Source organism: Oncorhynchus masou, chromosome 14 (assembly GCF_036934945.1).
Source record: "Oncorhynchus masou masou isolate Uvic2021 chromosome 14, UVic_Omas_1.1, whole genome shotgun sequence".
In the NCBI taxonomy this organism is placed as follows: Eukaryota; Metazoa; Chordata; class Actinopteri; order Salmoniformes; family Salmonidae; genus Oncorhynchus; species Oncorhynchus masou.
Genome location: NC_088225.1, coordinates 11818356 through 11961025, shown reverse-complemented (window position 1 = coordinate 11961025; position 142670 = coordinate 11818356). Strand labels below are relative to the sequence as shown.

The window sequence follows — 142670 nt, the reverse complement described above, 5'->3', positions numbered from 1 at the left end:
TCCATTTCCTAATAATTGCTCCCACAGTTGATTTCTTCAAACCAAGCTGCTTACCTATTGCAGATTCAGTCTTCCCAGCCTGGTGCAGGTCTACAATTTTGTTTCTGGTGTCCTTTGACAGCTCTTTGGTCTTGGCCATAGTGGAGTTTGGAGTGTGACTGTTTGAGGTTGTGGACAGGTGTCTTTTATACTGATAACAAGTTCAAACAGGAGCCATTAATACAGGTAACGAGTGGAGGACAGAGGAGCCTCTTAAAGAAGAAGTTAAAGGTCTGTGAGAGCCAGAAATCTTGCTTGTTTGTAGGTGACCACATACTTATTTTCCACCATAATTTGCAAAAAATTCTTTCAAAATCTAACAGTGATTTTCTGGATTTTTTTTTCTCATTTTGTCTGTCATAGTTGAAAAGTACCTATGATGAAAATTACAGGCCTCTCATCTTTTTAAGTAGGAGAACTTGCACAATTGGTGGCTCACTAAATACTTTTGCCCCACTAATATATATGTATATATATATATATACACAGTGCCTTGCGAAAGTATTCGGCCCCCTTGAACTTTGCGTCCTTTTGCCACATTTCAGGCTTCAAACAAAGATATAAAACTGTATTTTTTTGTGAAGAATCAACAACAAGTGGGACACAATCATGAAGTGGAACGACATTTATTGGACATTTCAAACTTTTTTAACAAATCAAAAACTGAAAAATTGGGCGTGCAAAATTATTCAGCCCCCTTAAGTTAATACTTTGTAGCGCCACCTTTTGCTGCAATTACAGCTGTAAGTCGCTTGGGGTATGTCTCTATCAGTTTTGCACATCGAGAGACTGAAATTTTTTCCCATTCCTCCTTGCAAAACAGCTCGAGCTCAGTGAGGTTGGATGGAGAGCATGTGTGAACAGCAGTTTTCAGTTCTTTCCACAGATTCTCGATTGGATTCAGGTCTGGACTTTGACTTGGCCATTCTAACACCTGGATATGTTTATTTTTGAACCATTCCATTGTAGATTTTGCTTTATGTTTTGGATCATTGTCTTGTTGGAAGACAAATGTCTGTCCCAGTCTCAGGTCTTTTGCAGACTCCATCAGGTTTTCTCCCAGAATGGTCCTGTATTTGGCTCCATCCATCTTCCCATCAATTTTAACCATCTTCCCTGTCCCTGCTGAAGAAAAGCAGGCCCAAACCATGATGCTGCCACCAACATATTTGACAGTGAGGATGGTGTGTTCAGGGTGATGAGCTATGTTGCTTTTACGCCAAACATAATGTTTTGCATTGTTGCCAAAAAGTTCAATTTTGGTTTCATCTGACCAGAGCACCTTCTTCCACATGTTTGGTGTGTCTCCCAGGTGGCTTGTGGCAAACTTTAAACGACACTTTTTATGGATATCTTTAAGAAATGGCTTTCTTCTTGACACTCTTCCATAAAGGCCAGATTTGTGCAATATACGACAGATTGTTGTCCTATGGACAGAGTCTCCCACCTCAGCTGTAGATCTCTGCAGGAGACTTGATTACACACAGGTGGATTGTATTTATCATCATTAGTCATTTAGGTCAACATTGGATCATTCAGAGATCCTCACTGAACTTCTGGAGAGAGTTTGCTGCACTGAAAGTAAAAGGGGCTGAATAATTTTGCACGCCCAATTTTTCAGTTTTTGATTTGTTAAAAAAGTTTGAAATATCCAATAAATGTTGTTCCACTTCATGATTGTGTCCCACTTGTTGTTGATTCTTCACAAAAAAATACAGTTTTATATCTTTATGTTTGAAGCCTGAAATGTGGCAAAAGGTCGCAAAGTTCAAGGGGGCCGAATACTTTCGCAAGGCACTGTATATATATATATATATATATATATATATATATAATAATGACAATTACAACAATACTGAATGAACACTTATTTTAACTTAATACATCAATAAAATCAATTTAGTCTCAAATAAATAATGAAACATATTCAATTTGGTTTAAATAATGCAAAAACAAAGTGTTAGAGAAGAAAGTAAAAGTGCAATATGTGCCATGTAAAAAAGCTAACATTTAAGTTCCTTGCTCAGAACATATGAAAGCTGGTGGTTCCCTTTAACATGAGTCTTCAATATTCCTGGGTAAGAAGTTTTAGGCTGTAGTTATTATTGGACCATTTCTCTCTATATCGTTTGTTTTTCATATACCTTTGACGATTGGATGTTCTAATAGGTACTTTAGTATTGCCAGCCTAATTTCGGGAGTTGATAGGCTTGAAGTCATACACAGCGTAATGCTTAAAGCACAGCGAAGAGCTGCTGGCAAATGCAGGAAAGTGCCGTTTGAATGAATGCTTACGAGCCTGCTGCTGCCTACCACCACTCAGAGCAGTCTGACTATCAAATCATAGACTTAATTATAATACACAGAAATACGGAAATTATCATTTCGAAAACAAAACATTTATTATTTTAGATAAAATATGTAACGGTTCCGTGTTTATCTAACAGGTGGCATCCCTAAGTCCAAATATTTCTGTTACATTGCACAACCTTCAATGTTATGTCATAATTATGTACAATTCTGGCAAATTAATGACGGTCTTTGTTAGGAAGAAATGGTCTTCACACAGTTCGCAATGAGCCAGGCGGCCCAAACTGCTGCATATACCCGGACTCTGTTGTACAGAACGCAAGAGAAGTTACACAATTTCTCCTAGATAAAATAAATTAATGTTAGCTGGCAATATTAACTAAATATGCATGTTTAAAAATATATTGTGTATTGATTTTAAGAAAGGCATGGATGTTTATGGTTAGCTACACATTGGTACAATGACAGTGCTTTTTTCGCGAATACGCTTGTTAAATCACCCGTTTGGCGAAGTAGACTATGATTCAATGATAAATTAACAGGCACCGCATCGATTATATGCAACGCAGGACAAGCTAGATAAACTAGTAATATCGCCAACCGTGTGTAGTTAACTAGTGATCATGTTAAGATTGTTTTTTTATAAGAGAAGTTTAATGCTAGCTAGCACATTACCTTGGTCCTTGCTGCACTCGCATAACAGGTAGTCAGCCTGCCACGCAGTCTCCTCGTGGAGTGCAATGTTATCGGCCATAATCGGTCTAAAAATGCTGATTATCGATTGTTACAGAAACTTGAAATTGTCCCTAATTAAAAATCGGCCATTCCGATTAAATCGGTCGACCTCTTAAATTGTACACTTGCAAACGCGATCAAAAACGAGGGCTGAGGAGCTTCTGTTGCCAACTTCTCTTACTTGGCTAATCATTTGGACCGACAACAAAGATGGCCGCGGGGATTCCCCCAATTGCATAAGGCAAGGGTAAGTGGAGGAGGGTGTGTCTTTTCTAAGTTTAAAAACGCAGCCCATGTATTGAAAGACGGTTGCTCGGCTTTCAAATATTTGGTAGTCTCACCTGCAGGGGGCGATGATAAACAGCATGCGGAGATCCAACAGCTGAAGTCTGACCAAGAGATGACCTCACTGAAACAATAAATAAAGAGAAAACAATCTGGGTATTCTGTCAACATAACCACAGAGAGTGTTGGCACAAGACACCACCTACCGGCCTGTGTGCCGACTGAAGTGGAGGTGGCTGTTTGCTGTGTGGCCGTTGTTCGCTGACCCGCTGTTGAAGGCGAGGATGAGGCCTTCAAAGCCACCGGAGCCTTCAGCACTCCAGTAACTGCACACAACACATGGGGACAACTTCAGGAGATGTACAACTCACTGCACTTCTGGCCTCTATAATATTATAAAATACTGCTCACCAAAAGGAAGAGGGAGGGAAAGGAATATCAATCTTACCTAGAACATCATCCTCCTCCTCCTCCTCTGTCAGGTCTATGAATGCTTCTGATTTGGCAGGGTGAAATGCCTGCGTGGAGTCTGAAGGGGTATTTGTAGATTCACTACCTACATAGGAGAGTGTAAGGGAAAACAGCTTCTCAGAATGACACTGAGAATCTGGGCAAAACAAACTACTTACATTTACTCTTCCAAGATAACAAGCCTAACTTCTGAGGTGTAAGCTAACCTGTTTTTGCAGGCACCTGTGGTACAGGGGCAGCTAGTTGTGCTGGGGCAGCTGGATGCACAGAGGCAGCTGGTCGCACAGAGGTTTGAGTGCCTGTGGTGGCTGGCATTGAGAATCTTGGTAAGGATGAAGTGGAGTTCGCCACAGACACAAGCCGAATGGACTCACAGACGGAGACAGACACACTGGAGCTGGGCCTGCCGACTGTCCCAGTGTCTTCAGGGTGGGAGATATTGGGTGTGGCCCTGGGTGTGGTTATGGTTGTGGCCCTGGGTGTGGTTATGGTTGTGGCCCTGGGTGTGGTTATGGTTGTGGCCCTGGGTGTGGTTATGGTTGTGGCCCTGGGTGTGGTTATGGTTGTGGCCCTGGGTGTGGTTATGGTTGTGGCCCTGGGTGTGGCCCAGGGTGTTGTTGTGGTTATGGTTGTGGCCCTGGGCATGGGTATGGGTGTGGTTATGTGGGACGTTGTGGCAGCTGGTGAGTCAGTGGGTGTAGTCATGGTTGTGGGTGTGGCAGCGAAATGAGATAAGAGGGCAGAAGCAGAGGGGGGCTTGTGAGCAGCAGGGGTGTAGGGAGTAGTCCTCTGCAGGAGGAAGGCAGTGGTGGGTGTCACGGTGGAACTCGTCATGGCGGGAAGTGCGCACACTGGGATTAGCTGGGAGTTGGTTGGGTTGGTAAGGATGGCTGTCCCACCACCAGGCAGCTGTATGAGGAATGACTGGAGAGGGAAGGCGGACGGGCCTGGTGTTGGGGTAACACAGGTGCTCAGCATCAAGGTTTGGGATGTGGGTTGAGATCCGGCTGAGGCTGTGGAAGAGGGGGAAGGTAGCAAGGGGGCTTGTGGAGGAGAAAGAAATTGAGACAAAAAATGTTAAAGGATGAGACTGTATACAATGATATTATTAGTTGGTTAAAGAAAACACAGATTAAGATGAAGAGAAAACTCCCTCCTGCTCACCTGTGGGTACAGGACTAGGGGTTTGACAGCCCTGATCAGTACGTACAGGACTAGGGGTTTGACTGCTCTGATCATTACGTTTTGGATCCGGTATGTTGTTCCCCATTGTTCTGTTTACAAGGAGGAGGGGAAATGATTACGGGCAAAGGATTCAGGAAGCTGATCAAAAGGCTGCTCAGTGGAGAATGATGGTGAACACAAACATAAGTGGATGCTGAGAGATACAGTATGACGTCACTGTGCATCCAATCAATTGCTTTTATCCCAAATAACTCAATGAAAAATTGAATCTTCGTTGTCAATGCACCCATTTCTTTGGGTTACCCTCTGGTGAAATGTTTTTTTCCCTCTGATTAATTGGGACACGCTGCTACACTTCAAATCATTGACTTACCTCAGGCCGAGAATTCCTGATCCTGCTTGGGTGGTTGCTGTGGCAGAAGTAGAGGTAGGTGGCAACAGTACCTGATGAATATAGGGAAGAGCACTTTGTATAGAGTTCCAATGGTACCATCAATCTTTCAAAAAAGATCGCTCTGAAATCACAGTCATCATTGAAAGATCAATTGCCTCCATTTTCACTCACCTCTGGAGGTTTCTTGGCATTCTCCCTGGCCTGGATGGCAGTTCCAACTTTCTTAGAAAGTCGGCCAATCTTTGCCTGAAAGAGCACACGTGGAGCATGGATTTGCTTGTCTAATGGGATATACATTCCAATGTCTTTATCCTAGATTACCCTGTTTGTGTTTTATTTCTCATCTTCTGACAACAGACCTGCAGGCTCTTGAGTGCACTCGGGTGTTTTTCTATTTTGTCCAGTCTGTCTCTGAGCCCCTGAAGACTCTTGTCAAATAGTGTGAGCTGCAGAACACCCAGCTGCTCCTCAACAAGCTGCTGCACCACCTACAGAGGACAGGGATTTTAATGGGCAAGTGAGGAAAAAAGATGGAAGGTTATTTTATTTGTTTAACCTTAAAACCAGTCCAATGGAGATTTTTAAAATAAATAACACGAGAAGGTAGCACCAATAAAATAAAATAGTCAAAAATATGCCATGCAACTCGGGATACATGACTACAACTTGGGAACTGAGACATGGTTTCTTTAAATAAAAAAATGAATAAAACATCTCAATTGAGGACAAACCTTCTTTAGCTTGTGTTGCTTTTCTGCGCTCCCACTGATCTTCAACTCCACATGAGCCTCCACCTCCTCACAGTCTACTCTGGGCCTCTTATGATGCCTCTCCACCACTTCCAAGTCTCTTTCTCCCTGCTTTTGACCACCATCCTCCGAGTCTCCAGACAAGGATCGTTTCTTCTGTAGAGCAGCACCCTCCTCTTCTTGTTTAGAGAGAACACAAAACATTATAATATCAAAACACCGCTATTATCGAAGCAAACATCTTGAAATAAATAATCTCCGCTAGCCAACAGGCCAGTTGAAGTCAGAAATATGACCAATTCCTGCAACCTAGCTAACATACGAACTAAACTTGACATAATCACTTTGGTGCTTCAGTTGGGATTGGAAAAGACTATAGAATTACCTTCATCAATCTGAAGGGGCGTCGGTGATGAAGGGGAAGGACAGTCAACTGGAGCACCATTTTCAAACTGTTCTGGCTTCTCCATGTTAACCTCAACTTTTTCTACCTTTCCTTCACTTTCCCTCTGTTCCTCCTCTTCATCACTCTCATCCTGGACATCATCATCTTCACTAAGCACCAGGAATCCTGGCCTGACCTCCTGGTCTGACTCTGCCGTGTATGACGGGGAGAGCGAAGGGGAAGAGACAGACTCTATAGCCGTGTTGGAGGACAGGAGGAGGGAGGCAGCAGGGTTCAATATGGGCACTGTGTCCGGAGTGGTACCTGGTACCAGGTCTACTTCCATACCATCAACCTCACGCTCTCTTACTGCTACTGCTTTCTCTGAACTCACAGGAGAGGAAACAATAACATCCTCCTTGGAATTTCTATCCACCTTTCCCAGTCCATTCATTTTGTCTTCTACCTCAAGGCTGGGTAATGTAGACTCCTTGTCCCCCTCTCCTTCTTCCTGAACATCTTTTACATCAGAGTGTATGTTCTGTGATGAAGAAACCAGTAATTCAGAGGCTGTTGGTTCCTCAGAGGTCTCAGTGGTTAGGGATGTGGCCATCAGGGAGGAAGGGGCATGAGTGGTGGTATGTGTAGTTCCATGTATTTCTTTATCTACTTCCATAGACACATCTTCACAGTGCTTCCCATTTACCATTACTGGCTGAGGTGGGGATGGCAAAGAACATGGAGAGGAGAGAGTGGTGTGAAGGGATTCCAGTTGCTGTCGATCGCTGACTTTCATAGTCTTTTTTGCTCTGAAAATTTTCCTCAGGGGTTCCTCTGCGACAACAACATCCATGCTTGACCTGAATGGTGGTGGAGAAGAACGAGCAAAAGAATGTCAATCATGTACGATTCTGTTTTACTCTACTTATTTGCATTTGCCTTTGATTCATGCAAATTAAAAAACATTTTCATTAATCTCTTCATTAATGAAGTGTATTAAATTCAAATAGAAGCGGGAGCACTGACTGTCCCGTACACACTATTGTTGAAGTCCAAGATAGGACACACCCACAATCATGCAGTTGCTCCTCCTCTTCTTTACACCCTGTCAACTCTGATTGGTAGAGTGCAAAGCCTGCCAGGCTCAAGCAGGTGATTGATTCAGTGACGGGTTTCAGGGCCTGGTGGGAGGTGTTTGCACCGGGTGAAAAGCGATTGCATTTGTTTTGGAACGGGGCTGCCTCCTGGGCGTGAGCCAAGGGCCCTGCTCTGCCCAACGGTGGCTCAAACAAAATAATAATAATTGGGTTAAGCAAGTGAAGTAATGAGTAGGATTCTGTTTTCACATGCAAATAAATAAATAAATATATATATATATAAATACATATACACACTATCTGCCTTCCCAATGAAAGCTAGTTTGAAAATGATGACGTTTCATGCAAAAGATGTTTCTGAACGATGCACCATGCTGCTATGTTGACAGCATGAGCATGCAGCCCAGACTACTGTTCCATTTGAGAAGTGTGCTCCTCCCACACCGCTTTTGACCTTTCATGTCACCTTGCAGCATTCACAGAGGCTGCTAGTTTCTCCAAGCCTGCAGGCGAGAGAAGGAAGGATACAAGAACCCTACCCTTCACTTGCAATAGCCTGGAAACCTGACGTTGAATTTCATTGAAGCACGCACACAAGATGAAAATACATGTATGCATGCATACTTGCCAGGCTCATGTATACATGGTTCTGTGCATGCGTCAGGTGACAAATCTGAACATTCTGCCAGCACTTTGAAAAGTAGATTAAACTATACTTTCCTGTAGATATTGTCTCTCATTCCTACCTTCAAACAGACCAACCACATGGACAACCAGTGAAGTTAAACTACAATTTTATTCAACATTCTGGCTTGTAGAGGTCGTGAGAGGAAACTTTCCTGATCCAAACACTAATTTATGCCCAACGTAGATTTCTATTAAATAAAACATCAGGTTTCCAGGCTATAGCCAACTAAGTGGTAAGTTCTGCACATACTTATCACTGCCTCATCAAAATAGGAATGAAAATAGGAATGAAAACAAAATCAATCAAATAACCTTGCATAGTGCCATGCCATCTTAGCCATGTCATCTTGACAAATTTAGGACAGCTGTTAGAGCCAGTAAGATTGTTTTTTAAAGCAATAAAATAAACCCCATTGAGTTGGAAGAATCTGTAATGACATTAGTACACTTTTTCAAAGAACTTGAAAATGTAATATTACCCTCACGGAATGTCATTCCTTAAACTGCCCCATCAGAAATCCAGTACTACCTGCAGCTGAAAATGTAATGCGATGCATTTGCTCCATGTAAAGTTTCCGTTTAGGACGGTGGAGACTTTACGGTCTAATGTTTTTTTCAGAAAATTCCCCCCCCAGAACCTAACTGAACATTTGACACAATTATTATTATGATTAGTTCTGGGATTCAGAGATTCACTCCATGTGCCCCCCTCTGACAGTATGGGCCTGAATTGACTTGTCAAACCCAAGGGTATGGGGTAATCCCCCTATGATCACATTCATGGAGGATTCCCTTTGCAGTTGGATGAAATTATATTTAGCCCAGTTAACTTACCTTGTGAAAGGAGGCAATTCAATGCACCCGTGAAAGGAAGCAATTCAATGCACCTGTGGACACTCAGACTAAGTATCAATGGCTAGACGAAGTATGAGATTGAGACTATCAAACTGCACACCTGAATTTAATTTCATACTAATTGATTACTGTTGATTCGTCGCACCAGGTGTTGGCTAAGTGAAGGAAGGCGTGGCCAAACTAGTCTTACAGTGTTTGTCACAAAGCAGAATCAATATTAGCCAGGTAACTAACAAACTTTCAGATATAGTGGTTTGTTTTCTGGTTTATTAAAAAAGCTAAAGTAAATGATGGATTATTGAGAATATTGAGTCGGTACCATTTACATTTCAAGTCAATCTTTCTCAGTTAGCTGGCTAAGTCATCCATCCTGACATTACTTAAGAGGGCCATGGAGTACACAGGCTTTTGTTCCAGCCCAGAAATCATGACACACTCCTGTGCCTCAAACAATTAAGTTGAATATTGTGATATATCAATTATGAAGTGGTATATTACACACAATGATTTGTTTTGCATTGACAAAATAAGATCTCTAATAGCACATGTATAAGAAGACTGGCCGTAGGAACATTGCCCCTGAAGTCAAGATGTGCAGGATCTGATGGCTTGGACACATGACGGACAGTGGTAGCTGTGCTGGAGTAGATTGGTCTCATGGGACAGGGCACGGACTGTGGCAAGGCACTCAAGCAGTAGAAGGACTAAGTCAATTATGTAAATGTAATTCTGTCAAAATGCTGCGTTAACGGACCTACACTTGCTACATCAGTAAGTTATGTAGATGCCTTTAATGGCCTCCCTATTTACATAAAATTATCCATTCAGTGAAGTTTAGACTAAGATTTAAAGTATATCTTAATGCAGTAACTCAATGTTAAACACGTGAGGTCACTCACCCTTTACATCCAGTTTCAAAACAGGATCCTGTAGTGACCAGAACTTGCTAAATTGAATCAGCAAATGCTAACTTGCACAGTCATTTAAACAACCTAACTTGACCTGTCTCCTTATCCTGACGGTTGTCACTGATTGGGAGTGAATCACAACCACTCAAAACCAGCACATTCCTAGTATGTGCTAAACTTCCCTCCCCACATTCGTATGTTCTAAACTCCACAGCGAGCCTATTCAGTCCGTCAATTCGCTCCCTCTCAAACAAAGCAGGATGTGTGATGGGGGAGGGAAATCCAGACAGATGAAGGCGGGGCTACCATTTTTGGGGAAACTGCAGAAATGGAAACAAAGGTGTTTCAAGGCACTTTCAATTGCACCATTCTTCATGAAAAGGAGTCGTCTACATTTTTTAGCAACTCTCATACTCTGTGTAACGGATGTGAAACGCTAGCTTAGTTAGCGGTGGTGCGCGCTAAATAGTGTTTCAATCGGTGACGTCACTTGCTCTGAGACCTTGAAGTAGTGGTTCCCCTTGCACTGCAAGGCCCGCGGCTTTTGGGTAACGATGCTTCGTGGGTGACTGTTGTTGATGTATGCAGAGGGTCCCTGGTTCGTGCCCGGGTATGGGTGAGGGACGGTCTAAAGTAATACTGTTACATTGATGCTGTTGACATTCGGAAAAGGAGGAGGTCAAAAGGGGGGTGAGTGTAACGGATGTGAAACGGCTAGCTTAGTTAGCTGTGGTGCGCGCTAAATAGCATTTCAATCAATGACGTCACCATGGTTAACGATGCTTCGTGGGTGACTGTTGTTGATGTGTGCAGAGGGTCCCTGGTTCGCGCCCGGGTATGGGCGATGGGACGGTCTAAAGTTATACTGTTACATTGGTGCCGTGACCCGGATCACTGGTTGCTGCGGAAAAGGAGGAGGTCAAAGGGGGGTGAATGTAATGGATGTGAAACGGCTAGCTAGTTAGCGGTGGTGCGCGCTAAATAGTGTTTCAATTGGTGATGTCACTTGCTCTGAGACCTTGAAGTAGTGGTTCCCCTTGCTCTGCAAGGGCCGCGGCTATTGTGGAGCGATGGGTAACGATGCTTCGTTGGCGACTGTTGTTGATGTGTGCAGAGGGTCCCTGATTCGCGCCCGGGTATGGGCGAGGGGACGGTCTAAAATTATACTGTTACATATGCTCATGATACCAAACAGTCCCATCTCAATCCATCCCGCATTATGCTTCAGGCAATATTATTATATTTTATTATTATCCTGAATGTTGTCCCCACTCATTACTAACTTGTGATGAACTATACCCAGGGGGAAATGAACTATACCCAGAGGGAAATGAACTAACATGATTCAAAACCATCTCATATTGCCTCTGCATGTTTACTACTACTTTTTCTTACTGTTTGATTAGTGCTAGAATATTTGTATGCATCCTATAATGTATACTTTTCAGTCGATAGTTTAACACAAATAAGCCTACAGTACATCAACAGCCTAGGTTCTGCAACCCCATTATACATGTCAAGCTTTTCAGTCAGCCATTTTGGCAGCTGTCAGAACTTTTAATTGATTAAATTAAATGTTCTCGCTTGGTATCTTGTCATTATGAATGAACGACTATAGGCTAAAACAAATATCTTACACAGCAACAATCTCCACAACATTTAGCTCAATTGGAATTACTTATCTTGGACATCAAGTGAGAATCATTTGTTTTTATTTGTCATACATTTTCTGCTCGCTGCCCATTCAAACATGGGCAGCACAAGTAATCAAGCTATGAATGAGGGACAGATCAATTGAGATCCCAATAAAGTAGGCTATTGGCCAGACAGCTGGGTAGGGCCGGACAGACAGGTTTTTAGAAATGTTTGCTCATTTTTTAATAATAAAAAAGAAATGCCTTATGTAAATATGTTTTCAGACCTTTTGCTATGAGACTCAAAATTGTGCTCAGGTGCTTCCTGTTACAATTGATCATCCTTGAGATGTTTCTACAACTTGATTGGAGTCCACCTGTGGTAAATTCAATTGATTGGACATGATTTGAAAAGGCCCACACCAGTCTATATAAGGTCCCACAGTTGACAGTGCGTGTCAGAGCAAAAATCAAGACATGAGGTCGAAGGAATTGTCCGTAGAGCTCTAAGACAGGATTGTGTCGAGGCACAGATCTGGGGAAGGGTCAGCATTGAAGGTCCCAAAGAACACAGTGGCCTCCATCATTCTTAAATGGAAGAAATTTGGAACCACCAAGACTCTTCCTAGAGCTGGCTGCCTGGCCAAACTGAGCAATCGGGGGAGAAGGGCCTTGGTCAGGGAGGTGATCAAGAACCTGATAGTCACTCTGACAGAGCTCCAGAGTTCCTCTGTGGAGATGGTTGTCCTTCTGGAAGGTTCTCCCATCTCTGCAGCATTCCACCAATCAGGCCTTCATGGTGGAGTAGCCAGATGGAAGCCACTCCTTAGCAAAAGGCCCATGACAGCCCGTGCCTAAAGGACTTTTAGACCATGAGAAAAGAGTCTCTGGTCTGATTGAACTCTTTGGCCTGAATGCCAAGTGTAAGGTCTGGAGGAAACCTGGCACCATCCCTACAGTGAAGCATTGTTGCGCGCGTCATGCTGTGGGTAGGTTTTTCAGCAGCAGGGACAAGAAAACTAGTCAGGATTGAGTTGAAAGATTAACGGAGCAAAGTACAGAAAGAGCCTTGATGAAAACCTGCTCCAGAGCACTCAGGACCTCCGACTGGGGTGACGGTTCGCCTTCCAACAGGACAACGACCCTAAGCACACAGCCAAGATGACGCAGGAGTGGCTTCGGGACAAGTCTCTGAACATCTCTGGAGAGACCTGAAAATAGCTGTGCAGCGACGCTCCCCATCCAATCTGACAGACCTGGAGAGGATCTGCAGAAAAGAATGGGAGAAATTCCCCAAATACAGGTGTGCCAAGCTTGTAGCGTCATACCTAAGACTCGAGGCTGTAATCGCTGCCAAGTGCTTCAGCAAAGTACTAAGTAAAGGGTCTGAATACTTCTGTAAATGTGATATTTCAGTTTTTATTTGCCATTATGGGGTAATGTGTGTAGATTGGGGGGTGTAAGCGATTTAATCAATTTTGGAGTAAGGAGAGAGAATACAGTAGACGGCACACGTCAACGTGTGATTTATGACCCTACATTATGGGTCAGGTGTGTATGCCCATATATGGGCATCCTGCAGGACATCCTGACAGGAAAGTTCTCACGGTAGGGGGAGGGTGTTAATTGAACCAGATAGTGCATCTGTTCCTATGAAGCTGTCGTGATTGATGTGCAGGGACCTCGTTGAACTGGGGGGGTGTTTGACTATTTCAAAGAGTATGGGCCCCCCCTGTTGTAGAGACCTTAGGGCTGTTGTCTATGAAACAGGAATGTCCGGGGTTATTGGGGGAAGCCGCATTATAAATAAGAGCTGAACACCACAAGCGACCTCGATAAACCACTAAAGAAATTAAAATAACCCCAGAACATTAAATAACAAATAAACATGTCTCCTAGGCCAATTATAGGTGTACTTTGAACACAAGAACACAATAACGGCAACATCGAGGACATTCTGTGTGATGCACCTGAATGTTTTAATGGAGTTCTGGATATGAGTGATGGACTTATGGGTTACATTTTCCAACCAGAGGATTCAACTGTGAAGTTTTCACAGACGACGGCCACAGCCCCCTTTATCAAACAAAACCCGGGAGTTTTTCTCCTGCGCTGCGTAGAGAATGGCTTAAGATACGGCTCGGGTTATGCCAGATCGAACACTCCCTGAGTGGGACAACGCTGCCCAGATATGCGCTGGAAGAGGAAGTGTGTGTGCGAGATGATTTGAAAGCCATAAGAATCTCTTCAGTGGCGTTTGGTCCAGACTTCAAAGTGACATTTTTAGCATGTGTCCAATTCAATAGTTCAAATGCTACAAAATCGGTTAGTTCGTATGTATTTTCCAAAGACTGCATGGATGTGAACTATTTTGTGCCCGTCTTTAGCTTTAAGTGGAGCGATTATCATATTCCTGGCCATGATGAAACAGCTGGACAATCTTTTCCAACACCGTGAACAATTACGTTGCTGGGTGCTTCTATCCTTAAGACAGACCCGGGCTCTAAATGCAAGAGGTTTGACAAATCCTGGTAAAGAACTTACAGAACGTGGAGTGTGTGGGATATCTTGCGAGGAAGAGACCCTGTCTGGAAGATGGGGAATTAGAAACGGACAGGTGCCTGGGTTAACCATATAGCCGCCCCATTATCTGTAAGAAAGGAATAGTCCAATTGTTTAACTAATTATAGCATGTTCAAAAGGTCTGTACTAAATATTTACAATTTTAAAACCCTTTATTTAATTATATCTCGCCTTTAATGAACGGAATATCAGTCTCTCTGTCTCGGAGAAAATGCTTTAGGAAAGACGTGTGTGCGTTTCAAAACAATGGGCTTGAGGTGGTGTCTCTGCAGTTGTTTTAAAACAATGTTTCTTATTTTTGTATGAATACAGTCTTTCCTACAACAGACAGTTATAAATATAAGCATTTAAAGGGTATTAAAGTTTAGTACTGTGCTGTAATTATATATAATGTGTGTGTATATATGTGTGTGTGTGTATGTATATACACTGCTCAAAAAAATAAAGGGAACAATAAAATAACAGATCTGAATGAATGAAATATTCTTATTAAATACTTTTTTCTTTACATAGTTGAATGTGCTGACAACAAAATCACACAAAAATGATCAATGGAAATCAAATGTATCAACCCATGGAGGTCTGGATTTGGAGTCCCACTCAAAATTAAAGTGGAAAACCACACTACAGGCTGATCCAACTTTGATGTAATGTCCTTAAAACAAGTCAAAATGAGGCTCAGTAGTGTTTGTGGCCTCCACGTGCCTGTATGACCTCCCTACAATGCCTGGGCATGCTCCTGATGAGGTGGCGGATGGTCTCCTGAGGGATCTCCTCCCAGACCTGGACTAAAGCATCCGCCAACTCCTGGACAGTCTGTGGTGCAACGTGGCGTTGGTGGATGGAGCGAGACATGATGTCCCAGATGTGCTCAATTGGATTCAGGTCTGGGGAACGGGCGGGACAGTCCATAGCATCAATGCCTTCCTCTTGCAGGAACTGCTGACACACTCCAGCCACATGAGGTCTAGCATTGTCTTGTATCAGGAGGAACCCAGGACCAACCGCACCAGCATTTGGTCTCACAAGGTGTCTGAGGATCTCATCTCGGTACCTAATGGCAGTAGGCTACCTCTGGCGAGCACATGGAGGTCTGTGCGGCCCCCCAAAGAAATGCCACCCCACACCATGACGGACCCACCGCCAAACCGGTCATGCTGGAGGAGGTTGCAGGCAGCAGAACGTTCTCCACGGCGTCTCCAGACTGTCACGTCTGTCACATGTGCTCAGTGTGAACCTGCTTTCATCTGTGAAGAGCACAGGGCGCCAGTGGCGAATTTGCCAATCTTGGTGTTCTCTGGCAAATGCCAAACGTCCTGCACGGTGTTGGGCTGTAAGCAAAACCCCCATCTGTGGACGTCGGGACCTCATACCACCCTCATGGAGTCTGTTTCTGACCGTTTGAGCAGACACATGCACATTTGTGGCCTGCTGGAGGTAATTTTGCAGGGCTCTGGCAGTGCTCCTCCTTGCACAAAGGCGGAGGTAGCGGTCCTGCTGCTGGGTTGCTGCCCTCCTACGGCCTCCTCCACGTCTCCTGATGTACTGGCCTGTCTCCTGGTAGCGCCTCCATGCTCTGGACACTACGCTGACAGACACAGCAAACCTTCTTGCCACAGCTCGCATTGATGTGCCATCCTGGAAGAGCTGCACTACCTGAGCCACTTGTGTGGGTTGTAGACTCCGTCTCATGCTACCACTAGAGTGAAAGCACCGCCAGCATTCAAAAGTGACCAAAACATCAGGCAGGAAGCATAGGAACTGAGAAGTGGTCTGTGGTCCCCACCTGCAGAACCACTCCTTTATTGGGGGTGTCTTGCTAATTGCCTATAATTTCCACCTGTTGTCTATCCATTTGCACAACAGCATGTGAAATGTATTGTCAATCAGTGTGATTGACTTGGAGTTACATTGTGTTGTTTAAGTGTTCCCTTTATTTTTTTGAGCAGTTGTATATATTATTGTGTATAAAAACATTCTGGCATGGTTAAATATTGCGCTGTAAAATTGTTTTAACTAATTAGAACATGTTTTAAAGGTATGTACTAAATATTGAGAATTAAATCAAGGGTTTTAAAAATGTATCTCACCTTTAACGAAAGGAATCTGTCTTTTCTCCGTGTGTGTCTCTGAGAAAGGCTTTAATGAGAGACGGATGTGTGTTTCAAAACAAACGGGTTTTCGGCGGGGTGGTGTTTGTACATGTGTCTCGACAATTGTGCTTAAAACAATCAGAATTAGGGGTCATTTGCACACAGGTTGTCTCCAAAAACAGCAGGTGTTATTTCCCAGGCTGTAGCGAGCAACAGTCAATCCCATCAACCAGCATAGAATATAGCTAGACACCCTCTGAGGTTTAAAAACAATGGGGGGTTTTCTAAACAATATCAACACTATAGGGTCATTTGCACACAGGTTGTCTCCCCCCCAAAAATGTCAAACAACAAAACAATCCCCCAGGTCTGTAAATTCATTCCATAAATTGTCTCCATTAGGACACATCTGCTCATCTGAAAAGTATTTTCCTGCCTTTCTGCAAGCCTATAGACATGGAGGATTTGGAATTAATGTATTAGATTTTTTGTGTGCGTTAGGTAGCTTGTGGGAAATGTATGATATTACTGTACTGTTTGGAACTCTCTCTAATATTAAACCGGTGTTATGTGTTTTTATAGATCTTCTTAAAGGGGTGCACACAGAATTTTCAGGTATGTTTTTATGTCAATAGTATGTATTTTTTTCAAGTTAAAATGTATAAATATATGTTAATATTATTTAAAAACCGTCTATAGGATACCCTACATTTACACAGCTACTACCTGGAATAATTGATTTGGATCATCCAACATTAGATGAGAAATCCATAGGTACAAACAATGGCCGGTTCTTCTTTACGCAGACCGTCGCCGTCACACTATTTTCTACGGAGGTCCAAAAATAAAATGCGTAATAATATATAATAAGCATTTAAACAAAAAGTGTGTTTTAAATAGCTAACCTTGTGTTTACAGCGGACAGCCCCCCCCCCCCCCCCCCAACAAGGATACATGATGCATTATGGACTCTTACCTCTGAATGATTTCGGGGGAGCCGATGAATCAGACATACTCTACCGTTCTGTACGGCCGGCTTTGCCATAACTCCAAACAACACAAGAAGCGCAGCTTTAACAAACAGATACCCACCCCCGGGCACCTCCAGCCAATCGCTACATAATCTAGCATTAACATTTTTTATTAGCTATACATTTCTTGATATAATGTTAAAACAATGTCAAATAATGTTCGTTTTTTTCAGACTCCAGCGATACAAACCCTGCAGAATCTGCAAAGCCAGAGGGAAAAGGGTTAGGACCCACGGTAACCAGGATTCCTCAGAACAGCACTCGTCAACAAACCAGAGGAAATTTAACTAATATATACATTTTATTTTTATTACCCTATTTTGTATATATTCTTTGACTCCTCCCAGGCGTATACCGACACAGAAGGCCCAATATGGCGAGAGGATGTGTTCGAGGAGGAATTCGGCGCCCAAAACATACCTTGTAAATCATTGAAACCAGATCATTTCAACGCCTTATATGACAATTCTGAGGTAGACGATTTGTTGATGTATGAGGCAGCCAAACACCTTGATACAGCCAATTCTGAGGTAGAAACAACAGATCCTGAAGTAGATCAGGATAGGTTTCTCTCAGCCTCTTACAGGGCTCTAAAATCCAGAAATGTTCAGCTACACAAAAGTATGGTTGCTTTACTAAAGCGTCAATACAGTCAACATCTATCCTTCTGGCATAGAACAATGTTGTTAAACAACAATCTGATTTTTTTTAAACGCAAAAACAAGTGCTAAAACCTGTATGTAACATGGATCTGTCTAGAATACCAGAGGACCTCATATCCTTAATTAACCAAATAAATGAGACAGGGCTAACATCTCCAATAATTCAGACAGATCAAAACCTGTTATCACAGATCCCAGCAGAACTCATATCCTTAATTAACCAAATTAATGAGCGCACAACATCTTCATCACCAACCCACACACACCTCTTTTAACTCCCATGTCCGAGGAGCCTGACAACCACACAATGTTTTTGAGGAATTGGAAAATGGTGTAATAAATCAGTGGCGATGGTATTGATAAAGTGTTCGTGTTGTGTACCAAAATAAATTCAGCAATACAGAGATTTGACAATTTAAAAAAAAAATTCACATGGATGAATCAACCTTGATTATGCAGTTTTTTTTATGTGATGATCTTGGATACGCTGAGCAAACTTTTAGAAAGGGCAACAGATTTTTCCGAACCTCGTGATGTCTTACAGCTTGAAATTTGTGGAGATAGTATGCAAAACACTATCTCTTGTTTTACCCAATGGCGAAGCAAATCTTGAACAATTTATAGCCCTGCTGGAACGACTTGTTTAATCTATTTTATTTATCGTAGCTGATAGGACCCTAGAGCTCGTTGTACACATTGTACGTGAACCCCTAAGCGGAGGTGGTCAGATAAGGAAACTTGATAGTCTCATGCAATCAGAAATCATAAACAATAAAAGGGCATATCTCATAAACTTTAACAATCCTGGTAATCATTCATGCTTTGCAATGGGTCTAGCACATTTACTCAACCCTGGATGTATTGATCTAGAGGCTTTACAAAAGGCTAGGGATGCTGTGGCTTTCTCTGACATAGTCAAATTTGACATTTTTCAGAACATCAATATTGTGGTTTTGTACCATAGAAGCTCTAATTCAGCTCTCTTGAAATTCCAGAACAACCCACAACCTCATCCTCAGATTCTGTACTTTTATATGCAAAACCCGCATTATTATGCTATTACCAACATCAGTGTTTTTAGGAGCGCCATATATGTGTCCATGTCATACAGGCTACACCGGAAAATGTTAGAACTGTTCAGTATGTCTGGATGAAACTTGTCCGATGCAACCCTTAAACCTAACATCCTGTGCGGATTGTCAACGCACATGTCATTTGGCCTACTCCTACGAAAAACACAAAATTGAAATATGGCACCCCAAGGCATGTAAATCTTTAAGGAGCTGTGACATTAACAAGAAATGTCCAAAATGCCATTGCAATTACAACCTTAAAATAGACAGCCCTAAACCTCATGTGTGTGGAATCATACATTGCCCAATCTGTAAAGGGCCTTTGAAAAGCAGAGGCGCTGAAGTGGTTCAAGAAGTGGCACACGAGTGTTATATTCAGCCTTCGGCTGAAGATGAACATTCAGAGAAATATGTGTTTTATGATAGAGACTAATCAACATTCGGGTTCCTTTGCCTATTTTTGTATCTACTGTGAACATCAAGGGTGAAAAGTGGTCGGCAGAGGGGCACAATTGTGCACCACGCTAAAACACTTCAGAAAACCCTAGTAGAGAAACTTCACATTTATAGCTTTCAATTCTAAAGCCTATCTTCTTTTGAACCCCCTGATACAACAAGGCGTTGCACCCAGTGTCAGAGGGCAAGGTAGTAAAATCCTGTGTTTTGTAGACCCCGCCTTCAACCAGAGATACATTGACAGTTTAAGTTTCTTACCCATGAGATTGGCTCAAATGTCTGAGGCCTTGGGTTTTGAAAACTCTGTGGAAGGTTGGTTTCCTCATTTCTTCACATCTGAGGAGAATCTACATTATATTGGATCTTATCCCAGCACCAAAATGTACGGGTCAAATGTCTCCCAAAGAGCGACAGAGATTCATGAAAGTATGCTATGAGACAATATGTCATAACACATTTTGATTTCCATAAAGAGATTGAGTCATACTGTGACAATGTGGTTATACTTCGTGAAGGATGCCTCAGATTCAGAGAAGAGGTAATCAAAGATGCAAGCATTGACCCCTGGAGTTGTCACACTATTGCATTGGCATGCATGAAAACCAATCGTATACACTTTTTACCTCCAGCATCTATAGCTATTCCATCGCCCGACAACTACCGACGCCAATTCAAGTCATACTCTAGCTGGTCCATTCCATGGTTGGAGTACTTGGCCCAGGATTTAAAAAAAACAACATTTTTATTCAACATGCTTTGAATAGAGGGGAGAAGACTGTTGGGCTGTATCACATAGATGGATACACAGATTGACAGTGTTGAGACAGTGTTTGAGTACAACGGGTATTTCTTCCACGGTTGTAAATCTTGCTTTGAGCCCCAGGCAATGTGTGTCCTAATCCAAAATACTTTTGGGGATATGTACCAGGAGTTCCAAGACAAATTGGAATCTTTACAGGCTACTTATGGGTTGAAAGTGAATGTGATGTGGGAGCATGAGTGGACCGAACTCAAAAAGTCTAATCCTCATGTTCGAGCTTTCCTTTCCAGCTTTGACACATCAGAACACTAGGAACCCCGACAGGCCTTGTATGGAGGTCGTACCAATGCTTTGACATTACGGTACGTAGCGCAACCCGACGAGACAATAGGACATGTAGATTTTACATCCCTTTATCCTCATGTAATGAGTTCCTCTTGCTATCCTATGGGTCATCCTGAAATGATTCACCGTGACTTTGACTTACCCCAAAACTATTTTGGTCTGTTTAAAGCAACGGTTTACCCTCCCCGGGGATTGTTTCTGCCAGTGTTGCCTTAAGGGACCTCAAGGAACACTTTTTTCTTTCCCCTTTGTCGCACCTACAGTAAAAACAACAACCAGGAAAAGCCTTGTGATCAAGAAAGAGCCCTGATGGGTGTCCGTTGAATTCTCTAAGGCTCTAGAGAAGGGGTATCGTGTGGCCAAAATCTTTGAAGTGTGGAACTTTTCCAGAAAATCGGAAATGTGATGGGAAAAGTTATGTTGACTTTGTTTTTATTGTTTACAACCTATACTTGTAAGAGGTTTGGTAATTTTGGTTACTGTTTATATTTATAAGAAAATGACTAACTGCTCTTGAACATGCTGGAATGATGGTGTTGGTTGAAGCTGATACAAATTGTGCTGAAGGTGATACTGGTGCATTTCTGGTTTCTCTTAATCCATTTGTTTATTCAACTCGTGTGGTTCTTCCCAGAACTCATGAGGAATGGGAGTATAGACAGACTCTCCCACCCCCACCAGCATTCCAGGAACCTCAGGAGTTGTTTCTCCCTTTAGCAGGCCATCCCTGGGATCAAATGGATCTGGGGGATTTGCCTAATCTATTTGAATTCAGAGGAGAATATTAGGATTGAAGCTGTGAGACTAATTTGTCTCAAAGGAGCAAATGTCAGGGGTTCACCTAGGGGTCATGATAGGGGCTGTACCAAATGTTTGATGTATTATAATAATTGATTATGCTTATGTTGAATTAATAGAAGGGGAGGGGTTATAAAACCGCTCCCTCCTTACATTTATAGGTTCCTAGACTACAGATTAACAATATTTATATTCATTATTGAGGTTTAATATTGTTCCACAGTCTTTTCTAATCTCTGCATATTATAAAGAAACTGAGAAATGTGTGACTGAAGACAGAACTCTGCAGGGGAGTGTAAGAGACTAGTCAGACATTCAACTATAAGTATATTGGACATTTAGTGCTAAGCTTTTAGATAACTATTGTTTATATAGCTATGTAGGCATAGTTTTGGTCTCATGAGTAGAAGGTAATGACGTAGGCAGTTACATCACAGGGGAAGGACTACAAGCATTATAAAAGCAACTAGGCACCTTTTCCATTTTGCAGAACTTAGTCAGAACCATGCATGCTATGTTCCTGTTGTCAACTTCTGTTTGCAATTGCATTAAGTAAAGGAATGATTTTCTTAAAGATATTGTCTGAATGCTAATTTCACCAATAAGCCAATGATTAACAAGGAACGAACCCCAACACTTGCCTCTGAAGGTAAGCAGGGTTGGTCTTGGTCGGCTGAGACCAGGGCCTGTATCCACAAAGCATCTCAGAGTAGCAGTGCTGATCTAGCATAAGTCTTGAATTTTAGATCATAATATACTGAACAAAAACATAAATGTAAAGTGTTGGGTTCATGTTTCATGAACTGAAATAAAAGATCCCAGAATTTCTCCATATGCATAAAATTGTTATTTTTTTCAAATTGTGTGTACAAATTTGTTCACAGCATGTTAATGAACATTTCTCCTTTGCCAAGACAATCCATCCACCTGACAGGTGTGGTATATCTATAAGCTGATTAAACAGCATGTTCATTACACAGGTGCACCTTGTACTGAGGATAATTAAAGGCCACATTAAAATGTGCAATTTTGTCACACAATACAATGCCACAAATGTCTTAAGTTCTGAGGGAATGTGCAATTGGCATGCTGTTGCCAGAGAATTGAATGTTAATTTCTCTACCATAAGCCACCTCCAACATTGTTTTGAGAATTTGGCAGTATGTCCAACCGGCCTCAAAACCGCAGACCACGTGTAAGCACGCCAGCCCAGGACCTCCACATCCGGCTTCTTCACCTGCGGGATCATCTGAGACCAGCCACCAGAACAGCTGATGAAACTGAGGAGTATTTCTGTCTATAATAAAGCCTATAATAAAACTCATCCTGATTGACTGGGCCTGGCTCTCAATTGGATGGGCCTATGTCCTCCCAGGCCCAACCATGGCTGCACCCTTGCTCAGTCATGTGAAATCCATAGATTAGGGCCTAATGAATGTATTTCAATTGACTGATTTCCTATGACCTGTAACTCAGTAAAATTGTTGCGTGTTGCGTTTAAATTTTGTTCAGTATAAATACAATTTTGTATAGACAGATCCTAGATCAGCACTCCTACTCTGAGACACTTTGTGGTTACAGGTCCTGATCCTGCTGAAAGTGGTGGTGAAGGTGCAGTGGGGGGCACTCCCTCTAGTCTAAGGAGATCCCAATGCCCCAGGGAAGTGAAGGGGACGTCATTCAGATGGGACGTTAGATGGGAATCTATAAGACAATATGTAATTAACATACAGTGATTTGCATTATGGCCAATGGAATGGATGAAATAAGGTCCTGGGTGGCCAAGCGGTCAAAAGCACTATACTGCAGTGCTGAGGCACCACTACAACCTGGGAGTCGATCCAGCCCATCCGGGGTAGGGGAAGGTTTGACTGGTGGGGCTTTCCTTGGCCGATCATGCTCTTGTGGCAGGGCTGGGTGCCTGCAGGCTGACTCCGGTTGTCAGACAAACAGTGTTTCCTCCAACAAATTGGTGCTGCTGACATCCGGGTTAAGCAAGCAATGTGGTAAGAAGGAGGTGGCCAGGTGGGTCATGTTTCAGAGGAAGCATGACTCGACTTTCGCCTCTCCCGAGCCCATTGAGGAGTTGCCAAGGGACCTAATTTGGGGAGAAAATGGGGTAAAAAATGAACTTGTGGTCACACACATACAACACTGACACCTGATTAGGCAAACAATATTTTTTATCCTCCATATTATGTCTATCTCTGATAAGGTAGCCTGGAAAGGGCTAAGAATATCCCATATTAATATACACTATACGTACTTTTGTATGTGGACACCCCTTCAAATTGGTGGATTCGGCTATTTCAGCCACATCTGTTGCAGACAGGTGTATAAAATCGAGCACACAGCCATGCAATCTCCATAGACAAACATTAGCAGTAGAATAGCCTTACTGAAGAGCTCAGTAGCTTTCAACGTGGTACCGTCATAGGACGCCACCTTTCCAGCAAGTCAGTTCTTCAAATTTCTGCCCTGCTAGAGCTGCCCGGTCAACTGTAAGTGCTGTTATTGTGAAGTGGAAACATCTGGGAGCAACAACTGCTCAGCTGCGAACTGGTAGGCCACACAAGCTCACAGAACTGGACCGCTGAGTGCTGAAGCGTGTTAAAATATATATATATATATTTTTTTTTTTTTATCTGTCCTTGGTTGCAACACTCACTACCAAGTTCCAAACTGCCTCTGTAAGCAACATCAGCACAATAACTGTTCGTCGGGAGCTTAATGAAATGGGTTTCCACAGCCAAGAAGCAGCACATAAGCCTAAGATCACCATGCACAATGACAAGCATTGGCTGGAGCCGTGTAAAGCTCGCCGCCATTGGACTCTGGAGCATTGGAAACGTGTTATCTGGAGGGGTGAATCACCCTTCACCTTTTGGAAGTCCGACGGACGAATCTGGGTTTAGTGCCAACTGTAAAATTTGGTGGAGGAGGAATAATGGTTGGAGTTGTTTTTCATATTTCGGGCTAAAGTCCTTTAGTTCCAATGAATGGACATCTTAACACTAGAGCATACAATGGTTTCTAGACAATTCTGTACATCCAACTTTTTGGCAACAGTTTGGGGAAGACCCTTTCCTGTTTCAGCATGACAATGCCCCGTGCACAAAGCGAGGTCCATACAGAAATGGTTTGTCGAGATCGGTGTGGAAGAACTTGACTGGCCTGCACAGAGCCCTGACCTCAACCCCATCTAACACCTTTGGGATGAATTGGAATGCCGACCGTGAGCCAGGCTTAATCGCCCAACATCATTGCCCGACCTCACTGATGCTCTTGTGGCTGAATGGAAGCAAGTCCCCACAGCAATGTTCCAACATCTAATGGAAAGCCTTCCCAGAAGAGTGGAGGCTGTTATAGCAGCAAAGGGGGGGACCAACTCCATATTAATGCTCATAATTTTGGAATGAGATGTTCGATGAGCAGGTGCGCATAAACCTTTGGTAATGTAGTGTATGGAGCCTAAGAAATAATAAGGTTCATGAGATCAATAACTTGCTTACATTGGATAACACTGGCCATCTCTGAAACTCACTTAGATAATTTATTTGATGATACAGCTGTAACAACGCAAGGGTATAACATCTACAGAAAATACTGAAATGCCTATGAGGTGTTGGATAACACTGGCCATCTCTGAAACTCACTTAGATGATTCCGTGCAACCACAAACACTATGTTGTGGTTGCAAGTTCACCTACCTCATCTAAAGTCTCTTATTTTGGGCTGCTACTATTCAATAACTGAAGTAACCTATATACAATAAACTATAGTGTATGTAGTCAGTAGTGTAAGTGAGTGGTTGCATGCATTGATGTGATAATGATGGGTGTTGAAGGGTGCCAAAGCAAACAAACAAAACAGCCACAAAAAGGATGCAACCAAAATCCAACAGTGTGTCTGCAAGGAGAGTCTCCTCAATGAATGGGAAAAGGTCTATTCATCCCAAGACACACCCGGGCCCAGGTGTTTCCCATTTAGCTGACGACCCTCCCAGCTCCGCCCACCGACATCCTAATAAGGAAAACAAGAGCAAAGAGAAAGAATTTGGCAGACAGAGTGGGAGGGTCATCACAGGATCTAATAATGAAAGGATTGCTGTTTTGAATTTGGTCAAGTTAGTGTGGGAGAGATGGAAAAACTGTTGTTATCCATCAATAATGATTAGCGATCAGGTATAGACAACCTTGATGGGAAACTATTGAGAATGGTAGCAGATTGTACTGCACCCCTATTTCCTAACGCCTGAAGGAATGTGTCCACAGGCGTGGAATGAAGCTAAAGTAATTCCACTACCTGAACATAGTAAAGCACCCTTCGCTCTAACAGCCACCCAATCAGTATTCTGCCTGTTCTTAGTAACTTTTAACTACTGACTTGCAGCATGCATATATTAAGGGACACTCAACTTGTATTGCACTCACTGATGATTGGTTAAAATAAATAATAGTTGGAGCTGTGTTAGATTTCAGTGCAGCTTTTGATGTTATTGATAATTGTTATTGAAAAAATGAATTTGCTACCTGCCATCACATGGTTAAAGGGGTATTTATCCAATAGAGAGTGTTGTTCAATGGAAGCATCAGATATGTACAGTGCGGTGTCCCTCGGAGCAGTTGCCTTGGGTCGTTGCTCTTTTTTATCACCCATTCTGATCAGTATCAGAATGGATGATAAACTAGTCCTAAATACATCTAAAACTAAAAGCATTGTATTTGGTTCAAAACATTTTCTTAAACCTGAACCTCAACTAGAGTTGTGCATAAAAGGTGTGACCATTGAGGAAGTTGAGGAAGTTGAGGAAGCTAAACTCCTAGGTATACCATTGGATGGTCAATTATCATGGTCAAGTCATATTGACAAAGTTGTTGTGAAGATGGGGAGGGGTATTTATTTCTAAAAATGCACTCAACAATTTACTGGATTCATAAATGTCTGGTATAATGATATCTATCCTGTATCATGCTCAATTACATCAATATAAAATACACTTAGCGACAGAATTTGGAGAATGAACATTGCATATCTTCTAGACCCTGAAATATATTAAATACATAAACGAAAAAGGTCCATTTTACCATTAGAAATCTAGACATAGAGAATATAGAAAAGCCGATCCCGACATAATCTGGGATGCCTTTAAGGCGTACATTAGGTGAATGGTAATCTTATACTCGGCAAAAGCTAAATCTGATTTAGAAATTAAAATGAAAGAAAAAAAATCACTATTTTAGAAAAATAACTTAAGCAGGAATACAATCTTTTACTTTTGAAGTGAGCCAACAATTACAGGTTAAACTCAAATAAAGAATATTACTTCATGGCAAATAAATTACCTAATGGCAAATCAACCTGGTAAATATCTAGTAGCTTTCACAAAATGATTACACGCTAAACCAGTTATAATTTGATAAGATAAAAATGCAGTAATTACAAATAACAAGATTAATGACAATTTTAAGCTTCTATGAAAATGTATATATACTGAAAAAAAATATGCAACATGCAACAATTTCTAAGACTTGATTGAGTTACAGTTAATATAAGGAAATCAGCCAATTTAATACATTCATTAGGCTCTAATCTATGGATTTCACATGACTGGGAATACAGATATGCGTCTGTTGGTCAGATACCTTAAAAAAAAGTAGGGGCATGGATCAGAAAACCAGTCAGTATCTGGTGTGACCACCATTTGCCTCATGCAGGGCGACATCTCCTTCGCATAGAGTGGATCAAGTTGTATGGATTGTTGTCCCACTCCTCTTCAATGGCTGTGCGAAGTTGCTGGATACATGTCGATCCAGAGCATCCCAAACATGCTCAATGGGTGACATGTCTGAGTAATCAGGCCATACTCACCAGGAATTGTGTACAGATCCTTGCGACATGGGGCTGTGCATTATTATGCTGAAACATGAGGTGATGGCGACAGATGAATGGCACGACAATGGGCCTCAGGATCTCACCACAGTGTCTCTGTGCATTCAAATTGCCATCGATAAAATGCAGTTGTGTTTGTTGTCCATAGCTTATGCCTCCCCATACCATAACCACACTGTCACCATGGGGCACTCTGTTCACAATGTTGACATCTGTAAGGGATTTCCTCCTCTTCTTCCGAAGAGGAGAGGCGAAAAGGATCAGAGGACCAATATGCGGCGTGGTAAGTGTCCATGGTTCTTTTAATACGTAAATGTACACATGAACAACTGAATACAAAAGCAAGAAATGTGAAAACCCCAAACAGTCCTATCTGGTGCAAACACAGAGACAGGAACAATCACCCACAAACACACAGTGAAACCCAGGCTACCTAAGTACGATTCTCAAACAGAGACAACTAATGACACCTGCCTCTGATTGAGAACCATACTAGGCCGAAACATAGAAATACCCAAATCATAGAAAAACAAACATAGACTGCCCACCCCAACTCACTCCCTGACCATACTAAATAATGACAAAACAAAGGAAATAAAGGTCAGAACGTGACAACATCAGCAAACCTCTCACCCACACACCACCATACACGTGGTCTGCGGTTGTGAGGCCGATTGGACGTACATTACATTTTCTGGCAACAGCTCTGTTGGACATTCCCACAGTCAGCATGCCAATTGCGCGCTCCCTCAACTTGAGACATCTGTGGAATTGTGTTGTGTGACTAAACTGTTCATTTTAGAGTGGCCTTTTATTGCTCCCAGCACAAGGAGCACCTGTGTAATGATCATCCTGTTTAACCAGCTTCTTGATATACCACACCTGTCAGGTGGATGGATTATTTTGGCAAAGGACAAATGGTCAGTAATACAGATGTAAACAAATTTGTGCCCAAAATTTGAGAGAAATAAGCTTTTTGTGCGTATGGAAAATTTCTGGGAACTTTTATTTCAGTTCATACAACATGGGACCAACACTTTACATGTTGCGTTTACATTTTTGTTCAGTGTAAATCAGAATTAAACAGCACTTGGACGGATCCTATAGCCTTCTTAAACTCAACACTAAAAACAGATATCACCTAAAAATAAATATTAGATACTGTTAAATCATTAATGCGGAGAAATTCACCAGGAATGGAAGGCTTTCCCATAGAATTCTACTCAACATTTTTGGACAAAGTAGCAACCCTATTTACACAAATGGCAACACGCATGTCACTCAATTCAACACTTCCTAGTTCCATGTATCAAATTGTTATTTAAAATAATAAAATGTGACAATAAACTAATAACAAAGCTTATAAGCAATAGAATGGCTGTCACGCCCTGACCTTAGAGCTTTTTAAGTCTCTATTTTGGTTTGGTCAGGGTGTGATTTGGGTGGGCATTCTATGTTCCTATTTCTATGTTCTCAATCAGGGACAGCTGTCTATCGTTGTCTCTGATTGGGAACCATACTTAGGTGCCCTTTTTCCCACCTGTGTTTGTGGGAAGTTGACTTTGTTTAGGGCACTTAGCCGTTGAGCTTCACGGTTTGTTTTTGGCGTGTTTATTGTTTTGTTAGGCGTTATTTTGATTATTAAAAGAAAATGTACGCTCCACACGCTGCACCTTGGTCCTCTCCTTTCATCAGCCGTGACAGAACTTTCCACCACCTACGGACCAAGCAGCGTGGTAAGGAGGAGCAGCGTGAAAGGGACTCCTGGACATGGGAGCAGCGCTATCTGGAGTATGAGACCTGGGAGGAGATAGAGAGGTGGTCGGTCGACCCAGGGATAGTGCCGGAGCCCGCCTGGGACTCTTTAGAACAGTTTGAGGAGTGATACCGGAGAATGGAGTTGGCGACACAAACACGGCTGGCAAGGAAGCCCGAGAGGCCACACGGGGAGTGTGGCAGAGTCAGGTTGGAGACCTGAGCCAACTCGCGTGCTTACCGTGGCGGGCGTCGTATTGGTCAGGCACCGTGTTATGCGGTGGAGCGCACAATGTCTCCAGTACGCGTTCTCAGCCCGGTACGCTACATCCCAGCTCCCGCATCTGCCGGGCTGGGGTGGGCATCCAGACAGGACGGATGGTGCCAGCCCTACTCTCCAGCCTCCAGTGCGCCTCCTCGGGCCAGGATATCCTGCGCCGGCTCTGCACTCTGTGTCTCCAATGCGTCTGCACAGCCCAGTGCGTCCTGCCGGGTCAAAGTCACCATCCAGCCAGGACGGGTTGTGCAGACTATTAGCTCGACCTCCAGTGCGCCTCGACGGCCCAGTGCATCCGGTGCCTCGATCAATGACAAGGCCTCCTGCATGTCTAGAACTAACCCTCCTATATGTCTCCCCAGCCTGGTGAGTCCTGTGCCTGCTCCCAGAGCCAAGCCTCCAGTGATGATCCATGGCAAGAAGCCTCCAGTGATGATCCATGGCAAGAAGCCTCCAGTGATGATCCATGGCAAGAAGCCTCCAGTGATGATCCATGGCAAGAAGCCTCCAGTGATGATCCATGGCAAGAAGCCTCCAGTGATGATCCATGACACGAAGCCTCCAGTGATGATCCATGGCACGAAGCCTCCAGTGAGACATGGCGAGACATGGCACGAAGCCTCCAATGAGGGCCTCCAGTCTGGAGCCTCCAGCGACGTTCTCCAGTCCGGAGCCTCCAGCAACGACGTTCTCCAGTCCGGAGCCTCCAGCAACGACGTTCTCCAGTCCGGAGCCTCCAGCAACGAGGGTCCCCAGTCCGGAGCTCACTATGAGGGTCCCCAGTCCGGGGTCGGCGAGGGTCCCCGCTCTTGAGGCACCACCTAAGTGGGCCAAGCCAGAGGTGGAGCGGGGTCTACGTCCCGCACCAGAGCCGCCACTGCGGAGAAATGCCCACCCAGGGTTGGCGGCCGGAGTCCGCACCTTTGATTGGGGGGAGGATACTTTCACGTCCTGACCTTAGAGCTTTTAATGTCTCTATTTTGGTTTGGTCAGGGTGTGATTTGGGTGGGCATTCTATGTTCCCTTTTCTATGTTTTTGTATTTCTTTGTTTTGGCCGGGTATGGTTCTCAATCAGGGACAGCTGTCTATCGTTGTCTCTGATTGGGAACCATACTTAGGTAGCTTTTTCCCACAGAGTTTTTGTGGGAAGTTAATTTCTGTTTAGTGTTTTGCACCTTTCAGGACTGTTTCGGTTATTCCCTGTGTTATTTTGTTATAGTGTTCAGTTTTAATAAAGAAAGCATGAACACTTACCACGCTGCACTTTGGTCCGATGATTCCTCTTCAGACGACTGTTAAAGTACTTTTTATGAATAATGACTAAATTATGTATACATTTCAATCAGAACTATGACTAAACAGAATACTACTATGTTACTGTATGGATGTATGAATCTTATAATCATAATACTGAATGTAATGTGTGTAATTTTTGTCCAGAATTAGGACATTGAACATTGTTCCTTGTTAGAAACGAATGGAGCTATCGTCAGACTGGCTGGAATGCTGTGTTCCTTACAGGACATCCTGTCTCTACACAGGGAGAGGAGGGACCTTGGGCTAGTAATAGATTATGTAACTGGTGGTGGACAATGCGGGAAGGCTTGTGAACTATACTGTCATTGTATCGGAGTGGAGGAGGGACAGTTCAAAACATATTATGTCATTTTTAGTTTATAACCTGTTGTAAATTGTACCATGATCAGTACTCTCGAGAATAAACGCTATTGATTGATTTTGAGACTGGCCTCTGTCCATTTTATGAAAATAAGTATCTTACAAATTCTTAGAAATATGTTTTAATTGAATTTGTTAATAAACGTATAGGAATTTAAATTCCTTTAACAATTGGTCCTTCGAGCCGGATCTAAATACCTGTCCCTGTCATCTGAAGGTAATAAGCCGAGAACCGTGCACGGACGTCCCGTATAACAAAGTCCTGTCCCCTGACATTGGGGCTCTATAACAGGCCGATATACACCCCAGACCGACAGGGACGGTGACTAGATCCAACGAACATCACTTTTCCCAGTCGGCGACAAGGTCAGCCTATATTCTCGATTCTGGGGGGAATTATTTAAGTTATCTTTGATTTGATGTTCTAAAATGTTTAGAATTTATCGATAATAGGAGATTTGCTATTCCAAACAGATCCACTGGGTTTTGTATGACCAATATACAAATATCGATAACGGGGCAGGTCTGAAATGACCTGAGGTTAAAGTGCACTATCATAAATAAATTTAGCTTAATAGATCCGGGTGCCTTGGTGGACAGAGGGGTTATTAAGATGGAATATTAAATAGGTGCTGGGAGATAGGACGGTGATCTTGTACAAATAGGATAACTCATAGGATTAAGAGGGGATATTAACTAGGTTTGGGGAGACAGGAAGAGAATCCTATGCGTACAAGTTAACTTGAATGGTCAATTAAACTCAGGGTGAAGTAACCATCGTTCCGATTCAACAAACAGTACTGAAATGAAGTCCAAAAAATGAGGAGAGGGAAGCCTAATATAGCGGAGTGAGATACAAGATATTGGTGTACTTTAAAAGTCCTATGACGCAACATGAAATGGGAGGTTAACTAGGGATTTACGACCCCTGGGTAATAGCTTATAGTTGTACGGGTGAGACCTAGTATCCGATCGACAGTCAACACTGGAGATAAAGTTTCCAGAAAGAAGAAATCACATACATCGAACATAGAAATATATACAGTGCCTTGCGAAAGTATTCGGCCCCCTTGAACTTTGCGACCTTTTGCCACATTTCAGGCTTCAAACATAAAGATATAAAAGTGTATTTTTTTGTGAAGAATCAACAAGTGGGACACAATCATGAAGTGGAACGACATTTATTGGATATTTCAAACTTTTTTAACAAATCAAAAACTGAAAAATTGGGTGTGCAAAATTATTCAGCCCCCTTAAGTTAATACTTTGTAGCGCCACCTTTTGCTGCGATTACAGCTGTAAGTCGCTTGGGGTATGTCTCTATCAGTTTTGCACATCGAGAGACTGAATTTTTTTCCCATTCCTCCTTGCAAAACAGCTCGAGCTCAGTGAGGTTGGATGGAGAACATTTGTAAACAGCAGTTTTCAGTTCTTTCCACAGATTCTTTCCATGCTTTTGACTAAAATGTGAGTTTTTTATTGTAATTCAACTCTTTGTATGTTTTGCCTGGAAAGATATGGTCGCTAGTGTTTGCATAAGATATGAACAGAACGTTTTAATAGTTTGTTTAGGTTGTATTGAGAGACTAATTCATTCAAATAATGGCGAGGCAATTTCGATGTAATACGTTGTGTTGCCCAAATGATCTGCTGGAATAATGTATTGAGACTGGAGTCGTATTTAAATTAATGTATCATAGAAGAGAAAGTTACCTAAACCAGATGAATTCTAAAGAAAAACAGAGAGATACAATAAAGTTGTGCCCATCAGGATATTTGTATTTTTTATGAATCGACTGACATACGATCTAAATTTAAAGGAAGTACGTAGTACGTTTACATTTTGGGGTAGAGAAAGTTGGAAAGTTCGGTTGGTTTTACTTTTTCAATAGAAAGTTAAAGTATTCTAAACATTATCTGTTTTAATTACAGGGAACAATGAAAGGTCTGCAAGTTGTATTGCTGGCTGAGTTAGTTTTATTTTAAAGGGACAGTGCACGTTTATCACAGTTGTGTGAGTCTAATGGCAGGGTGTAAAGCATTTTGGGAAGACAATTTGGAGTAAGACTGAATGAGTTACACGAAACATTGAGGAAATTTAAAACGAATGATTTGAAGGTATTATCATAATTATTAGGTTTTGTTTGTAGTAAACGTCTGGGTTTAAGGGGAATTCCATTCGTTTTTTAAGCAGCGTGGTAACAGGCAGCCTCAGCAGCAGGCAGCGATACCTGGAGAACTGGACTTGGGAGGAGATTCTAGACGGTAAAGGACCCTGGGAACAGCCAGGGGAATATCGCCGCCCCAAAGCAGAGCTGGAGGCAGCGAAAGCAGAGGCGGCATTATGAGGTGCTAGCACGGCAGCGCGGCTGGAAGCCTGAGAGGTAGCCCCAAACATTTCTTGGGGGGGTCACACGGGGAGTGTGGTGAAGCCAGGTAGGAGACCTGCGCCAACTTCCCGTGCTTACCGGAGAGGGAGAGGGACCGGGCAGGCACCGTGTTATGCGGTGGAGCACACCGTTTCCCCAGTGCGTGTGCATAGCCCGGTGCGTTACATTTCAGCTCCTCGTATCGGCCGGGCTAGAGTGGGCATCGAGCCAGGTGCCATGAAGCCGGCTCTATGCATCTGGTCTCCAGTGCGTCTCCTCGGGCCGGCATACATGGCACCAGCCTTACGCATGGTGTCCCCGGTTCGCCAGCACAGCCCAGTGCGGGCTATTCCACCTCGCCGCACTGGCCTGGCTACGGGGACATTCAACCAAGTAAGGTTGGGCAGGCTCGGTGCTCAAGAGCTCCAGTGCGCCTGCACGATCGGGTCTACCCAGTGGCACCTCCACGCACCAGCCCTCTGGTGGCAGCCCCCCGCACCAGGCTGTCTCTCTGTCTTCTGCCTACAGGTGCTCCCGCCTGTCCAGTGCTGCTAGAGCCTTCCTCCTCTCCAGCGCTGTCAGTCTCCCGTCTGTCCTGAGCTGCCAGAGCCTCCCGTCTGTCCTGAGCCACCAGAGTCTCCCGTCTGTCCTGACCCGCCAGAGTCTCCCGTCTGTCCTGAGCCGCCAGAGTCTCCTGTCTGTCCTGAGCCATCAGAGCCTCCCGTCTGTCCTGAGCCGCCAGAGCCTCCCGTTTGTCCTGAGCCACCAGAGCCTCCCGTTTGTCCTGAGCCAGCCAGGAGCCGCCAGAGCCGCCAGCCAGCCAGGAGCCGCCAGAGCCGTCAGCCATCCAGGAGCTGCCAGAGCCGTCAGCCAGCCAGGAGCTGCCAGAGCCATCAGCCAGCCAGGAGCTGCCAGAGCCGCCAGTCAGCCAGGAGCCACAAGACTCCCACCTGTCTGGCACTGCCGGAGTCTCCCGCCTGCCCGGCACTGCAGGAGTCTCCCGCCTGTCCGGCGCTGCAGGAGTCTAATGCCTGTCCGGCACAGCCGGAGTCTCTCGCCTGTCCGGCGCTGCCGGAATCTCCCGTCAATTCGGGACCCATTTCTAGGGTCCCCAGTCCAAGGTCGGCGGCGAGGGTCGCTGCTCGTAAGAGGCCACGTATGCGGACAATGAGGCGGAGAAAAACTGTGGTGAAGTGGGGTCTACGTCACCCGCAAGAGCCGCCCCCGCGGACAGACGGCCACCCAGACCCTCCCCTATAGGTTCAGATTTTGCTGCCGGAGTCCGCACCTTTGGGGGGGTACTGTCACGTTCTGACCTTTATTTCCTTTGTTTTGTCTTTATTTAGTATGGTCAGGGCGTGAGTTGGGGTGGGCAGTCTATGTGTGTTTTTCTATGTTGGGGTTTTGAGTTCAGCCTAGTATGGTTCTCAATCAGAGGCAAGTGTCGTTAGTTGTCTCTGATTGAGAATCATACTTAGGTAGCCTGGGTTTCACTTTTGAGTTGTGGGTGTTTGTTTCCGTGTGAGTGTTTGTTTCCGCACGGGACTGTTTCGGTTTTCGTTCATGTTGACGTTTATTGTTTTATATTTCATAGTGTTCAGTTTATATCTTATAATAAACGTTATGGACACTTACCACGCTGCACATTGGTTCCCTGATCCTTCTCACTTCTTCTCTTCTTCTCAGAAGAGGAGGAGGAATGCTATTACAAAGATATAGATTTATCAATAATTTATCAATAATGGATGATGCCAAAAAGGCTTTCAAGCATCTTGAATGGCCTTTTCTGTTCAAAACATTGGAAGATTTCAACTTTCCAGCTGAAATAATAAATGTAATAAAACTATATAAATGTCCTAAAGCAAAAATAATACATTATCTAATGAAAATGATTTAGAAAGAGGCACAAGACTGGGATGTCCCTTCACCCCCACTCCTGTTTGCACTGGCAATTGCACCACATGCAGAAAGAATTAGATAGGACCTATTAACTTAACAGGTATTGGTAACATAAATATAAACTAAACTTATTCGCAGATCTCCTGATATACCTGACCAATATTGAAAACTCAATGCCCCCTTTGCTAAAAACATTTCCAAAATACTCTAAAATCCCAGGATATAAAATGAAGGTGGATACTTAATAAGTGATAGCAAACAACAAGTATATAAAGAGAACTTTATTCAATTACTTAACAATATGAACGCAGATCTTTAAAGGAACAATCTTCCCATAAAACTTACAGGTAGAATAACCCTTTTCAGAATGGTATGGCTCCCAAGGTTTTTGTATTGTACATATCATGTACATATCATGAAATTGATTTTGAAATATTTTGGACATCGGAGCAACTTTGAGGGAATCTTATTTCAATACCTTGCAGAGAGCATATCCATCTGACAATCTATTAGAAAAAAATCTAAACTATTGGAACCAAGACTGAAAAGTAACTGTAATCCATGACTCAGTAATCCATGTTTCTAGGAATGCTATGAAGTACAAAAGTTAAGTGCGGAGCTAGACAGTTGGCTGTAAGAAGTATTACAATGTAAACTTACTTTTAATCTGTCTGTATATTTCAAGACATGGCATATGGGGGTGTAGTGAGATACCCAATGGGCTGGAAGATTCTCTTCTCATCACTCATCTTAAAAAAACAATATTAAAAACCTGGAAATCAATCAATCCACCATCATTAACACAGTAGAAAAAACAAATGATTTATTATTTAAATATTTAAATAGCATGGGCGAAAAACAAATTGTGGCAAACAGTAATACAGGCACTAGGGATGCGGGTGTGAGCATGCGGATCTGGACAGAGATGTAGTCGTTGTTTGTGTGCGTCTGTAAATTGATGTTTGTATCTGGTGAGGGATTTTATTGTATTGTTTTTAAATTAAAATGTAAATATATGTTCAGCGTTTATTATACAAATCAACTGTACTAGTTGTTCAGGCTCTGGACTTGTCCCGTCTTGATTACTGTCCGGTAATAGGGTCAGGTGCAGCAAAGAAAGACCTAGCAAAGCTGTAGCTGGCTCAAAACAGAGCAGCACGCCTTGCCCTTAACTGCACATACAGAACTAACATCAACAACATGCCAGTCTTTCCTGGTTGAGGGTTGACGAGAGACAAACTGCTTCTCTTCAAGTTACAGTGCCTTCAGAAGGTATTAATGCCCCTTGACTTATTGTGTTACAGCCTGCATTTAAATTGGATTCAATTGAGATTTGTTGTCACTGGCCTACACACAATACCCCATAATGTAAAGTGGAATTATGTTTTTTTAAATTTTGTCAAGTTAATAAAAATGAAAAGCTGAAATGTCTTGAGTTAATAAGTATTCAACCCCTTTGTTATGGCAAGCCTAAATACGTTCAGGAGTAAACATATGCTTAACAAGTCACATAAGTTGTATGGACTCACCCTGTGTGCAATAAGTGCTCAACATGACTTTTGAATGACTACCTCATCTCTGTACCCCACACATACAATTATCTGTAAGGTCCCTCAGTCGAGCAGTGAATTTCAAACACTGATTCAACCTCAAAGATCAGGGATGTTTTCCAATGGCTCGCAAAGAAGGGCATCTATTGCATTTACATTTACATTTAAGTCATTTAGCAGAGGCTCTTATCCAGAGCGACTTACAAATTGGTGAATTCACCTTCTGACATCAGTGGAACAGCCACTTTACAATAGTGCATCTAAATCATTTAAGGGGGGGTGAGAAGGATTGCTTTATCCTATCCTAGGTATTCCTTGAAGAGGTGGGGTTTCAGGTGTCTCCGGAAGGTGGTGATTGGCTCCGCTGTCCTGGCGTCGTGAGGGAGTTTGTTCCACCATTGGGGGCCAGAGCAGCGAACAGTTTTGACTGGGCTGAGCGGGAACTGTACTTCCTCAGTGGTAGGGAGGCGAGCAGGCCAGAGGTGGATGAACGCAGTGCCCTTGTTTGGGTGTAGGGCCTGATCAGAGCCTGGAGGTACTGCGGTGCCGTTCCCCTCACAGCTCCGTAGGCAAGCACCATGGTCTTGTAGCGGATGCGAGCTTCAACTGGAAGCCAGTGGAGAGAGCGGAGGAGCGGGGTGACGTGAGAGAACTTGGGAAGGTTGAACACCAGACGGGCTGCGGCGTTCTGGATGAGTTGTAGGGGTTTAATGGTACAGGCAGGGAGCCCAGCCAACAGCGAGTTGCAGTAATCCAGACGGGAGATGACAAGTGCCTGGATTAGGACCTGCGCCGCTTCCTGTGTGAGGCAGGGGCGTACTCTGCGGATGTTGTAGAGCATGAACCTACAGGAACGGGCCACCGCCTTGATGTTAGTTGAGAACGACAGGGTGTTGTCCAGGATCAGGCCAAGGTTCTTAGCGCTCTGGGAGGAGGAAACAATGGAGTTGTCAACCGTGATGGCGAGATCATGGAACGGGCAGTCCTTCCCCGGGAGGAAGAGCAGCTCCGTCTTGCCGAGGTTCAGCTTGAGGTGGTGATCCGTCATCCACACTGATATGTCTGCCAGACATGCAGAGATGCGATTCGCCACCTGGTCATCAGAAGGGGGAAAGGAGAAGATTAATTGTGTGTCGTCTGCATAGCAATGATAGGAGAGACCATGTGAGGTTATGACAGAGCCAAGTGACTTGGTGTATAGCGAGAATAGGAGAGGGCCTAGAACAGAGCCCTGGGGGACACCAGTGGTGAGAGCGCGTGGCGAGGAGACAGATTCTCGCCACGCCACCTGGTAGGAGCGACCTGTCAGGTAGGACGCAATCCAAGCGTGGGCCGCACCGGAGATGCCCAACTCGGAGAGGGTGGAGAGGAGGATCTGATGGTTCACAGTGTCGAAGGCAGCCGATAGGTCTAGAAGGATGAGAGCAGAGGAGAGAGAGTTAGCTTTAGCAGTGCGGAGCGCCTCCGTGATACAGAGAAGAGCAGTCTCAGTTGAATGACTAGTCTTGAAACCTGACTGATTTGGATCAAGAAGGTCATTCTGAGAGAGATAGCGGGAGAGCTGGCCAAGGACGGCACGTTCAAGAGTTTTGGAGAGAAAAGAAAGAAGGGATACTGGTCTGTAGTTGTTGACATCGGAGGGATCGAGTGTAGGTTTTTTCAGAAGGGGTCCAACTCTCGCTCTCTTGAAGACGGAAGGGACGTAGCCAGCGGTCAGGGATGAGTTGATGAGCGAGGTGAGGTAAGGGAGAAGGTCTCCGGAAATGGTCTGGAGAAGAGAGGAGGGGATAGGGTCAAGCGGGCAGGTTGTTGGGCGGCCGGCCGTCACAAGAAGCGAGATTTCATCTGGAGAGAGAGGGGAGAAAGAGGTCAGAGCACAGGGTAGGGCAGTGTGAGCAGAACCAGCGGTGTCGTTTGACTTAGCAAACGAGGATCGGATGTCGTCGACCTTCTTTTCAAAATGGTTGACGAAGTCATCTGCAGAGAGGGAGGAGGGGGGGGGGAGGGGGAGGAGGATTCAGGAGGGAGGAGAAGGTGGCAAAGAGCTTCCTAGGGTTAGAGGCAGATGCTTGGAATTTAGAGTGGAAGAAAGTGGCTTTAGCAGCAGAGACAGAGGAGGAAAATGTAGAGGAGGTAGATTGGTAGATGGGTAAAAAAAGCAGACATTGAATATCCCTTTGAGCACGGTGAAGTTATTTATTTCACTTTGGATGGTGTATCAATACACCCGGTCACTACAAAATACAGGCATCCTTCCTAACTCAGTTGAAGGAGAGGCCAATAGTGACTAACATTGTACTTACTCCACAACACTAACATAATTGACAGTGTGTAAAGAAGGAAGCCTGTACAGTAAACAAATATTCCAAAGCATGTATCCTGTTAGCAACAAGGCACTAAAGTAATACTGCACAAAATTTTGAGAGGAATTACCTTTTTGTCCAGAATACAAAGAGTTATGTTTGGGGCAAATCAAACACAACACATTACTGAGTACCACTCTCCATATTTTCAAGTATAGTGGTTGCTGCATCATGTTATGGGAATGCTAGTAATCATAACGGACTGGGGATTTTTTCAGGATAAAAAAATAAACAGAATGGAGTTAAGCACAGGTAAAATCCTAGAGGAAATCCTGGTTCAGTCTGCTTTCCACCAGTTACTGGGAGATTAATTCACACCTTTCAGCAGGACAATAGACTGAAACACAAGAGCAAATGTACACTGGAGTTGCTTACCAGGAAGACAGTGAATGTTCCTGAGTGGCCAAGTTACAGTTTTTACTTAAATCTGCTTGAAAATCTATGGCCAGACTTGAAAATTGTTGTCTAGCCATAATCAACAACCAATTTGACAGAGCTTGAAGAATTTTGAAAATAATAATGGGCAAATATTGTACAATCCAGGTGTGCAAAACTCATAGAGACTTACCCAGAAAGACTCCCAGCTGTAATCACTGCCAAAGGTGGTTCTAGAATGTATTGGCAAAGGGGGTGTGAATACTCATGTAAATGATCTATTTTTGTATTTCACTTTCAATAAATTTGCAAACATTTCTAAAAACATGTTTTCACTTTGTCATTATGGGGTATTTATTGTGTTGATGGGTGAGAAGAAAAATCTATTTAATCAATTTTGAATTCAGGCTGTAAAACAACAAAATTGAATAAATCAATGGGTATCAATACTTTCTGAAGGCACTGTATTATAAGAGATATTACTGTATGGTGGGAAAACTACTCATAAGGCAGTCCAATCTCAATATACAAAAGCTTTATTTGAACATGCGTGGGGAAATCTATTCAATTTGCTATTTGTTCTCACAGACAGACATCTTATACAGAGCGTGGATGGGTGGGATGTTTCACATAGCCTTCAAATGAGTCCGGTACTTCTGCTTATCACCACAGATAGTAGAGAAAGAGAAATACAAATCATATCAAGGACATGTCCACTCTCCCACACATCATGGGATAAATGTAACCAAGAAACTCTAAAAACTTAAAGGCAACTTGAAGCCTTGCGATTTAGCAATCTTACAGAAACTAAGAGGAACAAGATGGCCTGCACCTTCTTCAAGCCATGTAATATAACAAAATACATTTTCCTCTTCCAAAACTGATGAAAATTCCAGATTGTCTTCATAATCAAATAACATGCAGCTCAGACACTCATACATACCCCTGATGGCATGTCTTGTGGGGTCTCTCCACAGTCCAAAACGAATTCACGGCAATAATGGGGATCCGAATAAACCAATAAGCACCATAAAAGGGGACATTTATTACAATGTACACCATTTATTAGGTACACCATCCAGTTCACGAAAATGGTTCGGTCCTACAGACAGGAGTCAGGTGGCCGTGGCTTGCTTTACAAAGCAGGCATAGAGGCATTCAGCTACAATTTAATTAGACATTAGAATGGGCAAAACGATTGACCTAAGCAACGTTGAGTATGGTATGATCGTAGATGTTAGGCGCACTGGTTCCAGTATCTCAGAAACTGCCAGCCTCCTGAGCTTTTCACGCACAACAGTGTCTAGGGCAGTGGTCACCCACTGGTCGACCACGATCAACTGGTCGATCTCCAAGGCATTCCTAGTTGATCACCAAACATTTCTGTGAAAAAAACTACGATAAGGCTTTGCGTTCCTATTTTTTAAATTCAGTTTGTGCTGTTGGCAGTAGGTGCAATTCAGCAGCCCTAACACCGAAGGTAAAGTATTCCCATTTTGAACCATTTCATGTGTCTGAAGAAAAAACTCTGCCCACCTGGCATGATCAGAGAGCATATCAAGTGCACCTATAGGCCTACAAATTAATATAGTAAAGTGTTCTAACAAGCTTGCGTTATTATTTGCGACTTGTGTTTTTCTAATATCAAGGAATATTTCACTTTCTCTGGTTATAGAGTAACAACATGAATTGGTGCATGAGGCAGAAATACAACCCTGTCCTCAAACATGTACATCAGAAGTTATGGGCAAAGACAGAAAACATCCACATCAAATGTAATATTTTTCTTCATAAAATAACATGGGAAAACAACCACTTTTTGTGCAGTATTAATTTAACATACTTACAAACCACTTAATGGAAATGGACATTACTGGATTGTACATTGGCTGGTCATCTAGGTTTGTACCTGTAGACTTTTCCATCACCATGAAGAAAAACAACGTACAATACAGTAATTAAGTACATTGAGACATCAAGTGGTTTGTGATGATGTGACGATGTGGCTCAGTTGGTAGAGCATGGCACTTGCAACGCTAGGGTTGTGGGTCTGATTCTCACGGGGGACCCGTATGAAAAAGTATGGATATGTATGCACTCACTACTGTAAGTTGCTCTGGATAAGAGTGTCTAGTAAAATGAATGAATAGACCATTTCTGGAGGCACATAGACATAAGTTGCATTTACAAAGTGTTTCAAGAAATTGGAAAACAAGTTTTTTTATATTCAACAAGTATTACCAGATTAACTGTTTGTACAGATAATTGTCATACTCAAGTTAAAAATGCTGGTAAACATTCAAATTCAAATACATGTAGTTTGTTTTTCAAATCACAAAAGTGGGCCTTTACTAGTCCTGAATTAGCAGACCGATATAGACTCCCTGTAACGGTCTGAGTGTAGTGGGTGAGGAGTCAGGCGCAGGAAGCAGAGAGTTCAGGGGAGTGCTATTTTAATGCACAGAGATACGGCGAACATAAGCCAACCCCCACGAAAACACAGGGCGTAATGAACAAACAAATGCCCCAAACAGGGGGACTTAAACTGTACAGAAAAACCCACAAAATGGGGAACCACAAAACCCATAGACGTGCACACAAGTGCACACAAGTGCACACAAGTGCACACAAGTGCACCAAACAGACGGTCACAATAATTAATCCCGCACAAGGAACCAGGCAGGCCGGCTGACTAATAAAGCCTTACTACTAACTACCTAACTCAAAACAGGTGCACTCAATAAACACATAAGGAGGGGGAGGAAATAATCAGTGGCAGCTAGTAGGCCAGCGAGCGCCAACCGAACGGGAAGGGGAGTGTCCTTCGAACGGGAAGGGGAGTGTCCTTCGGTCGGAGTCGTGACACTCCCAAACTACTTCCCTCAGCTATGCTAGTGGAGGTGGTGAATTGGTGCAGGAAATGTTTTCCTGGCACCCGTTAGGTACCTTGATACCAATTGAGCAACGTTTGAACCCATTCCAGGGCACCCCGGTCCTTCACAGAGAAAAGAGCGAGGGGATGACCTCAGTTTTACGGGCCCCTGACCAAATGTGCTGTTTTGTGGGGGTTTTAAACTTAAAAAAAAATAATGTTTCCGCCAACTTTCTTATGACCAAAAAGAGCTTCTGGACATCAAAACCGCAATTACTCACATTGAACTAGGTGAGGATGTTTTTATTAATGAGTCGGAGGCGAAGGATATACTGCTCCTCCCGGACCAAGCCCAAATCCCTGCCATTCGTATTAAGAGGAGACGCCGTTACAGTGATCGTAGAACCGGATGTCTGGCGAGACTGCGCTGGTAAGATCAGTGGTGGTGTGTGTGTCTGTCAACAACAGCTGGTGCACAATCTCTAATATTAAAGTATCAAGGTTATGCTTGACTGAGTTAGAGTACCTCATGATAAACTGTAGACCACAATATTTACCAACAATGTTTTCATGTACAGTTGAAGTCGGAAGTTTACATACACTTAGGTGGAAGTCATTAAAACTTGTTTTTCAACCACTCCATATATTTCTTGTTAACAAACTATAGTTTTGGCAAGTCGATTAGGACATCTACTTTGTGCATGAGACAAGTAATTTTTCCAACAATTGTTTACAGACAGATTATTTCACTTATAATTCACTGTATCACAATTCCAGTGGGTCAGAAGTTAACATACAGCAAGTTGACTGTGCTTTTAAAATGGTTTGAAAATTCCATAAAATGATGTCATGGCTTTAGAAGCTTCTGATAGGCTAATTGACATCATTTGAGTCAATTGGAGGTGTACCTGTGGATGTATTTCAAGGCCTACCTTCAAACGCAGTAACTCTTTGCTTGACATCATGGGAAAATCAAAAGAAATCAGCCAAGACCTCAGAAAAACATTGCAGACCTCCACAAGTCTGGTTCATCCTTGGGAGCAATTTCCAAATGCCTGAAAGTACCACATTCATCTGTACAAACAATAGTATGCAAGGTTAAACACCATGGGACCACGCAGCCATCATACCGCTCAGGAAGGAGACGCGTTCTGTCTCCTAGAAATGAACGTAGTGCAAATCAATCCCAGAATAACAGCAAAGGACCTTGTGAAGCTGCTGGAGGAAACAGGTACAAAAGTATCTATATCCACAGTAAAACAAGTCCTACATCGTCATAACCTGAAAGGCCGTTCAGCAAGGAAGAAGCCACTGCTCCAAAAAGGCCATAAAAAAAGCCAGACTACAGTTTGCAACTGTACATGGGGATGCATTATGTTGCTGGGGATGCTTTGCTGCCGGAGGGACTGGTGCAATTCACAAAATAGATGGCATCATGAGGAAAGGAAATGATGAGGATATATTGAAGCAACATCTCAAGACATCAGTCAGGAAGTTAAAGCTTGGTCGCAAATGGAAAATGAACCCTAGCATGCTTCCAAATTTGTGGCAAAATGACTTAAGGACAACAAAGTCAAGGTATTGGAGTGGCCATCACAAAGCCCTGACCTCAATCCAATATAAATGTGTGGGCAGAACTGAAAAAGCTTGCGCGAGCAAGGAGGCCTACAAACCTGACTCCGTTACATCAGCTCTGTCAGGAGGAATGGGCCAAAATTCACCCAGCTTACTGTGGGAAGCCCGAAACGTTTGACCCAAGTTAAACAATTTAAAGGCAATGCTACCAAATACTAATTGAGTGTATGTAAACTTCTGACCCACTGGGAATGTGATGAAAAAAATTAAAGCTGAAATAAATCATTCTCTCTACTATTATTCTGACAATTGGCATTCCTAATATAAGGTTGTGATCCTAACTGACCTAAAACAGGGAATTTTTACTTGGATTAAATGTCAGGAATTGTCAAAAACTGAGTTTATATGTATTTGGCTAAGGTGTATGTAAACTTCCGACTTCAACTGTATATACTTAGTAACTGTCTATTTACCATCACAAACCGATGCTGGCACTAAGACCGCACTCAACGAGCTGTATAAGGCCATAAGCAAACAAGAAAATGCTCATCCAGAGGGATCCTAGTGGCCGGTGATTTAATGCAGGAAAACTCAAATCCGTTTCAATCAATTTTTACCAGCATGTGAGGTGCATCTAGAGGAAAAAATAAACTCTAGATCACCTTTACTCTACAGAGTTCTCCCTCGACCTCCATTTGGCAAATCTGACCATAACTCTGCTTACAAGCAAAAACTCAAGAAAGTGATGCGCTCAAAACTGAAGTGGTCTGATGAAGCGGATGCTAAGCTACAGGACTGTTTCACTAGCACAGGCTGGAATTCATCCGATGGCACTGAGGATTTAAACCACATCAGTCACCAGCTTCATTAATAAGTGCATCGATATGGATTACAGTCAACATCTGCACAGAGCTAAAGGCTAGAGCTGCCGGTTTCAAGGAGTGGGACACTAATCCGGGCACTTATAAGAAATCCCCCTACACCCTCTGATGAACCATCAAACAGGCAAAGCTTCAGTACAGGACAAAGATCGAATCCTAGTACACCGGCTCTGACGCTCATTGGATGTGGCAGGGCTTGCAAACTATCACAGATTACAAAGGGAAACCCAGCCGAGAGCTGTCCAGTGAAGTGAGCTAAATGCTTCTATGCTCGTTTTGATGAAAGCAACACTGAATCATCCATGACAGCACCAGCTGTTCTGGATTACTGTGGGATCACGCTCTTCATAGCCAATGTGAGTAAGACCTTTAAACAGGTTAACATTCACAAGGTCACATGGCCAGATGGATTACCAGGACGTGTACTCAGAACATGCACTGACCAGCTGGCAAGTGTCTTCACTGGCATTTTCAACCTCTCCCTGACCCAGTCTGTCATACCTATATGTTTTAAGCAGACCACCCTGTGCCAAAGAAAGCCTGGGTAACCTGTCTAAGTGACTACCGCCCCGTGGCACTCACATCTGTAGCCATGAAATGCTTTGAAAATGTGGGCATGGCTCACATCAACACCATCATCCCAGAAACCCTAAACCCACTCCAATTCCTCATACAAGCCCAACAGATCCACAAATGACGCAATCTCTATTGCACTCCACACTGCCCTTTCTCACCTGGACAAAAGGAACACCTACGTGAGAATGCTGTTCAACACCATTGGCCTTAAAGCTCATCACTAAGCTAAGGACCCTGGGACTGAACACCTCCCTTTGCAACTGGATCCTGAACTTCCTGATGGGTCGACCCCAGGAGATGAGGGTAGGCAACTACACATCCGCCATGCTTACCCTCAACACGTGGGCCCCTGTTCGCCCACGACTACGTGGCCAGGCACAACTGTGGTAGGACTGATCACCAAAAATGATGAGACAGCTAATAGGAGGAGGTCAGAGACCTGGCAGTGTGGTGCCAGAACAACCACCTCTCCCTCAATGTGAGCAAGACAAATGAGCTGATCATAGACTACAGGAAAAGTTGGGCCGAGCATGCCCCCTTTCACATCGACGGGGCTGTAGTGGAGCTGGTCGAGAGTTTCAAGTTCCTTGGTGTCCATATTACTAAGGACCTATCATGGTCCAAACACACCAAAACAGTTGTGAAGAGGGCACAACAATACCTATTCCCCCTCAGATGGCTGAAAAGATTTGGCATGGGTCCTCCAATCCTCAAAACGTTCTACAGCTGCTCCATCGAGAGCATCCTGACTGGTTGCATCACCGCTTGATATGGCAACTGCTTCTATACTAGGTGGTGTCAGAGGAAGACCCTAAAAGCTGTCAAAGACTCCAGCCACCCAAGTCATAGACTTTTCTCTCTGCTAACGCACTGCAAGTGGTACCAGAGCGCCAAGTCTAGGACCAAAAGGCTTCTTAACATCTTCTACCCCCAATCCATAAGACTGCAGAACAGTTAATCAAATGGCTACCTGGACTATTTGCAATGAGCCCATTATTTTATTATTTATTCATATTTTCTGCACTGACTCTCTTGCACAGGCTCGATGTACACTCACAGGACTCTAATCACACACTCACACATACTACACTGACAATCAAACACACACACAAACACACAAAACACACACACTCATGTATATTGACGCCACATGCACACACATTCACATTCCTTCACATACTGTACGCTGCTGCTACTCTCTGTTTATTATCTATGCATAGTAACTTTAACTCTACCTACATGTACATATGATCTAAAATACCTCGACTAACCCGTACCCCTGCACATTGACTTGGTACCTCTCATATAAAGCATTGTTATTTTAATTTAATTCTGTTACTATTTTTCCTTTAGTTTATTTAACACATTTTCCTATTTACTTTTTTGAAACTCCGCATTGTTGGTAAAGGGCTTGCAAGTAAGCATTTCACGGTAAGGTCAACATCTGTTGTATTCGGCGCATTTGACAAATACATTTGATTTGACACCTTAAATCCACGCCCACAAAGAATTCCGGATGTTCTCAAGGCAAAGGAGGGTCCGACCCGGTACTTGATGGGTGTACCTAATAAACTGTCCACTGAGTGTAATATCTTTTGAATGAGTTATCGACATTGCAATGGTTTGAAACTTGGGCTTTTATTTTGAAGGTTTTCATTATTACTATGCGAAAGTGATGTCATTATTTGTGCTCCTGGTAGTAGGTGAGCACGAATGATTTATGTATAATTGGTGCGCACCCAAACAAGTCAGTCCAACATGGCGTCGTTGTCTTCACCTCTACGCCTTTGCCGGGGGATCCTGAGGGAGATACGAGCGATTAAAGGACCGGAATACAAACAATCTTTGGCATACAATTATGTTTTAGATCAATTCCGTAAAAACCAGGTAAGTCATGTTGAGAAGTAAATGAGGTTAGCTAGCTACAACTTTAATGAAACCACGACATCTATCCACCATGGTAACGTAAGCTAATGTAGCTAACTTAGCTAGATTGCCGTGGTTAAAAATGTGTTCGCGACCCCAACCACAATTTAGCCATCCTGGAACGGGTTATCTACAAGAATAAGCTGCATTGGTAACTTTGTTATGGGACTAATTTGCTGAATTACAGCGATAAACAAATGTTATCCAATGGCAGCACCAGGTTAGTATCATTGGCCCTAACGTTACTAGTAACTTGGCTGGCTAACCAAGTCAAGGTGACCGTCACGAGCCTGTCTTAACGTTAACATTAGTGCTACTTTTCCTCCTATGCACTATTATTAGGCCTAGATATTGCAGGACTACCGGCATGAAATTCATAAATAACCATTGTCAATGTTCAGTTGCTGCAGCAGTGCAGAAATGTACAGTGATTCTCAACAGCAGACGCTTCAGCGAGCTTTGGGGTACCTGAAAAAGCAGGATAACAACTAGGTAACAAATTGAAAATAACAGCAGGCCAAAATATTTCACATTTAATTTAGTGATGCACCGATATGACATTTTTGGCCGATATCCGATATTTTCCTTGCCAAAAGAAAACGATACAGAACTGATATTTAAAATGTTTGCGCCCTTTTAAGCATTCCAGTACAGTTAAATAGTTAAAACACACATGGACGCGGTGGTCTAAGGCACTGCATCTCAGTGCAAGAGGTGTCACTACAGTCCCTGGTTTGAATCCAGGCTGTATCACATCCGGACGTGATTGGGAGTCCCATAGGGCGGCACACAATTGGCCCAGCGTCGTCCAGGATAGGCCGTCATTGTAAATAAAAATTTGTTCTTAACTGACTTGCCTAGTTAAATAAAGCTTACACACACTGACCAAAAAGTTATTTTGTTGGCATTTACGTGTGTCCCCATTACCAGTATAACATAATCAAAACCTATTTCTTTCATTTACTTGCTGTGCTGTTTCGTTGTTCATTTGTTCAGTCGTTTCATTCTCAACCAGGATTTCTATGGAACGCATGTCAAAAAATTATACACGTCAAATAGCACTATTTGACCAATCAGGACCTGACTTTGTCTGCACGTCACATAATAATTGAACATATTCGTACATTTTTTTTAACGTAGTTATTACACATTGATTACACTATCACTCGTATTTCATATGTCACAACGACTCATCAATGCATATGCTGGTAAAGTTGTCTCGCACACCTACAGTGCTGGTCATTTAAAAAAAAGCTAGCTAGCTCATAGATGCAAACAATGTTCTTCCCCAAAAACATAGCAAAATGACATCTGTTTCAGTAGCTATAGTTTCATCATCTAAAATAACCAGAATTTATAAGACAGTTCTTATTTGATTAATGGTGGTTGGACCCATCTATGTGAAGCTAGCCACGATAAGGATTGAGCCACAATAGTGGACTTTGCGGTTAGCCTTCAAAATAAAAGTATGTCATTGACAATGATGTAAATTAATACAAATAGTATAATTATGCCATACTTTAATTTTGAAGGCAAACCCTTAATTCCACTATTGTGCCTAATCCTTATTGTGGCTAGCTTCACAACACATAACCCAGCGGTTGAGACTCACTAGCCAGATGAAGCTAGCTGGCTGCTTATAACGTTAGCCTTGGGCAACAGGGTTAACTTCTTTATGCTACCCATCCCTTAAGCGGGATAATTATCAGCAACCGCTGAATAGCATAACGCCACAGTCAAATAATATTACAAAAAAATATTCATATTCATGAAATCACAAGTGCAATATTGCAAAACACAGCTTAGCCTTTTGTTAAGCCACCTGTCGGCTCAGATTTTGAAATGATGCTTTACAGCGAAAGCAATCCAAGCGTTTAAGTTTATCGATCGCATGACAAAACATTAAGTACACTTAGCATGGTCACGAAAAGCAATCAAATTAATTGTTTACCTTTTGATCTTCGGATGTTTTCACTCACAAGACTCCCAGTTACACAACAAATGTTCCTTTTGTTCCATAAAGATTATTTTTATATCCAAAATATCTCTGTTTGTTTGTCGCGTTATGTTCAGAAATCCACAGGAAAGAGCGGTCACGACAACGCAGACGAAAATTCCAAATAATATCCATGTCCACAAACATGGCAATACTAAAGTGCCTATAAGAACATCCAATAGTCCAAGGTTAATGAAATACAAATGGTATAGAGGGAAATAGTCCTATAATAACTACAACCTAAAACTTCTTACCTGGGAATATTGTTAAAAGGAACCACCAGCTTTCAAATGTTCTATGCAAGGAACTGAAACGTTAGCTTTCTTACATAGCACATATTGCACTTTTACGTTCTTCTCCAACACTTTTTGTTTTTGCATTATTTAAACCAAATTGAACATGTTTCATTATCTACTTGAGGCTAAATTCATTTTATTGATGTATTATATTAAGTTAAAATAAGTGTTAATTCACTCTTGTTGTAATTGTCATTATTACAAATACATTTTCACAATTTTTCTTTTAAATCTGCCGGTATATCGGTATCGTTTTTTTTGGTCTTCTAATAATCTGTATCAGCGTTGAAAAATCCTAATCGGTCGACCTCTACTTCTTACGGCTGAAATCACGTTAAAACTTCTTGTGACTAGCAATCCCGGGTCAGGGAGCGTAATCATAGCCTCAAAAGAATTAGCATAACGCAGTGGACATAAATACCCCTAGAAAATGTTCCTATTCATGAAAATCACAAATTAAATATATTGAGACACAGCTTAGCCTTTTGTTAATCACACTGTCATCTCAGATTTTCAAAATATGCATTACAGCAAACACTAGACAAGCATTTGTGTAAGTTTATCATGGCATAATGCTATGCTAGGCTCTGCTGGCAGCAGGCAACATTTTCACGAAAATAAGAAAGCAATCAAATTAAATAATTTACCTTTGAAGAACTTCAGATGTTTTCACTCAGGAGACTCCCAGTTAGATGGCAAATGTTACTTTTTTCCAAAAATATTATTTTTGTAGGCGAAATAGCTCCCGTTTGTTCATCATGCTTGGCTGAGAAATCGACCGGAAAATGCTATCACTACAACGCCAAACTTTTTTCCAAATTAGCTCCATAATATCGACAGAAACATGGCAAACGTTGTTTAGAATCAATCCTCAAGGTGTTTTTAACGTGTGTATATATATCTCTATCCGTCGAGGCAATTGGTTTCTTATAAGAAGCGATTGGAAAATAGGGCTACCTCAGTATTTTACGCAAGATTTTCTGCGGGAGACATCAGGTGACCACTTGCTAAATGTGGTCCCTTACGGCTATTCTTCAACAGAAATGCGTAAAAAGATGTCACAATGCTGTAGACACCTTGGGGAATACATGGAAAACGTAAGCTAATTCGTAGCTCATTCACGGCCATATAAGGAGTCATTGGCATGAGGCGGTTTCAAAAAATGCGGCACTTCCTGATTGGATTTTTATCTGGGTTTTGCCTGTAACATCAGTTCTGTTGCACTCACAGACAATATCTTTGCTGTTTTGGAAACGTCAGCGTGTTCTATCCAAAGCTGTCAATTATATGCATAGTCGCATCTTTTCGTGACAGAATATCTTGTTTAAAACGGGAACGTTTTTCATCCAGAAATTAAAATATCGCCCCCTAGTCGTAAAAGGTTAACAGGATCGATTTGACAACAGCCAGTGGAAGTGCAGGGTGCCAAATTCAAACAACAGAAATCTCATAAATCTCAAATCTCATAATTATGAGATTTCTGTTGTTTGAATTTGGCACCCTGCACTTCCACTGGCTGTACAACCGTACAATTCCTTTGTCTTTAGAAATGAAAAGGAACAGAGCTTGTGCGTGACTAAACGAAAGGCTTTCAACCAGCTCTTATTCTCTCCCCCTTCACAGTAGAAACCTGAAACAAGGTTCTAAAGACTGACATCTAGTGGAATCGGACCAAATTTACACTGTATAATGGATAGGCAATCACTTGAAAAACTACAAACCTCAGATTTCCCACTTCTTGGTTAGATTTTTTTCAGGTTTTCGCCTGCCATATGAGTTATTTTATACTCCGACATCATTCAAACAGTTTTAGAAACTTCAGTGTTTTCTATCCAAATCTACTAATAATATGCATATCTTAGCTTCTGGGCCTGAGTAGCAGGCAGTTTACTCTGGGCATGCTTTTCATCCGAACGTGGAAACAGCGCCTCCCAGCCACAAGTTAAACTAGATATTGGTCGATTTATTTTTAGTTAATATCGTCTGATTTACGATATGCATCCCTAATTGAATATCTGTTTGACAGGCATTGACATATTGTGAGTGTCATTGAATATGGTCTGATGTTGGGGGGTGGATTTTCTTGCGACGTGGGCCTGGGAAAAAAGATTAGATTTATATAACAAGCCAATCATGGCATTCCTTTCTTCTTGGCAAATGTGTTACCAACCATTCAAACTCATAAACTTAACAAATGTAGGCTTCATTCAAACATTGGCCAAGAATACGCAGCAAAATGGTAAGGCCATAGCCCAACCATGAGATGGGACATGATCCTCTCCATGCAGTAGACTATATATTCACCCTGACCCCAACGACTACATCCTCTTTAGTTAGTAGATGTGATGTAGTATACAACGTAAAGTTAGCCATTTTTTCCCCAATAAATGTAATTTCTCATGCTTTGTGAACAGGTCATTTTCCAACAATGTAGAGAAAGATGATTTAAAAAATGTAAATGACATTTTGACACGAGGAATAAATACACTGTGAATAAAAATAACATGGCTATATACAGGAAGTAGTACCAGCGAGTTGATGTGCAGGAGTAAGAGGTAATTGAGGTAGCTTGCATATAGGTAGGGGTATGAAAGTCTGGGTCTGGTGTCAGTGTGTGTTGGGATGTAAGTGTGTGTGGGTAGAGTCCAGTGTGTGCATCGTCAGTGTAAGAGAGTTGGTGCAAAGGAGGGTCAATGCAGGTAGTCCGGCTTGCCATTTGATTAGCTATTTAGCAGTGATAGGTTTGGATTTATGAACTTTAAATGTTATTAATCATTAGTTGTAGTAAAGACCGGAGGGGTGCCATACCCGAGGGGCTACACCAGAGGTTAATGGTTCTGTAGGAAGAAAGTATATAGTGTGTGCAATTAAGCTTGGAATGTACTGAGTGTAGGGAAAGCGATCACATGGTAGGCATTGATAAAGGGAGAGAGCCAGTATTCCAGTATTTCAGAAGCGACCGGCCTCCTGGGCTTTTCACGCATGACGGTGTCTAGGGTTTACCGAGAATGGAGCGATAAACATCCAGTCTGCGGCAGTCCTGTGGGCGAAAACAGCTTGATGATGAGAGGTTGAAGGAAAATGGCAAGAATCGTGGAAGCTAACGTGGGCCACAAACAGGGAAATAATGGCACAGTACAACAGTGGTGTGCAGAACGGCATTTCGGAACTCGCAACAGATCTACACAACATAATCCTCATTTTCACAGATGGGCTATTGCAGCAGACGACCACCGGGTTTCACTCCTATCAGCTTAAAACAAGAAGAAGCGGCTCCAGTGGGCCCGTGATCACCAACACTGGACAATTGAGGAGTGGTAAAGCACTGCCTGGTTCGACTAATCCCGGTTCCTGTTGCGTCACGAGTGTAACCATCTCTATTTTCAAGTATTGTGGTGGCAACATCATGTTATGGGTATGCTTGTCACCGGCAGGGACTGAGAAGTTTTAGGATCAAAAGACATGAAAGAAGCACAGTCCAGGCAAAAAGCAACAGAAAAACCCACCTCCGTCTTCTGAAAACCTAACCCTGGAGTAGTTTTATTTTTCAGTGGGACAAATAAACATTTTAATGCAAAGGACACACCAGAATGGCTTTCAAAAGTGGTTGATGTTCCTGAATGGTCCAGTCTCAGATTTAGATAATTTTTTAAAATAAAAATAAATAAAAAAATAAGCAGATTTAAGATTTTAAATATTGCTGTCCATCAATGATGACCAAATTTACTGAGCTTGAGAAATGTTGATTTAAAAACTATGGCTATGCAGTATTTTTACCTTAAGGGTTGTGCAAAGTTGGTAGAATCTTAAAGTTATTCACAGCTGTAATGGTTGCCAAAGATGCTTCCACCAATATTAAACCTCTTAGTGCGGAGATCCCGCTAGCGGGATCAAATTCGACAACATCCGGTGAAATCCGAGTGCGCCAAATACAAAATCGTAATATTAGACATTCATGAAAATACAAGTGTCATACTTGATTATTTTAGCTTAAAATCTTGGTAATTGAACTGTGTTGTCAGATTTCAAAAAGGCTTTTAGGGCGAAAGTATTGCATTCGATTGTCTGAGGACCCCGCCTCACGTTAGCATATTTTCCAAACCAGCACAGCAAATAGCGATTTAAAATAAATCACTTTTTTGAAGATCTTCCTCTGTTTGCAATCCCAAGGGTCCCAACTACACAATGAATGGTAATTTTGTTCGATAAAGTTCTTCTTTATATCCCAAAAACACAGTTAGTTGGCACCATTGAATTCAATAATCCAGTCCAACATACATACAAAGGATTCCAAAACGTTATCAGCAAAGTTCGTCCAAACGATGTTTGTATTAATCCTCAGGTTGTCTAATATCTAAATAAACAATATTTCAGACGGAGATTACCATGTTCAATGGCAAAGGAAAATCATTGGAAGTCATTTGGAGCTCCAAAAACACATTTTCCGGATCGATTTTCCTCAGGTTTTCACCTGCTATATCAGTTCTGTTATACTCACAGACATTATTAGTTTTCTATCCAATTCTACCAATTATTTGCATAGCCTAGCTTCTGAGGCTGAGTAACATGCAGTTTACTTTGGGCACGTCAGACAGGTGGAAATTCAGGAAACCTCTGCGAGTAAGGCTAGTTAACTCTGGGGTGTGAAGACACACAATCAAGATATCTTGTATTTGTTTATTAATTTGGAAAATGTTCGATACGTTTCTTTCACTTTGAAATTGTACAGTATTGTAAAAGGGATTTTTTTTATTTTTTTATCCCTTTTTAGATTTTAAGGCAGCAAAATGTGAAGACAAGGGGGGTGTTTACATTCACTCTGCACTTTATATTTCTTTAGTAAATATCATATTTATTTGCAAGTGTAATTGCTGCATAAATTCACCTTCAAGATGGCGACGTTAGTCCTATGTTAGTGTCATTGTTACGCATGGTTTATACATGCTTTTTAAAATCTTAATTCTGACCATTTGTTTTTTTTAGATCACTGGGGAGAGATATTGTCGTGCTCAGGAGGAGGCCCTCCATGCTTCGCACAGCTACCTCTGTCTGCTCACTTCCACCCGGCAACACATTGCTCTCTACGACATGTACCATGGGAAAGGGCAGCGTGACACAGAGGAGATGGCAGGAATTGTGGGGCTCAGGCTGCCCACCCAGCCTGGAGGGAAGGGCTGGGAGAAGTGAGAGAAGGGATGGGAGAAGACTCTCGTACAACATCAGAGGGTTGTAATCATCACGCTGGACCTAATGCTATATTTTGCTCTTTTACAAAACAGAGGAAGAGATGAAGGCTGCAACGAACAAGGACTGTGAATTGTGATTATACAAGGGAGGATCTAATAGCTTTGTAATATGTGATTCCCAGCTTTCCCCATCACTTTATGTGTCTGTCTTGAGACAATGGCTGTAATTTAAAATCTTTGTAAATACAATGGGACAAATTCTGCCAATTAAAGTATTAATCACTTTTATCTGGTCACCATGACATCGCACTTTTCTTGCAATGTGTATGCTGCTAATATAACATAACCAATTAAATAATGATATCCCTGTTAACCTCAATTCAGTAAGGTTTACTTGGAGCAACGTATGATGTTCAGGTAAAGCACTAATACTCGGCAGATAAAACCGATGATAACGAACTAGGTCATATGTATATTTTAAAGGACATCAGGCAATTAAAATTCCTGGTTAATTAAAATATTAAGCATTACAAAGAGGGTATGATAAATCAGATGGATGGATCATTGCGTGGCCTTTGATATTTTAAATGTTTTGTTCTTCACTACCCTTTGGCCAGTGGTTTAAACAGTGTGAAGACCAGCCAACAGTGAAATAAAGGAAAGGTCTTAGATAATGCTAGGGCATGCAACATACATAAGAGAAGTATAACAATATGCATTATTTTGTCTCGTGGGCGTTTTATTAGAATATTACCAGCACAATGGAAAACAGCAGATAGGAGTTGTATTGCTTTGTACTGGCAGATTCATTTGTTTCATTGTGTCCATGGCAACTGGCATTTCTGGCAACTGGCATTTCTACCAACTCCACATTTTTCTCTGCAGTCTTTTGCCATTTTTTTATGCGAGTAACATGTATTAGCTTCTGGGAACTGTTTTTTTTTCGTTCTTTGCCCTTTGCTATGTTTTCATCCTGGATTATTGTTAAAAAAGAAAGCCTCGTCGTTAACTGTGCCCCTATTGGACTCCATTCTCTTCTATTCATCCCATTTTCTTCGTCTGCGTAACTATCCCCATTCCATTTGTTACACGGTGACTAAGATTCTTCTGTGTGGGTTTAAATAGATTGACCCTAGAGCTACGCAGCACACTGTGACACATCGGGACAAGAAATATGCTTGCACATGCGCGGCAGCACCCACCGTCCACATGCATGCAGAGGGAATGTAATGCATAGTGGCACACCAACAGAGAGCGTCAAATTATATTGTTATAAAGTCGCAAAATAACATGCGTCTCTACACCCCACTCCTCCATTCATACCAAGACATGGAATTACTTTGACACACAGCTGGCGAGAGAGAACATAATGTTGCACAAGCGTGTCACTGCTATGTGTATGTTTTGAGGTGGTATGTGAAAAGCGAATGACAGGTTCTCATTTCAATCACGATTCTGTATTACTAAACACAGTAGGCTACACCGCTGCATTAAGTATTCAGTGAATGAATGTTTAATGCGAGTATAATCTTACGCAGTGGCGATGTAAATACAAATTAAATAAACTAGACACTAGACCATGTTACCGCCTGCAATAATGTGCATGGTAATCGGTGGGAATCATTCATGTTAAGTGAATGAAAAGTAGGCTAGATATTAAGTGGAAATGTGTTTTTTTTAAATAAATAAAGTGGAGGCGGGGTAGGGAGGGCGGAGACAGTTGTTTATATTCGTGTGTCTGTAACTCGTTAACTCTTCTAGTGAGCTAGAAGCAAGATTCACTATTTCAACCTAGTTGCACTACTAGGTAACAATATTATAGAAATACGCGAATAGATATAGGTTCTGATTTGAATCCAATAAGGCCGAGGATCAAGGAAAGGAGTGAACAACATATTTTAAGTGAATCTCCTTATGTGATTTTAAAAGTTGGACAAAAATAAGAAGGTAGGCTAGATTATGAAATAAGATTAAGTTGTTTCACATAGGAAACAGGCGGAAAGCATATTCTAGTATAAAGACACAACGCGCGCAGCAGAGTGGTGACCTGGCCAGAGCGCGATGTTTGGAATGATAAAGAATTCCATTTTCGGGAACACGGAAGAAACGGACTACAAATTGCTCAGCAGCGAGACCAAGGTAGGATACACCTTGACCTGTCAGTTTCAACTTTAGAGAGTGTGTGTCTGTCAGTCAAGCATTGCATCACTTGGTCGCGCGCGCCACTGTACACCTCGGTCTTGTTTGGTGCATAAACAACTGGTCATTACAGACAGATCTCTTCAGTATCTCGCAATTTAAAAAAAATAATTCTAAGACAGTTTTAGTTTGTTACTCACTTTGGTTGCAGTGAAACTAGCCTTATTGGCCCGAGCCTACCATGATCTCAAGAAAAATGTATTTTGATTATCAGTAGGCCTGTGTATTATGCATTTTATGGGTTCTGTAATGCCAATACCTTTAAAGTGTTTGACCTTTTGAAACCAACCATTATTAATTACACCTTACCTCCTGACAACTGTGAGCTCACAGTAGAGGGTGGGGGCAGATCTCTGTGTGTTCCCTATGACCTCAGTAGTGGCACCACTGTGTATACTGCTACACTAACCCTACAGCTGATAGACACATCTACAGACATTGGCCTGACAAAAAGACTGATCATGAACCTGGAACTACGTCAATCTATAACATGCAACCAGATGACCAAAAAGACTGAGGAATAGGAAAAAGACACTATCAATAGGCACATGAGTGGCCATTAAATAGGCAATAGGCTATTAGCAGTTTTGAAGTCAGTTAGTGCTAAATCTGTTAACTTCACTCGAGACTAAATGATCACACTGAAATCTCACACAGACACACGATCAGAGGAAATCTGAGAGGAGTCTGACATCATACACTCGTAATTAAAACTGAATACAGATGAACTGTCTGCACATGCTCACACACACACACACACACACACACACACACACACACACACACACACACACACACACACACACACACACACACACACACACACACACACACACACACACACACACACACACACACACACACACACACACACACACACACACACACACACCTTGGTGGGCCCTCATATTACAAATGGCTTAGAAATGGAAGGAGATGGCTTTAAAGCTAGAATCCTTAGTAGTTACATCCATTTTTTGGACTTATACATTAATGATATCGACACATTGATTCTTGAAGAATATAAAATAAATGTCTCATGAGCTTGGTTCAACTGTCATACCCCATCACCCCAATGTTGGTAAACAACGTAAATGTAAACAAACACTGTATAGCCTCAAAACATGGTTAAAACTATAATTTTATTATCATGGATGGTCAGTCCTTGTGTCCTTTCTCTGTCTGTGCATTTAAGAGTGCTTACAAAACAGAGGCGGGTGCTATTCTTTTTATTTTCATGTTTTTTTCTTCTTCACAGTATTGATATTACGCAATGTTTTAATTCCTCTGAAATTATCTTACTTGGCACCATGAATTGTTTAGTAATGACAAGACATTTGATTAGATGGACAAGTTGACAGCACAATATGCTTATTATATAATGACAGCACATTGTCTATTTCTTGATACACAAGACAGGCTCATACTCCAAGAGAACTGAATGGTTATAGAGGCCATAGTTGTCATGTAAGATTGAAATGTCAACTTCTCTGTGTGAGAGGTTCACAAACTTCCCATGAGATTGTCTGGTGACATTCAAACCAATTAAAACCTTTTGTTTAAAAGTTAGAAAAAGAAAGAGAGCGGGTTGAATATGAAATGAATTTCTAATATTAGCACATCCACAATAATTATGGCCCATGTATACCCAGCTGAGACACAGAGTAATTATTAAATACGAAGGTTGCAGGATTCCAGCTAAGCACACACACACTAATTGCACCTTTAGACTGAACTCAGGAACAAAGTGTTCAATTATTGCTGTTGGAACATGTCACCTACATGTATTGTTAATGTTGGTGACATATACCGTGGGCTCCAAAGAATTGGGACAGTGAATTTTGTTGTTGTTTTGGCTCTGTACTCCAGCACTTTTGGATAATTTTACTCTAAATAAGAATAGAATGTTTCCAAATACTTAACTTTGTAATACTTTAATGCACATATAAGTGAATTTGTCCCAATTATTTTGGTCCCCCAAAAGAAGTGCTGTATCTAAATGGTTCACCCAACATGGATGAAAATACCCTCAAGAGGACTATCTGCACTTTAACCTCATAGTCAGTGTATCATTTGAAATCCAAAGTACTGGAGTACAGAGCCAAAATAACAAAAATTGTGGAACAACACAATGGGAATGACTATGCAGTGGGCCAGTTGACACCAGTGACACATCATAGTAAGAAAACGTGTTCAAGATATGGCATTTACTGTCATCCCATCTTGACTGTAGTTATGTCTTATGAGCTTTACATTTACATTTATTCCACAGTCTCAAGGATGGGTTGCAGCCACAACTCCTTCATCAATATGAACACCAAACACGAGTCAGAAGCACTATGAACGAGTTCTCGACATCCCAATTAGACCAGCTGTAGTGTCGTGGCAAGGAAACAAATCACGAAGCAGATTTAATTTCTTTAGGAAAACAACCCTAATATTGGAAACAAACATTATTATGTTGTCATCCAGTCCTACTTTTAAATAGTGTTTTCAGTGCATAATGTAGTATTTACATTGCATTATATGTCTAGTCATGTAGCAGGCATTCGCATTCAGCGTGAGTGATTTAAAACAAGGGATAACTTAGTGGAATGGATCTGAACAAAAAAATTGGTGCTTTCAAAAATGCGGCCTTCGCAAAACTGATTTACTCAAGACTGGTTACGGAATGAGTGATTATTGTGAAACGTAACGTTCCTCTGTTAGTAATGGTTGATATTTCTCAGCATAAGCCTTCCTCTTAGGACAAGTACATCATAACATGTATAAGAACAGGCAGCAAGTCAGTGAGTGTGTGTACACACCGCATTAACCTCACTCTGCCGTGTGTGTGTGTGTGTGTGTGTGTGTGTGTGTGTGTGTGTGTGTGTGTGTGTGTGTGTGTGTGTGTGTGTGTGTGTGTGTGTGTGTGTGTGTGTGTGTGTGTGTGTGTGTGTGTGTGGCGCCTATGGTTTGGTCTTATGTAAGAACAGGCATCTTTGTCCCATTATTCTCTTTCGGCTTCATTAAACACTGCGGGGCCCTGAGAGCAGAGCAGGAAAGAATCAAATCAGCGTAATATTTTTGATCTAGATCCTTTTCTAGGGGCATTTGGCTGTCCTCTGTTCATTTCCACTCCAAGTGTTTCACCGGCATCAGTGAGCACAGATTCTGCCCATTGCATATCGCCAATCACTGCATCCCCAGCCCCACCCCCCTCTAACCCCCAAGTAGTGTGTGGCGTCCTTCCCTCTGAACAGTTTGTCAACGTGTGTCATTGGTGAATCACGTTTTGCCTCCCGCTCTCTTCCCCAGGACGGGGTCAGCTATGAGGTGCGGCGATACGATGGTGCAAAGTATGCCTCAGTGAGCTCAGAGGGGCGGACCTTTGACCAGGTGACGGGGGAGCTTGTGAGGAAGCTTCTCGTGTACATTGGGGGAAGCAACGACCAAGGTGAGCCAATCAGAGAGCAGGGCCTGTCCTGTCAGTCAGTGGACTTCATATGTGGACACATCTTTAATGAGCCCGAAGCTCATAAAGATCTAGGGGCTCGACTCAATCCATATCGCTGATAGATTCATCGCTATAGCGCAATTGAAATTTGAAGGACATTTCCTGATTGAGCCGACATATGCAGCACTTACCATGAATGCGGAAACATTGCCTTTAAATTTCGAACTAACCTCTGTAGCCCAGGTCTTAAGCACTACGGATTGAATTGAGCCACCGATGTAATGTGCATATCTGAAAGTATTGAATTGATGTAAGCAAGTAATATGGTGAAAACTCTTCCTCGTCTACCAGAGGATTTGAGTGTTATTACCATGTTACTGGCACCTATTCAGTACTTTCAGATCTTCAAGGGTGACTGAAGAAGTGTCTACTCTGTTTGATTCTAGAGGTCAGTTTGAAACTGGGCCTAAGAGGATGCAATGTACTCAATGCACACATAATACTGTTGCAATAAGTTGTCTGCTATCCCCTCTATCTGTCCTCTGTATCTTTGTTTTCCAAGGGGAGGCAATGGGGACGACAGCACCGGTTATCATCACAGTATATCCCAGGGAGGACGGTGTGATGTCACGCCGTTTGGTGGTTAGCCTCAGGATTCCCACCAACTACCAAGTCAGTCCCCCTGTGCCCATCGACAGTGCCATCAGAATCGAGGATCGACCCGGCATGACTGTCTACTCACTGTGGGGTCTCCATGCAGTCTTCACCTCACTTTGTTCTTTAATTCTTTACGATAATTGTTGTATTTAATATTCATATTCAATGATTTGATCTCTCCTATCCACCTACCCTTTCTTTTCGCAGGCAGTTTGGAGGCTTCGCAGGGGAGACTGAGTACCGAGCAGAGGCCTCTCGCCTAACCAAAACTCTTGGTGAGACTGCCCCATTTCAGAGGAAACAGTACTTCTGCTGCACCTATGACCCACCAATGAAACCCTACGGCCGACGCAACGAGGTGTGGTTCCTACAGGAGGAGCCATAAGGGAAGCATTAAGACCGACTCTTAATAACCTATAGTCACTTCCTCTCCACTGATCACTCCACATCTGGATCTTTATCCCCAAAAAATAGGATATGTGAACATAATATGGCAACAACAGGGGATTTGTTTTCAAATCAGTGCAAATGAAGGAGAGGTGATGCAAAGAAGTGTATTAAACTATTGAAAGGTCATAAAGGGGAGGGATGGGCAGCGGCCTACATAGTTACTGGTCCAAAGTAGTGCAATAGTACGGTACCATTATCAGTAACTGGATATTAAGTGGCCTGGGGTAGGAGCCACTAACCACAAAGTACTGCTGTGTGTTATAGGTGGTACATCATTAAGTTCTTAATTTTGTACACCCAGGGTTTGACACTCCCCTTAAAACATGCTTCATAGTGCTGGGAAGAAAAGCACATTAAATCAGGCTGTACACATATCACAATTCAGCAGTCTAATTAAATGATGCTTCACTTCACACACACCATAAAAACAAAATGACAGTTAAGTATTCAATAAGTTAATTACGTTTTAAAAAGCACAATTCCTTTTCCCAAGGGAGGGGATTGGAAATAAACTAGGAATTGAGCCATAGAGTAGTGATAGTCAAATGTTTTCCTGAGTATTAATTAGTTGGTGGGGAGGGTATGAAGGGGAAATGTGTTAGTCATTCCTTAAGTGTTATCATTTGAGATGTCTAATCCTTCTGTGATGATGACATGAAAACTTTAAGACAGGAGTTGTGTGTAATGAATGTTTTGGCGTGCTTGTATTTGGAGTCTTTGAATTGTAATGTTACTTATTATGATTCTTGAAACTGTATTTTGAAATACCTCTGTATAGTGTGTGATTTTCTGTGAAAATATGGAGTGACGATATCGTCAGGATTTGATAGCGTTTCATATCATAATATTCAAGATATTACTAATACGATTTTTTGTGCAATACTGACATTTCCTTTTTTAGTTCTATACAAACAAAATAATGCTTAAAATGGCACACCACTGTTTTGGATAAGTTTTACATAAACATTTATTTATTATTAGATTTTGAATCAATATAAAGAACTCAAAATAAGGAGTATGGTTTACAAACAAAATATTTCAGACATTTGATTAATTTAAGCAGATAATTAAAACCAACCAAACCTCTAACCTAAAACTAGTACAAAAATGTCCTCTCTATGCACTCTGAGAAAATAGCAATTATATGGTCTGTTAGTCACTACAACTCAGTTTAATCAGGAATAAATTAGTGGTTTTCACAGGTTAAATCGTCACAACTGCAAGAAAGCACTGTGTAGCGGGCTAGCGGCTAAATAAATACATGGCCTAGTAACCCAACACTTGTGTAATTGCACAGAGTAGGGTTTTGGTTTCAGCCGGGCTTTGCATTCATCAATACAATATACAGGGTTCGACTAGGGCATGGGTTATTCACGTGACCAGTTATCATCTCTAGGCTCAACACAAGTTATTTGTGAGATCTAGGAACATTGCATATTATCAATAGTCTCACATATGTAGCGGTACATGTCAGTGTTCCATCCAATTGCCATATTCAAACAACATGCACTTCCTTCCTTCCTTCCTTCCTTCAATAAAAAGCCAGAAATAATCTAGAAAGGTATGGTGTGCAATGAGAGCACTGGGAACTTCAGCTTTCATTCAAGGCTCTCTGGAACAAACTTAAACCACGCACCAACACAATGGAAACACTTACTGTGAACGTGAATGTAAAAATACTTTACAATACTAGTAGGAATAGAAATTGTGGTTTTGTTAATAAGCATCATAATTTTAATTGAAAATTGTTATAAAATGTATTTTGGTAATAAACCTCTAGATTTAAAAAATGCTGTAAATATTTAATGCCTATACATTCCCCATACTGCCCATCACATGTTCCTCAACAGGGCCGTTAGAAACCCTTTCCTAAGTACAGGACAGTTCCACATTCTAACAGACTGAAGGAGAGAGAGACAACCATGATAACTGAAAAGATTGAATACTTAACTGTTAAGTGAATAACCATTTACTTGGCAATTGACAAAATAAAATAAACTGAGTGGGAGGGGGTGAAATAAAGCTTTACTCATGATTAAAAGGAAACATTCATCATTTGAAAATGTCCCAACATTGTTGTGCCTCAAAATTATTTGTGTGAATTGCCAGAAAAATAATCTTGCCTTTTTGTCAATGCAGTACTTCATACTTTCCTTTCCAGTCTAATAATTATCATCCCCGTAATAATTTGCCGTTACATTTATTAGGGGATGATGGTTATTGAGCTTTAGTTGTTCTTCTTCTCTGGATAGCCTGGGTAAGGAGCAGGAGGGGCAGAAGGTGCATATGGAGGAGGCTGTTCCTATGTGGGAATAAACAGTGATAGAATATCTTCAAACCGCTGAACCAAAAACATCAACATAGCATAAAGTGCATGCACTGACTGGACATGGAGAGAATAGCAGGTCCCTTACCATGGGCATGTAGACATTGTGGGGGTTGTTGGGGTTGAAATAGGCGCTGCCTGCTGCCTCTGCTGCCTTGGCATTGCCTGAGGATCAAGGAGAGAAATGAGGGGAGAATAATGTACAGTAACTGATACAGAAGCACATGCTTCTGTAGAGTAACTGTAGAGTAGGAGAGACAATGGAGCACACTTAGCACAGTATATTGCAGCAGAATACTCGTGACAAGACATCTTCCGGACTGAATGATGCACACTTCCAACTCTATTTCAATTCTCCAAAACCCACAAATAGACACACAACTGACATGTAAATGAGGCGTACTGAGTTTAGAACAACTGGGTTGTTTCATGGGGTAAGGGAGACTAGGGGTGAGAGGGATTTTGTTTGTTTCTCCTTTTTAATATGATGTGTACCGTTTACGACATCAGCACTCCTTTCTCAGTGCCATGCGTCATGTGCTTCACATTGAGGCAGGCTGATGGGATCAGACAGATGCAGTGATGCAGACATACAGAGAGAGACAGGGAGACAAACCTGCAGGGGGAGCAGTCCAGTTTTGGGGGGCCCAGGATAGGGGGGAGGTGGGGCCATGTAGGCAGGGGCAGATGGGTACATTCCTGTAACACACGAGAGAATACCCAAAATATTCATAACAGCCTTGGGGACACATCTTTACTTGAATAGTTATAAATATTGACACCAATCAATAAAATTCATAACAATGGAGGCGTTATTGAAAATGTTTCCGTATTTAAGTGCTATGCAATCTCTAATGTAAACTTAAATCTCCTAGCATCACAGCGTTTGATTCTCAATTATCATGACCCAAACCTGCATAACATACAAACAGTTTTATAGTGATGATAAAGTTCTTTAATAACAAACCTGCGGCTGCCATAGGGTAGGGATAGCCCATGTTGCCTGGGGGAGCCTGGTAGAAACCATTCTGCTGGGGTGGGGGTTCATACGGGTAGTTCTGAGGAACAGGTGGTGGGCCGTAGCCATTCATCACTCCAGGAGAGGGATAGCCAAAGGAGGCACCTCCGTTTTGAGCAGGAGGGGCACGAGATGCTAAAACAAAGTTGAGGGTTAATCCTAAAATACAGACTGGACTACAAGAGTAACATGTATAACAAATATGTAGCCTAACAAATCTAACAAACTTTGACTGCATTTGAATTAATGAAACATGTACGATATAAACTTGAGTACAGCAGATACTGTATGTTAAATGACAAATAGGCTCTGTACTGACAAACACGGCAGTGATGAAATGACTTACCATTTGTTGCCAGTTTGAAGAGGTGCTGACCTAACTCGATGGCTCCCCCACTGGAAAAAGACATCTTGAAGCTCGCCTGGCCTTCCCAGCCTCCTGAAACCAAAGAAATGAGTGTCAAAACATTATATATATTATTATATATACATTATATCACACTTCAATTTCTATGACTGCTGCTAAACACTACTATTGCTGCAGGTATAAACTTTGACACATAGACATTGTAAAGTAAAATGAGATTGTGGTTTACAGACTGATGTCAGCCTCGGAAAATATCTGGCCTTGGCAAATCACCCTTGCGTCATTGATTCACTTCTGCATGTATTCCTAGGACACATCAGGCCATACCTGGGACTGGAGGCCATAAACACTGCATGCTCTACAGTTATTTCCTCATGAATGTGTTGAATGCTATGGGAGGACAACAAACTGCTGCCTACCCCCAGCTTCAGCAGACACTGTGCCCCTGATGTAATTGGCAGCGAAGACTGGCTGCTCAATGCTGCAGCCCTTCATCAGGTAGTACGGGAACATCACAGACCCCAGGCTGTCCTTGGCATTACTTGACACAAACACCAACTGAAACGAGGACAAACAGAGAGTAAGAGGGCAATGAGATGGGACGCAGAGCACTGGTAGTCCTCCAGTTTGTGATACTCATCGTTTGATGTGACGCAGACAGGATGGCGTGAGTGGTGAAACAGAAGAGTTTTTATTTGTATTTAAAAAAAAAACAACTTTTACCCCTTTTTCTCAATATCCAATTGGTGGTTAAAGTCTTGTAGCTACAACTAGTCTTGTAGCTGAAACTACCCTACGGACTCAGGATGGTCGAGAGCCATGCGTCCTCTGAAACAAGACCCTGCCAAGCCACACTACTTCTTGACACACTGCTCACTTAACCCAGCCGAACCAATGTGTTTGAGGAAACACCATCCAGCATGCGACCGGCCCGCCACAAGGAGTCACTGGAGTGCGATGGGACAAGGGCATTCCGGCAGGCCAAACCCTCCCTAACCCGGACGACGCTCGGCCAATTGAGCACCGCCTCATGGGTCTCCGGATCGAGGTCAGCTGCGTCACAGCGCCTTAGACCGCCATGCCATTTTTGAGTTTTGATGTTGAGTCTTTTCCCAACAAAATGATGTTAGGATATATAAGTTAGCCCATTAAAGCATTGGGGAAAGTAGTGGTATGTGTTAATTGTAGGGGGGCTGGAGATCAGAAATGTTCGGTGCGAGAGGCAGGTTGAGCTTTCCAGGGTTAGAGTAGTGCAGAAGTTGTCGTGTGCTAAGGCACTTAAGAAAGTAGAGGAAGATGGGTCAAGGGGGAGGGATCCTGAGAGGAGTGGTGTGAGTAGAACAGTATCAGTACAGAGGGATAGGCTAAAAAGTTATATGTTTCAGTAAGATTGGATTTTTAGCATTTATAGCAATGGTTATCAACTGTACTGCAGGTATGGAACGTAAGTCGCAGAAAATTGAGGTTGTGGTGGCAGCTGCAGAGATGTATTTGGGTGTGTGAGACTTGACGTCAGAAGAGTTACAGGGTGTGTTCAGTGGTGGTTTCCCATCCTTTCAGGCTGTTGAACGGAGGTAGGACTAAATAGATTTAAATAGTGGAGCAGGGTGGTGGGTTTTTAGTGAGTGCAGGGTTAGATGGTAGGGTATTTGTAGATTGTTTTGTATAGATTTCTTTAAGCAAAAATAGTTATATTCCAGTCTAGTAGGTGATATATTCCAGTCTAGTAGGTGACGGTAATGCAACATTTATTGGATGCCAATCGCTATTAAAGAAAAATGATTGTCTTCCAACAGGCACACAGGACCAGCATGGTCAGATAATAAACATACCCTGTATGGAGTGAGGTAAACAGTCCCTTTCTTGGTCCCCCTCAGCAGGTCTGTCTTGCTGGTGACATCACTGAAGGACAGCTCCACATTCTTGCATTCCCTCAACACACTAGTGGATGATAAATGTTCAGTGTAGTGAATTTAAAGACAAATAGGTATAGTATGTAAGATAGGTCAAATACTGTCGCAGAATCGAGCGTCAAGGAACATAGTGGGATTCTGTATGGTCTACATCATTTCACATAGGCCTACTATTGGCATTTCACATACTGGTTGGTTGGTTAAATCTAATACTTCCAGAATGTGCCAAATCTAACTATTATGAAAAGTTCTTCGTATATTTCCTAAGTTCCTGTTACTTTATCAACTTCCTAAAACTGTCACACCGTTTACTTTAGACTCAGGTGGTAGTAGAGGCGGGCGGGCTCACTCTCTTTGTTGACTTTGCTGTGTCTACCTCCCTGGAAAACAAACTTATTTAGCTAGCTTACTTGTACATCTAGTTTTACTAAAGTAAGAAAATATATCTAGCTAACGTTAGCGTTAATACGTTCCTAAGGCGTAATGATGATTGACTGACTTGGTACTTAGGTAGCTTTTCCTGCCAGCAAGGCCAACGACAACGCTGACTGAGAGTTAGCTAACAGTTAGCTAGCTAAAAATAATTAAACCAGCTAGCTAACGACGTTAGGACTACAAAATAGCGCTTGCTGAATGAAAAAAGCAACCCAAGTAGCTAACTGACATTGGCTAGATTTCTATTAACACTATGTACGGAAGCAATCTTGCTAGCTAACATTACCATAACAGCTAACTAAGCTACCTTTAGAAAGTGAGCTTCGTGGCAATTAATGATTCACTAACCTCTCGCCGTTGTTTATCAAAACTCCTCCGTTTTGAGAATGATTTCGATTTAAAGCCATGTTCAGATAGTCCAATATACTCTTCGTCAGGTACAGCTACACACTGGAAATAAGAGGAATGCCCCAAAAACCTCAGTGTTACGTCACAGGATCAGCTGTTTCATGTGCTGTGACTGCAATGTTCTGTTGGCCAACATTGTTTCCCATATTGTCAACAAGCCTTTGAATTGAGACTGTCATATAAATCTAGTGTGTTGAGGTTAGGTGAGATATTTGAGATTGGTTTGGATGAAATAATACAGCATTGTGGTTGTGAAGAGAGCTGAGCAGGCCTAAGGAGTGTAAAGGCTTTTCATATATGATTAATTATTGCTTAAATATCATCCATTATTTTATGTTTTTATAGAATGTGCTTCGAGTTTGCCTCTCAGTCATAGTCCAATACTAGAACATCTAATGGGTGGCTATATATTCCAAATTGGGTTATATAATTCTGCTTGTACATCCAACACATGTAATGGAAAAGCTAGTAGGCCAATTGTGTAATCAGTTTATGACTCATGAGTCATGACTTATGTATGGTCCAAAAAAAGGATGGAATACAGAAAAGAAAACTACATGTGAACATTTTCTCATCACTTAGTTTAACTATGTGTATATCATGTCCATTCCACTTTTAACTGACATGAGGCATGTCTCGTCTCAGTGGGACAACTTTTAATTTAGCTGCAATTATGTGGATCACATGAATTTACAAGTAATTTTGCTCAACGGTCTTCCTCAAATTGCTACATGCAAAAAGTAGACTTCCAAGCATTGTCCTATATAGCTATTTGCATCCTGTTCTGTGTCTGCATGACATGGGGGACAATGCCATGCAATGGGCAGAGTGACAGTAGGCCTACTGAACACAGTGTTTATAGTATGAAGATACAACATTCTATTTAATTTTGTGGCTTCCAATATGTAGCAAGAAGATGGGCCTGGCTATGTAATAAAATAAGATAGTTCTTTATTCATCCCCAAAAGGGCCCATTTGATTGAACCAGCCAATACATAACACCACCAATACATACACAACAAAGGACACACTGACATTAATAGCAGCACATCATCAATGAATATAAGCGCTCATGTTAAAATGCCTCATAGCATAGGGACTGAGAAATGATCATGGCAACTGTGAGAGAAGAGAAGGGGATTGAGGTTGTTATGTAATAATTGCATTTACTGACCCTGAGGTGAACATGAATTGCCTAGTATTGTATGCAGAGTGCAAATGTGCCGTACACTACCTTCACTTTACTTTGAACTTTTAATCAAGGGTGATATGTCCTTATTTTCCTTCGGATTCAACATAGTATTACAATGAAAGTCCACAATATAGCAGAACTTTTCCCCACAGTAAAGAAAACAATGGGGTAAACGTTGGAAGGATCGCTTAATAATAAATAAAATGTATTCATAAACTGAAATGTTATCATTCATTCAGTCACGGATGTATTACATACAGCAGGCCACCATACAGTCACACTGTGATAATTGACTTAATCACCTGTAGGCTAACAAAGCCTGACGCAATGTCCTGCCTTATCACTCCAATTACTGGTCTTGCACGACACGTTTCTTCACTACACAAAGAAACCACACAAATACCGCGCAAAATATTACTTTTGTCACAATTGTATTGTTCAATTGTGAATCATTTAACAAATTAAAACATAGCATAACTTGTAGCCTAACAATGCGACTTATGATTTGTGTAATTTTTGCATTCTTTGCGCCATATTACCGATGCCTTTCAACTCTCGTGCAGCAGAAAACCGCTCAAACTAGAGCACAAGATGCCCTGCCTCGAGTCACCTGCACCGCCCGACGAATACGCGCAGTTTTTGGTCAAGCGGTTCTTCATAACCTGCACGTAAAAGGTAAATAGCCCTCTATATCTGCAGATTATGTTTGTTTAATTAGAATGTATGGTATGCTGGGTGATCTCCTTTTCCCCAGACAGGTCTGGAGTCAGTGTGCCTGTGCCAAAAGCCAAAGAACATTGTGGAGTGAGAAGGGGAGAGAAGAATGGTGCCCTTTCTTTCCAGAGTCGATATGACAGTTGCTACACACAGGTTGAGGTATGGTAATGTATTTTTTGTTGTTCATTGCACTGAGAGGTCTTGGTCTGTGTGTAAACCGACTGATTGCCATATCAAACCACTTTGGTTTATCTTTAGGGTGACACAGTGGTTGTGTCTTTGAGAGTCCAGCTAGATGCAGGGGATCAATGGTACAGGGTCAATATTAGCTGCCCCCTACTCAAGAGGATGGCCCAGAAACCCATCATCGGTCGCACCTGTGAGTTCATATAATGTCATAGGGAGTGAATTTAGATGATTTATCCCACATAGTGATTGCAGTGGCATTTAGTACCACCTCTGTAAAAGTAATTATTCCAATTTACTTTCCTTCAGCACGATCAGGAAAATGCAGCATCCATAGAGCTTTGCGTGTGGACTGTGGTCTCCAGGATATCTCCAATGATGGCTGTCTCAAACTGGGATGCTGCTATGATGATCATGACTCAACTTGCTATTACAGAATGAACAGTAATGGAATTAGTTTTGTGTGTATTTTGTACAATTGAGAACATGCTTCTGGAAGAAAGTATCAGCAGAGGGATAGTAACTGTTGTGGTGAGATTGGCGCATAGTGATATCAGAGATTAAATGTCAAGAATAACTCCTTGTTTCTGTCTCCTCCTGCTCTCAGCCTGTTCTCTGGATGGCCATTTTGTGTTCTCTGTGAAGGCAACAGACACTGACCCCCCAATTAACCACAACAACCTTGCTGTCAAGGGTCAGCCACAATGCTCTCCTGTAGCTACCTCTGCAGATACAGCTGTCTTTAAAATCGGGGTGAGGGAGTGTGGCACAAAGATGATGGTGAGTCAGTCGGCCTAGTTTAACTTCTGCCCTATTCTACAGTAGTATACTTCTGTCCAGAATGCCTCTGGTAGTAGTATAATGCTGCTTTTTCTTGCAGTGTTGAATACTCTTAGGTATGCTAAAATAACTTGTTCCCCATCTTATATTTACAGGTGAATGGGGATGTTGTAAGCTATGAGGTAGAAGTTGAGGAACTGCATCCAAAGATTACAGGCAAACATTCTCCCTTCAGGTAGCTGCGTATTTCTCTTCCTGCCTGTGGACAGTGCACTACAATTTGGACTACTTTACCATATCGTGGCTTTAGCCAGAACCTAATTGCTTGAAACTGGAGTAAATGTTTTGAATGAGACTTGGTTTGTAGTCTGCAGGTCCAGTGTCAATACGAGGGGTCAGCTCTCCTCCACACTGATCTGTGGTCCTTAAACCCAACTAACCCTCCACCTGTGACTGCACTGGGGACTGTCCGAGTGCAGATGAGAATAGCCACAGGTACTGTAGTAAAACAATATGGTTTCCACAGACCAAGCAAGGGATGCCAAATCCAATCACTGCAAGTATATGGCATCAAGAGTTGTCACTTCACACACTGTTACACTGGTAGACCTCCATCATCCTGGCCCTTTCTCTTTTTTCCAGATGAGTCCTTTACCTCTTTCCTCCCTGAGGACCAGCTGCCCCTGACCCTCTATCTGCATAAGCCTGTGTATGTGGAGGTGTCAATCACGCCACCCTCCCCTGACCCCAGTCTCTCCCTGCGTGTGCGTGACTGCTTCGCCTACCCTGCCTCCAGACACTCCGTATGGACACTACTCTATGATGGGTGAGAGGGAGGGAGGGAGACAAAAGTTTTCCTATACTGACTCAAGATGAATCACAGTGAATATGAAGACTGACAATATACATTGGTTTAGTAGTCTCACTCCCATCCTTCTCCCTGACAGCTGTCCTAACCCTCTGGACAACATGAGGAGTTCTGTCCCAGTGGACAGTCAGGGGAAGACAACCTCTCACTCCCAGGTCAGGAGGTTTGATGTCAAGACCTTTTCCTTCGTGGACCCTGAGACGGGCAATCCCAGTGTGGAAGAGGTAAGGTCTATCCTATTTATCTGAAGAATCTGAACATTTTGCTAATATACTGAACAAAAATATAAACACAACATGTAAAGTGTTGGTCCCATGTTTCATGAGCTGAAATAAAATATCCCAGAACTCTTCCATACACACACAAAGCATATTTCTCTCAAATGTTGTGCACAAATTTGTTTACATCCCCTGTTAGTGAGCATTTCTCATTTGCCAAGATAATCCATCCACCTGAAATGTGTGGCATATCAAGAAACCGATTAAACGGCATGATCATTACAGATGTGCACCTTGTTCTGGGGATAAGAAAAGGCCACTCTAAAATGTGCAGTTTTTTCACACAACACAATATCTCAGGTTTTGAGAGAGCGTGCAATTGACATTCTGACTGCAGGAAGATCCACCAGAGTTGTTGCCAGAGAATTTGTTTATTTCTCCACCATAAGCTGCCTCCGTCGTTTTAGAGAATTTGGCAGTATGTCCAACCAGTCACACAACCGCAGACCACGTGTAACCACACCAGCCCAGGACCTCCACATCCGGCTTCTTCACCTGCGGGATTGTCTGAGACCAGCCACCCGGACAGCTGATGAAATTGAGGAGTATTTCTGTCTGTAATAAAGCTCTTCTGTGGGGAAAAACTAATTCTGATTGGCTGGGCCTGGCTCCCAAGTGTTTGGGCCTATGTCCTCCCAGGCCCACCCATGGCTGCGCCCCTGCCCAATCATATGAAATCCATAGATTAGGGCCTAATTTATTTATTTCAATTGACTCATTTCCTTATGAACTGTAAAATTGTTGAAATTATTGCATGTTATGTTTATTTTTGTTTGATTATATATTGTCAAAACAAAGATCTCTTGGTCCTCCATCTGCTACAGTGTTTCCCAACCCTGATCATCGATGACCCAACAGTACACATTTTCATTGTAGCCCCGACAAGCACACCTGATTCAACTAATCATCAAGCCCTCAATGAGTTGAATGATATGTGTTTTGTCCAGGACTACAATGGAAATGTGTACTGTTGGGGTACTGGAGGACCAGGGTTAGGGAAAAACACTGATTACTGAATCTTGTCTCTCAGGTGTACTTTTACTGCTGGGTGGAAATCTGCACAGAGGAGGAAGAGTGTAAACAACATTGCTCCATCACCTGTGAGTGTTTCAGGTCTCTATGTTCTACATTCACCCTAACACTGTGAATTGGGTTATTTCATCCAATAGTCATGCTGTCTCATCCTCTTCCATCCAGCACCTGATGGTGAGAGGGCGAGGAGGGAGTCTGGGTCAGACCGAGTCGCCCAGTTAGTCTCATTTGGTCCTGTTTTGTTGGGTCAGAACAGTAAGGGAATCATAGTGATCTGAATATAGGTAAGCACATTCTAAATAGGGGATAGTGGGGTAAGTTGAGACTTTTTTTTTTACATTCAACATCACTCTGTCAAGGGAAATGTAGAATTCTTTCTAACAAAGATATCTACTTATTTCAGGATGTGGATCCCTGGAAATAATCAGAATGAATTTAAGCGTTAGTTTTGAAAACATAGCTTGACCCCGAGTAGTTGAGCCACCTACACATTTCTGTACTGAATTAAATATTACCATCTTTTTAAAATCCTGTATATTTTTCACAAACACAATTCAACACAATCACAATTGCTCTTTTAATAAATTTAAGCATATTTCAACACAGGCTTAACACCTAACGTTGTACTTTTTTACACTTAACATTATAATAATGCCTTGCATTATGCCTGGGAAGAACTCTTACATTTTCTCACTTGCCTTTGGCTCAACTTACTCCACTGCAAACATTTTTACTATATTAACCAACACAACGATGCACTTTCATGCTAGGCTTAGGACCACATATTGAAGCTTATAGACTCCAACTGATGTATAGAACAATCTTTAATGATCTATTTTAGTTTAGATCCAAGCATCATAACTTGCTTACCTCTTTTTCCATGTGGTTTCTTTCTTCAGACTCCATGAAATTACATCTTCATACCCAAAATGTCTCAACTTACCCCACAGCTGCTGTATGAGTGGAATAAAACTGACTAACATTCTCTTGCTGGTGGCCCTCAGCATTTCAGGTGTAAATGTACTCTGCCACGGTCATCTGTACCTCCATCCTGTTCTTCCTCCTGGTCGATGAGTTGTTAAGTGGAAGAAAATGACGTGGAACTGGAAATGATGAGATTGGCCTACAGGTTGAACAAGCCCAATAAAGTACCTCTATGAACACTTATTTACAATTGGTATTTTATTTCAACTACCATTAAATACCTTCACTGGCCATGTGCATTCCAAATGTACATCACATGTATTATGCTGCCAGTTTGCCTTTACCAAAGTGTCAAAGGTCACCTAAACTGAATACATAGCGCTACACCTGAAAGTTCAGTCCCTTGCGAAAGTATTCGGCCCCCTTGAACTTTGCGACCCTTTGCCACATTTCAGGCTTCAAACATAAAGATATAAAACTGTATTTTGTGAAGAATCAACAACAAGTGGGACACAATCATGAAGTGGAACGACATTTACTGGATATTTCAAACTTTTTTAACAAATCAAAAACTGAAAAATTGGGCATGCAAAATTATTCAGCCCCTTTACTTTCAGTGCAGCAAATTCTCTCCAGAAGTTCAGTGAGGATCTCTGAATGATCCAATGTTGACCTAAATGACTAATGATGATAAATACAATCCACCTGTGTGTAATCAAGTCTCCGTATAAATGCACCTGCACTGTGATAGTCTCAGAGGTCCGTTAAAAGCGCAGAGAGCATCATGAAGAACAAGGAACACACCAGGCAGGTCCGAGATACTGTTGTGAAGAAATTTAAAGCCGGATTTGGATACAAAAAGATTTCCCAAGCTTTAAACATCCCAAGGAGCACTGTGCAAGCGATAATATTGAAATGGAAGGAGTATCAGACCACTGCAAATCTACCAAGACCTGGCCGTCCCTCTAAACTTTCAGCTCATACAAGGAGAAGACTGATCAGAGATGCAGCCAAGAGGCCCATGATCACTCTGGATGAACTGCAGAGATCTACAGCTGAGGTGGGAGACTCTGTCCATAGGACAACAATCAGTCGTATATTGCACAAATCTGGCCTTTATGGAAGAGTGGCAAGAAGAAAGCCATTTCTTAAAGATATCCATAAAAAGTGTTGTTTAAAGTTTGCCACAAGCCACCTGGGAGACACACCAAACATGTGGAAGAAGGTGCTCTGGTCAGATGAAACCAAAATTGAACTTTTTGGCAACAATGCAAAACGTTATGTTTGGCGTAAAAGCAACACAGCTCATCACCCTGAAAACACCATCTCCACTGTCAAACATGGTGGTGGCAGCATCATGGTTTGGGCCTGCTTTTCTTCAGCAGGGACAGGGAAGATGGTTAAAATTGATTGGAAGATGGATGGAGCCAAATAAAGGACCATTCTGGAAGAAAACCTGATGGAGTCTGCAAAAGACCTGAGACTGGGACGGAGATTTGTCTTCCAACAAGACAATGATCCAAAACATAAAGCAAAATCTACAATGGAATGGTTCAAAAATAAACATATCCAGGTGTTAGAATGGCCAAGTCAAAGTCCAGACCTGAATCCAATTGAGAATCTGTGGAAAGAACTGAACTGCTGTTCACAAATGCTCTCCATCCAACCTCACTGAGCTCGAGCTGTTTTGCAAGGAGGAATGGGAAAAAAAAATTCAGTCTCTCGATGTGCAAAACTGATAAGACATACCCCAAGCGACTTACAGCTGTAATCGCAGAAAAAGGTGGCGCTACAAAGTATTAACTTAAGGGGGCTGAAAAATTTTGCACGCCCAATTTTTCAGTTTTTGATTTGTTAAAAAAGTTTGAAATATCCAATAAATGTCGTTCCACTTCATGATTGTGTCCCACTTGTTGATTCTTCCCAAAAAAATACAATTTTATATCTTTGTTTGAAGCCTGAAATGTGGCAAAAGGTCGCAAAGTTCAAGGGGGCCGAATACTTTCGCAAGGCACTGTAAATATCAGATATTAACACCTATCCTACAGCCCCAGAAATAGCAGAATACAAGGGTGTCTGTTAGAAAACATGAAGTGATCTTAAGGTAATGATTCTCAACTTAGGAATCAAATACCAATCAAACTTGAAGACTCCATACATTACTGTATCAGTGACAAACAAGAACTATACAAACAGAATAAATTGATATTTATTGACATCAATGGTGTGGTTAGGTGGTTTAAAAAACAGGAAGGTGGGGAGAAACTTAATTCAGTAAGGTCGGAACTTCCTCTGTGCTCTTAGCAAAGCAATTCGCTGTTTGTCCTCTTCAAACTTTTTCCTCAGTTCAGCGATGTCTGAAAGAGAGAATAACCCTTTTCAAAATGCAGAGTGACTGAGTAATATGGACAGAGTTAGCAGTGAAGCCAGAATGACTGAACAAAAAAGTTAGTTTTACACTAAAGAATAAAAGGATTTCACCACACATTGTGCTTCTGTTGTGATCAAATGACTAGAACCATAATAACTTACGTTCTTTCTGTGTGTTTCTGTGCTGCCAGGTGTAGAAGTTCATGAGCTCCTTTCGCTTCCTCTTTCTGCTCTCCTTCTGCAGAGCTTTCTGATTGGATACCTCACTGTGGGGGCGGGTCTTGGTCCCGCTTTTAACCCTGGTAACTTTTACCCAGCCCTCCTCATCCTCCAGCTGCTCCTCAGCCTCCTCCTTTTGTCGCTCTGCCTCCTGGGTAAGAAAAAAAATGTTAACAGAAATACCAAAATGAGTTGAGATTGAGATACAGGGGGAGAATTTGACCTCTTCTTTTCTCTTATCATAATCCTGCATGAAGGTGTCAACTGCCTCCTGTAGTTTGTCTGGCTGAGCAAATGACTGCTTGTACTGATGAATCCATTCTAAAGGCAAAGAAATAAAAGCAAGACAGAAGTGAAGGGCATGTTAAATACTGTATTAAATCTGGGTGAAATGTCTTTCCAATTTTATACATTCTGCCGATATTTAGAAAAGACCAAGCATCTAGAAGAGCACTTTAAAGCTCACTCACTCTGTAGACCTGTCCACACAGGTCGCTGCTCTGTGGAAACAACCAATGGGACATCATGGGGATGGGACTTCACTGCTGTAATACTGCTGGCCTTCTGAAACACGATGTAACCCACTCTGAACCCCTGTAGGGAATGGAAACAGAAAAGGTGTCCATAGGCACTTCAATAATCAATCTGATCTAAACACTGAGCTTCATTGTCCGGATTCAGGGAATACCTGTTTTTGTGCTGGTGTGAAATACTTGGCCAGCTTGGGTCCTGAGTGCTCAAAGGACCCTGGCTTCTCTCTCAGCTCCACAGACTGAACAGGACCAAACTGAGAGAAGAGCTCCTTTATCACACCCTGAAAGACAGAAAGAGATTAGTACATTTATACCTTATTTAGCCACAGACAGCTGTAGCACAAACATTTCATTTTTCTGTAGACTTGATAATAGTACAACAATCACATGCACACTGATTGGTAATTGACAGTCTTTACAACATAAACGTACCTCAGAGCAATATGGGGGAATGTTAAGGACAAACAGTGTTCTGTCCAGGGGTCTTTGTGTGGTTTTCTCTGCTCGCACCCGGTGCTCTTTTACACATATTTTGTGCTGGGCAACACTGTCAGTACTGAACTGTAGAGAAAGCACTGAGAAGAGTGGTTCAGTCAGAATACAGTCAAAACAGAAACATATGTCTAGGCAGGTCCTAATACATTGTCTACAACTCCAGGGAGACGCAGAAGTTACTTATGGCTTCAGCCTGAGAGTAAAACATAGTAGACAATATTTGCTTAAGCTACATGATGTAGTCCAAATAATATACAGACATCAAGTTGAGCGATTTTAATCGTTAAACACCAACAACCTCAAGACTCATGTGTTTACAAAGTTTGGTCTTGAAGCAGGCTTAAATTGAGTGTTCGACATACGTTGTGGAGTTAGCTAGCTTGAAGCCAAGCTAGTGTGGTTGAAACAGAATGAGACCATGATCGAACTAACAAACCCAAAATTATATTTTTTAAATCACATTCTCCGTTTACGTGTGTTATTTTAGCAATGGTTACCTGTAAAACCTCCTGGAATAACACAAGCCTGGTTGGCATGTTTCGTCTTGGACGGCGCCATCTTCTTTGCGACCTCTCACACCGGAAGTAGAAATGGATTGGTTGTCTAAATATGCTTAATACAAATCCCCCCACCAAAAATGTTAATCCTACTTTTTAGAGGCTCTAGCTGTGTATCACAGGCGTTCTCAAAATGGGGTCCAGGTGTACTGCAGGGTTCCGCTGCTCAACATATTTAACTTTTTTTAAAATTAATATTACTAACAGATTATACGACTTTTGGTCAAGGGATCCGTGGAATAAATTTAAAGTATGTAATAGAGCACTATGTAATAGTATTTATTTACAATTTATGTCCTTAGCCCTGGGCAACTGGGCCAAGGGAGGCTCAGGGATATTGGTATTCACAGTACGACACCATTTATACATTTTTAAACTCAATACTATTCCCAAATTAAAGTTTTAAAACAGCAGCTTGCTCTCTGCCTCATGGCAAAACATGTAGAATTACAGAATAGCTTTAAAGCTGGAACAAAACATGTCTGCCCATGACAAAATTAAAACGGCTACATTTTCTCTCAGATGCCAAGAGCAGGGTCTGGGACTTTGTCTGCTGTGCTTTGCTGGGCAAACCATGCAAAACTCCCTGTAAGCCCTTTTTGAATTGCACTCACGTTGTAATCTGTTTATGAGGGGGTCCCTGATCAATTTACTATCACAAAAGGGATATCCGGCCCCAAATGGTTTTGTGAAGCCCGGTCTAGCAGACAAAGACACTAATGCAAAATGACCAAAATTCTATTGAGAAATAAGGATATGAACCAATGATTTATATACGCACATCAATATGAACACATCTTTATAAAGCAACATATTTATTGGCAGTAATTAACTTGTACATAGATCTGACCTCACTACCATATCTTCATGACTGACATAAAAGGCAGCTGTAAAAAGCAATTTACAGACAGTTGAACATAAATTGAGCAAATTAGCATAACTTCTCTGAGCAAAAAGCAATAGAGTAAAATAGTCACAAATAAGCATAGAACAACCTGAATGCCACAAAAATGAGAATGGCAAACCAAATACCACAACGGAATATGAGCATGTGTACAAGTCATTCTGAAATCAAACTTTATATTATGTCCAGTACAAGAACAACTGTTGCCTGTAGTTCACAGTACAATTATCTTCATGGGTTTGTACATCAGGTCATAGTGAGACCATCGGTTGGGGGGGGGGGAGACTCCAACCAGCACAAAACAACCTCATGATTCCAAGAGGGGTGTTCAATGTGAACTATTTGAACAGTTGTAAAAGTGAACCATGTGATATCCCCCCACCAAATTTGATTAAAACAATAAATGAACAAATCAGACTGCCTCACATTGGTCGGTTATGAGACATGCATCTATGTAGTTCGCCACGGCTACAAATGGTTTTCTTTCCTAAAAATCTGGACGACGGCACCAGTGTTAATTTTAGATGTTACAACCTGCCAATGATCAGTCACAATTTATACAAATACAGTATCATGCTATTTGATCATCTCAGTAGATGTCTCTGTCAAACAAGAGGGTGGATGTATTGTGTTGTGTGACACGCATGTGTGTGGATGTACTAGAAAGTTATATCTTAATGCGGAAGGCTGTGCACTGTGAACCAGGAGACTCTGTGGTAGAGGGGTTCTGGACAGTAGATTTGAACAGGGCCTTGAGGATGGTCTGGGGATCCACCTCAGGTGTGGGTTGAGAGGAGGCTGGACGACCCCCGGGGCGAGACAAAGAGAGGGGCAGACCCTCTTTCCTTCCAGTGCCTGGTGTGTCACTGAGCCTCCTGTGAGAGAGAAATAGGGGATTTTATGTAAGTCGCTCTGGATAAGAGCGTCTGCTAAATGACTTAAATGTAAATGTAAATGTATGTGATGCTGAAAGACAACGTGCATTGCAATTGGAAAGGAAGAAATCATGCACATTGTGGACTACAATTTAATACTTTGATTTGCATGCAACGCAACCAAGGGAGCAGTGAGAAATATGAATATAACAGAGACAGACAGAGAGAGACTTACAAAAGAATGGGCTGGTCTGAAGTGATGACATTCCCCTGTATGTGAAGATTGCACTTCATGGGCTGGCCTTGGGAAGAGAATGAATAAAGATTTAAGAAAGTAAAACCAATGACTTCTCAGATAACTATTCATCATCACCTGCATCATTACCCGAGGCTGGTCCCCCCAAAACTCAAATCAACCTTAAAATAAATGTTGCCCTTGCTGAAGGCCCTTACCATCCAGACAGCGGTTGTTGTATTTCCTGTAGGCGCTCACAGCATCCTCCTTCCTCACAAACACCACTTCAGCAATCCCTACCTTCACCAGCCTCGCTCGCTTCAAGGCACCGCACACACAGAACAGCTCCTGTGGACCGTCACAAGAACACAGGAAAAAGGTCAGTTGAATGTGCTAAATGAGTCATGGCTGCATCATAAGCAGGTCTGCAATTTACACACAGCTAGAGAGAGAATCTAAAACAGCAGAGAATGACACAGCATGAGGCACTTACCACTATGTCCTCTTCAGTGACACGGGGGTGCAGATTATTCACTGTTATTTTAGTCCCCTCCAGAGGACTGAAGGTAGGCTGAAGGGGTGCACCAAAACACTTTACAATCAAATACAAGTCACACCAACACAATAAGCCAATGCTAGGCTTTATGTTAATCTATCGTCAACGAGAATAGGCTGATTACTGACCCCAAGGCTTGCTATGCTGCCAACTAGTGATGTTAAAGGCCCAGTGCAGTCCAAAATGTGACTTTCCTGGTGGCAGTTATATGTTGAACACTTAATTGTTTGAAACCTGGACACTTTCCTTCATATGAAAAAATGTCAGTTCCTTTTACACATGCAAAGCATTTTCTGTTGGTCACATAATTTTACTGTTTTAGAACTAATTTAACCGCTTGTTAACTGGTTAGAGCAGGGGTGGGCATTGGTGTCACACTTTTTCTCCATCCCTAGCAAACACAGCTGGTTAATCAAACTGCATTCTAAACTGAAGATCATGATTAGGTGATTATTGGAGTCAGGTGTGTTAGCTGGGGCAAAACTGTGACCCCGAGGACTGGAATTGCCCACCGCTGGGTTACAGATATATACTTTAAGATTTTGACAAGGAGGCCATTTATCTACTTCCCCAGAGTCAGATAAACTTGTGGATACCATTTGTATGTCCCTGTCCAGTATTAAGTTAAAGGTAGTTTTGCGAGCCAATGATAACTAGCATTAGCACAATGACTGGAAGTCTATAGGTATCTGCTAGCATCCCTACCAACACATTCCTATAGAGATGACCTTATGTAATCCAGTGCTCCAGTAGCTGAGTGAAGGGGCATGTGGAGACTGACCTGTGGGGGTGGAGGAGGCTGGGAGTTGGGCTCCGCTGTGGGCCCTGCCTGCCGGAGGGTCCTGGAGATGGGCTGTAAGGCGAGAGCAGAGGAGCGGGAGGCCCCTACACTAGGGTTGGGTCTTGTGGGTGCCACAGGCACTGGGGGACGAGGAGCGGTGTACGCATCGTTTTTGACTACTTTAGTGATGGGGGCTGACATAGTGAAAGGGCAGCCCAGGGTGCCAGGCTGTTGGAGAAAGAGAGGAAGCATTGAAACTTTTCAGTGAATGAATGGAAAGTTGAGTGAGACACCAATGCAGCCAGTGTGGCAGTATTAAAGGGATATTTGAGTTATATTGAATAATAAAGAATTACAGATAATTTAGGAAAAAGCAATAGAAAGAGAGAAAAGTTAAGAAAACATAGCATAGTCTTCACACCCGTGACTGCAGCATATGGTTGCCAGTAGTGGTCTTCATCTGTTTGCTAGGGATATCATCATCACCTGAGAAAGACTGAGTGAGAGACGGTACGTTACTCACATATGCATTGCAGTGGCGCGCATGACCAGCAGAAATCAACCAAATTCAGTTGATATACTCTAAAGAAAACTTTATTATCTAAGACCATTTTAATAAATTCCACCATCTAACTTCTGATTCATATCTTTTCAAAAAATGTCCCTTACCTGGGAACCCCTGCTTGGCATTTTCATACGGATCCCACTTGACATCCCTACCGGTCTTTGCTGCTAAAAAAAAGTGAAATAATATCATTATTCAGAAGAAGGTGAATTAATATACTTGACTCTAAAAGCATGCTACAAATAACTAAATAGCAAATAAGCCTAGTTGAACTTTAAACTAATTTCCAATTAACTTCAGCTAGCAACTATGTTTGGAGTGAGGCTATGCTTTACCACTATAAACAATGCAATAATTTGCATTTTCTCTTATCCGTGCACATCTTGAGTGACAAGTGGGCAAATTCTGTCTAGTAGCTAAGCATGGATAATATTAGAGCAGATCCTGGACCTGTGGTTACTATCACTTTGGAGCCAACTGTCTGATCACTTACCTGGATGGTTTTGGTGATCTTCATGGGTGCCGCCATTCCTTGGCTTGGTGGAGCTCCAATGGTCCTCTTGAGGCTCAGCCTATCACGAGCATCCATCATCCTCTTAGGTGCACCCCCCAGCTGTGGCGTAACCCCAGCTCTAATGTTCATTCCTTGTAGGTTGGGGGTAAACTGCCTGGCATTTGCACTGGCAATGTCGTTGGACGTGTGTATCTGTATCTGCTGCACATGTGTCTGTAGCTGTGCTGCTGGTATCTGCTGTAAACTCTGTGGGGTAACATTAAATGTATTCGGACCTCCTTTCCGTGAGTTGATCATCTGTCGGGCATCCTGGACCCCACCTGCTCCTCCTCCGCCACGGATTCGGAAGCGGGCATCTTTCTGGCCAAGTTTCTCTCTTGCATCCTTCACTTGAAAAGCTGGAGGAAGCGAAAGCAGGACAAGAGTGAGCAGAAGGCAAGAAACCATTCCAATGCCTGATCTGACTTGCAAGAATTCATAACAGAACGTAATGTAGTCCAACAGTAAAATGTGTAGTTTGAAACAAAATATTATTTTGTAAATGAGGCTAAGGTAAGAGAGACATCCAGATCAGATCAGATCTCTTGAAGTCTCAATAAGCATTTTTCATGTCCACTTGACACAAAATCAATCCGTCAAATGGAATACATCCCTCTACTTCTCAATAGGGCAATAGGCAGGTCCTCACACAAAATACCTGCTTTAACTCTGGCAAAGGCTGGGGCATGTATTAATTTCACCCATTACCTTGAGCATTGCTCCAATAAGCTGTTCAGAATTAAATAATTGAGTTCCAACAAAGTCATTCTGTTGAATATTTGATACTACTGAAAGGCTATTTGCCCTGCAGGCCAGGTCTTGTTTTTTGTTACCAGTTCCTCCTCCTCCACCAAGTCTCTGTCTGACATCTGTCATCCCAATTTTCTGTCGGGCATCAAAGGTCCTCCCGACCCCTCCAGCACCCCTGCCGAACATAGGCCTGAAAGACAAGAGGAAGAGGTCGACATTGGTGTCAACTAGTGGTAGCCTAATCCTCCATGATCTAATATCCACATTTAGCAAAACACACATGGGGCTCGTTTAACACCAGCTATAGTATTTGATTGTGTCCTACATTCAGTATGGCTCTCTAGGTATACTCAAAGCGATATACAAAATCAAACAGTGTAACGTTAAATGTTCTGATATGCGCTCCTTGTGTTTTCCAAAATGTGAATTAGATAATGGAGGACTAGGTTACAAGTAGTTGACTACATATGGCTCTAGGTAGAGGATCTACAAGACTGCCTGGCGCTCTGTACCATATCTATAGGTATACTAACTAGTTACGCTAAACGTTTCTGCGTTTGTAACCATTGTTAGTTTATAGCTAACTACCGAACGTACATTCCAGCTAACTGTTTACCTTATTCGGTTATTTTTTGGTCGATAGCTAACTTACCGTCATCAATTGCTGATAAAAAATTGTTTTACCTAGTTAGCTAACAAGTTAAACGGAGCACTGATAAATAGCTAGCTGCGTGTATTTTGCTCATTGATATCAGGGAAATCAGTATCTGCAGTGTAGCGATAGATAGTAACGTTAGCTACATGATTGTTGCTAATCCAACGGCGAGTACAGGCCTTGAAAAAGGACCGCTGAGGAACTGAAATAGCCGAGGCTTTCTGGAAAATGAATTTCTTCATTACGTTGAATGATACAACTCAAGGCATAACGTTCATAAATTGCATTCAAACTCAGAAATTGCTAAATTAATACCTTTTAATTGTTTCTTTGTTGTTGAAACCGCGTCGACGTATCACTTCGTCCAAAGAAATATCTTCCATCTTCTTTGACTCAAACGCGTGAGTGATCGTAACTGGACAGTGAAAAACGAGAAGAGACTATGGAAGGCAAGTTGGATCAAAAATGGCGAACTCATAAAATAATAGCTCCTTGAAAAACTACATTGTTGACACCATAATAGAATTACGTATACAAATTAAATATATCTATGTTGTTTGAAATACCAATACAGATCTATTTTACTCTTACATTTGTTTAGCAAGATCTAAAAACCAGAATGTATTATTTTAAGAGAAATTCATATTTTATACGGTTTTAAAGGCCTATTAGGTTATCAAGGGTCAATGATCACATCAATGCCATTAATTGGTCATTAATTAACAAAACATGATAATTTTAACATAAAACATAAACAAATATAAATAAATTGCACAGCCTTAGAGACCTCTGGTATCGATTGCTCTTCACGAAGTAAAAAAATAAAAAATGCCGGGGGTAAAATAAACGTTTTTAACTTTCCCATCAACCTTTGCGCTACAAAATCGCTTGAAACCAGTATAAAATAAGTAAAATCCCGTTGAAAAGCTATATTTTACCTGATTAAATTGAGGAATGAAAACGTACAATTATGTATCACATAATGAGCTCAGAAATTAAAATGCAACTGTAGGTTTATACTTTTTGAAGTGAATACCAATGTTAAACACCACGAGTGTAATAGTCTGCATACAGAGGTAAGTAATGCCCTCGACCATCGATTGGTTATGCCTTAAACTGATGAGTAAGGAAAATAACGACGCGGGGTGACGCCCGTGTCCTCGCCTAGATTTGCGAGATCAATTTTTGAACGGGTACAGGTCCGCCTGTTTAGGTGACTCACCTACTTTGTGAGATGCCTTGCGGGACATGGATCTGCCCCGACCTCTCATGTAAAATATAAACCTCTTTCGGGTTACTGACACAAGGTTACACAGAACCAGAATGGAATTATATTTTCCATGATTGTAACCTACTATTAATAGTACTTACTGCACCTTTTCCAAAACCTTTTTCAACATAAAGAACATCTCTGCCTTCTATTTCTCTAACCACGTTCCATCAGCAGTTTTAATGCGGGTAATGTCATACTTTATATATAAAAAATGAAGACAGAGTAGACACATTAGCTATTTAACAAACAGTTGTTGTGACAAAATTAGTTGTAGTCGAATATGCGATGTAAACACATTATACTTTAGATTTTTATAGATTTTTAACATACCGACATGCTGATTAGGGAATATATACATACATCTGTTGCCAATTGGATGGAACCCTAGATAATAACTAAGTTTCCATCAACAGTTTTTTTGAGTAAAGTCATACCCTATGAAAAAAAATCGAAAGCTGTGATGATACAGGAAGTTTTGGCACAATTGTATAATTGCAGACAGGTAATTTGTTCCTTTCTACATGGTATTATCCTTTTTTATTGGTAAAATTAATGATGGGTAAAATGGCGGTGGAAACGCCTTTCTGCGCAAATATTGATCTAATAACCATCATATCAAACATATCAAACTGGGAGTCACACAAAGTCAACATGGTGGGTGCTCCTCCCACTACGACTCGGGAAACCATGCAGTTTATTAGGCTACAGATGAAATCATTTAAGATGAATTTCACAGGGTGGTGAAAGTGCACGGTGATGTTGATGCTTCTTTCCAATAAATATTCAAACACGTCATCACGCCCAGATTTTTATCCGCAACAAGTCCGTTTCTTGGAACCGCCACTGGTGAGAAAATTCACATATTTTCTTTTTATGGATTTTTAAATATTCACATGAAAATCTGTTGTCGATGGAAACCAAGTTATTGACTATAAATTGTTTCCCGGAATTTCCACCAAAACCCGTGTGCATTTAACATTGTGCCACAAGGTGGCAGTATTGTGTATATATATTTACAAACATGACAAGCCAAACAAAAAGGTAGGAACACTGTGAAACCAGGTAGGCAAATATTTATTTATTTCACCTTTATTTTACAATTGCGACCTGGCCAAGATAAAGCAAAGAAAATGTCACTATAAAGTTATAGAAGCATATAGAGCCGAATGAATCTGTGTGTGTGTGTGTGTGTGTGTGTGTGTGTGTGTGTGTGTGTGTGTGTGTGTGTGTGTGTGTGTGTGTGTGTGTGTGTGTGTGTGTGTGTGTTAAGGGCATGATATAGTAGATGATTTTTAACTGATCATTATTTGATATATAATTTCCTTCCTGACCATGTGTGAGCATGACTAAGTATGATGTCTTGTATTAGTGTCCCATATCTGTATTTTCTCAAAGCATGCCTCCCTCATCCATCCTACTGTCACTACCAGACCTACCACAGCCAAGTGGTAAAACACCTTCCCATGCAGAGCTGGACACAGGAAAAATCAGATGAATCAATGTGAAAGGTCTCTCGTGGTGAAATATAATTTCAACCACAAAAAAATGTATTTTGTAGCCTCCTTTCCAGTCCGTAATGAAACAAGGTTCCATTAATTCACCATAAAAGTCAGTAAAACTGTTAATTATGTTTCTCAGTCATTTCATGGAAGGGTAATAACCAGAGGCGGTATAGATTCTAACCATCTCTGGTAGTAATAACCACTAAAGATCAGTAGCGGTGCGTGGGTAAATCACTGGGAAAGCCAAGCCAGAAAAAACAACAACATACACCAATGACAAAAAGTATGTGGACACCTGCTCGTCGAACATATCATTCCAAAATCATGGGCATTAATATAGAGTTGGTCTCCCCCTTTGCTAATAGTGGCGCAGCGGTCTAAGGCACTGCATCTCAATGCTTGAGGTGTCACTACAGACACCCTGGTTCAATTCCAGGCTGTATCATAAATAAGAATGTGTTCTTAACTGACTTGCCGAGTTAAATAAAGGTTAAATAAATAAATAACAGAATCCACTGTTCAGAGAAGGCTTTCCACTCGATGTTAGAACATTGCTGCAGGGACTTGCTTTCATTCAAACACCAGAGCATTAGGCCTGGCTCTTAGTCAATGTTCCAATTCATCCCAAAGGTGTTCAGGTATTTAGGTCAGGGCTCTGTGCAGGCCAGTCAAGTTCTTCCACACCAATCTCAACAAACCATCTGTATGGACCTGGCTTTGTGCACAGGGGCATGATTATGCTGAAACAGGAAAGGACCATCACAAAACTGTTGCCACAAAGTTGGAAGCACAGAATCATCTAGAATGTCATTGTATGCTGTAGCGTTAAGATTTCCCTCCACTGGAACCAAGGGGCCTAGTCCAAACCATGAAAAACAGACCCAGACCATTATTCCTCCATCACCAAACTTTACAGTTGGCACTATGCATTGGGGCAGGTAGCGTTCTCCTGGCATCCGCCAAATCCAAATTTGTCCGTCAGACTGCCAGATGGTGAAGTGTGATTCATCCCTTCAGATAGTGCTTTTCCACTGCTCGTGTCCAACGGCGGCGAGCTTTACACCACTCCAGCCGACGCTTGGCCCTTAGGCTTGTGTGCGGTTGCTCAGCCATGGAAACCCATTTCATGAAACTCCCAGAGAACAGTTCTTGTGCTGATATTGCTTCCAGAGGCAGTTTGGAACTTGGTAGAGAGTGTTGCAATCGAGGACAGCTGATTTTTACACGCTATGCACTTCAGCACTCTGCGATCCCGTTCTGTGAGCTTGTGTGACCTACCACTTCGCAGCTGAAGTGAGCCGCTGTTGCTCCTAGACGTTTCCACTTCACAATAACAGCACTTACAGTTGACCGGGCAGCTCTGGCAGGGCAGAAATTTCACAAACTGACTTGTTGGAAAGGTGGCATACCATGACAATGTCAGTTTGAAAGTCACTGAGCTCTTCAGTAAGGCCACCACTGCCAATGTTTATCTATGGAGATTGCATGTCAGTGTGCTCGATTTTATACACCGGTCAGCAACGGGTGTGGCTGAAATAGCCGAATCCACTAATTTGAAGTGGTGTCCACATACTTTTGTATATATGGTGTATGAGCTGTGATAATTGCTTGTTTGTTCTATAACTTGTTAGTTAATATGCCTTGCGCCGGGATATATACCTAAAACAGAGATAATAAGAAGACACAGTGGCAGAATAAATTCAACCACACCTTTGTTTCATCACAAAACCGGAGAGTAATCTCTGTCTGGTAAAGTCCACAAAGCATATTGCATGTAACTGTCACAAATCCCGCCGAAGATGGTGCCTCTTCCTGTTTGTGTGGCGCTCGGCGGTCATCGTCGCCGGCCTATGAGCTGCCACCGATCCCCTTTTCTTAGTTTTGTCTGATTAGTTTCACCTGTTTCTTGTTTGGGTTTTGGGCTATTTAAACCCGGTAGGCCCGCCGGCTTTTGTGCAGGCTTGTTTTTCTATTCATGGTGTGTGGATTCTGTTTTACCGGACAGTTTCGGCCTGTTTGTTGGACTGTGTATTTATGCGCCCTTGTGTGTGGCGTGACCGTTACTCTGTTCTTGGAATAAAGATCCACGTTTTGAACTACCCTGCTCTCTGCGCCTGACTCCTCCACCCACTACTCCTAGAAGCCTTTACAGTAACAAACCATTTCATGACCTACAACATGGTCAAGAAAGTTGATGTTTCCAACATTTTCGGACTATTAAACAACTATTGATTTAGAAACATTGAGAGTTACTGCAAGCCGCAATGAAAACAGGAGCTGCCTCCACTATTTCAGCACCATTTCATCTTCGACATTTCAACACCATCAAATCTCCCATGCTTAGTCTAATACAGGGACAACTAAAATATACAAAAAACTATTTAGTCCAATGTAAGATAAATAGGATGTGGCTGTCAATGGTTCTGATTTGTGTCTATGTGCGTTCATGCAAGTAGAAAAAAACATGTTGACGCACCCTACTTGTAGAGAAACGCCAATGTCATCCTGCTCTCTTTCCTGTTGACACTTGTATTTTTTGTTGCCCTAAACTACCTGGCTAAAATGCTTGCTCGCTACCCTAACTTCCTTTCATGGGCAATGTTAGCTAGTTAACATTAGCCTTCTATATCTAGTTACAACCTACATATTGACCTTCCATCCTCTCAGTTCAGGGGCACAATGTATTTTATGATTGGATCAGAATCGCCGTCATTGGCGAGTACGGAGAATTAAGTAAAACCACAAGTCCAAATCCCTATCCCCATCCATGGGTAATTTAGGAAAGGGACAATTTTAGCAAGCTCGACACCGGAGTACAACACAATGAGATGCAATAATTCAATTTGCTTTGATCAATGACATATTTCTCTGTGACAGGGGTGAAACCAAATCCAAATTGGCTTCCCTTGACACTTTTTTGGAGTTTATCTCAGCGCTGATTGGCTATTTTATTTATCTTTTTTTTGTGAAGGGGGACCAAATGCTCACTGGCTTCCCTTGCATTCAATACTACGGGCGGCAGAAATGTCATACCCTTTATGACCAGACCGCATGAGATGGCCTATGCATACGTGGAAAGAGGGGCGCTGTTTTGCTCTCTTGGATACTTTCTCTGGTAAGATACATTCAGCCTCTTGCGCATTGAAGGAAAATTATGAAAACGCAGAGACGAAAAATACATTTGTTATTGGTCAATTTTGGGGGGGATTTTCTGGCTTCCCTTGGCATTCATGAATACACCCCACTTCTAAATAGCATCTGCTGACTTAGCCTCTTCCTCTCTGCGACTATGTTTGGTAAGAAAACACGTCTCCCAGAATGCACTCGCTTTTACAGTCCCGAAACGTCCACAAACACACTCACAAACACATAGCAGTTCTTCAGCGCCTCCGTCTGATGAGAGGATTGATTCGGCAGCACAGCGCCGTTACAATTTGCAATGGCTGCAGCTTTGTCCCGTGCTCTCAAATTGCCTGGTAAGAGACGCGTTGCAATTATTTTGGAAATAGATATAAGGGTTGATTGGGTGAAAAGGATGTTGTGTAGTGTTTATACCAGTCGTGTTTCAATGTTTGTTTTTGTGTCATTCAGTTAGCTCATGTGAGCTAGCTAGAACAGCCAGCTGTGACTAACATTACAGTAATGTTGATTGCAATAACACAAAATAATGTTTTTATTTGTTTAATGACAGTCCAGAATTGAGAGATGAAATACGATACTTATTTTCAATGTTTGATATTTCGTTTCTTTTCAAGCTTTAATAGAAAAACATTGCATCATTCACAATCCTATGTGGCGCACTAGCTAGCTACTGTACAGTACAATAAGGTGCCTCGTCGAAGTCGCTTGATTGCTCAGTGCTCACTGTCATAATAATGTTATAACGGATTTAGCTACTTGCTTAAATCTCGTGTTCAACAAATAACTACAAATAAGGTCATGTAATGGGCGTCATTCATTTAACTTGGCAATCATTGTCATGCCAAACAATGAACAATAGAGTCGGCAAGAGTACAAACAGATCTGGGACCAGGGTAGAACAGAATTCATTTGGTGTTAAAATAAACAACATTTGAGTAATTTCCCTGTTCTTTTGGGATGCTTGTCGTTCTATCAGGCACAACCATGCTCTATCAGATCATTCTAGTTTTCACCTGGGCCTTGTTTCCTGAATAGATCCGTAGACCTCTGACCTGCAGTCAAATGACCAAATCGAGCGCTTGTGACCTCAAGGGTGGAATGTTATTAATATTTTTCAGAATGTCATAATTAATAAACATTATCCGGTGTTTCTATGTCATAAGTTTTTGTTATATTTCAGTCTTCTGTGATATATATTAAGTGTAATATGGGGATGCAAACTCAAAATGTAATACATTTCAACTCTATATCTGACATTTATTTTTAAGCCCATAACCATGTGAGTCAGGTGGATACTTTTGTTTCAACGTAGATTTGTTTAAGACTACCAAGAAACACTGTGTGACCCTGATTTAGCCCACTGCAGTAAAAGGTTAACCGTGTGTGTCTTTGTGTGTATGTCCCTCACAGGGAAGAAGGGCTCGGAGCTTGGAGAGTATGACCCCCTCACTCAGGCCGACAGTGAGGACGAGAGCGAGGAGGACGACCTGGTCCTCAACTATCCCCGTAATGGTCTGGGGAGGGGCAACTGCATGGGTACAGGTACCTCAGAGCTGAGAGGGAGCAGAACAGGGAGGCTCGTAGGGGATGACGAGGAGGCAGAGGAGGAAGAGGAGGATGAAGATGAGTGGAGAGAACAGCTCCCTGGAAAAAAGAGGCAGGAGAGAGAGGAGAAGGGCATGCAGTACTGGAGCCAGAGGGAGACAAACAGGGATGAGGGAGTAGAGGATGGAGGGGGGCTTGGGGCCTCTGGTGGCCCTGGATTGGGTGTCAGTGCCAGTGCTGACCCGGACGGGAAGAAGGCTAAGGTGAGGGGAGCCATCCGGGCAGCGTTTTTCCTGGTGCCTCTGGTCTGTGCCATGCTGGTGGTGCTGCTGTGTGCCTTTCTGGTGCCTTGTCAGCATGGGGAACTGGACAAACGGCCACAGTGGGAGAAAGAGCTGGGTGATCATGTGGGAGGTGAGTGAGGAGTCTAATGTATAAACAATACACATGAAACAGACTACAGTTTACCCGTATGCTGCTGGTTGCTGATACCAATACACCTCTCCCTCACAGCAGAGAAAGAGAAAACTACAGGTCAGGTCCGACTGGTCAGACTCTGAGTAGACTAGTGCTTTAGATTAAGATAAGCACAGTCAACATTACAATAAAGTCAACTGTATGAGAAAGCCGTTGAGAACACAAAAATCAGATTTATCTGACTGTCTTTGTCAGGGGGTGGATATTACACAGTCTGGATTACTAAGATTACACATTACCGTGATTATTATAATAGCATATTAGCAAAGCAACCGCAGGTCTAGTTTAGTAAATAGTAGTTACAAACCGTTCCTGTCTGTAACAGTGGTTTTCTTCTTCAGGTGTTACCCCACCTCCTCTTGCACTGTGGGATGTTGACAATGACTCAGTTGAGGATGTGCTAATAGGAGTCACTCAAAAGAGCAACAATACCCATCTCTCCCGTTCTGTGGGGAACAACAAAGGTATCTATGGAAACAGCAAGGGACATTGTCGTAGTAACGAAGAGGATATTTTCAACCCTAATTTTTAGGCATTATTCTCTCTCAAGCCCATCTCCTCACTGTACACCATACAAATCTACCAGTGATTATGTAATATTAATCTCCATATCTAATCCTGCTAGCCCCAGTAAACTGCTGAGAACACACAATTTGCCACACGTAATAAACCCCACCCACCTTTACCCCCTTCTCTTTCTCCCTCTCTGTCTCTCCCAGAGTACAGTGTGGTGGCCCTATCTGCATTCAGTGGTGAGGTGCTTTGGAGGAGGGTCCTCAGGGATCCTGTGGAGTCCATCCAGTGTGGGCTGCAGTACGAAGCCCACCCATCACCACTGCCAGCAGGGGGCGCTGCCCTCAGAGCCCTCCCTAACAGCGCCATTCCCCTATCTGCCCAGAGAGACAGAGCTCGCGGCCCCGTGTGTCTGCTCATCGAGTCTGCACACCTCACTGCTGTCAACGGCACCACAGGTCAGACAACAACCACAGAAATGCAAGGCTTTTAATGGTTCAGTTTCACAGCTACAAGCATGAACATTTTAGCAGTTGTGTAGATGTATTAATAATGTGTTGTAGTTAATAGTTTAATGTTCAGTAAGGAGTAACCTATTGTATTTTCCTCCTCAGGGAAGAAGCTGTGGTCAGTAGCACCAGGGGAGATCCAGTCCCAGGCAGTTTCTCTGCCAGATCTCCAAGGTGACTCTGTTCCTGACTTGCTGATTGCCACTTTACCTGCTGACCAGGTATGACAATCTCTGGCTTGGCACCTATACATATTTATTGCTGGAATAAGACAATTGTTACTATATAAATCATATTATTATTATTACAATATAGACCATACTCATAAATCTTCAGTCACTGGTCTAGAAGACTCCCACCAAACTGTCTCAAACTTATTTTCAGGTGTCTGACCTCTCACTGCTCCTGCTGTCTGGGCTGACTGGAGCTCTGCTTGGACATCCCGTGACCTTTAACCTCACGACCTTTAATGTCTCTGGAAAGCTGATTGGTCCCCTGTTTCATGAGACACAGCTGGGGGCATATTACATTTTATTTGGACTAGGTAAGGGATACACTTTTATATCAAGCACAGTGACTTTGAACAATCTGTTTCTCATCTGAAATGACTAAATGTCTGATAATGTATCTGCTATACTAACTCAGGCACTGTAGAGGCTGTATCCCTGGGAGATATTTACACTCGGGCTACTGGAAAAACACCCATATCCCCTGGTCTGAGACTGAAGGACCCCGGCTGGGAGAAGCTTAGGAAAACCAACTCCTCCCTCATACACATCTCCAGGTAAAGGCTAAAAAAAGTGCTTGGTTACACAATTACAATAGAGTGCGTGTTTGAATGACTGTTTGACTTTCTCTGTCCAGTGGAACTGAGCAAGTGGAGTTCTTGGTCCCCCTAGTGGCTGGCTTGTGTAACAACCACAACAGCCTGGACACTATCTCCAACCTCAACTCCAGCCGCAGTGACTGGGTGCTGGTGTGTGGCAAGCTCTCCAGCAAGCTCTCTGTGCTGAGAGAGAAGGACGCACACACCGAGTGGACTCTTACCTCCTCAGCCATACACAGGTAGGAAATATGGTCACCATGATATATGGAGAAGTTTATCATTAGGGTGTATATGACTAAGCATTAAAAGGGATAGCTTCAAGTTTTATTGTCATGTGCACAAGTGCAGTGCCTTTCTTGCAACACTTTCCCCAAAAATACAGAAATCAATATATAAAACTATAAAGTAATACCCTATAACAGTGGTTTTCAAACCTGAACTAGCTCAACTACTCAAGGGCTTGGTAATTAGCTGACAAGTTGAATGGGGTGTGCTTGCTCTAGATTAGTTCAAATATATGGAACGACTGGGGATCCCAGAAGGAGAGGTTTGAAAACCCCTGCCCTATAAAGTTATAGAACTAAAATAACCTGAATCATTTATCATTGTCTCAGTCGTCCAGCACCAGGCCAATTCAACGATGATGGAATCCCAGATCTCCTCATACAGAAGTCTGGCGCCCCTAGAATGAGAAAAGTATAATCTCTTCTACAAACACTTACACCTATAGCTATTATACTTCTCAGATAGTTGTACATATTTACAAAGATGACCATCCATCTCTCTGTAATCTCAGGTTCAGGTGGTTGATGGAGCCAGTGGGCGTAGTCTGTGGGAGACAGAGTTTATTTGTCCACGCCTTGACCTGGAAGGTACCTCAATCATGACATCTGGTCAATCAGCTTTCCTTTTCTGGGCCGGTGACCCCGTAAGACCACCAAAGAACCTCACCAAGACAACTGTGAGTCCCTTGTTTAATGCTTATAAGGAGCAGGAATACATTTTCTATGAGAGAATGTGTTATGTTGGTTCATCCTTCAGTGGTATAGGCACAAGGGCTGGGGTCAATTCCAATTTAATTGAATTCACTCATGAAGTGGAGAATTTATGTTGAATTCAATTCTAATTTCAACAATCATCAAGTTATGGAATTAGACTGTTTAACTGTTTGAATTGGAATTAGACTGTTTGAACTGTTTGAATTGGAATTAGACTGTTTGAACTGTTTGAATTGGAATTAGACTGTTTGAACTGTTTGAATTGGAATTAGACTGTTTGAACTGTTTGAATTGGAATTAGACTGTTTGAACTGTTTGAATTGGAATTAGACTGTTTGAACTGTTTGAATTGGAATTAGACTGTTTGAACTGTTTGAATTGGAATTAGACTGTTTGAACTGTTTGAATTGGAATTAGACTGTTTGAATTGGAATTAGACTGTTTGAACTGTTTGAGTTGGAATTGTAAAAAAAATTGGGAATTTAATATTTGTACATTTTCCAGTTAATGGAATTAATGCAGTTATTATTGAAAAATGTACTGCATGATTTGTTTAAAATAATTTAAATAATAATTTAAACTTCCAGTATATAAACTTCCAGTATAACTAGGCTGTGTGAACATGGATGTGATGAGCCTGAAAGCCTGAGGGAATTTCATTTCTAAATTTAATTTGTGGAATTGTTGGGGATAATATTCAATTGGGAATTAAAATTATTGGAATTTACCTAGCATTGGAATTGAGAGGAATTTAATTATTTCTGAATTCAAAGACTGACCGTAGTTATTTAGAAGACGCTTTGGATAATTGACTAACATTTAATTTTTATTAAATTAAATTGAAATTACAGGAAGAGAGAATTGAATTAGAATTGAATTAGTGGAATTAACCAAAACCCTGCTGCCAGAATGTTAACAATAGCCAATGTTCAGTTTGGCAGTTGGAAGAAAGAAAGTCCCTTTTGGTGTCTCTCCTGTAATTTGTGGAATTAACCCCAACCCGATAGGCACAAATATGTAATCCTTTAACTATCGTACTATGGAGATCAGTAGTTGAAATCTATTTTAAGTCTTGCTCTGTTAACAGGTGGCACCAGGGGCGGTTCAAGCCATGCCAGTCATCCGAAAGCTCTACATGTTACATCCTGCATATCCCACAATCCTCCTGGAGCTCGCCAGCACCACAGACACCATTCTTACTGCTGCAGGTGATACGTGCTGTGCTGTATTTATTATTTTATAATTGTGCATATGATTATGGCTGTTGTTAGTAGCACTGCTGATCATCTGTTTCTCCCCTTTTCTCTGTCTTAGTGAGTTACCAGGAGCCGCAGAAGGATGCCTCCTACATTACTGTGTCCTCCCGGCCTACCTCTGGCCTGGGGCCTGGGTCTCGGGTGGTGAAGAGCACGAGCCTCAGGGCAGCAATCACTGCTGGACAGATTGTGAGGCTGGGAGAGAGCAGCACCGCAGGGGTACCAGTCAGACCTGGAGTATTTGAGATAAACAAGTTCTTCAGGCGTCTCACCTTCAAAAACCATTAGGTAAAAGTTGAGGGAACAGTAAGTATGTCCAGAATATGCTTTATATGACATGATGTTTGTGGTGTCTGTAGTTTCGGATGACGAAACACACCATTTTGTTTTCCTGTGTAGAGAGGAGTTATCATTTGCTGGTTCTACATGATCCGAGGGAAACCACTGGCGGGACCAAACCTGTGGAAACCCCATGATACACACCAAGTGAAGGAGATTTATCTCAAGCTGTTTACATTTCCACTTTTGTCCAAAGTACGATTTTAATTTATATTATTACTCATCTCACTTGCTGAAATATATTTATTTTGCTGTATTTGTATTATATGTGTATATATTATGAGTTGACTTATTTATTTATGACCAGTCCTTTTTATTTAATATTGAATTTAATATATCATTGACTATTTACCTTGTTTGGGGTGAATGGAAATCAAAATATGGAAGTAAGTACATAGAATAAACTTCTGGAGATCAAGCACAATGATTTGAAAGGTAGGGGTGTAGGTGGAAGGTGTCCAATGGCACCTCACTCGTTTAGTATATTTTTAATCTACAGAATGAGAGGCAATTACCCAGTTCATTCCTCCAAATACATTCATTCCCCTCTCATATGCACTTTTTTGAATTAGGTAATTGTGGTCTGTGTTCAAGCAGAATTACCCAGTTATGTAAAGGGGGCCTGTACATATTTTGGCTGTGGGGTATGTTGAGCCATTGTTTTACATTCAGCATCACTACATCAAGAGAAATACTGTATTCGTTCCAACATTGATATCTACATATATTTCAGGATGTTGTGTATCCCTGAAAATAATCAGAATTCATGTAAATATTTAAGTTTTGAAAACAGCTCATAAAAAAAGTGTCTTGTTGGCACAATTTACCCTGGGTATGCATAAGGACAGGGTGAGTTGAGCTGCCTTGGGGTAAGTGGGTGCTGGTAGGTCAAAGTTTCATTCATGGAATGGGGGTGTGGTGTTTTGTGTATCTGAAATGTATGTCTACAATCAGATATATATCAGTCTATTCAACATCATCAACACTTCCATTTCATGACCAGTTGTCAGGGATGTTGTTTCCATGTGCCAATTCACAGGCAAGTTCTCTGCATGAGGCTACATAGCCCATAAATGCAAAAATATATAAATAATTGTGTACTAAGCCCACGAAACTGGTCTGCGAGATTCTTGATATGTTTAGCAAGCTCAGGCTGACATCAGATAAGACCTTGTGTGCCTCTGCTACTTGGTCACATGATTAATGTTGTTGTATGGTTTCTTAGAAACAAGGGGTGGCTAATCTAACTTTATGGCTCAATTTACCCCACTCTCTCCGACAGTATTTATTGATAAGCTACTTACTGAAAGGTTTACATTTCTTTAATCAATAACTATTGTAGTGATGATACATTATTACCGAGTGCCATGTGTGGTAACTGTGCATCTTATTGCCATTGGTATTTGTAAATATTAATATTGCTGAAATACTAGAAAACATTTACAGATCACATGAATAAATAAATGTACTGCTGCAATTCTTGCTGCTACAAATGTAGTGTTTTGTAATACAACTGTACTACGGATTCAGCTCCGTTCGCAATAAATTATCATAAAAACACTGTTTGTTAATTAATCATGAGAAATATTCGAGTAAAGGAGGGCGCAGGCTCGGGGGCGGTGCTTGGGTGCATCCAAAATGATCTCTCCGCATTGCTACGAGCGTCAAATGCTTGGAAGATGGCGTCGTTCTTGGTTCGTCAGGCCGGACTCTCGGTGTTGAAAAACAGTGTACCAACATTTTCTGGGTTTTATGCTACTGGCTTCGGAGAGGCACTATCTCAGTACCGAACAGTTGTGTACTCAGCATCAGGTGGTATTTTGCCAAAACCCAAGAAGGTGAGCGCTCTCTTGTGAAAATATGCGCAGGTCATTTATGAAATGAAAGGGGGGGATTTTGTGAAGGTGCCTAGAAGGTATTTGTGTATGAAAAAATGGCCAGGCAAGATTTGCAATTATATCTTATAACTTAATTAATATATATAGGAATGTTCAATCTCAGGTAGGATCTCTGAGCCTATACCTCTCCATTTCACTGGAAGTGTTAAATACATGCATGTTTAAATGTATAAAGCATGCATCATGTAAATTATTTATGACATTCATTTTTTATTTTAGACTGGTTGTCATTGTGTATAAAATCACACAGCATTGCAGGCTAACATATGTTCTTGTGATGGAATTGTTGACAATTATCCAGACCTCATTTGGCCTTTTCCGGATTGCTGTGGTTGTGATCCCCTTCCTGTACGTGGGAACTCTGATCAGCAAGAACTTTGCTGCACTGCTGGAAGAGCATGACATCTTTGTCCCTGAGGATGATGACGATGATGACTGAATGGTCTGTATTCTCCAATATATATGACCTGGGTATGTATGTAGAATGATCAATAAAATCAACTTTAGAAAATTGATCTCTTAACATATAAGCAATAAAGATGACATTTGACTTCAGGGAAGGTGAGGCCTATTACTGTGTTCTCCCCCAACAGAGCATAATGTGTTGCCTCTCAGACAATGGGAAGACTTGTGACAGCTGAAAAGACTTGAGGATCTCAAACTCAACAAAGCCTTTCTGGTGCTTCTCTCCCCATCCATTGTGATGTGTGCCTGCCTGGATACAGAGCTGTTTTAGAGAAGTGATAGGACTAATTGCTCCCTAGTGATAACGTTTACAAGTACAGATAAGTCTTACTAAATAAAATACATCGATGTGCAAGAGGAAACCCTTGGATCAGTTGAAGTTGCTTTTGATTTAGCCAGTGATATATACTACATTTCTGGAAATATTTGTTCTGTTTTCAATCATTCTGGGTATATTGAATTATTTGGGAAGGCCTTAATCAGGTGACAGGCCTGCATAGGTGTCCCTATTTATTTGGTTTCTGATATAGGTTTTTTATTCCAACCAGTTACATTTGTTGATGAACTGATGTAATAAAGTCGACCTATATGTAATGTCCGTCAGTGACATGTCATTCATCATTAAACTATTCAGAGATTATCAACTGGCTTATTGAACACAGGGTCCATGACAACCATACAGATATTCCTTGGTCTCAGCATCCATCTTCTGAACTTAGTGATCATAAGCGCTAGTTTGCACAAACACTTCTGTATCACATTAAAGCATCTCTACTGTGGCAATGCAGAGGAATAGCTTTGCAGTGCACAAGGAGAGCCTTCCGACTTCAAGTGGGAAGTAACAGTCCCATAACTGTTTTCATAAAATAAAAACATTTATACAATGAGGACTTGACAAGATTGGGTATCATGTGTATATTTACATTTCAATAAGGGGAAGCCTCTGTTACACTGGACAAAACAGGGTGGAAAGTACAGGGAGCAGTTCAATTGTCATGTCCAACATAAAATCTGGACAGAAAGTCTGCAGGGCGTGGTACCTCCGTCTCATGGAAATAGCGCATAATGTGGGTCTTCTGCTTCCAGACATTGATGGTCTCCTGCAGCTCCATCTTACCCTATTGTAACCAAAAGTATGCAAAGAAAGCATCACTCACTACACTTGATACATGACCTTTGAGCTTTGTAAATAATCCTGTCAAAGTTGTTTTCTTTGAACGATTTGGATGAGTCACATGTAAAATGATGTAGAGCATGACAGCCCAGTTATAACACTAACCCACCGTGCCACTAATAAACTAGGCTAACTGCATGAGAGCAAATTGACTGATTGGGGAGCAGAGTAGACTAACCTTAATGACAAGCATGTCAATCACACGGGGGTCATTGACGTGCTTGTTCCTGTCAAACATCTCCCTCACTTTGTCTGTTCCCTGGCGAGCTGTGATGTCCAGCTGGAAGGTAGTCACTGTGGGACAAAACATAAGACAAGATGTCATCCTATAAACGTCCCACAACAAGCTCAAATAAATACACATATTAATACATTTACTTACCACACTCCATACATATCAAATTTCTAATCATGTGGCCTATCTGCAAATGTAGGAAGTGTATTGTACTGTCCAGTCATTAAAAAAAAGGTGGTTAATGACGATAAACTAGCTAGCTAGCTCATCGACTATCTTTGTAGCTTTAGCTAGTACGCTGAACAAAAGTATAAACCGCAACATGCCACAATTTAAAAAAAAATCATATAAAAGGAAAGTCAATTGTTATAACTTAATTCGGCCTTAATCTATGGATTTCACATGACTGGGAATACAGACATGCATCTGTTGGTCACAGACACCTTTAAAATAAAAAAATTAAGTTGGGAAGTGGATCAGAAAACCAGTGAGTGTCTGGAGTGACTACCATTTGCCTCATGCAGCATGCCATCTTCACAGAGTTGAGCAGGCTGTTGATTGTGGCTTTTGGAATGTTATCCCACTCCTCTTCAATGGCTTTGCGAAGTTGCTGGATATTGGTGAGAACTGGAACATGCTGTCGTGCACCAGCGCATCCCAAACATGCTCAATGGGTGATATGTCTGGTGAACATGTAGACCATGGAAGAAATGGGACATTTTCAGCGTCCAGGAATTTTGTACAGTTGCTTATCATGCGGAAACATGAGTTGATGGCAGTGGATGAATGGCACGACAGTGGGCCACAGGATCTCATCACGGTCCATTCAAATTGCCATTGATAAAATGCATTTGTGTTCAGTGTCCGAAGCTTATGCCTGCCCACACCAAGATGCACTCTTGTTCACATCAGCAAACTGCTCTCCCACACAACACCATACACACACGCTGTCTGCCATCTGCCCAGTACAGTTGAAACTGGGATTCATCCGCGAAGAGCACACTTCTCCAGCATGCCAGTGGCCATCAATGGTAAGCATTTACCCACTGAAGTCAGTAACAACACCGAACTCAAGACCCTGGTGAGGACGACAAGCACACAGATGAGCTTCCCCGGGACGGTTTCTGGCAGAATTTCGACACAAATTTTGGTTGTGCAAACCCAGTTTCCTCAGCTGTCCAGGTGGCTAGTCTCAGATCCTGCAGTTGAAGAAGCCGGATGTGGAGGTGCTGGGCTGGTATGGTTACACGTGGACTGCATTTGTGCGGCCAGTTGAACGTACAGCCAAATTCTCTAAAATAATATTGGAGGCGGCTTATGGTAGAGAAACAAACAAACTCTCTGACAACAGCTCTGTAGTTAGCATGCCAATTGTACACTCCCTCAAAATTTGAGACATCTGTGGCATTGTGTACCGTGACAAAACTGCACATTTAGGAGTGGCCTTTTGCTGTCCCCAGCACAAGGTGAACCTGTGTAATGATCATGCTGTTTAATCACCTTTTTGACCTGTCAGGTGGATAAATTATTTTGGCAAAGGAGAAATCCTCACTAACAGGGATGTAAACAAATTTGTGGAACATTTCTGGGATGTTTGATTTCTGTTTATGAAACATGGGACCAACACTTTACATGTTACAATTTATATTTTTGTTCAGTGTGGTTGCATCGCGTTAGCTAAGTCTGGCCCTAGATTGAAAGTATGTTAGCTACATGATATGTAGCCAATGAGTTAAATAAATATGTATTTAGAGTGCCTTACAGCTAGTTAACGTTGGCTAGCTGTATTTGCACGACCTTGACGCTGGGATCTAGCTCGTGTGGATCTAATACAAAGGGAGAGCTGGTTTTACCTGTGTTTGGAACCTCTCTGTACCAGGCACGATACAGTTCCCGAACTCGGCGCTTGGCTTCTTCCAGATCCCTGCTGAAAATCGGTTTGACAACTTTAGCAGCACCAGCGGCTGTCCGAGTCGCCGCACTGGACGCCATGTTTGTTTCTTTTATCTTCTTCTCTGGTTAACATGGTTAATATTTCGGACTTGAAACGTATTAGTGCTGCCACCTAGCGTACAAGGGGAACCACTACTTCAAGGTCTCAGAGCAAGTGACGTCACCGATTGAAACGCTTTTTAGCGCGTATCACTGCTAACGAAGCTAGCCGTTTCACATCCGTTACACCAGGACTAATAACCCAACATCAGTGCCCGACCTCACTCATGCCATTAGACTAGCCTATAAACCATTACGAGTTAGGCCTAGTACAGAGTTCTGAGACTAGTGTAAATCAGCTGAATATGGATGATTCACACCGCTGTATAAACATGCATTTTATTGCTTGTAAAACGAGGGTACTTTACAAAGATATCACATGCCCTACATTAAATATTAAAAACACTTGTCAAAAGACAGTTGTCTACTTTATCATCTCTTCAGAAAATACATGATACAAAAAAAAAAAAATTGGCTCATTGACGCAACACTAGACATGTTGTGGCACAAACAATCATGCCTACACAATGTTCGGAGGTTGGGAAAGGATCGCAACATGCATCTTCTTAGCCTCATCAAAAATCCTTGCAAGACGATATTTCATCGAACTTCTACATGTAATTCTCCAGTCACAGAAGGCACTATATGAAACAGAAAGCACACATTCAAATGACTTGTATCTACACAGAGGAATGAGTGATTTCCAAGTTGGCTTCCCAGGAATTTACAGTACCAAACCACTTTCTCTGTATCAATCCCAATGGTAAATTGTTATAAAGTTTAACTTCACAATGGAGACCCACATTGTAAGATGATATATTACACTGAATAAAGATACAAATAGGTTTGCGAAGTAAAATGCGTACAATGACAATCACCGAGCAACCATTGTTGATATATAATATTAAGGTCGTTCCACCTCAAAAAGCACAAGAAAAAGGCTTGAAACCCACTGTCTCAAACGGTCCTAAAATTGTTTATGTAGTTAAGAGATACGATTAGCATTCCTGAAACATTTTGTTTATATATAATTTGATCTCATAAATTAAGCTAGTTGATTGCACCCAAATTGGACTAAACTTATTCCTACCAATGAGTAAAGCCCAAAAAATGCCAATACCACTCCAACATCAGTTTCAGTTATGTTCAACAAGTTCCTTGAATATTCCAATAAGTGGTAACTTTCTGAGAGAGCTATCCCTATGGTGCAATTCTCATATGAATACTTTTTCTACAAGTCCAAAACTTTGATGGAGAAATGGGCTAGGGACTAAAATGTGACAACCCTAAAAAAATACTTTGCAGTCATGTTTTTCAATAAAATTATTAGGAAACAGCATTGGGATTAGTGAAATTTAGCATTAAATCCAACCCAATACCATTACAAAACACCATACACTGTATGTTTGAGACTTATACCATTGAAGACCATACTATTGAAACCATTAGAACTGCTATAGCTTAAATGGTTTTCTTGTTCACCAGGAATGGTCTAACAGGAACTAATCCAGACCTTTTTTGAAGGGAATAAACCTCACACAAGGGGGCAGTTTCCTGGACACATATTAAGCATAAAATGACAAACAATTGCTTTCATAGAGGACTGGCTTGAAATCGAGGATGGCCACACAATGTATTTTCATAATGAGCCAAATCTATTGGTTGTGTTTACAAAGGAAATGTGATCAATTCAATAAACACAAGAGACCAGAAAAAGTGATGAGTGCGGCAGTATAGCAGGACCACGGCATCTAGTGGTCAAAACCTAGTACTTTCACACTACTTCATGGTAAATAATGCAAGTAAACTTCAATGACTAATTTCTCTGAACAGGGGGGATAAGAAAAAAAAACATCACCAGATTCATAGGGAATACATTATAGTATGGAGAAGCAGTACTCCAAGCAGCAACTTCATACTACTTGTTAAAACATAGAGAACTGATCATGTCTACTGGTTGCTGGGGTTGGATTGGCATGTGTTGTGTGGTGAGTCTGCGGGTGGCTTTTGACAATGTTATTAGATTCCTCATGTCTTACTCATTAGTAGGAAGAAGTTTGGTCCAAATCGGATGATGGGAACTCTATTTATTGAATATTATGTGAATTCTTGAATCCTATAAATTAAAAAAATAATGCCAATTTGGGTGCAATCACTTAGCTTTCTCAGAGATCAAATTAAGTTTAAACAAAATAATGTTTCAGGAATGTCAATCTTTCCCGTTGCCAATTACAGAAACTATTTTGGAACAATCTTGAGATGGTGGGTTTCATGGCTTGCTGAAATGGCATGGAATGACTCAGTCTGTACAAATCCACGCTCAAATGAAAATAGTTTGGTTTTTGGCGAGAATTATATCCTGCTTCCTTATTCAGCTTTTGACAGTAGTCAACATGTTGACCAACTGTTTATATGTTGGCTACTGTCAACATGTAAATAGTAGGTCTACATGTAGGTAGGTATGCAGAGAAAGGTAATCCAGTGCTGTTTCAGGTCACAAATACATCACAGCAACAGTCTTTACACAAATAATCCAGTTTCTCAGACCAATATTTTCATTCACTCAACTCTCGCACATCAACAGAAAAAAAGTTTAAAAAGTGCAGATTAAAATTTGTTCAACCCAGTGTAATATGACCGATCAGCTGATACTAGTCTATGCCGCTCATCGGCTGCATGATTGAAAGCTAAGGCACTATCGTGGTCCCCCGAGCCGGCATCTTCTGGTGCGAAGACTTCTGCTCCTCTCCTATTTCAGTCACCATTGTGCCCACACAACTAGAAAAAACAAAAAAATATTAGGCAATTACAGTTTCATCATAGAAGATCAATGTAATCAACTATTTCAAAGTTGTGTGAGCATGACTGTATCTCTTAATAATGAGCTACGTCTATACCTCTCCGTGTCTCTGAGCCGAGCCCTTGAGGCGGTGTCTCAGTGTTCCAGGCTGTTGCCTAGTTTCTGGCCCTCCTGCAGGGCAACCATGGCCAATCTCAGGTGCTCCCTAAGGCTCTGGATCTCCCGCTCGCTCCTGCGCTTCATACCACTCAGCTCCCCGTGCACCTCTTTATACCGCTCACAGGCCGACTGCTTCTCCTATAGGGGTAAGGGCACACAGACAGAGGTTTATCAGATAGACAAAGTATACCTCTTCCACTCTGGGCAGACATACAAGTTCGGGATGGACAGAAGAGCCTGAGGACTTGTTGCTTTGCTCTTGTGATTAACATTCCAGTTTGTGTGTAGAGTTAAAGTGGTCTCCAGCTACACATTGTTTAAAAACAAAACCGACACGTGTGTAGCTATGGGGAAAAACAGAAGGGGTTGGCAACCCTGGTCCTGGAGTGCTGCAGGCACTTCATGTTTTTGATCGTGTGTTGAATTTAGGCAATCACCGAGCTGATCAATTAGCTCAGTTGGTCAAATGTGGTGCCTAATTGGAACAAAATCCTGCAGTACATCAGGAACAGGGTTTCTTAGACTGTTGACAACCGATAAACTATGTCTCAAAATGTCACTCAAATGCATTGTTAGTTGTTGGCTAGCTAGAAAATTCTAGCCATTTTAGCATAAACATGACGTCAAAACAAAAAAATGGTATCAATAAGATAACGAGCCACCTGCGATTCCCCACATGGCAGCTTGTTGTGGCTAATTACACGGTAACGGAATTATTCAGTTTTTTTTCACTCTTTCAAAACTCTTAAATATCTTCTCTGAATTAAGATTCAAACATGTCTGCAGAAAGAATGCGGTGTCAGCTATGACATGGCACCGTGAGTTTATTTCGGTTATTGAAGTACAGTAAGTGAAGTGGATTTACACCTGGTAACTGAATTACGATAACGAAATTACATCATGGACCCTGGCCCAGCGTCGTCCAGGTTTGGCCGGTGTTGGCCGTCATTGTAAATAAGAATTTGTTCTTAACTGACTTGCATAGTTAAACAAAAAATGCAAATAAATGTATTGTATTTGACTGCACGCTGTGTTCTACTCACTGTACTATCCAAACTTGTGAAATACGTCTAGGGTGGGCTGACCAAATCTGGACCTATCTGCGGACATTAACATCAAGGCTAGGGTGGCCGGACCAAATCTGGACCTATCTGCGGACATTAACATCAAGGCTAGGGTGGGCTGACCAAATCTGGACCTATCTGCGGACATTAACATCAAGGCTAGGGTGGACTGACCAAATCTGAACCTATCTGCGGACATTAACATCAAGGCTAGGGTGGCCGGACCAAATCTGAACCCATCTGCGGACATTAACATCAAGGCTAGGGTGGCCGGACCAAATCTGAACCCATCTGCGGACATTAACATCAAGGCTAGGGTGGCCGGACCAAATCTGAACCTATCTGCGGACATTAACATCAAGGCTAGGGTGGACTGACCAAATCTGAACCTTATCTGCGGACATTAACATCAAGTCTAGGGTGGCCGGACCAAATCTGAACCCATCTGCGGACATTAACATCAAGTCTAGGGTGGCCGGACCAAATCTGAACCTTATCTGCGGACATTAACATCAAGGCTAGGGTGGCCGGACCAAATCTGAACCTATCTGCGGACATTAACATCAAGGCTAGGGTGGACTGACCAAATCTGAACCTTATCTGCGGACATTAACATCAAGGCTAGGGTGGCCGGACCAAATCTGAACCTATCTGCGGACATTAACATCAAGGCTAGGGTGGCCGGACCAAATCTGAACCTTATCTGCGGACATTAACATCAAGGCTAGGGTGGCCGGACCAAATCTGAACCTATCTGCGGACATTAACATCAAGGCTAGGGTGGACTGACCAAATCTGAACCTTATCTGCGGACATTAACATCAAGGCTAGGGTGGCCGGACCAAATCTGAACCTATCTGCGGACATTAACATCAAGGCTAGGGTGGCCGGACCAAATCTGAACCTTATCTGCGGACATTAACATCAAGGCTAGGGTGGCCGGACCAAATCTGAACCTATCTGCGGACATTAACATCAAGGCTAGGGTGGACTGACCAAATCTGAACCTTATCTGCGGACATTAACATCAAGGCTAGGGTGGCCGGACCAAATCTGAACCTTATCTGCGGACATTAACATCAAGGCTAGGGTGGCCGGACCAAATCTGAACCTATCTGCGGACATTAACATCAAGGCTAGGGTGGCCGGACCAAATCTGAACCTATCTGCGGACATTAACATCAAGGCTAGGGTGGCCGGACCAAATCTGAACCTATCTGCGGACATTAACATCAAGGCTAGGGTGGCCGGACCAAATCTGAACCTATCTGCGGACATTAACATCAAGGCTAGGGTGGACTGACCAAATCTGAACCTATCTGCGGACATTAACATCAAGGCTAGGGTGGACTGACCAAATTTCGACATCCCTTGTCGGTCGGTGCTCAGTGGGTGAGGATGCTAGTTACAGTTAATGGAAAGAGGGGGCTCATGGGTAGGTGGAAGTAAGAGCTGGGAGAGGTGACATTAACGAGAGAGAGCGCACGAGAGAGAGCTTGTCCAGACAGACATTTTTAACACGCTTGGTTTGACCACCAGAAAAATTAAAACAGTTATGAGCTGAACATAACAAAATTCCAGTGGAAGGGAAACAGTAGCAGGTGACCCAACTTGTTTGTGACTAGAGCTGTGGCGGTCATGACAGTTTGTCAGCAGGTTATTGTCACGCATGCTTAGTATCCCCAGGCCTCCAAGCTGCCTCCACCTGATGCGCACCTTTGCAAAAAAAAATCTAATAAAATTGATTATACACTATCACAATAAATACATTATTTATTTTAGTCAGGTCAAAAGAAACATGATATGAAGAAAATGTATTTCAGAAGAACAGAATAGGAGTTGACCTACTGCCTGTTATCTGGCTATTACACTAGATTGAGTTATTTGGCAATGTTAGTTGTGAATGGTAAAAACCTTAGAATGTCTTAGAAATCAAAACATATGGGCTGCATGATGTGACTGTAGGCTATTGAGGATTTGAGAAGGTAGCAATAAAAGCGTGTGCTCTGTTCCTTGCCTCAGTCTGCACAGCTGTTCTCTCAAGTGATCATATTTTCACCCATCAGACTATTCTAAATTGAAGCTCGTCTTTACTAATATGTATAATTAGTTTAATTTAGAACAGCACATTATCAAATGGGAAGGAACAGGGGGAAAAGACATGTCATCCGTATGCACTTGAATAGTGAATGGAGGCCGCGCGCTTTCCCACCAGTGATGACGGTAGGCTACTTTGGCTTTATAGCAGAGCATGTGCTTAATATGAGCAGCTGAGAAATAAGTATCACAACACTTATTTCACTCCATATGCTTCACATGGTTTGAGGGGCATGTTCCCCAACCCTGTTCCTGCAGCTAGCCAGTCCTCTGTATGCCACGGGCTCCCCAACCCTGTTCCTGCAGCTACCCAGTCCTCTGTATGCCACGGGCTCCCCAACCCTGTTCCTGCAGCTACCCAGTCCTCTGTATGCCACGGGCTCCCCAACCCTGTTCCTGTAGCTACCCAGTACTCTGTATGCCACGGGCTCCCCAACCCTGTTCCTGCAGCTACCCAGTACTCTGTATGCCATGGGCTCCCCAATCCTGTTCCTGCAGCTACCCAGTCCTCTGTATGCCATGGGCCCCCCAACCCTGTTCCTGCAGCTACCCAGTCCTCTGTATGCCATGGGCACCCCAACCCTGTTCCTGCAGCTACCCAGTATTATGTATGCCATGGGCTCCCCAACCCTGTTCCTGCAGCTACCCAGTATTATGTATGCCATGGGCTCCCCAACCCTGTTCCTGCAGCTACCCAGTGTTTCCATTTGAGAAACCAATTGAAATCTCTTCGGGAACATCGATAGTAACATGTTTTCGCAACAAAACATACTTGATAAAAGGGTTGACAGTCCCTCTGCGCGCTCGAGAAAGGAATAAAAAGGAGAGAGCGTAGGAGATGGAAATGCCTGGGGGTGAGATTCTGTATCGCTAAAAAGGTGGTGTTTCACCCAATTAATTATGAATTTATATATATATATATCCATTACTAGGCTTTTCAAAATAGCCCTGCACAATCAACGAACCAACTGCAATGCCTAGGGCTAGTCATTCTCTCACAGACTCATGGATAGAAATGTTGGAGAACAGCAATGTAACCAGTATGTATAATAACAGTTCACACTCAAAGGTGATTACTCAAAGGTGTTTCATTTTAGAGTATAGGCTAGAGCCTTGTCTTTGGCACATCTGTTTGGTTTGATGTTTTTTTCTGCCATGCGTAATATGCGGTAGGCTATGTATTGTATAATGACACAATCAGAATTATAATTCAGCCTACGCGTAAGCATAAGCTCTAATATGCATATGGGTGTTTTGAATTTATCATCACCTTAGAGAGCTGTCCATTTCATTGTTAAGCTTTGAAAAAACATCCACAATGACCATGTTTTACACGGTTTCAACCTGCAGTTGAACTTGATCATCACAGTGATGTGAGTTATAAAAGTAGAATAGGCCTACAGTTTTGATCATAAATTTTATGTTAATTTTGACTGCATTTGCATTGATGTTCGTGGTTAGAGGGACAATAGAGCCCTGAGCACCAGGACATTAGGACCTGATGGTTGTTAGCAAGTTGGGTACTACCAAAGCACATATAGATTGCATATCAGGAGATTGTGAATCAACAGTCACGTGAAATTTTACTGCGGTCATGACTGCAGCTGAAGCAGTAAAATGGTCACCGCAACAGTCCCATTTGTGACTTACGATTGTCCATTATAGCAAATTCAGTTGCAGTAATTCCGTTAGATTTTTTTGTAATAACGAGATTTAACCACTTAATAATAAATAAAAAAAACGTATGAGTAAAATCACTATAACTAATTGACAGGTCTACCATTACTCGTTCCTTACAGTGCATTCAGAAAGTATTCAAATCCCTTGACTTCTCCGACATTGTTACATTACAACCTTATTTTAAAATGCATTTTCCTCAATCTACCCACAATACCCCATAATGACAAAGCAAAAACAGGTTTAGAATTTCTTTGCAAATGTATAAAAATAAAAAAAAGCTGAAATATCACATTTCCTTAAGTATTCAGACCCTTTACTCAGTACTTTGGTAAAGCACCTTTGGTAGTGATTACAGCCTCAAGTCTTCTTGTGTATGACGCTACAAGCTTGGCACACATGTATTTGGGGAGTTTCTCCCATTTCTTCTCTGCAGATCCTCTCAACCTCAGTCAGGTTGGATGGGGAGCGTCGCTGCACAGGTTCAAGTCTGGGCTCCTTGAGTGGCCCACCCAGACAGTCAGAGACTTCTCCCAAAGCCACTCCTGCGTTGTCTTGGCTGTGTGCTTAGGGCCATTGTCCTATTGGAAGGTGAACCTTTGCACTAGTCTGGGGTCCTGAGTGCTCTGGAGCAGCTTTTCATCAAGAATCTCTCTGTACTTTGCACCGTTCAACTTTCCCTCGATCCTGACTAGTCTCCCAGTCCCTGCTGCTGAAAAACAGCCCCACAGCATGATGCTGCCACCACCATGCTTCACCGTAGGGATGGTGCCCAATTTCCTCCAGAATTGACACTTGGTGTTCAGCCAAAGAGTTAAATTTTGGTTTCATCAGAGAATCTTGTTTCTCATGGTCAGAGTCCTTAAGGTACCTTTTGGCAAACTCAAAGAGGGCTGTCATGTGCCTTTTACTGAGGAGTGACTTCTGTCTGGACACTCTACCATAAAGGCCTGATTGGTGGAGTGCTACAGAGATTGTTGTCCTTCTGGAAGGCTCTGCCATCCCCACAGAGGAACTCTGGAGCTCTGTCAGAGTGACCATCAGGTTCTTGGTCACCTCCCTAACCATGGCCCTTCTCCCCCGATTGCTCAGTTTGGCCAGGCAGCCAGCTCTAGGAAGAGTATTTGTGGTTCCAAACTTCTTCCATATAAGAATGATGGAGGCCAATTTTCTTGGGAACCTTCAATGCTGCAGACATTTTTGCTACCCTAACCCAGATCTGTGCCGCGACATAATCCTGTCTCGGAACTCTACAGACAATTCCTTCGACCTCGTGGCTTGATTTTTGCTCTGACATGTACTGTTAACTGTGGGACCTTATATAGACAAGTGTGTGCCTTTCCAAATCATGTCCAATCAATTGAATTTACCACAAGTGGTCTCCAATCAAGTTGTAGAAACATCTCAAGGATGATCAATGGAAACAGGATACACCCGAGCTCAATTTCGAGTCTTATAACAAAGGGTCTGAATACTTAAGTTAAATCCATTTTTTTCTAACTTGCAAAAAAAAAGAAGTTTTTGCTTTGTCATTATTTATTGAACCTTTATAAGTCAGTTAAGAACAAATTCTTATTTACAATGACGGCATACAATTATGGGGTATCGTGTGTAGATTGATGAGGATTTTTTAAAATATTTTTTAAATGTTATCAATTTTAGGCTGTCAGGTAACAAAATGTGGGAAAAGTCAAGGTCAAGGAATACTTTCCAAATGCTCTGTGTCGTGGCTGAATCAGAATTAGTTGGGTAACATAGATAAGATGTTTTATTTACATAATAATGCTTATGTGAGATATTTGTCATTAGGATGTTTTCTTTTGGCAGTTGCATTTTCCTCTCTCTTCTCCAGGGCTTAGTCACTAGGGGCCCAGAGAGGGGAGAGGTCAGGCTTGTCTTCATATGGCAATGCATCTGTTAAACCATGTGATGCTATGAAGAATATCAGAAGGGGAGGAGGACAGAATGGAGGCTTGTCTTCTTATGGGAATGTATCTATGTCCCCTCTGAGGTTGCCCTTATCTTGATTTGGTATATGACCTAAGAGGCTCACTGTCTTTTCTGATCTTGTCCAGGAGGGGTGGTATTTGAGATTGTAGTATCTAGAATTGACAATTGATATATGCCATTGGATGAGGTAATGGTTTGGTACTATGTTGTACCAAGAACGAGATAAGAACTTAGTTTAGGAGAACAAACTGAATGATAATTTATAGCTAATGCTGTCTGGCTATGGGATCCTCCTCTCTCAAGTAAAGTCTTCCTCTGTAATGTTCCTAAGATCTGTGTTTCGTCATGTGAGTTGAGATGGTGTCTTGGCTATAAATGATACTAAGAATTGTTTTGTAAGCACTCTCAGAGAATTCATTTATAGACACTGAATTGATCCGATAGTCAAACAGCGCTATGGTGAAGCTCATATAATTAAAGATGGACTTTATAATATAACCCTGACCTGTGTGTGGTTTGCTCTCAATGTTTAGTAATACAGGAAATGACCACGACAACTATGAACTTTCATTATCTTCCCTGCTCACGAGGGAGAGAAATAAGAAAATATCTTAGTTTTTGGTAATGAAACTACAAAGCAATATTTCCTAGATTTACAGAAGGTAATCAATTTATCCAATATCAAACAAAGTGCTGATATTAGTTGGCAGGGGTCTTACTTCAACATTCTGTGTTTTGATGCATTTCTAATACCTTTTAATACTTTTTCTGGTAGATGTTTTCTAAGACTAATTTTCCATCTGTTTATCCACAAATCAAAGCCTTCACTTATGCCACATTTTTGGAAAATTGGAAAATGTATCAATAGCTAGGTTTCCATCAAATTGGTGACAGATTGTCATGTGAATATTCAAAAATATGCATAAAAACAAGAGTATGCACATTTTCCCATCAGAGGTGTTTCCATCAAATTGACTTGTGGAGAAAAGGCTGTGTGTGCGTGATGACATAATGCACATAAACATATATTTTAAGTTAAATGAGTTTCCATCACATTTTCAACTCTACTGATGGTTCTCACTAAATGTTTTTGCGTTATATAGCGAGTGTACCCACTCTGGTATTGGCAAATGCACTCAAGCCAATAGCTCGCAGATGACCCTAAATTATGAGATTATTATGGATAAAAAAGTGAGAATTTCTATTTGTCAAACAACAGCCAAGCATCGATGATCATGTCACCAGAACAAGACCCTCAATATTGGAAACAAGCATAAAGCTCAACACCCACCCTTTGAAGTACATCATTTATTTAATCTGTAATCTACTAAACAGCATGCTTTCCTAATAAAACAGCATGCTTTCCTAATAAAACAGCATGCTTTCCTAATAAAACAGCATGCTTTCCTAACAGCATGCTTTCCTAATAAACAGCATGCTTTCCTAATAAAACAGCATGCTTTCCTAATAAAACAGCATGCTTTCCTAATAAAACAGCATGCTTTCCTAATAAAACAGCATGCTTTCCTAACAGCATGCTTTCCTAATAAAACAGCATGCTTTCCTAACAGCATGCTTTCCTAATAAACAGCATGCTTTCCTAATAAAACAGCATGCTTTCCTAACAGCATGCTTTCCTAATAAACAGTATGCTTTCCTAATAAAACAGCATGCTTTCCTAACAGCATGCTTTCCTAATAAAACAGCATGCTTTCCTAATAAAACAGCATGCTTTCCTAACAGCATGCTTTCCTAATAAAACAGCATGCTTTCCTAATAAAACAGCATGCTTTCCTAACAGCATGCTTTCCTAACAGCATGCTTTCCTAATAAAACAGCATGCTTTCCTAATAAACAGCATGCTTTCCTAATAAAACAGCATGCTTTCCTAATAAAACAGCATGCTTTCCTAATAAAACAGCATGCTTTCCTAATAAAACAGCATGCTTTCCTAATAAAACAGCATGCTTTCCTAACAGCATGCTTTCCTAATAAAACAGCATGCTTTCCTAACAGCATGCTTTCCTAATAAACAGCATGCTTTCCTAATAAAACAGCATGCTTTCCTAACAGCATGCTTTCCTAATAAACAGCATGCTTTCCTAATAAAACAGCATGCTTTCCTAACAGCATGCTTTCCTAATAAAACAGCATGCTTTCCTAATAAAACAGCATGCTTTCCTAACAGCATGCTTTCCTAATAAAACAGCATGCTTTCCTAATAAACAGCATGCTTTCCTAACAGCATGCTTTCCTAATAAACAGCATGCTTTCCGAATAAACAGCATGCTTTCCTAATAAAACAGCATGCTTTCCTAATAAAACAGCATGCTTTCCTAATAAAACAGCATGCTTTCCTAACAGCATGCTTTCCTAATAAACAGCATGCTTTCCGAATAAACAGCATGCTTTCCTAATAAAACAGCATGCTTTCCTAACAGCATGCTTTCCTAACAGCATGCTTTCCTAATAAAACAGCATGCTTTCCTAATAAAACAGCATGCTTTCCTAATAAAACAGCATGCTTTCCTAACAGCATGCTTTCCTAATAAAACAGCATGCTTTCCTAACAGCATGCTTTCCTAATAAAACAGCATGCTTTCCTAACAGCATGCTTTCCTAATAAAACAGCATGCTTTCCTAATAAAACAGCATGCTTTCCTAATAAAACAGCATGCTTTCCTAATAAAACAGCATGCTTTCCTAATAAAACAGCATGCTTTCCTAACAGCATGCTTTCCTAATAAAACAGCATGCTTTCCTAACAGCATGCTTTCCTAATAAACAGCATGCTTTCCTAATAAAACAGCATGCTTTCCTAACAGCATGCTTTCCTAATAAACAGCATGCTTTCCTAATAAAACAGCATGCTTTCCTAACAGCATGCTTTCCTAATAAAACAGCATGCTTTCCTAATAAAACAGCATGCTTTCCTAACAGCATGCTTTCCTAATAAAACAGCATGCTTTCCTAATAAACAGCATGCTTTCCTAACAGCATGCTTTCCTAATAAACAGCATGCTTTCCGAATAAACAGCATGCTTTCCTAATAAAACAGCATGCTTTCCTAATAAAACAGCATGCTTTCCTAATAAAACAGCATGCTTTCCTAACAGCATGCTTTCCTAATAAACAGCATGCTTTCCGAATAAACAGCATGCTTTCCTAATAAAACAGCATGCTTTCCTAATAAAACAGCATGCTTTCCTAACAGCATGCTTTCCTAACAGCATGCTTTCCTAATAAAACAGCATGCTTTCCTAATAAAACAGCATGCTTTCCTAATAAAACAGCATGCTTTCCTAACAGCATGCTTTCCTAATAAAACAGCATGCTTTCCTAACAGCATGCTTTCCTAATAAAACAGCATGCTTTCCTAACAGCATGCTTTCCTAATAAAACAGCATGCTTTCCTAACAGTATGCTTTCCTAATAAACAGCATGCTTTCCTAATAAACAGCATGCTTTCCTAATAAACAGCATGCTTTCCTAATAAAACAGCATGCTTTCCTAATAAAACAGCATGCTTTCCTAATAAAACAGCATGCTTTCCTAATAAACAGCATGCTTTCCTAATAAAACAGCATGCTTTCCTAATAAAACAGCATGCTTTCCTAATAAAACAGCATGCTTTCCTAATAAAACAGCATGCTTTCCTAATAAAACAGCATGCTTTCCTAATAAACAGCATGCTTTCCTAATAAACAGCATGCTTTCCTAATAAACAGCATGCTTTCCCGATGAGTCGTAGTAGGAAGACCACACAACGTCATCCCGACTCCAGGTTTACTTACATATCACAGCAATATTCACGCATAAAAGCTTTTCCACTGAAGTTTCTTGCGTCATTTTACCGACACAAAAAGATGCCACCTTGTCTAGTGTATTTTGTTGTGTCGACATTTGGAAAGTTTACCAAAAAATGTTGTTTTCCATCAGGCCTGTCGTGAATGTTTTTTAAATACTTTTTACTCACATTGGCTGGAAATCTGGTTTATGCATTAATTTCCCAAAAATATAGATTCTTATCTTTCATTTGACACCCAATTTGATACGCGCCTGTGAACTTCACGTTGGTGCTTATGGGTCCTTTTACATGGACATGCCCCGAGTCATCTGACCGGTCAGAATTATAACGCATGTCTTCCGGCCACATCAATACACACGCATCATTTGTGATGTTGTCAGCCAACCCGTCTACAGATTAAAACATTAGACCTTTATGCCTGCACATAAATACACAGTGAACCAGTACCGTGTTCAGGAACTGAAGTTCGTTCCTCAGACAGCTGATCTCCTTGTGCAAGTACTGCACCTCATTCTCCTTCACCCTGAGAAGAACCTGTGACAAAACAAAATATCATATTACTACAAGCTAGTGATAAACCCAACATCTAAGACACTGAGCAAATAAATAGCAACTGTCCATAAAAACATTATTTAGAAGAAACATTTACTCTGTCAAAATTGACTACAAAGTGTAAATAGGATGATTTTGGTCATAAAGTCAGTCTCATCCAAAATAGAGTTTTGTGAGACTTGTCGTTGTAACCGCAACTCAGTGTAAATGAAGGTTGGGTTTGTTTCAATCCTGCCCACATCTGGTAATCATCAATTCAGAGTACAGTAGCACGCAACCCGATCGTAATGCCTGTGGCAACTTTGGGTTCACTAGTTGGGGACCATCGGTAAATTACACAATGTACATGGAAAAATATGTTAAAAGTCCAATAGCTCCAAATTTCAGTGACTTAACCTCCAAATATAAATTGTATTAATTCAACTAGCCCCGGAGGTAGGCTATCCAAAGTCAAACCAATTTTGCCACGGTCGCACAATAGCCGACTGAAGCTAAGTGGCAAAATAACTCACTCTTCCCACCTGCGAACACACACACACACACACATCAAACCACAACCCAAAACAACTCTCGGTTGAATTTAGTCATGGCCACTAGCATTTCTTAAATGAACCAAATCTAAAAACTAGGCCAAATCAGGAAGTGCAGTCACCCTTTAACAAATTAACTTGTGTGTTACAAACACCTTTGGTGTCTCCATGGGGCACAGCGTCCAACAGCGGGCAGTGTGTTTCAGTGTACAGTCAATGATGCATTTATGTAAAAATTAAGCCACACACGTTCAACGCATTGCCCTACATAGTAACCAAATGCACGCTGCCTTTCATAATCCCTTCCCTTTCTATTCAAACATGAGAAGTGCCCCCTATGTCACTGTTGTAGGTAGATGCTTATGGTTGAGGGGCTCTCTACAGCTTATCTCCTCCCCTCTTCCTGACCCACCTCCAGCTCACAGGACGGCCTGTCCTGGTTGTTATGGGAAACGCCCTCCGACCCCTGGCCCGTGAAGAGGGAGCGCATGTGGCTGATCTCCTCTGTCAAACGGGCCTGTAGGTCCTGAAAGGTGAAAACATTGATAGTATTAAGCATACTGACAAACCGCTGAATGTGTCATATGGATAGGCATTGCTTGTCTATAACAGAAAAGTGTTAGGGTAGAGTAGGCTAAATGCACAAGACCAGCTGACCTCCAGACTCCTGGCTCACCTGGTTCTCTTTCCTCAGCTGCTCCAGCTCGCTCTCCTTGCGAGTAATGTCTTTCTCCCTCTCCCCGTTGCTCTGCTCAGCCCTGTTCAGCTCCAGACACTTCTGGGAGTACCTCTCAGACAGGCCAGACAGCTCCCTCTGCAGGGCCTGGGTCTCTAACCTGGGGGGACGAGAGAGGATAAAAACATTTAATTTATATAAACTGTATATTACAGTAAATACTATATTATGCTAGAGATTAAAAGCAAAACTGGAGACAATACTGGTATTCTGTAGAAAACTTGACACACTGCACTGGCTGTGCACAGTCAAAACAGTAGCAGCCATGTTGTGTTTACATGGCAGACCATTACATGAATAACACAGTCTTTCAAAAACTCTAACCGTGAAAATGGTGGTGAGGGTGGGTGTGCTTTGTTCTGAGTAATTCTGTTTTAATTTTGGCACAACAGTGGTTTAGATGGAAACCTCTGCCCACACCTATTAACCACAAATGCAAAAAGAAAATCATAATTGACACACATACGTAATGTCATGTTCATTAACATTGTATGCGCAACAGATCCCTTGACTTTTTGCACATTGTTACAGCCAGAATTTGAAATAGATTAAATTGTGTCACTGGCTTACACACAATACCACAATGTCAAAGTAGAATTATGTTTTTAGAATTTAACAAATGAATCAAATATGAAAAGCTGAAATGACTTAAGTCAGTAAGTATTCAACCCCTTTGTCTTGACATGCCTAAATACATTCAGGTGTAAAAATGGGCATAACAAGTCACATAATAAGTTGCATGGACTCAGTGTTTAATATGGTTTTTGAATGACTACCTCATCAAATACTATTATCTGTAAGGTCCCTCAGTCGAGCAGTGAATTTCAAACAGATTCAACAACAAAAGACCAGGGAGGTTTTCCAATGCCTTGTAAAGAGCACCTATTGGTGAAGTTATTAATGACAATTTGGATGGTGTATCAATACACCCAATCACTACAAAAGATAAAGGCATCCTTCCTAACTCAGTTGCCGGAGAGGAAGGACACCTCTCAGGGAATTCACCATGAGACCAATGGTGACTTTAAAACAGAGTTTAATGGCTGTGATGGGAGAAAACTGAGGATGAATCAACATTGTAGTTACTCCACAATACTAACCTAAATGACAGAATGAAAAGGAAGCCTGTACATCTCAAGGGTGATTAATGGAAACAGGATGCACCGGAGCTTAATTTCAAGTCTCATACCAAAGGGTCTGAATATTTTTTGTTAAAAAAAATGCAAAAATTCTAAAAACCTGTTTTCGCTTAGTCACTATGGGGTAGTTTGTGAAGAGTGCTGAGAAACATTTTTCCCCCTTCCATTTTAGAAGGCTTTAAAACTTATGGCTTGAACCCTGCTAACGGGATCGATATGACAACAGCCAGTGAAAGTGCAGGGCGCCAAATTCAAAACAACAGAAATCTTATAATTAAAATCCCACCACAGTGTCCGATTTCAAAAAGGCTTTACGCCGAAAGCACACCAAACGATTATGTTAGGTCTGTACCTAGTCACAGAAAAACACAGCCATTTTTCCAGCCATAGAGAAGTCACAAAAAGCAGAAAGAGATAAAATGAATCACTAACCTTTGATGATCTTCAACAGATGATACTCATAGGACTTCATGTAAGTATTGTTCGATAAAGTTCATATTTATATACAAAAATCTGAGTTTACATTGGCGCGATGTGTTTAGTAGTTCCAAAACATCCAGTGATTTTGCAGAGAGCCACATCAATTTACAGAAATACTCATAATAAACATTGATAAAAGATACAACTATTGTGCATTAAATTATAGATACACTTCTCCTTAATGCAACCGCTGTGTCAGATTTCAAAAAAGCTTTACTGAAAAAGCACACCATGCAATAATCTGAGTACAGAGCTCATACAACAAATCAAGCCATACAGATATCCGCCATGTTGGAGTCAACAGAAATAACATAAATATTCGCTTACCTTTGATGATCTTCATCAGAATGCACTCCCAGGAATCCCAGTTCCACAATAAATGTTTGATTTGTTCGATAAAGTCCATAATATATGTCCAAATACCTCCTTTTTGTTCGCAGTAATCCAAATTCATGACGTGCGAGCAGACGAAGAGTCAAAAGGTCCCGTTACAGTCCGTAGAAACATGTCAAACGAAGTATAGAATCAATCTTTAGGATGTTTATCATAAATCTTCAATAATGTTCCAACCGGACAATTCATTGGTCTTCAGAAATGCAATGGAACTCAAGCTAACTCTCACATGAACCCGAGTGACCTGCTCATGCCACTCTGCCAGACCACTGACTCATTCAGCTCCCATTCCTCCCTCCTTCACAGTAGAAGCATCAAACAAGGTTCTAAAGACTGTTGACATCTAGTGGAAGTGCAATTGACCCCATTGACACTGTATATTCGATAGACAAAGAGTTGAAAACTACAAACCTCAGATTTCCCACTTCCTGGTTGGATTTTTCTCAGGTTTCTGCCTGCCATATGAGTTCTGTTATACTCACAGACATCATTCAAACAGTTTTAGAAACTTCAGAGTGTTTTCTATCCAACACTAATAATAATATGCATATATTAGCAACTGGGCCTGAGTAACAGGCAGTTTACTCTGGGAACCTTATTCATACAAGCTACTCAATACTGCCCCCAGCCAACATAACAAAATGAGGAAAAAGTAAATGGTTTGAATACTTTCCGAAGGCACTGTACATGTATAAATTACCTCGACTAACCTGTACCCCCGCACATTGACTAGGTACCGGTACCCCATGTATATAGCCTTGCTATAGTTATTTTATTGTGTTACCTTTTATTTTATTATTTACTTCAATTTATTTCGTAAATATTTTCTGCATTGAACTGCATTGTTGGTTTAGGACTTGTAAGTAAGCATTTCACAGTAAGGTCTATACAGGTTGTATTCAGCGCAAGTGACAAAATGTTATTTGACTATAGCATGATCAGAGCATCTGCTAAATGAACTAAATAGAAATGTATATGTAACGGATGTGAAACGGCTAGCTTAGTTAGCGGTGCGCGCTAAATAGCGTTTCAATCGGTGACGTCACTTGCTCTGAGACCTTGAAGTAGTGGTTTCCCTTGCTCTGCAAGGGCCGCGGCTTTTGTGGAGCGATGGGTAACGATGCTTCGGCGGGTGACTGTTGTTGATGTGTGCAGAGGGTCCCTGGTTCGCGCCCGGGTATGGGCGAGGGGACGGTCTAAAATTATACTGTTACATATATACAAATTAACAATTGCAAAACATGCTGAGTATTATTCTATTGAGCTCCACCCCAAAACAAGGCCAATAATAATACCCAGTGTGCTTTGCAGTTTATTTTGGTATGTTCATTTTCACTTATACATTTTGGTCATTTAGCAGACACTATTATCCAGAGTGACTTGCTCAACTAGCATATCACAGTCATGGCAAGTGAAATGTTTTTGTAACCCTTACTGAGAACGTTGTTGCTGTTTGGGTCGGCTAACTGCAAATACATTTTTGTATTTTAAAATGCATCTATTTTAATTACATACATTTAAAAAATAAAGGTATTTTGTAGTTTATTTTGATATATTGACCTTTATGGAATTTTGTAATTGTATTTTGCCCATCCCGGACCATAGGCTTAGTGGTAAAATGCACAGGAGGGGATACTTCAGGCAGAGCTAAATTCAGTAACCTGTAAACTGTTTGTGTTCGTATTTCCAACAGTGCAGTAATATCTAACAATACACACTAATCTAAAAAGTAAGAAATATTAGGATGAGCGATGTTGAAGTCCGGAGTGTATACAGTGCATTCAGAAAGTATTCAGACGCCTTTACTTTCATCACATTTTGTTACATTACCTTATTCTAAAATGGATTTTAAAAATCCCTCACACTACACACATTAGTCCATAACGACAAAGCAAAAACAGGTTTTTAGATATTTTTGGGATGGTTCCAGGTTTCCTCCAGACGTGACGCTTGGCCTTGAGGGGAAAGAGTTGAATCTTGGTTTGATCAGACCAGAGAATCTTGTTTCTCATGGTCCGAGTCCTTTAGGTGCCTTTTGTCAATGTTCTTGTCAATGGCAACCCAGAACATGTCCCAGATCGTGTGATCATAGTCTTTAACCAAGGATTCTGATTGGTCAGATCAGCAGTGAATAGACCTTAGCACGGGTACTTCCTGTTTGAGTTTCTGCCTATTGGGAGTAGCAAAATGGAGTCGTGATCCAATTTACCTAAGGAAGGTCGGGGAGGGCTTGTAGCCCTACCGTAAGGGAGAGTAACAACGGTCAAGTTTTTAAAGTGCGAGTACTGCAGGCGTGTTGATAGAACTTCGGTGGCATTTTCCTCAGATTTTCTTTATTAAAGTCCCAGCTATAATAAATGCGGACTTGGGATATGCGTTTTCCAGTTTGCGCAAGGTCCAGTGTAGTTCCTTGAGCGATTATGCAAATACCTTTTTTGGGGGGAAAGCAACATCGTCACCAACATTTTCTTGCATCCATCTGACCATGCAGACTGCAAAGTGAATGGAAAGAAAGTGCTTGTGACTAAATGATGGTACAAAGGGTGTACTATGTATGTGAAGGTGTGTGTAAGGAATGGGTTGTGGGGTTGTGTTTTGAGCACTCACTGCTGCTGTGTGCGTAGGGTCTGTGTGTTGGCACTCCCTCCACCAAGCCTCTTTGCCTTCTCCACTTCTCTCTCCAGCTCCTCCTTGTGGGCCTTCTTCAGTGTCTCCATAACTAAACCACAGAGAGAAAGGGGAGGATGTGATGAAATGCTGTGGTGTCGACTGTTCCATTCTGACGTCACCTGCCTCAAACAAAAGTCCTTGAATTGGGGTGCTAATGACGTCGATGTACAATTTTGACCCTTGACCCCATGATCCTGTGACCCCTGACCTTGTGCTGTGTCCTGGGTCTCCTCCCTCAGCACCCGGTCCCTGTCCCTCTCCAGCTCTCGGGTCTCGCGGGCATGCTGCTTCTGCAGCTCCTCCAGGACCTGTTTGTGGGCCCGCTCCATGGCCTGAAGGCTGCGGCCGCACGTTGCCTCCCGACCACAGCTACCTCCCCCCACCCTCCCCCCACCACACCCTCCTCCCTGCAAACGCTCCAGCTGCTGCCTCAGAGACGCCACCTGAGTGTCACAAAGGTAGAGAGGCGGTAAAGCTCACTGAAAGAAAGAGAGAGGCGGGGGGGTATGTAATTACTGGGTTGAACCAAACTGACATGCGAGTAGTGAAGGGGGATGTGAATGCCATATTCCATGCAGTCATATATCCCACACATCAGGTCATGTGTCTCAAAGGGAATGTTAGGGACTGTGTGGATCATAGACAAAGGGACAGTGCAAGGAGTACATTCATCTGGATCTGATTCCAGCAACCCCATGATATGATTGTATGGTCTGCACGAGTCCTAAACCTACCCCTGTGAAGACACAGTAGTCAACAGCACACTATACAATGTTATCACATGACACATCACTCAAAGATGGAATGAGACTTTCAGCAGTGTTTCCACTATCGACATCTGATAAACTCACAGTTCTAGAACCAGAGAAATGTCTTACTTTATTTTTCCGGGCAAACCGGTATTGCTAGCTAAGCCCCTATTACACCCTCCTCCTTGGTATTTTGAAGGCTGACAGAGTCAGTATTACTGCAGAGGGCCTGATTACCATCCCGCATGCATAATAGAACAAGCCTAGTGTTAAAGAGTTCAACTTCATCTGTAGGTGAATCATCTAGATGAAGAGTAAATTTGCATTTATTTATTGTGTTTGCAAATTGAAAAACATATCCACGCACTACCTCCCTCTGCAGCGCCTCATTGGCTGGATGGCTGGACCGTGAGCCCATTGGCAGTAGTGACCTCATCTCCTTTAGTGGCAGCCGCTCAAACTCTGCCCACTTTTTCTCAATTTCCTCCTCTGCTCTTATCCTGGGGTCTGAGCCTACACCCGGCCCTTTCCTCGACAGCACCTGCTCCCATGTACTACTGGTCACATCTCTGCTCCTCTCCTCCTGCCATTGGGCGTGCTCCCTGCCCTGCCCCTCTCCTGCCTCTCTCTGAGTGGCTGGCAGAGGGCTGGAGGGGACGGGCACTGGTGACAGCTCAACACAGTCAAATCGGCGTACAGAGGAGGTGGTGATTTCTGATCCGGCATCACCATGGCGAGAAGGTGGTCGATGAGTGGAGGCCAGGGAGCGAGAGTTCTCCTTGTCACTACTGCCCTCGGGCAGTCTGGAGGAGAGGAAGGACAGGGAGAGACCAAGTCAGACAGAGACAGCGTGCAGATTGATAAAGTGACAGTATAATAGGGCTGTGGCCGTCATTACATTTTGTCAGCCAGTTATTGTCATGCAAAAGACTGCCTGTCTCACGGTAATTGACAGTTAATTAACAAACACATTTAGCATCTCCAGGCCTCCACACATACAAGCCACTGATGCAAACCTTTGGAAAATCTAGATAAAAATGTAATAAGTCAACATACACCATCACAATAATCCTTTATTTTAGTCCGCTCTAAAGAAACAAGATAACGGCAGTGTAGCCTAGTGGTTAGAGCATTGGACTAGTAACCGAAAGGTTGCAAGTTCAAATCCCCGAGCTGACAAGGTACACAATCTGTCATTCTGCCCCTGAACAGGCAGTTAACCCACTGTTCCTAGGCCGTCATTGAAAATAAGAATTTGTTCTTAACTGACTTGCCTAGTTAAATAAAGGTAAAATAAAAAACAACATCTATTTCAGGAGAACAGAATAGGAGTTGGCCTACTGCATGGTATGCCTGGCTATGCTCCATGCCATAGACTTCATTTAGCTGACAAGATATGCTTAAATCCTGTGCCATCATTTTATATTATATGATTTTATACTTAGAAGAATATAATTTAACTTAGCTGAATAAAATAGAAAGTATATTTTTCCCCATTTGGAACGAGTGCGCATATGAGCTTAAAAGCGATCATTTGAAACAGGTCCTATACACTACATTTATAGTTATTTGGCAACTTTAGTTGTGAATGATACAAACATTAGAAATCAAACCGTATATGGGCTGCATGATGTGACGACAGGCTATTGAGGATTTGAGAAAGTAGAAAAAAAGGTTTGCAGTCTGCTCCTTGCCTTAGGCTGCACAACCGTTGTCTCATCAAGTGAGTATTCTATAGGCTAGACCAATTAGGTATCAAATACATCTTTAATCCGTTTTTAAATGTTTTTCTGCCATGTGTAACATACAGTAGGCTATGTATTGTATAACAGCTCAATCAATGTTATTTCAGGGGTTTTGTTCCAGCTTGGGCTCATATAGGCCTATGCATATGCTCAAATATGAGTATCGGTGTTGTGAACGAATCTTAGAAAGCGCTGTCCATTTCCTTGTCTTAGGCTTTGAACCAACATCCACAACGACCATGTTTCACTCTCAGTTCCAACCTGCTTGTTGAACTTCTTTCTTCAAATTGATCATCACAGTAAGGTGAATTTTAAAAGCATGAGACTGTTTTGATGATTAGTGTTGGATGTGACTTTTGATTGCGTTTGAATTGCTGTCAGAGTGGTTAGAGGGACAATAGAGCCCTGAGTACCAGGTCATTAGGACCTGATGGTTGTTAGCATCTTGGGTACTATGAAAGCACGTCCCAAGTACATAAGAGGAGATTACCATGACTCAACTGTCACGTGTAATTTTACTGCGGTCATGACTAATGACTGCCGGTGTGGCGGTAATATGGTCACCGCAACAGCCCTATCACACAATATCACTACATAAAAGAAATCCCTGGTGATTCACTATGTAAGCAACATAAAATTACAAATGATTAATGAGACAAAGTAATCCACAACTGCCCAAGGACTTAGTAGCCACCTGTACACCAGTATAAGAAAACAATAGGCCTCTTTATGTGAATTGTGGATTTGCCAGCTGGGACACAGAGGGAGGAGGAACTCACTGTGTAAGGTCTGGAGAGCTGCTGGGCCGAACACTCTTCCTCAGAACCTCAATCCAGTTCCTCCTGATCCCTGCAGTCATAGCTGACAGTGTGACAACTGCCTCCCTCGTCTGACCGACAGAGGAGAGAAGAGTAAGAAATGGAAAGGGTGTGGTGAGGGGAAAAGAAGGAGAAAGAGATCATTCAAATACCTGTCACTCATCCTCACATAACATAGAAAATACACTGCTCAAAAAAAATAAAGGGAACACTTCAACAACACAATGTAACTCCAAGTCAATTACACTTCTCTGAAATCAAACTGTCCACTTAGGAAGCAACACTGATTGACAATAAATTCCACATGCTGTTGTGCAAATGGAATAGACAACAGGTGGAAATTATAGGCAATTAGCAAGACACCCCCAATAAAGGTGTGGTTCTGCAGGTGGGGACCACAGACCACTTCTCAGTTCCTATGCTTCTTGGCTGATGTTTTGGTCACTTTTGAATGCTGGTGGTGCTTTCACTCTAGTGGTAGCATGAGACGGAGTCTACAACCCACACAAGTGGCTCAAGTAGTGCAGCTCATCCAAGATGGCACATCAATGCGAGCTGTGGCAAGAAGGTTTGCTGTGTCTGTCAGCGTAGTGTCTCAGAGCATGGAGGCGCTACCAGGAGACAGGCCAGTACATCAGGAGACGTGGAGGAGGCCGTAGGAGGGCAACAACCCAGCAGCAGGACCGCTACCTCCGCCTTTGTGCAAGGAAGAGCAGGAGGGGCACTGCCAGAGCCCTGCAAAATGACCTCCAGCAGGCCACAAATGTGCATGTGTCTGCTCAAACGGTCAGAAACAGACTCCATGAGGGTGGTATGAGGGCCCGACATCCACAGGTGGGGTTTGTGCTTACAGCCCAACACCGTGCAGGGCATTTGGCATTTGCCAGAGAACACCAAGATTGGCAAATTCGCCACTGGCGCCCTGTGCTCTTCACAGATGAAAGCAGGTTCACACTGAGCACATGTGACAGACGTGGCAGTCTGGAGACGCAGGCGGCAGAAAGTTCTCCACGGCAACATCCTCCAGTATGACCGGTTTGGTGGTGGGTCATCATGGTGTGGGGTGGCATTTCTTTGGGGGGCCGCACAGCCCTCCATGTGCTCGCCAGAGGTAGCCTGACTGCCATTAGGTACCGAGATGAGATCCTCAGACCCCTTGTGAGACCAAATGCTGGTGCGGTTGGTCCTGGGTTCCTCCTAATGCAAGACAATGCTAGACCTCATGTGGCTGGAGTGTGTCAGCAGTTCCTGCAAGAGGAAGGCATTGATGCTATGGACTGGCCCGCCCGTTCCCCAGACCTGAATCCAATTGAGCACATCTGGGACATCATGTCTCGCTCCATCCACCAACACCACGTTGCACCACAGACAGTCCAGGAGTTGGCGGATGCTTTAGTCCAGGTCTGGGAGGAGATCCCTCAGCAGACCATCCGCTACCTCATCAGGAGCATGCCCAGGCGTTGTAGGGACGTCATACAGGCACATGGAGGCCACACACACTACTGAGCCTCATTTTGACTTGTTTTAAGGACATTACATCAAAGTTGGATCAGCCTGTAATGTGGTTTTCCACTTTAATTTTGAGTGTGGCTCCAAATCCAGACCTCCATGGGTTGATACATTTGATTTCCATTGATAATTTGTGTGTGATTTTGTTGTGAGCACATTCAACTATGTGAAGAAAAAAAGTATTTAATAACAATATTTAATTCATTCAGATCTAGGATGTGTTATTTTAGTGTTCCCTTTATTTTTTGGAGCAGTGTAATTGGAACAGTGAAAAACACACTCACCTGTATTTGAAATCCATAGTTCTTCTCTACATCAAACTCAGACACTTTTACACAAGACTTCAGGTCAACCTCCCCGTCCAGATCATCCTTCTGTAAGACACAGTTAGGAACAAACAAGTAAGACTACAGACACATATCAATAACTCACAATGTATCCCTAAGACAATTATTGCAATAGTCAAAATAACTTTGAAGCCATTGAAAACGTACCTCCTCCGCCCCAGAGTCTCTGTAGTACCTCAGACCAGCATCGGTCAATACAAACCAGTGCTTCTTCCACTGCAGACAGACAAGCCAAGCCACCAGTTAAACCAGCACTATTTGACCAATCGGACACATTAATGCACACAAGCAGCTAAGTGACGGTTCACAGCAAGACATCTTTCAAATCAAGTTAACATGGACCAATGAAACCTATGGAGTACACAGTGTTTAAGACATTATGACAAGTATAACAAGAGTGCTTAAAGTGATCTATGGGTCATCTGAGTGTTTGTACTGTGAATTCAAAATGAGTTCAAACACATAACATACAAACCTAGCACACAGATGATACAATGAGCCACAAGCTCATATGAGGACGTTTCATACTCAGTCTTATCCTGCTAGAACATACCGGTTGTGCCTGCCTGGGCACACCAAGCTATTACTGGGATAACACATGGGTAGTCTGCAGCTATCGCCTTACGCACAAGCTTTCTCATTAGGAGAGAGGGAAAGAGGGCGAGAGAAAGGAGGAGAGGAATCCAACAAGAAAGCAGAAGGGAAGAGTGCTAGAAAGAAAGAAGAAAACAGATAAGTGATACATGACTCCTGACTAGATAAGAAAGAAAGTGATAAGAAATTAAGAAAAATTTGACTTCACCTCTCCATTCTCATCCAGTTTTGACATCCATCCCTTCTTGAAGTTAAGGAGGTCAGGCTACAAAGAAAGAAGACAAAGTGTCAGGTTAACGGAACCGTTTTGAAGAAGTGAGACAAACACAAAAGTAGAACAAAGGATGCCAGTGTAGGATGTTCACAATACAAAGACCAACAGGCGTTTCACGCAGTTAATGCACCATGGCAAACGCCTACATGTACATTCAAATGTGTGAGGACATGGAAGTTGAGGGTTTTTAGAAGTGTTAAAGGCAACAACAAAAACACGCCTTTGGGTGATGAGAGTAATATAAGTAATATAATCAACGTAGACATGGGGAACTAGAGCAGAACACCATGTAGAGAGATTTGCAAGGTCATTACAGTCAGAATGAGACCAGAGGTTTCACCATCTACATCACTAATACTGTAACAGCTTCTAGGGTTCAAACATGGATTATAGATTTAAAAATCAGACTCATGTGTTACTGATATTTAACCACTGCAGCCTCAACTATTTCTAGGAATCATTTCAGTTTGAGGGTGGTGGGAGCAGGGGAAAACCTGTGAGGTATTTTACAGAGGTGATCCTGGATCAAGATTAGGAAACTTATTCCATCTACATTCCTCAGTGTGGGTGTTGATCTCCTTCAACCCTCCATCACTGCCTGTTCTCACTGTAACTCATAAGTTGTCACGTTGTAACCACCGCTGTGCTTTGTTCCAGCCAAACCATTACAAGGCCTGAGGAACATTAACAGGCAGATGTATGGTTACAGCATGAGGTAGACTTCGAACGACCTTCCCATGAGTTGACTAATGATAATAAAATGTGTCATCGTGGTAACTATGTGCATACTGGTGTGTGTATGTGTGTCTCAAAACATTTACCCTACAAATGCTTTAATATAGTTTTGAAATGAGATGCAATAAACTAATAGTTGGCAACAACAGGAAACATTGTTGACAAGCTATTAACGTTATTTCAGCAAATAGACGTTTTTCGAAGTGCCAGGATGAGGATGACCCACCTGCACACAGAAGTATACCCTTAAAAACACTTGCTTATTCATTTGAAGGAATAAACTATATGTTGTTTGAATAATCATGCATTTATAGATTCCTCAAAGGCCAATTACAAAGATTCTAAATTATAAGGGATCTAACAAAACAAACGATTGGGGTGAGGTGTTCGTTTGCACATGCAAACAGTCAACATATGGAGCTCAATGTTGCTCCAATTCAATTGACACGTAAGAACTGTAAACAATTGGCTAACCCTAATGCGCTGACATAAATACAATACGCATACATTTTTTATTAGCCCTGGCAGCCCTTGGCAATGGCATAAATTACAGCCACGGGTACGCAAAAAACAACGTGATGTATAGAAAACAAACTATAAAACGAAGAATTAAAGGCCACGAAACACAAGAATACAGACACACCCACTCCCCGAATTAAAAATGTAACAATTTTAACCTTAATGTTCCATGATGCCTAGTGGTTGCCGCGAACAATTAAACATTCTTGCAACAATGTCTTGGAACACGGTTCAGTTATAGGCTCAAAAAAAATGGAAATTTAATTCAAGTCGTGGCATCAAGGCACAAGTGCAAACGTACCGTCATGTTCGTAGGACCCAGGAGGCAGTTGGGAGAAAAACAAGTAAACACTTAAATAAAAAATATTGTTGCAATAGCCTACTCGTCCAACAACTTTATTTTGTACCAATGTGATCGGGGTTGAATAATTATTGCTTCAGTTTTCTACCTGCTGACCCGTTCGCTTAAAAACTTGTCTGCCTAGCAGGAAGGCTAAAAAATAAAACAAACCCCGCCATTTCTACCCATCTTGGTCGGTGAAACGTATCTTATCGATCAAATGTATTTCCCATGGACTATTTCAACAGAAACTGAAGATCATAGACGTCTTTGACACATACAACTCTTGAAAGACACAATTTCACAACTTTCCTGCCGTTTGTTACGATGTTTTTCGTTCTACACTCTCGCCCTGTTCACCACTTCCTGGGCAGATCTGTAAGAATCGTTTGAGCAAACAAGCTAACCAATCAAGTGATCAGTAGGCTTCTCAGAATACTTGAATATTGAAATATAGACTGTACACTGCCAAAAAGGCAACCAATGACACCTACTTCCAGACCACATAGCTTCTACTAAAATACACATTAAAGCATTTATAACATTCCTTAGTTGAGTAGCTAGATTCTGTATGCTGACTAGGTCAAATCTTGGGAGGTTATTTTACGCCGATTCTCATGCAAAACGTTTATTAAACGGTAGCAAAAGGTATCACACGGGAGGGACTTACCTGCATTTGTCCAATATAAACTATCGTTTAAGTTGCAAAACGTTCCCAACGGTTTGGACTAACGATTACACCCCAGGCCAAGAATTTGAAACACATTTATTTTTTTTTGCCCCAGCTGCCACTGTCGACAAAGCTCATTCTATGAAATCCCAGTAGGGTTCAGGTGAAAGAAACAGACCTACAACCCACCAGCATACTTCAAAGTCTGAATTAAATTTAGGAATGTTAAAAGAAAGCATTGAAGTCACACTGCATTTGAAATGATAGAGCAGGCATATACCAGTTTATCACAACTTCTTGAATTCATAACCTAAATAAATAGACCGATATGTGTTTGTAACATTGTAAACAAAATAGACTGCATGCAGGAGGAAAACATTGTAAAACGAAACATTCAGATTAAATATACTGTACACTAATAAGCGTGTGAGTAAATAAATACTAAATGTTGACCATTATTCAAAGCAGCAACGGGGCAATAAATATTAAAGCCAAAAAGCCCTTCTATAATAGGATCGGAGAAGGAAGTTTGGATGTGGGCAGGTGAATGTGCACTCTGGCCTTTTCTAAATTGGATTTGCTCAACTTCTGCATCCTCTCTCCTCCATCCTCTCACCTCCTTTTGAAAAAGGTAAAAGGTCATCGAGGAGAGGCAGTGTAGAGAGGGAACGTGTAGAATGTATAGATAAAACTATATGTAGTATATTGTTTTTAAACATGTGCATGCTTTTCTCCTCTGACAAAACGAAAGCTGGTTCAAAGGGGGTGTGGCAGATTTCTAATCATCTCTGCAAAAGACTCTGGAAGGATACACATGACTATCCTCGATGAAAGGTGGCTATCGAGAAGGACACTCTTCCTTTCGCCTACTAAGGAATTGACATCTCCTCAATCACAACGGTTTCCGGATCACGGAGGAGAGAGGATGGAGGACAGACTTTTACCCAAATGAGAAAAGGCATGTAAATGCCATGCCCCTTAGTAGAGGAAGTTTAGTTTATGTAAACTGAAGGAAAATTAGTCTGATGACCTGTGTACATGGGACACCTTCTGCATTAAATTAGACAACCTCCATAAAACAATGTACAATTTGATATAGGCTACAGAAAGCACACACAAGTAGACCTGTACCTGCATTTGTTCCAAGGAAGAGCTATGTTGTGCCCTCCATGGACTGGCCTCCTCCTCTATAGTGGGGCTGTGGGGCCTCTGTGAAGGAGGAGATTGTAATTATTAGTGTAAAAGTTTCTGGTGTTTTGTGGTGTAAAACTGAGTGGGTTGAGCATAACACATCAACCCTGTTACCCATAGAGAGACAGGCTACACATTTTTAACATTTGTCATTTTTTGTGAAGTTTGCATTCAATTGTCACTCCGTGTTGCACACAACAAGCTTCCATTCCCCCTGTCACAAGGGGATTTATGGCTGATTTAAGATGAAATCGTCAACCCTGCTACTTTATTTGGCACTTACTATAGTTTTTTATTTAACTTCTTGAGATGGGAAAACTAGTTTTTCATGAAGTTGAACATGTGCTCTTTATGACAGAATGTTAAAATTAGGTTAAATAAAACGTACACTTCTCAAAAGGCAGTGAATTGGCGGAACGACTCACCGGCATTTGCAAAGAGGTGGACGAGTGTGCTCGAGACAGTCTACCACTGCTGCCATTATGCCATTCTATGTGGTTTCTCTCTAGGTCCCCTGAGTCATTTAGCCACTCTCTGGAGGGATGCTTGGAGAGGGAGTGGCTGAAACATCAGACACTTGACTTTAGATACAACATATTAATACTTAAAAAACTGTCAGTGACACAATACTGATGTCACATCTGAAATACAGAGGGAGAAACCACTTAACTCCCTCTTACAGCATTACCTTGCGGTCAACAATGGAAAACCCTAACCTTGCTGGTTTGAAGAGCTCCTGTCTCCCTGAGGGGAGATTTGGAGTCTGTCCCACATGACGAAGCCGCTCCCTTTGGAGGACAGGCTTGACCTTTGGTAGATCCGCCATCATGGCGTACTCTTCCCTATTCCTCTCTGTTGACTCCCCTGACAACTGGCCAGACTCCGAGGACTCCATGGAACTCTGGGACGAGGTGTGCCTTTGCATCTGAGGGGAGGGACTTAGGTTGCGGTTGGTCAATCCTTTTGTGTTTGGGGAGGAGCTACGAGTCTCCAGACCCTGCTTACTACTGTTACTCCTAGCAGTTTCCCAGGTGACAGCAGAGGTCCTCTGAGAGGGGGCAGATGTTTTGTTCTCTCTGCCTTCTCTGGATGGGGAGGTGCTATGTTGGAAGTGGGTGGAGCCTCGCCAGGTGCCAGGGGAGGGGTTAGAGTCCGGCCGAGCATCACCGTAAGTGTTTTTTCTCTGGTAAGAGAGGCTGGAGTCACCACCACTGGTGGTTTTCCTGAGGAGTGACTGACCTGGTGGGTCATTGCCTCTTTTGGATGGAGTGGAGTTGCGACTGTCATGGCTCCGACCATTGAGGGCCCCACTCTTCTCAGATTTGTGCAGTAGTGATTGGCCGGGGGTGTCATGGCCCACCCTTGAAGGGGAGGAGCTACGACTACCACAACTTTGACATCTGACAGAGTTGTTCGTCTCTGATTTACAAAGCAATGATTGGCCAGGGGCATCATAGTCCTTTCTCGAAGGGGAGGAGCTCTGAATGTCTCGACTTTGATTATTCAGGTAGTTTTTGGATTCACTTTTGCGCAATGATGACTGGCTCGGTGTATCATAGCCTCTCCTAGAGGGAGAGGAGGTAGGACGATCACGACTTTGACTTCTGACAGAGCTGTTCGTCTCAGATTTACGAAGCAGTGATTGGCCAGGGGGATCATATCCCTTTCTCAAAGGGGAGGAGCTTTGACTGTCTTGACTTTGACTATTCAGGTAGCTGTTGGATTCATTTTTGCGCAGAGGTGACTGGCTCGGGGCATCAAAGCCTTTCCTAGAGGGAGAGGAGCTTCCACTGTCACGACCTCGACCATTTCCATAGCCACTTGTCTCACTTTTGCATAGCAGGAATTGACAAGGAGTGTCAAAGCCATGTCTAGAAGGGGAAGAGCTACCACTTTCATAGGCATGAACATTTAAGTCATTCCTAGAAGCTGATTTCCGCAGAGATTGTCTTTCGGCATCATAACCCTCCCTAATGGGAGAGCCACACCGGCCGCCGTGTGGACTATGACCATTGAGAGAACTGTTTGTTTCAGATTTGCGAAGGAGGAACTGGCTGGTGGCATCGTAACTCCTCCTCGAAGGAGAAGAATTGCGACTTTCATGACCATGACCATTTATCAAGCTGTTCCCATCAGATTTGCGAAGCAGGGTTTGGCTGGAGGTGTCATTAGCCCTCCTTGAAGGAGATGAGCTTCTGCTGTCACGGCCATTTAAGGAGTTACTTGTTTCAGATTTGCGTACCCGAGATTGTTTGGGGCTTTTGTAACCCCTCCTTGAAGGGGCGGAGCTTCGAGTGTCACGTCCACGACCATTTAAGGAGCTGCCTGTATCATTCTTGCGCAATGCACTTTTAAAATATGCAACAGAGTTGACCTGTGATATGGAACCAACTGAACTGGCCATCGATATTATGTTTTTATTCAAGCCTATAATATTAACACCTCGTCCATAAGAGCTCTGGGGGGGACCTCTAGAAGTCTGGTCCCACCCCTGAGACCAGCCCTCAGAGTCTAAGCCCCGCCTGTTGAGGGAGGTGGTACATTCACTTCGTTTGAATGGGAAGGTGTTTGGTAAGGGTGAAGAGGAGCGGGACAGAGAGGAGCTTTGTCTCGATGAATTGAACTTCCCAGACTCCTGATAGGAAGGGGAGTTTCTTCTACTGTATGAGCTGTTGAAACCCCTCCGGTTAGTGGGGGCCAGGGATTCTGCTATCTTAAAAGGGGTGGGGCTAGGGGAGCGAGGGCCCACCTGAGCCTCAACTTCGATGGTGAGATCAAATGCGTCAGGAGGTTCAGGGATTTCCAGGGGCAGGTCTGGGTTTAGTATCTCTGGGTTTAACCTCTCTGAGGCCAGCCCCAGGTTAGGGTTCCTGAAGGGGATGGCAGCTTTGGGCTCAGGGCTCCGGTTGCTGTAGAGGGGGTGTCCCCTCTCTGAATGGCGGGAAACGGGAGGGGGGCTCTGATCCCTGAGAGAACGGGCTCCTCCCGCCCTCCCCAGAGAGAAGTAGCCACTTTCACGATTCCTTTCTTCTTTTAACCCTAAAAGAGAAAAACACTCCATCACATGGTATACTAAACACTGTAATTGTTACATTCCAAGGAGTTGTAAGGACATCCACAACACAGTTCTACAAGATACTTCCACACTACTATCAATAAGTCCCACCTCAACCTGAACACAGGTACCTGACAACATCATCATGTAAATAATACCTATGGCTGTAATAGTATACATGTGGTTAATTGCAGTCCTCACCTGAGTGTCTGCCAATCCTGCCCCTGCTGTTGTCCTCCTCCATCCATGCTTTGGGGTTGGTTCGGTGGGGTGGTGGGTCCAGGTGGGTCATGGTGAGGTGGGTTGAGCGGTGCCGGAGAGGCAGGTAGTCGTCCTCTGCACTGATGGAGCCACTGAGATCAGCGTAGACACTCTGGTCCCAACAGCTGGAAGAGGAGATGGTGTGAAGAGGAGATGGTGAAATAATGGTGGAGAGAGGGAGAAAATGAGGGAGTGAGAAAGTATACAGTTGAAGTCGGAAGTTTACATGCACTTAGGTTGGAGTCATTAAAACTCATTTTTCAACCACTCCACAAATGTCTTGTTAACAAACTATAGTTTTGGCAAGACGGTTAGGACATCTACTTTGTGCATGACTGTAACAACTTCCGCCGAAGTCGGTCCCTCTCCTTGTTCGGGCATTGTTCAGCGGTCGACATCACCGACCTTCTAGCCATCACTGATAAAATGTTCCATTTTCCATTGGTTTTGTCTTGTCTTCCTTCACACTTGGTTCCAATCCCATCAATTACATGTTGTGTATTTAACCCTCTGTTTCCCCTCATGTCCTTGTCGGAGATTGTTTTGTTTGTATGTGATGTGCATTTTAGTGTTGGTGTGCGACGGGTTTTGTACCCACATTGTTATTTTGTACATTTTGGAATTTGGTCATAATTTATTAAACAACTCCGTTAATACCAAGTTTGTTCTCCTGTGCCTGACTTCCCTGCCACCAACACGCACCCCTTACAGAATCTCCGACCACCTATGGAGTCAGCAGGAGAAGGTACCCCGGCCATGAAGGTGGAGGAGCACGTCCAGGAGCATGCGGTAATGCTTTACCATCTGGGCGCCGCCATGGATTGCGTTGTCCAGACAATGGACCGCTGGGAGAGACGGGGAGTTCTTCCAGTGCCTCCACCAGCACAACCAGAGTCTATCCTGAGCGCCCCTTTCCCGCATGAACCCAGTGGGATCCGTCTCTCCTTGCCACAGGAGTACGACGGGAGTGCTGCCTACTGCCAGGGTTTCCTCCTCCACCTAAACCTCTATCTGGCCATGGTCCACCCAGCGCCATCGGACCGTGAGAGGGTGTCCGCCCTCATCCCGTGCCTCACCGGGAAAGCCCTAGAGTGGGCCAATGCCATGTGGACAAGGGAGAGATGCGCCGTTGGACCATTTTGAGGAGTTGGCCGATCACCCACCGTTTCCAGGCAGTCTTTAACCACCCGCCCAAGGGGAGAGCGGCGGGTGAGTGCCTCTACCATCTGAGGCAGGAGACTAGGAGCGCCCAGGAGTTTGCCCTGGAGTTTAGGACCCTGGCTGCCGGCGCGGGATGGAATAACAGGGCCCTGATCGACCACTACTGCTGCAGTCTGCTCGAGGACGTCCGTCGGGAGCTGGCCTGCAGAGACACCACCCTCACTTTCGACCAGCTGGTGGACCTGTCTATCCGGCTGAACAATCTGCTGGCTACTCGCGGACGTCCAGATCGGGGTCTGATGGTTCCATCCTCCCGCACCCCCTCTCTGATACCCATGGAGCTGGGAGGGGCGGTGCGCAGGGAGACCGGAGGGGGTTTCCGCTCGTGCACCATCTGTGGCCTGCAGAGGTCACACTGCTGGTCGGTGCCGGGTTGGTTCCTCTGGGAATCGAGGCAGCAGGCAGGGCGCTCTGGCATCACCCCAGGTGAGCTGGCACCATTCTCACCCAGAGTCCTCTGTTGCACATATGTTTGTGTCTGTCTCTTTTCCTGAGTTTTCCCCGCATTCCCAGCATAAGGCGCTCAGATTCAGGCATGGCTGGGAATTTCATTGATAGAGCGTTAGCTCAGAGTTTAGGGACCCCCATTGTTCCCGTGGATGTGCCCTTCCCTGTTCACGCCTTAGATAGTCGACCATTAGGGTCAGGGTTAATTAGGGAGGTCACCTCTCCTTTGGCCATGGTTTAAATAAAGGAAAAATGTACGCTCACCACGCTGCGCTTTGGTCTACTTCCAACGATATCCGTGACAGAACCTCCCATCACCAAAGGACCAAGCAGCATGGTGAAAGGGACTCCTGGACATGGGAGGAGATCCTGGACGGTAAGGGACCCTGGAGGCAGGCTGGGGAGTATCGCATTCCAAGGGAGGAATTGGAGGCAGCTAAAGCAGAGTGGCAGTGATATGAGGAGGCAAGTCATGGAAGCAGGCATGAGAGGATGCACACGGGGAGATTGGCGGAGTCAGGTTATAGACCTGAGCCAACTCCCCATGCTTACCGTGGGGAGAGAGTGTCTAGTCAGGCACCAGGTTACGCGGTTCTGCGGCGTGTGTCTCTAGTGCGCTCTCATAGCCCGGTGCGCTCTCTGCAAGCTCCCCGCAGTTGCCGTGCTAGAGTTGGCATTCAGCCAGGAGGGATTGTGCAGGCACAGCGCTCCTGGTCTCCGGTGTGTCTCTTCGGTCAGGGTTATCCTGCGACAGCTCTACGCACGGTATCCCCAGTTCGCCATTAGAACCCAGTGCGGCCTGTTCCAGCTTCCCACACGTGCCGGGCTAAGGTGGGGGCATGCAGCCAAAAGGAGAGGTGCACGTGGTAAGCACCAGATCTCCAGTGCTCCCCCACAGCCCGGTTCGACCTGTGCCTGCGCTCGGGAGGTGCCGGGCTAAAGTGGGAATTCAGCCTGGAGGAGTGGTGCCAAGGCAACGCACCAGATCTCCAGTGCTCCCCCACAGCCCAGTTCATCCTGTGCCTCCTCTAAGGACCAGGTCTCCTGTATGTCTCCCCAGCCTGGTGGGTCCTGTGGCAGCCCCACGCACCAGGCTGTCTATACGTCTCCTCCCATCAGTGAGGGTCCCCAGTCCGGAGTCTCTAGCGACGGTCTCCAGTCCGGAGCCTACAGCGACGGTCTCCAGTCCGGAGACTCCAGCGACGTTCTCCAGTTCGGAGCCTCCAGCGACGGTCCCCAGTCCGGGGCCCGCAACGAGGGTGCCCAGTCCGGGGCCCGCAACGAGGGTCCCCAGTCCGGGGTCGGCGAAGGGGGTCCCCGCACCAGAGGCGCCACCAAAGTGGGGTGAGCCAGAGGTGGAGCGGGGTCTACGTCCCGCACCAGAGCCACCACGGCGGATAGATGCCCACCCAGACCCTCCCCTATAGGTTCAGGTTTTGCGGCCAGAGTCCGCATCTTGGGGGGGGTACTGTCACGCCCTGACCTTGAGAGCTTTTAATGTCTCTATTTTGGGTTTTGTCAGGGTGTGATTTGGGTGGGCATTCTGTGTTCTATTTTCTATGTTTTTGTATTTCTTTGTTTTGGCCGGGTATGGTTCTCAATCAGGGACAGCTGTCTATCGTTGTCTCTGATTGGGAACCATACTTCGGTAGCCCTTTCCCTCCTTTCTGTGTGGGAAGTTGTCTTTGTTGGTGGCACTATAGCCCTTAAGCTTCACGGTTGTTTTGTATGGTTTATTGTTTTGTTGGCATCATTTTAAATAAAGGAAAAATGTACACTCCCCACGCTGTGCTTTGGTCTACTTCCAACGACATCCGTGACACGCGTTCTGTCTCCTAGAGATGAATGTACTTTGGTGCGAAAAGTGCAAATCATTCCCAGAACAACAGCAAAGGACCTTGTGAAGATGCTTGAGGAAATGGGTACAAAAGTATCTATATCCACAGTAAGATCGAGTCCTATATCGACATAACCTGAAAGGCCACTCAGCAAGGAAGAAACCACTGCTTCAAAACCGCCATAAAAAAAGCCAGACGATGGTTTGTAACTGCACATGGGGACAAAGATCGTACTTTTTGGAGAAATGTCCTCTGGTCTGATGAAACAAAAATAGAACTGTTTGGTCATAATGACTATCGTTATGTTTGGAGGAAAATGAGGGAGGATTGCTGCAGGAGGGTCTGGAGCAATTCACAAAATAGATGGCAACACGAGGAAGGAAAATGATGTGGATATATTGAAGAAACATCTCAGGACATCAGGGGAGGCTCAGGAAAAAAGGGGAGGCTTGCAAGCCGAAGAACACCATTCCAACCGTGAAGCACAGGGGTGGCAGCATTATGTTGTGGGGATGCTTTGCTACAGGAGGGACTGGTGCACTTCACAAAATAGATGGCATCATGAGTGAGGAAAATGATGTGGATATATTGAAGCAATATCTCAAGACATCAGTCAGGAAGTTAAAGCTTGGTCACAAATGGGCCTTCCAAATGAACAATGAACCCAAGCATACCTCCAAAGTTGTGGCAAAATGGCTTAAGGACCACAAAGTCAAGGTATTGGAGTGGCCAACACAATGCCCTGACCTCAATCCTATAGATATTTCTGGGAAGAACTGAAAAAGCGTGAGCGAGCAAAGAGGCCAACAAACCTGAATCAGTTACACCAGCTCTGTCAGGAGGAATGGGCCAAAATTCACCCAACTTGTTGTGTGAAGCTTGTGGAAGGCTACCCGAAACATTTGACCCAAGTTAAACAATTTAAAGGCAATGCTATCAAATACTAATTGAGTGTATGTACACTTCTGACCCATTGGAAATGTGATGAAAGAAATAAAAGCTGAAATAAATCATTCCCTCTACTATTATTCTGACATTTCACATTTTTTAAATAAAGTGATGATCCTAACTGACCTAAGACAGGGAATGTTTTACTAGGATTAAATGTCAGGAATTGTGAAAAACTGAGTTTAAATGGATTTGGCTAAGGTGTATGTAAACATCCGAATTCAACTGTATATATTGTCCCTCTAGAATCGCAATATGAGGCTCATTGACTACTTGGTTTACAAAGCATGCTCAATGAGTTTCTTTTTTGAAGTTCTTTGTACCTAGTTCGTAAATGAAATTTCCCAGCTGCAAAATACCTAAATATAAAGCCCAATGAAATGCCAAGTCTCCAAATATATCTTAACACAAGTGCATAGAGTAAACAAACATTATTTTATACTAAACATTTCTCCTTAGTGGAGCTTCTATCTCAGACACACTAGAGCCAATAGATTCTGAAGAGAACCTGTCAGTGCTGTCTTCGTCGTCTCCGTTACAGATGTAGAGGTCACAGTCAGGGCTCAGGATGCACAAGGAGCTCTCCTCGTAACCCAGCTGATCTCCGCTGACATCACAGAAGCTGCTCACCACTGACAGGCCATAAGAGTTCTCCTGATTGGTCTGTGTGTTCTTGATGACCTATCACAACATACGGCAAACAAAAACAGAACATCAGTCAATGGGGCTACAGATGACTTAATGTATTGAAGTGTAATACCATGTTAGTACTTTCTGCAATTGTCAATAATTCTGGTTAAACTAAATGAAATTCAATGTCCATTTTCACAAAAAACAAATAGCAGACACTGACAAATACTGTTTGTACTATGAGAGAAAAGCAAACACTGACAAGATAAGACAGTGAGCAGCCATAGAAACTAAACGTTTTGTTGGAACTTGCACAATTTATCTCACTTGGCCTACAAAGCCTCATTCATTTACAGATACATATTAACAATGAACACAGGTTTAACACAGTCATCGTTATCGAACACAACACCTCCAAGTCTCTCTTTATAGCTCCATGTCCAAATTGGGAAGTTCATGAATAGTGTCTCCCCTCGGTCTTTCTCCTCTGTTCCTCAAGACGTTCCTCTCATACTCACACGTTCTGTCTGTCGCTCGATTAGTTACACCGTTGTAACTCTACCTGGATTGTAGTTCTCCTCATTATTATTTCATAGCAGTTTTTTTCTTGACATATACAACCGTCCTCTGGGTTGTCTTAAAATACATATTCTAATCTTCAGTTTGATTTGAATTAATGGCAATATAAACAACAACTTTATAATATCATAGTACTAGGTAGGTATACAAAAGGTATTGCAATGTAATACAGAAATGAAAAACAATGAGATAAGATCTGACTTCCACAAAATGTATATTTGCCTAATTTGTGGCAATCAAAGGCAAAACAAGGCGAGTGCTCTGCTACCAATAAACAGTTGTGTCCTCATAAAGTAATGTGCCTTTGCAATAACATACTATGTGTAGATGTGGGCCGGCCGGTGCTTTCTGTAACCTGCCTTCATGTATAATGTTACCAGTGATTCCCAAAAGGGCAGTAAATGATCTCCCGTCATTCATTTGTAATGGGAGCATTCTCTTCACCGCCCTCCTCATATCTTTTCCCTCATACGTTCCTCCTTATTCACTACACTCAACACAGGGTCATGCCTCACCAACGTCTGTTACTGAGCACTTTGTAGTGAATTCAGCACTGGGTGTTACTGGTTAAATGGAGTAGCTTCCCCTTCCGAAAAGAAAAGTCTAGCTAAAGTTTAAGTAGACTCAAAGTCAACATTACCACTCAGCCATCTCCCTTACTTCCTCTAGTGTATTGATCCTTGACTGTCTGACCTCAATGTCTATCTGACCCTTTCCCTGACCCCATATCTTACCTTCCACCTGTCTGTATAGGCCCAGATAATCACTCACCACTCTTCTAATCCCCTCTCCCTCTGTCTTGGCACTGGTATCACTCTCCACTGCCTGTGGTGCTGGTGGAGGTACAGTGGCTTGTCCGGGCTCCTTCTCCACTGTGAGGCTCAGCTGTGGTGCTGGTAGAGGTACAGTGGCTTGCCCTGGCTCCCTCTCCACTGTGAGGCTCTGCTGTGGTGTTTCGGCTGTACCAGTGCCTGTACTCGTGCCCGAGTGCAAGTGTTTCTGGCGCAGGCAGTCGTGGCAGCGGGAGGAGTCGAAGATGTTGGGCTGAAACTTGGGACAGATAAGGTCATCGCCAGAGAGGGGCATGGCGAGTCCAGAGGTGGCAGGCGCTCACTCATCGCACCCCTCGGAGAACACTGAGGAACAACAGGCTGTAAAGGCAGATAAAACCAAACACAGTATTTAATGAGCCTAAAACACCACAAAGTAGAAAAAGTGGTTGTGGTAAAACAGTAGTACCAGTAGTACTTCAGGACAAATTGTGGATTTCAAAAAAATATACAGTAGTCCATGAGGAGAAAAAAACAGCTAAAATCCTTTCAACATTTATATGTACACAGTGTAAGACATTGATGGGATATTATTACAGTGTAGTTGTTATAGGACGATGTAGCAGAGCTGGAAGCAATGCTGTAGCATATTTAATCCACAAGGGTCATTATTTCATGGTTAGTGCGATAAAACGGAACAGTTAAGCTCAGTGAAAACTAATTACACAAGAGGGTATAGTGAAACACAATACAGAAAGGAAGATGATAGAACTCTTTCCAGCATATCATTAATATCATTACTAAACGTCACCGAGAGCACTTGGTAACATTCCAATTTAAAAACATTTCAGCAATAAAAATCTAAATACAAGTCAAAGTATTGAATAATTAATTTCCAGATTTCTTAATGTGTATTAGTTTTCATTTAATTATTCTTTTAAATTTGAGAGGAAGAGGTTTTCAACGATACCTGACAGAAGAGTTCTCAGCCGTCAGT

At 42.4% G+C, this 142670-nt stretch overlaps 9 protein-coding genes, 1 non-coding gene and 1 pseudogene across 15 annotated transcripts in view; 5 read left to right on the top strand and 6 right to left on the bottom strand.

The window, feature by feature from the left end:
- The window catches only part of LOC135554243 (activating transcription factor 7-interacting protein 1-like), a 15083-nt gene extending 4745 nt beyond the window's left edge, over positions 1-10338 (bottom strand). The window contains exons 1-11 of one of the 2 annotated variants that reach the window (XM_064986409.1): positions 10092-10338; positions 6554-7413; positions 6151-6347; positions 5779-5907; positions 5591-5665; positions 5399-5469; positions 5005-5114; positions 4047-4883; positions 3818-3925; positions 3576-3695; positions 3426-3493 (exon numbers count right to left, since the gene is read on the bottom strand). In XM_064986409.1, the coding sequence (XP_064842481.1) occupies positions 3426-3493; positions 3576-3695; positions 3818-3925; positions 4047-4883; positions 5005-5114; positions 5399-5469; positions 5591-5665; positions 5779-5907; positions 6151-6347; positions 6554-7406 (2568 nt within the window). In that variant the 5' untranslated portion in view covers positions 7407-7413; positions 10092-10338. The remainder of the gene's footprint in view (positions 1-3425; positions 3494-3575; positions 3696-3817; positions 3926-4046; positions 4884-5004; positions 5115-5398; positions 5470-5590; positions 5666-5778; positions 5908-6150; positions 6348-6553; positions 7414-10091) is intronic. The other variant, XM_064986410.1, reaches the window with a different exon arrangement.
- Positions 10339-47164: 36826 nt separating this feature from the next.
- Positions 47165-55289, top strand: LOC135554242 (protein FMC1 homolog). Its single transcript, XM_064986408.1, has 2 exons — positions 47165-47484; positions 54799-55289. Exons 1-2 carry the CDS (start codon positions 47356-47358, stop codon positions 55000-55002), a joined length of 333 nt encoding a protein of 110 aa, XP_064842480.1. The 5' UTR covers positions 47165-47355; the 3' UTR covers positions 55003-55289.
- Positions 55290-56729: 1440 nt separating this feature from the next.
- LOC135554241 (heme-binding protein 1-like) lies at positions 56730-63272 on the top strand. Its single transcript, XM_064986407.1, has 4 exons — positions 56730-57140; positions 60498-60636; positions 61199-61379; positions 61501-63272. Exons 1-4 carry the CDS (start codon positions 57063-57065, stop codon positions 61676-61678), a joined length of 576 nt encoding a protein of 191 aa, XP_064842479.1. The 5' UTR covers positions 56730-57062; the 3' UTR covers positions 61679-63272.
- LOC135554240 (WW domain-binding protein 2-like) lies at positions 62686-68369 on the bottom strand (annotated as a pseudogene).
- Positions 68370-69993: 1624 nt separating this feature from the next.
- LOC135554875 (zona pellucida sperm-binding protein 4-like) lies at positions 69994-74400 on the top strand. The gene is made up of 12 exons (XM_064987307.1): positions 69994-70070; positions 70161-70278; positions 70378-70498; positions 70615-70749; positions 70913-71085; positions 71241-71320; positions 71453-71580; positions 71728-71911; positions 72033-72177; positions 73262-73331; positions 73429-73547; positions 74268-74400. Exons 1-11 carry the CDS (start codon positions 69994-69996, stop codon positions 73539-73541), a joined length of 1344 nt encoding a protein of 447 aa, XP_064843379.1. The 3' UTR covers positions 73542-73547; positions 74268-74400.
- A 1980-nt stretch (positions 74401-76380) lies between these two features.
- On the bottom strand, positions 76381-78390 carry LOC135554239 (ribosomal RNA-processing protein 7 homolog A-like). Of its 2 annotated transcripts, XM_064986406.1 has the most exons (7): positions 78302-78390; positions 77742-77884; positions 77465-77590; positions 77247-77370; positions 77000-77097; positions 76720-76927; positions 76381-76544 (listed from the first exon to the last, which is right to left on the bottom strand). In XM_064986406.1, the coding sequence occupies exons 1-7, from the start codon at positions 78360-78362 to the stop codon at positions 76459-76461; spliced, it is 846 nt and encodes a 281-aa protein (XP_064842478.1). In that variant the 5' UTR covers positions 78363-78390; the 3' UTR covers positions 76381-76458. The 2 variants fall into 2 exon arrangements, with proteins under 2 accessions (XP_064842478.1, XP_064842477.1); XM_064986405.1 differs by having other exon boundaries at positions 76720-77097.
- A 769-nt stretch (positions 78391-79159) lies between these two features.
- Positions 79160-84666, bottom strand: LOC135554237 (polymerase delta-interacting protein 3-like). Of its 2 annotated transcripts, none has more exons than XM_064986403.1 (10): positions 84551-84666; positions 83664-83770; positions 82771-83189; positions 82382-82444; positions 82134-82208; positions 81713-81940; positions 80869-80946; positions 80594-80723; positions 80376-80442; positions 79160-80140 (listed from the first exon to the last, which is right to left on the bottom strand). In XM_064986403.1, the coding sequence occupies exons 1-10, from the start codon at positions 84616-84618 to the stop codon at positions 79933-79935; spliced, it is 1443 nt and encodes a 480-aa protein (XP_064842475.1). In that variant the 5' UTR covers positions 84619-84666; the 3' UTR covers positions 79160-79932. The 2 variants fall into 2 exon arrangements, with proteins under 2 accessions (XP_064842475.1, XP_064842476.1); XM_064986404.1 differs by having other exon boundaries at positions 82382-82441.
- A 675-nt stretch (positions 84667-85341) lies between these two features.
- LOC135554915 (U12 minor spliceosomal RNA) lies at positions 85342-85496 on the top strand. Its single transcript, XR_010457784.1, has one exon. It is a non-coding gene; the product is annotated as a U12 minor spliceosomal RNA (small nuclear RNA).
- Positions 85497-90389: 4893 nt separating this feature from the next.
- LOC135554235 (protein FAM234B-like) lies at positions 90390-98174 on the top strand. 2 transcript variants are annotated; one of them, XM_064986401.1, is made up of 13 exons: positions 90390-90486; positions 91562-92110; positions 92515-92637; positions 92893-93144; positions 93301-93416; positions 93580-93739; positions 93841-93979; positions 94060-94260; positions 94636-94717; positions 94818-94982; positions 96107-96227; positions 96334-96563; positions 96675-98174. In XM_064986401.1, the coding sequence occupies exons 1-12, from the start codon at positions 90450-90452 to the stop codon at positions 96561-96563; spliced, it is 2175 nt and encodes a 724-aa protein (XP_064842473.1). In that variant the 5' UTR covers positions 90390-90449; the 3' UTR covers positions 96675-98174. The 2 variants fall into 2 exon arrangements, with proteins under 2 accessions (XP_064842473.1, XP_064842471.1); XM_064986399.1 differs by having other exon boundaries at positions 96334-96581.
- A 1703-nt stretch (positions 98175-99877) lies between these two features.
- On the bottom strand, positions 99878-102410 carry LOC135554236 (NADH dehydrogenase [ubiquinone] 1 alpha subcomplex subunit 6-like). Its single transcript, XM_064986402.1, has 3 exons — positions 102240-102410; positions 100330-100445; positions 99878-100095 (listed from the first exon to the last, which is right to left on the bottom strand). The coding sequence occupies exons 1-3, from the start codon at positions 102376-102378 to the stop codon at positions 99964-99966; spliced, it is 387 nt and encodes a 128-aa protein (XP_064842474.1). The 5' UTR covers positions 102379-102410; the 3' UTR covers positions 99878-99963.
- A 293-nt stretch (positions 102411-102703) lies between these two features.
- LOC135554234 (TRIO and F-actin-binding protein-like) lies at positions 102704-130754 on the bottom strand. 2 transcript variants are annotated; one of them, XM_064986398.1, is made up of 13 exons: positions 130734-130754; positions 128404-128460; positions 127749-127817; positions 127539-127628; positions 125707-125816; positions 123553-123985; positions 122642-122876; positions 122371-122482; positions 117692-117851; positions 117428-117541; positions 116381-116467; positions 105276-105475; positions 102704-105156 (listed from the first exon to the last, which is right to left on the bottom strand). In XM_064986398.1, the coding sequence occupies exons 1-12, from the start codon at positions 130737-130739 to the stop codon at positions 105314-105316; spliced, it is 1635 nt and encodes a 544-aa protein (XP_064842470.1). In that variant the 5' UTR covers positions 130740-130754; the 3' UTR covers positions 102704-105156; positions 105276-105313. The 2 variants fall into 2 exon arrangements, with proteins under 2 accessions (XP_064842470.1, XP_064842469.1); XM_064986397.1 differs by lacking the exon at positions 130734-130754 and adding an exon at positions 130025-130456.
- Between the last annotated feature and the right edge of the window lie 11916 nt (positions 130755-142670).

Coding starts and splice junctions, on each gene's coding strand:
- LOC135554242 (XM_064986408.1), top strand. CDS start 47,356: ATGGCGTCGTTGTCTTCACCTCTACGCCTTTGCCGGGGGATCCTGAGG. Junction 47,485..54,798: donor ATCAATTCCGTAAAAACCAG/GTAAGTCATGTT, acceptor TGTTTTTTTTAG/ATCACTGGGGAGAGATATTG.
- LOC135554241 (XM_064986407.1), top strand. CDS start 57,063: ATGTTTGGAATGATAAAGAATTCCATTTTCGGGAACACGGAAGAAACG. Junction 60,637..61,198: donor TGGGGGAAGCAACGACCAAG/GTGAGCCAATCA, acceptor TTGTTTTCCAAG/GGGAGGCAATGGGGACGACA. Junction 61,380..61,500: donor GGCATGACTGTCTACTCACT/GTGGGGTCTCCA, acceptor TTCTTTTCGCAG/GCAGTTTGGAGGCTTCGCAG.
- LOC135554875 (XM_064987307.1), top strand. CDS start 69,994: ATGCCCTGCCTCGAGTCACCTGCACCGCCCGACGAATACGCGCAGTTT. Junction 71,086..71,240: donor AGTGTGGCACAAAGATGATG/GTGAGTCAGTCG, acceptor TTATATTTACAG/GTGAATGGGGATGTTGTAAG. Junction 71,581..71,727: donor GCAGATGAGAATAGCCACAG/GTACTGTAGTAA, acceptor TCTTTTTTCCAG/ATGAGTCCTTTACCTCTTTC.
- LOC135554239 (XM_064986405.1), bottom strand. CDS start 78,362: ATGGCGCCGTCCAAGACGAAACATGCCAACCAGGCTTGTGTTATTCCA. Junction 77,885..78,301: donor TATTCCAGGAGGTTTTACAG/GTAACCATTGCT, acceptor CACTCTTCTCAG/TGCTTTCTCTACAGTTCAGT. Junction 77,591..77,741: donor TTCCCCCATATTGCTCTGAG/GTACGTTTATGT, acceptor TCTGTCTTTCAG/GGTGTGATAAAGGAGCTCTT.
- LOC135554237 (XM_064986403.1), bottom strand. CDS start 84,618: ATGGAAGATATTTCTTTGGACGAAGTGATACGTCGACGCGGTTTCAAC. Junction 81,941..82,133: donor ACCATATGCTGCAGTCACGG/GTGTGAAGACTA, acceptor TTTCTCCAACAG/CCTGGCACCCTGGGCTGCCC. Junction 80,443..80,593: donor CAACAACCGCTGTCTGGATG/GTAAGGGCCTTC, acceptor TCTCTTCCCAAG/GCCAGCCCATGAAGTGCAAT.
- LOC135554235 (XM_064986401.1), top strand. CDS start 90,450: ATGGCTGCAGCTTTGTCCCGTGCTCTCAAATTGCCTG. Junction 92,111..92,514: donor GCTGGGTGATCATGTGGGAG/GTGAGTGAGGAG, acceptor TTTCTTCTTCAG/GTGTTACCCCACCTCCTCTT. Junction 92,638..92,892: donor TTCTGTGGGGAACAACAAAG/GTATCTATGGAA, acceptor TGTCTCTCCCAG/AGTACAGTGTGGTGGCCCTA.
- LOC135554236 (XM_064986402.1), bottom strand. CDS start 102,378: ATGGCGTCCAGTGCGGCGACTCGGACAGCCGCTGGTGCTGCTAAAGTT. Junction 100,446..102,239: donor CAGAGAGGTTCCAAACACAG/GTAAAACCAGCT, acceptor TTTGTCCCACAG/TGACTACCTTCCAGCTGGAC. Junction 100,096..100,329: donor TTGACATGCTTGTCATTAAG/GTTAGTCTACTC, acceptor TGGTTACAATAG/GGTAAGATGGAGCTGCAGGA.
- LOC135554234 (XM_064986398.1), bottom strand. Junction 125,817..127,538: donor ACTATGGATTTCAAATACAG/GTGAGTGTGTTT, acceptor TCTGTCGGTCAG/ACGAGGGAGGCAGTTGTCAC. Junction 116,468..117,427: donor GGCCGTCCTGTGAGCTGGAG/GTGGGTCAGGAA, acceptor GTTTTGTCACAG/GTTCTTCTCAGGGTGAAGGA.